General features: G+C 36.3%; 7 protein-coding genes across 9 annotated transcripts in view; 3 read left to right on the top strand and 4 right to left on the bottom strand.

Moving 5' to 3' along the window:
- LOC106667369 (serine/threonine-protein phosphatase alpha-3 isoform-like) overlaps positions 1-25774 on the bottom strand; it is a 64089-nt gene extending 38315 nt beyond the window's left edge. Inside the window, exon 1 of the mRNA XM_014395276.2 lies at positions 25430-25774. Within this exon, the coding sequence (XP_014250762.1) occupies positions 25430-25612 (183 nt within the window). The 5' untranslated portion in view covers positions 25613-25774. The remainder of the gene's footprint in view (positions 1-25429) is intronic.
- An 8210-nt stretch (positions 25775-33984) lies between these two features.
- On the top strand, positions 33985-53958 carry LOC106667264 (peroxisomal hydratase-dehydrogenase-epimerase-like). Its single transcript, XM_024225041.1, has 12 exons — positions 33985-34172; positions 37474-37597; positions 39112-39218; positions 39283-39614; positions 39674-39789; positions 51678-51738; positions 52075-52116; positions 52182-52293; positions 52357-52483; positions 53236-53342; positions 53401-53574; positions 53660-53958. Exons 1-12 carry the CDS (start codon positions 34080-34082, stop codon positions 53954-53956), a joined length of 1692 nt encoding a protein of 563 aa, XP_024080809.1. The 5' UTR covers positions 33985-34079; the 3' UTR covers positions 53957-53958.
- LOC106667381 (15-hydroxyprostaglandin dehydrogenase [NAD(+)]-like) lies at positions 43905-51351 on the bottom strand. 2 transcript variants are annotated; one of them, XM_014395289.2, is made up of 7 exons: positions 51282-51351; positions 45127-45235; positions 44878-45004; positions 44709-44815; positions 44477-44644; positions 44261-44412; positions 43905-44193 (listed from the first exon to the last, which is right to left on the bottom strand). In XM_014395289.2, exons 2-7 carry the CDS (start codon positions 45217-45219, stop codon positions 44049-44051), a joined length of 792 nt encoding a protein of 263 aa, XP_014250775.1. In that variant the 5' UTR covers positions 45220-45235; positions 51282-51351; the 3' UTR covers positions 43905-44048. The 2 variants fall into 2 exon arrangements, with proteins under 2 accessions (XP_014250775.1, XP_014250774.1); XM_014395288.2 differs by lacking the exon at positions 51282-51351 and adding an exon at positions 49901-50050 and having other exon boundaries at positions 43908-44193.
- Positions 53959-55017: 1059 nt separating the features above from the next.
- On the top strand, positions 55018-56659 carry LOC112126289 (development-specific 25 kDa protein-like). Of its 2 annotated transcripts, none has more exons than XM_024225085.1 (7): positions 55018-55367; positions 55433-55471; positions 55527-55653; positions 55709-55835; positions 55892-55998; positions 56061-56228; positions 56294-56659. In XM_024225085.1, the coding sequence occupies exons 1-7, from the start codon at positions 55327-55329 to the stop codon at positions 56621-56623; spliced, it is 939 nt and encodes a 312-aa protein (XP_024080853.1). In that variant the 5' UTR covers positions 55018-55326; the 3' UTR covers positions 56624-56659. The 2 variants fall into 2 exon arrangements, with proteins under 2 accessions (XP_024080853.1, XP_024080852.1); XM_024225084.1 differs by having other exon boundaries at positions 55116-55367; positions 55524-55653.
- An 815-nt stretch (positions 56660-57474) lies between these two features.
- Positions 57475-58705, top strand: LOC106667382 (development-specific 25 kDa protein-like). The gene is made up of 6 exons (XM_014395293.2): positions 57475-57517; positions 57570-57699; positions 57755-57881; positions 57938-58044; positions 58107-58274; positions 58340-58705. The coding sequence occupies exons 2-6, from the start codon at positions 57607-57609 to the stop codon at positions 58667-58669; spliced, it is 825 nt and encodes a 274-aa protein (XP_014250779.1). The 5' UTR covers positions 57475-57517; positions 57570-57606; the 3' UTR covers positions 58670-58705.
- A 1199-nt stretch (positions 58706-59904) lies between these two features.
- Positions 59905-69539, bottom strand: LOC112126290 (enoyl-CoA delta isomerase 2, mitochondrial-like). Its single transcript, XM_024225086.1, has 5 exons — positions 69286-69539; positions 62306-62596; positions 62154-62243; positions 61946-62086; positions 59905-60160 (listed from the first exon to the last, which is right to left on the bottom strand). Exons 1-5 carry the CDS (start codon positions 69376-69378, stop codon positions 60002-60004), a joined length of 774 nt encoding a protein of 257 aa, XP_024080854.1. The 5' UTR covers positions 69379-69539; the 3' UTR covers positions 59905-60001.
- On the bottom strand, positions 65193-67264 carry LOC106667383 (mpv17-like protein 2). The gene is made up of 2 exons (XM_014395294.2): positions 65995-67264; positions 65193-65933 (listed from the first exon to the last, which is right to left on the bottom strand). Exons 1-2 carry the CDS (start codon positions 66002-66004, stop codon positions 65395-65397), a joined length of 549 nt encoding a protein of 182 aa, XP_014250780.1. The 5' UTR covers positions 66005-67264; the 3' UTR covers positions 65193-65394.
- Positions 69540-144179: the final 74640 nt, after the last annotated feature.

The following is a 144179-nucleotide window of genomic DNA, read 5'->3' as shown; positions in this document are numbered from 1 at the left end:
TTTGTTGTGATTTTTTTTCAAATATGCTTTAAAAAAGAAAATTTCTAAAATTTTATGTATATATGTTTTTTCGTCGCTGAGTAATGAAGTCACTTATGATAAGTGCGCAGATAAACTAAACGGGTGTAAGACTTGGTTTCGCCTGAAATCGCGCCTTCGTACTATAAGAAAAACCATTCTTTTTTAAAGATCGGATCAAAACTGATCACTCAAATCATCTATTTTTCATGGTTCACCGCCCACGCTAACCAAAATTATCTTGTCCATAATTCCATATGAACACTTCGATGGGTTTTTCGAACTTCGCTGTGCCAGCACCATGGCGGTACAGGTTTGGTTGTCTTCTTTACAATACATTTTTCATACAATTATTAATTAAAAAACCATGGGCTCTGACGGGATTCGAACCCAGAACTGGCAGCTTGGCACGAGCCGACCACTCGGCCAACGAGGTCACCTCACTAGTAGACGTATTTTTTTAATTTTTTTATTTATTTTTATTTATTTATTTTTTTATTTTTACGAGGGTTCACAACAGCAGAGGTCATATAAACCCTCAGAGTGATGGTGTTTTTGAAAAAAAGCACCTTTGTAATTATGCCAGGTTCGAATGNTTTTTAATTTTTTTATTTATTTTTATTTATTTATTTTTTTATTTATTTTTTATTTATTTATTTTTTTAAATTTTTTTTACGAGGGTTCGCAACAGCAGAGATCATATAAAACCCTCAGGGTGCCGGTGTTTTCGAAAAAAACCCATTTGTAAGAATGTCGGGTTCGAATGCAGGGCCGCTGGATTCGAACCCGGGACCTTTACCTTACAATGATGAGCGCCGTGTCAAGGCCTAAACCGCTGCGGCCACCGACGTCCCGTATTGTTCTTACAGATTCATATTTTACTTATTAGTTTCTACTAACTTGACAAAAGTTCAATTGGAGATTTTTTTTATAAATTGATTTTTAATCTTACATGTTAATAGTTTAGTTTTTGTGAGTGATAAATTTTTTTTCGGGCGGATCAATAGGGAGCTTGGTCATGCATGACCTTCCTTCATGACCCGGCAGACTCCTTCATGAGCCGTACGAGGAAAAGAGGGGCACTTGAAGGAACCGAAGAGGTTCATTCACATTCATGTGTACCTACAACCGGCTTTATTGACACAACACGGCTTTTCTTTCGGCCGAACGTGAGGAAACGGTCTTGCAACTGGAACGTATCACCGAATGAATATAAATCCGAAATCCCTTCTTCCAGCTATCGAAGGCCGGTGTCAGCCGGAACGGAAATAAACCCCGAGGCCGTTAATCCGGTTAAATACCAATTATAGACGTGGGTAGTGTTTGATATCGATTTAGGCCGACAGGAAGAATACGGACCATCCTCTGGCTTAAAGCCTAAAGACATCTGGGCGTGAACGGCTAGACGAGCCGGAAAAAGGCAATCGATAATCATTAAAAACGACCGAAACCGTCGTTCGGCAGATCCAGGTTTACCAATCTAATAAAAAGTTCACAAATCACGTAGGAAAACATTTTCTACGATTGTTTAGGTTTTATTCTCAAGATTTACTCGAAAGTCTTCCATAATTTACCGTATTCTTAACATGAGGCTCCATTCCCATGCTACATATTTAATTGAGAATTATGAAGACCGACTTTCATAATGTAAATCGAGCCTATGTGACTTTCTCAAAAGTGATGAGTATTGGTCAGAAAATGTAAAAAAAAAATTAAAAATCCCAACGTTCTTGGGTATCTCGTATCGGGAATGAAAGTGGGCTGTGAGGCGAGACTTTCTATTGACCTTCGAGCCTCTTCCGTAACGAGGATGCACACCGAGCCCAATCTTTTATTATGCATCCGTTTCATCCAAATTGTATTTACGCCGGCCGGCGACTTCCTCTTCTCGCTTTCACGGATCGATTATCCGCAATCTTCGATACAGTCGGTGCCCTTTCGACAACTTGAATAACTTCTGTACGGAAATCCGTCCGTTTCAAACCGGCGACTTGTCATGACTCGGCTTAGCAAATAATTGGCGAACACAAATAAAAACCGAAGGAAACGAAAGTAAACCCTCGTAAGTAACACTGCTCAAATGGCATCTCTCGCGTGAAAGGGCGTATATCGCGACGTCAGTCGAGGTACAAAAAGACAAAAAAAAGACCAAAGGAAGGATGGCGACATTGGCCACGACGATGACATGGCGATCATCCCGATCAGTATGGAATAGATTGAAAATAAACTAAATCCTATAAGAGATGACAAAATAAAAATTCGGATCAACAGAACTGAGAAAAGAACATTTTAATTTACTCAGATTTCTATTTGGTAAACTATAAAGACTCTGATCACCAGCAACTTAAACTGGACAGACTATCCGCGGAATGGCCAGTTGTTCCACTGTCGTCAGCAGTACACACTTTGACTTTCTAGTGTTCTGACTTTACACAGTACTGACAGTACACTTGACTTTCTGTTTTACAGCTCCAGTATGAGGGACTTACTGAACGCCGGCGTCAAACGATACTTCGCTTATTTGGACTACCGGTAATAAAAACGCTGGAGCAGTTTGACTGCAAGTATGCCAGCGGTGTTCCTCGTAACCAGGAGCTGGCTGGACTGACATTTATCGTGCGCCAAGAGAAATTCGTGTTGCTGGGTCTGTCAGGTGTGGCCAAGACCCACCTAGCAACCGATATCGGATATAAGTCTGCAATGCAGGGATTAAGCATCCGTTTTCTGACGACGGCGGACGGTTACAGCTGCTTGCCTTCATCAACCTTCCAACCGGATAACCGCGTCATCAGTAAACCGAGACTGCTGATTATCGATGAAGTTGGCAGTTTACCTTTCGGTAAAGACGAAGCAAACCTGTTCTTCCATGTAGTAGCAAAGCGATATGAAGCGGGCAGTCTGTCGGGAATTGATGGAAAAGAATCCAAATTGTACGAGAAAATCAGTGTGAAATAGATAAAAAAGTATCGAATTCATATAATAGACGAAAAGGAAAATATAGATTCGGATCAAAAGAACTGAGAAAAGAACATTTTACGCCACTCAGATTTATTCTTGGTGAACTGTAAAGGATCGGATCAGTATGAAATAGAAAAGGATCGAATTCATACACTGTCAGGCAAAAAATTCCACTCAACTGATTTTTTTCCATTTTCCCGATAAAACAAAATTCTACCCTTAATTTGTCTCATTGTTTTATCAATATTTGTTTAGGCTATGTTTTAAATTGGTAATATCAATTAGACTAAACATACTTAATACTTAATCCAAAACAAGGATAAAGGATTTTTCAATGTTTAATTTTTACGGAATTTAAAATGTTTATTCAGTCTTATTTGAATTCTGAAGCAATAAAGTGTTTAGTTTTCATCTTTGTTTTTTTAATTTCAATTTTTAAACCTAAAAATGCCACTTATTAGTGCTAAGGATGTTGGGCGTGGTTTGGTACTTATTGATGATGGACGTTCCATCAGGTATGCGACTATCGCCATCGGATTCCCCTACGAAACTATGTGAAACGCAGTTAGACGTTTTCGAGAAACTGAGTCCTACCATAGAAGGCCCGATTATGGACACCCAAGGGGGAAAAGAACCCCAGGATGACCATTTTTGACTTTGACAATTTTGCGAAACCAGCACCTTACTGTTGGTCGAGGCGATTCATCAGATCCAGGAAGTTCGAAGGGTCCAAATTTTCGAACGCACTGCTCGAAGAAGATTATGGAACCGAACTACGACGGCCGTTCAACAGCCGAACTATTTGGCCAAACGGACGACCGGCAATATAGCCGAACGCCGTCGTCCACTGTAGCCGATTTTCGTCAGGTCACGACACAACCCAAATGGACGTAGAAGATTTGTTGCTGCTCGAAAATTCCTAGTTTACATACAAATGGAATGAAAGAAATAAACAAAAATATTGGAAGTTCCATTTCTAAAGCTATCCTTGACCCCAGCTTACGCTGGACATCTCTCCGATGGTAGAGTGGATCACGCATGTCCCAAGAGCCTGCTCCTCAACCGCACTTATCAATTTTTCGCAATCCATCGAAATGAAAACGAAACGAAAAGGTAAGCAAAAAGCAAAGAACGGCGTTAAACAATGGTGAGCGTTTGATGTCACGTGGTTGACCGTTGAAGTCGAAGTAACCATTCGGCCGAATAGGACTGGAAAATCCAACTTTTTTTGGATCGGAAAGTGCTTCGGCCGTACACGGCCCAACACGACCGAACGAATTGGTTCTAATGGACGCGTACTCATTCGTTTCTTCGCTTTTCGTTTTCGTGCAACGGCCGAGCAAGTTCGGCCGAAAACGGCTCCAGTGGACGGCCTACCTAAGTATGTATCGTCTGATGGTTTTTCGCCCTGTAAGATAACCAGTATTGTCCAGAACACTCAGAGTTGCACAGCTCGCATTTGTGAGAACAAAGCCATTGATCTTTGGACTATGCTGTACTTTTTACAGATGAGTATAGATTCGCTCTTCGATCTCCGGACGGGCGTGAGAGAGTGTGAGAGAAGGCGAAATGAAAGGTAATAAGAATGTAATTTGTCCCAGAGTCAAGCGGTTCGGCGTAGCTCAGTAATGGTTTGGGCGGGAATTTCGATGGACAGTCGCACAGAGTTGGTTGTTGTTCGTCGAGGGTCTTTGACGGCTGGATGAAATTTTGGAACATCATGAGTTGCCTATTCTCGATGAAATCAGCTACAATCCGACTCTAATGCACGATAATGGTCGTCCACAAGTGGCTCGCATAGTACAAACCTACCTTCAACAGCATAGCATCAAGGTCTTAGCCTGGCCAGCTCGATCTCCCGACTTGAACCACCATCTACCAATTACGGGATTACCTCATAAGACGAATAAGAGCACATCCATCACTTCCTGATACACTCGACGATCTTGAAAGGACTCTTCATGAAGACTGGGCTAACCTCCAGCAAAGAGACATTTCCAGATTGATAGAAAGTACGCCGAGCCGTCCCCGAGATGTAATTAAGGCAAGAGGAGGAAATACGCGACAATGAAATGTTAATTAAAAATCTAAACCAAAATCAAAACAAATTTTATCTGTCCGTCTTTTTTAAATTTTTGTATTTTTGATTTTCCTTAGCAATTTACATTTTTTTTAAATTTTTTAGACAAAGACTCAATTCTTAAACGTTAAAAAACGTGAAACTTTGATCAATATATAAAAATATATACAAATCAAGTTATATTACAAGTGGGCAGAATTTTTTGCCTGTCAGTGTAGTTTTGATATAACAATTTAAAATTTAAACAAATGTTTTGCTGTGTGTAAATTTAAACGTTTTGAAAATTCTATAATGAATGAAGTAAGTGCTATTTATATTTAAAAATTTGAACATTCAGCGTAAATACATTTTACAATTTAAATCCAAAAATTTCAACCGTTTTATGTCCTTAACCATCCATCACTCATGGCTCCTAGAGATGACATGAACAGAAGGTTTGAATTTAACCAAAAATTCCGAATACATCTGGGCACCAAAAAGGAATGGGAAAGAAAGGGAAATAACTCTCTCAAAAATGGCACCATCCTTTGGTACACAGATGGATCCAGAACACAGGAAGGTACGGGGGCAGGAGCGTTTGGACCTGGAACCAAATACTCAGAACCCATGGGAAAGCACACCAGTATCTTCCAAGCTGAGATTCACGCAATTGAAAGATGTATCCAATTCAATCTAAATAGAGGATACAAAAACAAGAATATAGCTATCATGTCAGATAGCCAAGCAGCCTTCAAAGCACTAAGCTCAAATACCATTAGTTCAAGGATGGTGCTGAACTGCAAAACCAAATTAAATATATTAGACTCGCAGAATAAAGTCAGCCTCTGCTGGGTCCCAGGACACATGGGAGTAGAAGGCAACGAGAAAGCGGACACCCTTGCAAGAAAAGGGACTGCCACACCGCTGATAGGACCCGAACCCTTCTGTGGCATAGGAATCCACACTATTAACGAATATCACAGACAGAAGGGCAAAAAGAAAATGAGCAAACTTTGGAATTCACTTATTGGACATAGACAATCCAAGAATCTTCTAACCAAGTTTGGCAAGAAAGAAATCACAGAATGTATCAAAGGAAGCAGGAATAGACTGCGAATCCTAACAGGACACTGTAGATTAAATGGACATCTAAAGAAAATTGGAATAATCCAAGATGGCACATGTAGATTCTGCAAGGAAGCAGAAGAGACACCAACACACTTACTAACAAACTGCGGAGCTACATTAGCCCGCAGGAGGAAGTGTTTTGGGATGTACAATGTGACCATTGAAGTGCTTGCTTCACTGATTTTAATCAAGTTTCTTGATGAAATAGGACTCACCGATGTGCTTTAGGCAGAGCACAGGGGATACAATAGCTCTCAAAGGGCGCAGTGTACCATACCCTGAAATATTACATCTACATCTACATGTCCTTAAGGGAATCCAGAAAGAAACAAAATTAATTTTCTGTCATAAAATACGTATCTAAATATTCCTTACAAAAGAAAGGATTCATAAATTTATGAAGGTTTTTCTTTTATTTATTATGTAAGTTATTTCAGTTAATTTATGATTGTATTAAATCCACACTTAACCAATTAAAATATTAACGATTTTTCGTATTACACATAAAATTTATAATTTTTCTCAAATCACATAACATAAATTAACCTTAGTAATTTATTAGCTCATCCTTTTGTATATATTTTTTGTACGTACGTTTATTCAATGCTAACTCACCTTCATAAATTATTCATGCAAATTTCGTATATCATAGCGTTATATCATAAATCGGTCATATTGTTTGTAAATAAAAGTACAAATATCAACATACAAGGCGTAAGAACTTTCTAATGTAAATATTCATGATAATACAGACCAAACAATAAATATTCATAACAATTTTTATAGAAATCTTATTAATTTGTCAATAAAACTATTCTGAATACTAAATTCACTAGTTTCGTGGTCCGCTTGACCAATTAATATTCTACAATTAATTAAGGTTTTCAGTTGAGATAAAAAAGTCAATGGCATGAGCGGGATCCCTTACCTTAATTAATTGTAAGATATTCTGAATATATTTATCTTGCGAAATTAACATAAGAATAAAGCAGATAATCTGTCCAATTGATGAAAGCTAATAAATAGAAACGAATTAAAAAATTAGCCTGAAAATATAAAATTTAACCGTTATATTTTGATAAACCGATTGTTTGCTATTTATCTATCATCCTGGTCCGCCATTGCCCGCTGATTTTTGCCAATTCAGACGCGTTTCGGCATTTCGCCATCTTCAGTGTTTGCGTGATATTTATGGAGTGAAATTTTAATTTATGAGGTCGAGGAGGGTCGGAGGTCAGGGATATGTAGTATTAGCTCTTCGTACTAGTATTGTATGTCGATGTGAGGTTTGTATTATGTAAGTTGTGCGCAATCTTTGTCTCAATTTTCTGTAGTGTCTGTCGTACGCTACTGGAATTGTTGGATATAGATTTGTTGTGTAAAATGATATTAGATTAGTGGTATTTTTAATTTGTACAACTTAGATTATATTTTCTTTGAAACTGATGATAATTGATAATTACATAGGGTGTACGGCTACTCGTGTTACACTTTCCCGGTAGATTCTAGATTCAAAAAAGAACCAAAAAGTTCTAATTAACGTCTGAATCTCAACAATTTCTGAGTTATTTCACTTTTTCTGATTTTTGAAGATTTATCGAACCTGCTTCAAATAAACAATGATAACTTCAAAAATGAAAGGTTTTGGACAAATCCGTTGATACCACGAAAAACTACGTTACATTTCCAAAACGATGTGATCAATACTAACCTTGTTAACGTTGGTGAAATAAGCGTTTTAGTAGGCAGAACTTTGGAAAATATTTTTTTTTCAAAGTTGAAAAACATACTATGGTGATTCTATACCACTATTTCCAAACCTAGAGACCAGCAGATTTAAGAGAAAGTACTCCATTTAATATCCTTTTTAGTGGTGTAATTGCTTTTTTAAATTACTTTTATTTAAAGATGAAGAAATTGATCAAGGAAAGAAAAAAACCATGGTTGAAGGATTGGTTATGTGGTAAAAAAAAAAATCCTTAAGAAAATGTTGAATTAAATTATTCACTTTTTTTAAATTTGGTTTCGAAACCGAAATAGTGCAAGTGTTTACTGATTTACCAACACAACTGCATAAACTGACTGAATAAAAGAGTTTTAAGATGCAAAACGTTTAATAAATTCATTCAAAATTTCCTTAAGTTGTTTTTTAAATCTTTCCACCTTACCAATCCTTCAACCACGGTTTTTTCTTTTCCTTGATCAATTTCTTCATTAAAAAAAAAGTAATTTAAAAAAGCAATTACACCACTAAAAAGGATATTAAATGGAGTACGTTCTCTGAAATCTTCTGGTCTCTAGGTTTGGAAATAGTACTTTAAAATCACCATAGTATCTTTTTCAACTTTGAAAAAAAAAATATTTTCCAAAATTCTGGCTACTAAAACGCTTATTTCACCAACGTTAACAAGTTTAGTATTGATCATATCTTATTGCAAAGTTAACGTAGTTTTCAATGGTATGAACAGATTTGTCCACAACCTTTCAGTTTTGGAGTTATCATTGTTTATTTGCAGCAAGGTCGTGAAATCTTAAAAAACAGAAAACGTGAATTAATTCCGAAACTGTTGAAAATTCGGACCATTGTTAATTAGGACTTTTTGGTTCCATTTTTGATTTAGAATCGTCTGGCTTTGTACAAAGTTTCTGAGTTATTCCACTTTTTCTGATTTTTTAAGATTTCACGACCTTGTCTCAAATAATCAATGATAACTCCAAAAGGTTTTGTACAAATCCTTTGTTACCATTGAAAACTACGTTAAATTTCCAATAAGATGTGATCAATACGAAAATTGTAAACGTCCATGAAATAAGCGTTTTAGTAGCGAGACTTCAAAAAAAAACAAAAAAAAAACAATTTTTTTGTAAACGTTGAAAAAATTACTATGGTAATTTTAAACTACTATTTCCAAACCTAGATATGAGTAAATTTCAGCAAACGTACTCCATTTAATATCCTTTTCAGTGGTGAAATTGCTTTTTAATTACTTTTTCCAAAGATGAAGAAATTGATGAAGGAAAAGAAAAACCGTGGTTGAAGGATTGGTAAGGTGGAAAATTTTAAAAAAATTTTGAATTAAATTATTTACTTTTTTAAAATTTGATTACAAAACCGAATAGGGTGGAAGGATAAATAATAATAAAAAATAAAAACTTAAGGAAATTTTGAATGAATTTATTAAACGTTCTGAATCTTAAAACTCTTTTATTCCGTCGAATAAAAATACAATAATTCTTTAATCAAAGTTGCAGACGTGTTGGTAAATAAGTAAGCACTTGCACTATTTTGGTTTCGAACCCAAATCAAAAAAGTTTAATAAATTCTTTCAAAAATTTATTATTTTCCACCTAACCAATCCGTCAGCCACGATTTTTTCCTTTCCCCCATCAATTTCGTCATCTTTGAAAAAAGTAATTAAAAAATAAATTACACCACTAAAAAGGATGTTAAATGGATTACGTTTTCTGAAATTTGCTGGTCTGTAGGTTTGGAAAGTTTAGAATCACCATAGTAAGTTTTTCAAAATCGAAAAAAAATTATTTTTCAAATTTTTCGCTACTAAAATGCTTATTTTATGAACGTTTAAAAGTTTAGTATTGAACACACATTTTATAGCAAATTTAACGTAGTTTTCAATGATATCAACGGATTTGTCTAAAATATCTTAGTTTTGGAGTTATCATAGTTTATTTGAAAAAGGTCATGAAATCTTAAAAAATCATAAAAAGTAGATTAACTCCGAAACTGAAGACATTCGGACCATAGTTAATTAGAACTTTTTATTTCCATTTTGAATGTAGAATCTACTGGTAAAATTTGTAACACGAGTAGCCGAACACCCTGTATTTTTCACTTAAACGCCAATAATAACAATAAAAATTAAACTTGACATGATAATACAGTATCGATTGTGATGCCTGGTGGTGTATAAAAAAAACTGCAAGGCATGCTATGTTAAATAATTCATGAGAATTTTCGGTATAATGACCCTAAAGCCAATATGAAAATGTACAGATTTGACAACACAAATTATTCAAATTACAACCGTGAATAGTAGCTTTTACTCTGTCGAATTTTCTATTCTGTGTCCAGTTTATTCTGTATCTAATTAAATTTTTATACGTGTTTATATCTCCGCATTTATTCAGCCGTGCACAGTGGGCTAAGAATAGTAAATACCTTGGAATTGTATTTTATTTAATGGCTTAATTTTAGTTATCATATTGAAAAAAAAAAAAAAATGATCAAAAGCATGGGTCATTTTACGGAGCCTTTATCTGGTATGTATCAAGCGTTGTTATTCTGCAAAGCATTTTTAAATGGACTAAGTCCAAAGTTCTCCTGAAGTTGAACCATTTGAGACAAATCAAGCCAATTTCTTCAACAAATTCTTCTTTCACAAAAGATTAGATAAGGTCACCTTAAAAAAGTATAAGAACCGGGATAAAAAAAAAATGCTCCAAAATATTATGTTCTCTTAATTTAGGTTTTTAGTTGAGATGAAAAAAAGCTAATGGCACGAGAGGGATTCGAACCCACGACCTTCGGCTAGATACGCCGCTGCTCTCCCACCTGAGCTATCGTGACCTCGATCCAATCGGTTTGGATTCTCGACGACGATTACACGACATTTGAAAAATGGCAAAAGGAGGGAAAACTCATAAGGTGGGGTTGAGATGGGGGTTGATGTCCGAGTGGATCGAGGTCACGACAGCTCAGGTGGTAGAGCAGCGGCGTATCTAACCGAAGGTCGTGGGTTCGAATCCCTCCCGTGCCATTAGCTTTTTTTCATCTCAATTAAAAACCTAAATTAATTGTCATGTATTAATTGGTCAAGCGGACCACGAAAGTAGTGAATTAATGAGTTATGTTCTCTTTATTGTTGAAAAATTCCAGGATCTCCGTGGTTGAAATTTTTTATTCAATTTAGTAAATTACATGGACGTTTCGGGCTCCTGGCCCATCATCAGCAGGTAAACATAGAGAAATCTCATGGTACAATTCACAATCTGAAGGCACACCCATCAGTAATTTCCAATTAGTTAAATAAAAGTATTTATACCTGGACAATGATAAATATATATTATTTTTCCACCCCCTATATTTGTTGGGGGGGGATGTCGTCAAAATTGTTTTAAAAACTGTAATAGAAACATATATTTTTTATTTTAGTCAAGTTGGTATACCACATGGTAATGATATATTTTTTTTTACGAGGGTTCGCAACAGCAGAGGTCATATCAACCCTCGGGGTGCCGGTGGTTTTGAAAAAAAGCCCATTTGTAAGTATGTCAGGTTCGAATGTAGGGCCGCTGGATTCGAACCCGGGACCTTTACCTTACGAGCGCCGTGTCAACGCCTAAACCGTTGCGGCCACCGACGCCCCCTGGTAATGATATTCTTTATATATATATATATATATATATATATATATATATATACCTTCAATACATGTACATATATGTATATATAAAATTACTGATGGGTGTGCCTTCAAATTGTGAATTTTACCATGATTAGTCTGATGATGGGCCAGGAACCCGAAACATCCATTTACTAAATTGAATAAAAGTTTTCTACCACGGAGATCTTGGAATTTTTCAACCTATCAATAGAGAAGATATGAACCGTGGAGTTGGTAATACATAAAATAAAATGTTATGTCCACATAGTTGATTTGAGCAAGTAGAAAGGGAAAATAGAAATATTAAAAAACGGAAACTTTCAACTTCTCAAAATATTTTTGCGAAACCAGGGCCTATTCTCAAGAAATGGTTTATACAGATATTTTGGAATGTAGAATCATGAAAAATTTGGTCCGACCAATTTGATCGTCCCCTCGTGAGTTGTTATTAACAACCTTTCTAGATGATATAATACCTTTATGTTATTATTTTTTTGTAATGCCTGGGGTTTTTATATATTTTTCCCCTAAACTATTTATGTTTAATTTATATTTTAAAATAAAATGCTCTTCATAAAATGTTTAATACAGACGACGTGAAAAATTGCAATAATGCCCTGGAACTGAATACAACTATGTAAATAAATACTGCAAATCAAAAATTACATGAAATAAAAATTCATGCATAAAAACAATTCCACTGTGGTTAAAATTAGAGTAAAAAATTTAAATAATATAATTGACAGAGAAATTATATTTGTATTTCTACATTGAGTAAATTATATTCCACATGGGCGATAAATCTGAAAAGGATAAGAGTATAAAACGATTTAGGGAAACTGTCCTGGCTTGGGTCCAAATCGGAAAAAAAAGTAAAAAGGATCGAAAGGAAGTCGGCGAGACAAAATTGAGGTAGAAGGAGGAAATGGAACGGACAAAATTGCACAAATCCAATACATACTGATCAGATTTCAAAAATAAATTGTTTTGTCTATTACTTTTGAGGTTAAAGAACGGCAAATATTTGTTGCGACTCGGTTTTGAAACACAAAAAAAGGGGAAAAGTTATCTTCGACCGGTATCGACGAGAGATTGTAAAATTTCATCGGTTTAAATGTGTAAAGGCAAATTTGAGTGGTACCGATTTTTTAAAAAAAAGCACCGAAACGCCTTGGATCGGTGAATATAAATCACTTCTTCCGAATGGGCTTTTCTGGCTCTTTCTCGGTCTCATTTGAGAAGTTGAAAAACAGGCAGGAAACGCGTCTGTTTTTTTCTTCTTCCTTATCTTTTTTTTCCTTTTTTTTGCTGCTAACAGTGAAAGTAACTCCAGGGCGATAAATCGGTCAGACCTGCATCGCTAAGAACTATTGGAAAGCAGTTCCTCCTAAGCCGGACCCGGTTCGCCCGATTGCAAAACCGGACTCGATTCCGACGTGGGTGATGGAAAAAATGCGAAAAAAAGACTTTTCCAAAATTTAAAAATAATATATTTTCCATACAGACCATCTGATTAAAATATCGACATAATAAAAAAACCCTATAATAAAATTAGCCATTACATAAAAGATATTTGCATAAAATTTAAATAATATCGATCGGCCTTTCGGCAAAGCATAACGACCTTTACCCTTAGTTTTTGGTCAAGGTTTTGGTCACCTACGACAGTCTCTTCCCCCACGGGACCTCGATCATCACCTGTGATCATCTTTTTATTTAATGAATTTCGAAGGACGGCCACATTTTCATCCGGCAGCGAAGATCCTTACATCAGAGCTTTTTATCTGATTTTTTTTCCTCCGGCTATCTCCAGTTGTGCAGAAATCCTTAAAAATTTTGAAGTACAAAATCTCAAACGAAGCATTTTAACACGTATAAACTTATCGGATCTATCAACTTCTGCCTGAGGCTATTGGGCAAAAGGAGCCAATCGATTAACATCATAAATGAAAATTTATGCTTTTTTTAAATATCAGACAACACTTTGCCATGAAAATTCAATCGAAAAATTATTTCTTTCCGTCAATCAATTGCAACCGGGCAATTCAGAAATTAAAAACAAAAAACCTTCTCTATAACTCTATCTTATAATTTATTCCCCTAGAGTTCGTGGTCCGATTGAAAATAACTTTTTCATTTAATTAAACTTGATGTATAAGGTATTTGCTGAGATAAAAAAGTCATTGTCACGAGCGGGATTCGAACCCACGACCTTCGGCCCAGTGTCCGAGTGGATCGGAATCACGATAGCTCAAGTGGTAGAGCAACGGCGTATTGAGCCGAAGGTCGTGGGTTCGAATCCCGCTCGTGCCATTAACTTTTTTATCTCAACCAAAACCTTACATAAAGCTTATAATTTATATTGTGTTCAGTCAATAAATAAGTCTCAAAAAATCAGTAAAATCAGCGCGAACATATGGACCCAACAAAGATCAAAAGCATACAGATAAAATAAAAAGATTAGGCCCCTTTCCGGCCAGATTGTCTATATCCTGGAACAAACTTAAATAACAAAGGTTATTGAAACAAAATATATTTACTTATTTGCGTGCTATTTATCTATATGGTGCTGAAGTCTTGATTTTAAAGATTAAGACAAATGTCTAATAAAATAAATCTGACCTGGTAAAAACACGCAATCCTATTTTAAAACCTAAATTTGTTTTTATTGCATTCTGGCGTGTAATTAATTAATAATAAAATCAGAATTGAGCGTAATAATTGAATAAATGTTCAAGGTAAGAATGGTCTGAAGAAGCTAAACAGCGAGAACGTACAAACCCAAAATCTGGCCATAAAACGCAACTAAACCATATTTTTACCGTCTAAGAACAAAGCCCGCGCAGGTGCCTCTTATGCAGAGAAAGGTTGCTCGATGTGTCCCGCATAACAAAAGCTTGTCAAGTCTTGGCTCCTTATAGAGAGCGTGTATGCCGCCGGATTTGAGAATGCTTCTCGGAAGAGTAGTGAGGTGGTTTCTCTGTTCCGCTTTTTGGAGAACACGGGGTTAATTGTATGTAGATCTGTTATAAATGTTTTTGTTTAAGTGGGTGTATTTATTAGCGTGAGTTGTGAGGGGCTGATGGTGAAATATAGCGTCACAAGCTTCAGCAGTGTGTGTTTAGGGTCGATTGAATATTTTTACAATCACCCCATCGACCCAATTTAGATTAGATTACTAATATTGCGCGTCGGTCGATGGAGGAATATCGAGACCTCCACCATCTAACCAAAATGACTGCAATGTACATAGGTGTGAATGTATTTATTTGCGCGAATGTATTATACAAGTTAGTGTCAATCTATACATTTTGCATGCGTTGGGTGATATGACCCAGGTGTCGGAAGCCCGTTGGTTGGGATCCACGGGCATCTGGCTCACGGGGATATTAGCGACCCAGCCCCATAACGGGGTAGGTGAACTCCCCTGATGTAATAGACCCCCTAGTGTCAGCGCATCGGGGAGTGACAACCCTTCGTTGTGAAAGTCCGGTCAACAAACTATTAAGTAAGTAAAAGCATCGGAACCTTACAGACTCGACAATGGCATATAACAAAAAACTTTATATAGTTTTTGCCTGTTATTAGTTAATCTTGTCCAAAGTTTAAAATAAAAACTGATTTACAAAATGTCCAAGGTAAGAACAATCCAAAGACAGTAAAACAGCGAGAACAGTTTACGGACCCAAAATGTTGATGAATTTGAAAACAATTTAGTTTTTTATTGCTTGGAACTATGTTTAATGGTCAAGCCTTGTAATTAAAATTTTACAACGAAATTCAGTTAAAGTAAAGAGAAATCAATGTATGTCACTTTTCACTATTGTGTTCAGCCCTGAGCATAAATTAGAAGGGGATGTAAAATCGCGAGAACGCTCGCATCCGAAAAAGTTCGGACCCTGTAAACGCGTCATGTTCGAAAATAATTTTCCACGGAGATGGATAAAAAACTTCGATGATGCCTTATCATTTGAAAAGGGCCATAAACGCCAAGGACTTCCGTTAGGCCCGGTTTCCATCGCGTTTCGAAATTAAAGAGGAAGCCGGGTGCATATTATAAAACTAGGAGCTTTCTCCGGGCGGATCGGAGCAAAAATACTTTCAAATGTCCTTTCAGAGGAATAGTGCTTGTTTTTTGTTTTTTTAAATTATATAACATGTTTTTTATTAAATCATTTGGCTTCCCAACCCTAACTTAATACACAAATTGAAAGTATATTAAGTGAGTTTTAAAAGTTAGCTCTGTGTGCGTGTTTTCCTCATTTCAATTTCTAATAATACGGTTCCTCTGAAAAAGTTTATTATCTTTATAAAACCATAGTATATCTTCTGACATTGAAGCATTATCATTATAGATTAATTATTCAGAAATCGTCAGATGCGGTCTGGTGTGATGTAGGTTTCAGAAAAATATTTTCTTTATCGTGCCAACGTTTCGGTCTTTATTGAGATCATCTTCAGGGCTCAAAGTGTTTGTCTTCTGTGTAATTGTGCCATTCTTGCGTGTTGTGTTGAGAGTGCCAGTCCGCAGAAGACAAACACTTTGAACCCTGAAGATGATCTCAATAAAGATCGAAACGTTGGCACGATAAAGAAAACGTTTTTCTGAAACTTACATCACACCAGACCACATCTCACGATTTCTGAATAATTATCGATTAATGGTCACTAATCACCACACATTATAGATTAACGAACAAACTTCGCCTAATCTACCAATTAATATTGGCCAGTAATAAGCAACCCTTTTTGTAAATTAATAGAAAAAAAAACTATTTAATCCTCACACAAAATGCCAATTTTGTAGGATTTACTTTCCCACAAGCATTTTTATTATAAATTGCATTGAAATTTATTAGAAATTATTATGTTTTTTACTGAAGGAAAATTTAATTAAAGAAGTTTGAAAAAGAAATTTACAGAATTTTGTTAATTGAACACAATACTTTTTTTTAAAACAATTAATACTCTGTATAATGTCCTCTGATAACTAAAACCTATGTGCACCTGTTAGGCATACTTTTAATAAGGTCATTTCACTCCATAGATGTTGCAACGTTGCACTCAGTTGTTGCAGGTCAACTGGCTGCGGATGGTGATCGAAAAGCGTTCTCTGCAACGTATCCCACATGTGCTCAATGGGATTGAGTTCTGGTGACAATGGGGGAAGGGGCAGATGGGAAATTCCAAGGTTTTCTAGCCAATGATGGACAACTCTGCTTCTAAGAGGTATGGCATTGACATCCAGTAATCCAACGAGATACCTGGTTTGAGGGAATTCCTCGTTAATATCTTGGGCATGACGGACTGCGGTGAGGTTGCCTACAACAAAATGAAGTCCAGTTCGTCCTCCAGGTAAATCCCAGAGCAGAATTACACTGCACACAGCAGACTGCATTGAAGAGAGTACGAACTGGGGCATTGTACGCATCTCGTTTCGGTAGACTCTTCGGTGCCCATATCCCTATATTGGCAGAAAGGTGACTCATCAGTGAACATAACAGCATTCCAATTGGTGTTGTTTGGCAGATGTGAAATTCGAAGGTTTTCTAAACAACAATGAACAACAATACCTATATGAGGTCTGGCATTGTCATCCAGAAATCCAACCAGATCCCTGGATTAAGGAATGTGTTCCTCGATGATTTCTTGGACATAACGGACTGCAGAGAGGTTGCCTTCAATAATATGGAATCCAGTCCGTCCTCCAGGGTAAATCCCAGCGCAGACATTACACCGCCTACTCCAAACTGCATTGGGGTATTGTACGCATTTTCGGTAGAACCATCGGCACCGTTACCGCTATATAGGCAGAAATGTAGCTCATCAGGAACATAACGGCATTCCAATTGGTGTTGTTTGGCAGATGTGAAATTACCAGGTTTGCTAAACATTGATGAACAACTCTGCCTCTATGAAATCTGGCATTGTCACTCAGAAATCGAAAATCCTTGCCAATGAGATCCCTGGTTTAAGGGATGTATTACTCGATGATTTCTTTGACATAACGGTCTGCGGTGAGCTTGCCTTCAACAAATCCAGTTTGTCCTCCAGTGTAAATCCCAGCAAAAACATTGTTGGGCATTGTGCGCATCCCCTGTTCTCGGTAGACTCTTCGGCACCTCGTATCACTATACAGACACAAACGCGACTCATCAGTAAACATAACAGCATTCCAATTGGTGTTCTCTTCTTGGCGCTCGCTTCACCATATTCTTCTGAGATGCTGATGGCGGGCTTTCTCTGCAGGTCTTGAAGGGGCATACTATTTACTTCATTTAGGATCTGCTGGGCACTGTGGAAAGGATTCTGGCAGCAATGACAATATTTCTGTCCTCCTGATGTGATGCGCTGAGATCCACGACCAGACCTCAGACTTGTACTTCCAAAGCCCTGGAGACCACACTCTTGAGAAACGCCAACTGCCTCTGGGGTACCTACGTGGAGACGACCTCGATGACTCATTGTCACAATTATATTGCGAACTTCTGGCACAAGATGATGTCTTCCCATGTTTAAAGAGAATACAACTGGACTAAAATCGAGAAAATACGAGAAAAGGTGTTTGTTTAGAAAATGAGTATTCCTTATGTTTACTACTCTTAAGTAAATCCGTAATTTAAAATGATGATTAACATTTGTTTGTTTTGGTATGTATTTTCATTACATTTTATCCAATTAACAAGAATATATCGTTTAATTTAATTAAAATTAATAAAATAATAATAAATTACTAATATCATTATTCATTTTTGGGCAGTTTATGTACGATTTGTTAGACATACAGACTTCTGAACAACTGAACCGAATCTTTAAACACTGTACTGAAGCTCTTAACTTTCTGACAATATATAGTCATAAAATAACTTTGCTATTGAAAAATCAATGAATCTTTAGGTATCTATAATTAAATTATAGATTGCCAACCCGCAATCTTAGTTGTAAATATAACATTAACAATTAATTAAGGTTTTTAGTTCAGATGAAAAAAAGTCAATGGCACGAGAGGGTTCGAACCCACGACCTTCGGCTTGATACCACCTGAGCTATCGTGACCTCGATCCACTCGGACATCAACTCCCCATCTCAACCCCACCTTATGAGTTTTCCCTCCTTTTGCCATTTTTCAAATGTCGTGTAATCGGTTTGGATTCTCGACGACAATTGAAATGGCGACGGAGAGCTTTAGTCAAGCCGAAGGTCGTGGGTTCGAATCCCTCTCGTGCCATTGACTTTTTTTCATCTCAACTAAAAACCTTAATTAATTGTAATGTATTAATTAGTCAAGCGGACCACGAAATTAGTGAATTTAATGATTAAAACGAAGTACAGTTCACTAAAGCTGTCCGTCGCCATTTCAATTGTCGTCGAGAATCCAAACCGATTACACGACATTTGAAAAATGGCAAAAGGAGAGAAAACTCATAAGGTGGGGTTGAGATGGGGAGTTGATGTCCGAGTGGATAGAGGTCAGGATAGCTCAGGTGGTAGAGCAGCGGCGTATCAAGCCGAAGGTCGTGAGTTCGAATCCCTCTCGTGCCATTGACTTTTTTTCAACTCAACTAAAAACCTTAATTAATTGTGCATTAACATACAATTATGCGATTATTCATTACTTCAGTTCGTTCCACTAAATTTATACGAATAATTATTACTACTACCATAGTTCCCCACTGAAGATGGCTCAAAGCAGAAACGCGTTTGAATAACTCAAAGACCCGGGAGTGAAGAGACCCAAGAAGTGACCCTGTATCCATTGGATTTCGTGGCCTCATTGACCAAATAACTTATTTCAATTAATTATTCTTTCTATGTAAGGTCTTGGTCCACATAAAAAAAGTCAGTGTCACGAGCGGGATTCGAACCCACGACCTTCGGCTCAATACGCCGCGCTCTAACCACATGAGCGATCGTGACTTCGGACACCAACTCCCTTTCGAATTTTCCCTCCTTTTAGCCATTTTTCATCCGAAGGCCGTAGGTTCGAATCCCGCTAGTGACACTGACTTTTTTATCTCAACCAAGGCCTTACATTGAAAGAATAATTATTGTTAATATTGTAATTTATTATAAAACTACTATTTTCACAATACAGAACTATCTATTGTAATTAAGTACTTGTACGATTAAATATTTAATAAAGAAATATATCAAAAAAATACATTCCTTGTTATTCTTATGGTAAAAAGTGGAGAGATCATATTTTAAAAAATTCTGATGCACCTGTGTCAATTTTCTTTGAAAATTTATTTTAAGTCCTTTTATTTCGATTTTGGTTTTTTGGTTTTTAAAGCAATACTGTTTTTATATTTTCGAGTCCCTCTTGACAAGGTCGGCTCGTTACATTTTTAATCTGGACCTTGGAGGTGGCCCAAAAGCCGGACAATATTCCAAAAGAGATAATCTTCCGCTTTACAACCTCTCTCTCTTTCTCTTTTATTTTTGAATATTTTTATCGCAGAATTGGTAGCTGGGTAAACAGAATTAATTTTATTTTAAACGCTAACGTCAGTAGATTACGAACCCTTTCATTATCAGTGTTTACTTTATGTTTTATAACTTTAATCGAAGTTAATTTTTTTTATGGTATTCATATGAATTAGTATATATTGAAATGTAGAGACAAATTAAACAGCATCAGATGTATAATTTTTTCATGGCGGTTCTTTTAATTTTTACCTATTCCAAGAGGAATAGACAATGTGCTTGAAGTAAAAAAAAATTCGAAATAAAATTAAAATTGGCTCCAGAATTATAACATTTTTAAATTTATAAAACGGTATCGAGTTACGACGGCGTCAAAGCTGATATAACATGACCGAAGGAAAAAAGGGAAAAAGTTTCCAAGCCGAACTTTGCTTATCAATCACGCCAAGTAAAAGCAGTCGACAATGAGGTGGAAAAAGCGCATCTCTACTTAAGTCCAAGGCTGAAAGATGAAACTGGAACAGAACCGTTTGAAAATGACTCTCTCGAATGTGAAATTTTTGTAATGTAAACATGTCGGATATAATCCAAATTGAAAGATTATCCTTCGGTGTAATCGTATCGTTCGTAAAGATTATTCGTTTTTACATAACACGCCCGACAAGAATGGCGAATTAAAATAAAACTAAAAACCTTTTCGGTCTGTTTTCTTGGTTGTATATTGTTTATACTTGGGTCTATCTTTAGCCTTACATTTCAAAATAAAACGTCTGAGTAAAGAGATCTGATCGGAGCAAAAACCGCGAGAACGCCCGGACCAAATTAATAACGAAAAATTAATACAGCAAAATAACATTAAAATTTCTATCTGTCAATTTATTTATCTATATTTTACAGCCTACACAACTTACAATATTATACAACAATAGGCGTTTGATCATGAAAAACCCCAGCGAGATCGCACGGACCCACCCAACACGTTAAAATGTTTGTTCAAGTCAACATTGTTTTATTTAAAAAAAAAAAAAAAAGAGAGAGAGAGAACAAACAGGCCAAAAATATTATTCTAAATTTAAACAGATTGTTTTTATAGATCTATATTTTTACAACTTTTTATTATTTATAGCCCTTCATAAAAGTGAGTAAACTATTTTTAACCTACCATCTACTGCTTCATTGTAAATATATAGTGATCTTTCAGTAAACTGAACTAATCATTGCTGATGATTCTCTCACTTCCTCACTTTCATCCCGCCTCTCACTCTCTCTCACTCTCTCTCTCTCTTTTTCTCTCTAACTTACTCCTTCCTTTATCTTTCTTTATCTCTCTATTTTTTCTATCTTTCTCTCCCTCTCTCTCCCTCAAGCTCTCTCTCTGTGTTTCTGTTTCTCCACACAAACTCTGTCTCTCTCTCTCTTTTTCTCTCTAACTTACTCCTTCTCCCTTTATCTTTCTATATTTCTGTATTTTTTCTTTCTTTCTTTCCCTCTCACCCTCTCTCCCTCACGCTCTCTCTCTCTCTCTCTCTCTCTCTCTCTCTCTCTCTCTCTTTCTTACTTTCTTTCTCTCTCATCTCCCCATATAATATTTCATTTTGTCTCTCATTCTCTCCCCCTCTCTCTCTCATTCTCTCTCCCCTTTCTCTCTTTTTCTCTCTCTGTCTCTCTCTCCCCCTCTCTCACTCGCGCTCTCTCTGTCTGTCTCTCTTTCTCTCTTTCTCATTCTCTCTCCCCCTCTCTCTCTTTCTCTCTCTCCCCCTCTCTCACTCGCTCTCTCTCTGTCTGTCTCTCTTTCTCTCTCTCTCTCTCGTTCTCTCTCCCCTCTCTCTCTCCCCCTCTCTCACTCGCTCTCTCTCTGTCTGTCTCTCTTTCTCTCTCTCTCTCTCTCGTTCTCTCTCCCCTCTCTCTCTCCCCCTCTCTCACTCGCTCTCTCTCTGTCTGTCTCTCTTTCTCTCTATCATTCTCTCTCCCCCTCTCTCCCCCTCTCTTTCATTCTCTCTCCCCTTCTCTCTCTCTCTCATTCTCTCTCCCCCTCTCTCTCTCTTTCTCTCTCTCCCCCCCTCTCTCACTCGCTCTCTCTCTGTCTGTCTCTCTTTCTCTCTCTCTCTCATTCTCCCCCCCTCTCTCTCTCTCTCTCTTTCTTACTTTCTTTCTCTCTCATCTCCCCATGTAATATTTCATTTATTTTCGACTTCTTGAATTTTTGTCCAGTCAGGATTACTGTAAAGTCCAGAGGCCAAAGTTTGGATTAAGAAGAGAGCACCGTTTAGACATTCCAGGTTTTTCAGTATTTTATTCGTTTTTTCTGTTTCTCTTTTAATATAACATTGTTTTTTTATAACTTTTATTATACATTTCTTTAAATTTTATTCTTTATTATACACATGCCAAGCTTTTGAGTATATATTCGGCCTTCCTTTCCATTTATTTATCAGGAGAAAAAAATCCTATAAAATCTAAAAGGAAGTGATCGCCAAGAAAAAGATGCTATTTAAATACAAAATAGTGAGTACATCCGGACCAACCAATAACAAACACACGAGACAATACAACAATTTTTTTTTATTTTTTATTAAATTTATGATTATGATATAGAGAAACCATTTTTAAAAATTTCACCCATTTTATTTGTTTGTAAGGTGGTTAAATTTTAAATTAAAGTACGGACAAACGTGCAGAAGCAATGAGAACATAAAACTAGCCATTTCTCTATTTATTTCCTTTTAATCTGGTAAAAATTCCTCATCATTACAATAAACAAAGATGATGCTCAAGAAAATATCCGTCCGAACCAGTCAATGACCGTTATATTAACAAAAATACGGGATGAAACAAAAACCGGTTTTTGTTCATTTCTTCCTTTATCTATATCGCTTTTAAACAGTAAACAAACAAACATAACCAGATCAACATAGCAAGAATGGACCAAGCAATTTTATATATAAAAATAAAAGCTAAACTGTCTCTTTTTTCTTGGATTGTCGGTCTTGTCATGTAAAAGTACCTTTGCGGATCCAAAATTTGAAACACTTCTTAACTAAAAAACAAAACAAAAAACATTCCTTTTTTTATTACAGATTATTGCCTTTCTGGTTTTCATGTAGTTTTCTGTTTGAAAAAGAATTGCTATGCCATAACAGCAAAAATTTGCTGACCCAACAAACAACCCAAGTTTAAATTTAAAAAGCCTACAAAATAGAACTGTTATCAACAGTTTCTTCCATTATAAATGTATTTTTGGACAAAGACAACCTAAAATGGAAATAGGAATGGTAAAAAAAAAAACTTTAGCATTAAACAAGCTTCCGAAATTGAAAGTTTAAGCTAATTAAAATAAAATAACCTATAATAAATAAGCTTAAGCTTTCTAGATATTATGAATATCTTTCTGGTTTTCAAAGAGCATAAAAATTAAAAAGAAATTGTCTAAAAAAAGAACCTGCAGGCCCAACAAACACCCAAAATTTAAAACAAAACCTAAAAAAATAGAAAGACCTCTCATCATTGGTTCTTCTATTATAATAGCTTACAGCTTTTATAATTATCAAAGACTGTCTAATTGATCATTAATCATAGATTTCCTCTATTATAAATTTATGATTATTCATTTATGATTTTCAAATAGTTCAAAATTTAAAAGAAAAAAAAATTTAAAGAAGGAACCACGAAAACCTGCGGACCCAAAAAAACACTAAGCATTTAAAATAAAACCTAATCAATAAAGAAAACCCTATTATCATAATTTTTTATGGTTAACAAACAATGCGACTATAATTTGAAAAAAAAATGATCCGACAAACGAACCGTGCAATACCAGCGAAAACGGGCGGACCCAAAAAACATGTAAAATTTAATTTCAAGCTAATGAAAATGAAAAAATCTGACGTTCCAGTTTCCTTTCCGGTTTTCAAATAGCTTAAAATATAAAAAGAAATTGTCTAAATTCTAAAGGACCGTAGGAAAAAAAGCGAAAACCTGCTGACCGAACAAATCCTAGACAGTCAAAATAAAACCTATCCAAAATAGAAAAACATGTTATCATTGGTTTCGATCATATGGTTGTAAATACTCAGCCTAAAACTGGAAAAACAGTAGTCCAAAAAAAGTACCCGCAGCACCTAACAAACAGCCGAAATTTAAATTTTAAGCTAGTCAAAATGGAAAAACTCTATATTATAGATTTCTTATAAAAAAATTTTTAAAAAAAACCTGCGGACCCAACAAACATTAGACACATAAAATAAAACGTAATCAAACGTGTTAACATTGATGTCTTCCATTATAATTATTTTTATAGTTATCAAAGACTGCGCCTTAAATTTGAAAAGCAATTATCCCATGAAACGACCGTTCAATACAAGCGAAAACGAACGGACCCAACAAACATCAGAACTTTAAATTTCAAGATAGTCAAAATAGAAAACCCCACATTTGAGGTTTCTTTCTAGTTTTCAAATAGCCTAAAATATGAAAAGAAATTGTCTAAACTTTAAAAAAAAAGAACTTTACCAAAAAAAGCGAAAAGCTGCGTACCCAACAAATACTAATCACTTAAAATAGAACCTAATCAAACCTATCATTTATGTCTTATATTATGGTTGTTTTTATGGTTATCAGCAAAAACGAGCGGACTCAACAAACATCAAAAAGTTTAATTTCAATATAATCAAAATAGAAAACCCTACATTACAGATTTTTTTATGGTTTTCAAATAGCCTAAAATATGAAAAGAAATTGTCTAAACTTTAAAAAAAGAACTCCCCCTCCCAAAAAAAAGCTGCGTACCCAACAAATACTAATCACTTAAAATAGAACCTAATCAAACCTTTCATTTATGTTTTGTATTATGATAGTTTTTATGGTTATCAGCAAAAACGAGCGGACCCAAAAAACATCGAAAATTTAAATTTCAAGTTAATGAAAACAGAAAAACTTTTATTAGAAACCGCCTTTCTGAAAGACGAAGGTTCTGGCTAAAATTTGAAAAATAACCCAAAGAAACCGTGCAATACGGACTCAAAAAACATTTGAAATTCAAAATAAATTCTCATCAGAACAAAAATTTTGTCTTTACTGTATTTCAATTTTATTGACTTTTTTATTGAGGTTAAAGCTTAAATTGTAAAACTTTTTGAGTAGATAACCACGTTTTTATTAGATCACTGGTCTGCAATTTTATAAATTGGCGAAATTAGCTCAATCAGGATTGACCAGCCTTGTTCTCGCTGGATGAACAGCGATGATACAGTTCGACGAAACCACTGTCAAAAAAATATATGATAAACTCCGAATGTCGGCTTTTTTTTGTTGAAATTTTAAAATGTTTTAAAAATCGCTCCTATTGAATAAAATTTTTATTTGATTTAAAAAATTAGCTGAAGAAGGTGTTATGGATTTTTTTTATGTATTGTTATTTTAATTTATCTCCACTCACCTGTTTGTCATGTTTCCTTTTTCCGACTTCGAGTAGATGCGCGATAGTTTTGTCGACGTCCAAAACCTGTTTCATCACCATGTTGCGGTATCTCGGCCGAGACTGAGGCCCTTTTCTGTCGCGCAGCCCGTCTGAGGACGCGGTGGGGGCTTCTTCTCCCCCCGCAAGAAACGCAGGCGCCATCACCTCGCTTTGTACATTTATTTTATTTTAATTTTCGGTAATAAAATCCCTTGGATCGGTGATGAGTCCTGTGTTTCACTTTCGTCTGTGAGAGCGGAGGTGGTGCTGAACGAAAGAGGCCGCGGTCCGCCTGTACTCGCTGCACACCTCTCTATCATTGAGTCGATCTATCAGTATCTGCCATTCGATCACATTCCCACTCTACTCTCTATTTACTCACGATATATCTTATTATATCTTTTTCACTTGCTCTTGTTTCTCCGGCGTTGTAACGTTGTCTTTTACGTCGTCATTACTAGGTTCCTCATTCTCTCTTCTTACCCATCTCTCTTTCACCTATATCCTATCTACCAATCATGAGTGATGTATCTAGCACACTTACTGATTCTACTACATGAAATGAAAAATTCTTTATTCTAGTCTTATAATCTTTATTAGTCTTAATTAACAGTTGGGTGCATCCTCAAATAAAACCAAAGTACGAAAGCAACTGACCTGTAAAATCTTCAACACGTTTGTCCTGTAAACTTCATAAATCAATTTTATTTACCGTTTACATATTAGAGGAAAATTTCGTAAAAAACCACTGGCATCTTGCGTTTCATAGTTAAAAATGAAGAATTGTTGAATGAATTGAATTTATGCGTCAAATAACATGGCAGGTTTTAAGAACAAACAAATACGGCCGACGGACCCTCCATGCCGTAATTTTAAAGTAATAAAGTATATTATTATTATTATTTAAGAGCAAATATACATAGAAAAGTTATTGTATAAATAAATATGCGAATTGAAATGAAAATGTGAAATTTAAGCTAATCAAAATAAATATACGTAAGCTAATAAATAATAAATATACGTATATTGATTTTTAAATTATGTAAACTTTATTTGTATGGGCGAATGCTCGTTAAATGTAAGAATGATCTCTCCCCCCCTCTCTCTCTCTATCTCTCTCTCTCTATCTCTCTCCCTCTCTCACTCACTCTCTCTCTCCCCCTCGCTCTCTCTCACTCTCTCTCCCCCTCTCCCACTCACTCTCTCTCTNCTCTCACACTCTCTCTCTCTGTCTGTCTCTCTTTCTCTCTCTCTCTCATTCTCTCTCCACTCTCTCACTCTCTCTCTCATTCTCTCTCCCCTCTCTCTCTTTCTCTCTCTCTCTCATTCTCCCCCCTCTCTCTCATTCTCTTCCCCCTCACTCTTTCTCTCTCCCCCTCTCTCACTCTCTTTCTCTCTCTCTCTCTCATTCTCTCTCCCCCTCTCTCTCTCTCTTTCTCTCTCTCTCTCTCTCTCTCCCTCCCTTTGTCTTGATCTCTATCTCTCTCTGTCTCTCTCCCTCTCTCTTTAAATTTAAATTTAAATAATAGGCATCAGAAAATTAAAACTGCCGAGGGACGTACGTCTGACAGTCAATTGATTAAGCAAGGAGTACCACAGGGGTCAACGTGTCAGCGCTAATTTTCTCCATTTACGTAAACAATATTGAAGACGCTTTTCGAACTCGTAAATTGTGCATGAGATGATATAAATGCTTTTGAACAATCTAAGGCACTGAATATAAATGATACCATAGCAAAAGTTAATCAAGACTTACAAAATCTAAATGAATGGAGTAGAAACCACTCGTTAGTACTAAATCCTAACAAATGTAAAGCCATATTGATGTCATAATAAATTGTTAGAAAAAGTAAATGAAAATTGCATTAGTAAAATCAAAATAGAAATAGAAAATGAATTAAAGTTTGAAGAAAAAGGAAAAATGCTTAAGTTTAATTATTAAAAAAAATTAAATTGGAATTCGCAAACATTAGCAATCAAAGGTAAAATGTATTCTATAGTTTATAAATTAAAAAAATTATTACAGTTTGTAAAATATGTCAATGTTAAAAAAAAGTTTGTGGAAACCCTGATATTTTCGTACATAAGCGACTTAAATTGCATGAAAATTTATAGATTACAAGTACGAGTAAATATGTGCACTAGGTATATTTTAAAGTTAAAATATGATGATAGCATGCATGACAAATTTGCGCAGCTAGAAATTTTAAAAATAAAAAACATGTTTGATTATAAAATGTACAATGTTTAAAATAATAAAAAAAACCCAGCATATATATGAGAACATTAAATTCACTTCTGAAATACATAATATTAAGACAAGATATAAAGATAGGCATATATATGTACTGACACAACATAGAACAAAAACATTTAGTAGTTCTTTTATAGTGAAAAGTGCCCAAACGTTCTCTAATCTCCCAAACTGCATCCAGAAATATAATAAATTTTAAAAAACAATTAAAAACTCGGTTACTTTCAAAGTATGTCAGAAAAATTGAAGAAAAAAATGTTCTTTTATTTTTATTATGTTAATTACTATTGTTAGTTTAATAACTAAGTTCATATATATTTAATTACTGTTATAAGAGATGTAAAAACTAAGGTTAATTCAATTTAAAACTATGCTTAATTTAAACCATAATACTGTCGGACATTTTAATATCTCTGTGTTAATAAGTAGTTGTAAATACCATGTGAAAGAAAGTTCACTTATTTTTTGTGCTGAAGAAATTTTGTTTTATTTTGAAAAGCAAAATTTAATTTATTTAGTTATTGTTGTTATTTTTCGTTCGCCTTCTTGTTAATATTATGTAATGTTATACAATGAATAGGTCAAAGTGTAAAACCAAGGAATATTTTTGTTTTATGTACTCTAAAAGATTGAGTAGAGCAATCGTAAAAATAAATCTGTACTTCTCTTTAGATGTAAGAGTGATCCTAGAGACCAAATCTTGAGAGATTTTGTAAATAAAGCGATCTCTCTCTTCTCTCTCTCTCTCTCTCTCTCTCTCTCTCTCTCTCTCTCTCTCTCTCTCTGCCTCGCTCTCTTTCTCCTTCCCTCTTTTCTTCTTTCTTACTCAATTCCTCAAACATTCAGTTGTCTTTCTTTGTCCTTCTCCCTGCCTCTTTTTCTCAATACCGGTCTGTCAAGTTTAGAGAAAATGTTTTCTCTGGAAAACCCGAAAACAAAGAACAATTCAGCCGGCCAACGAACGTTAAATCGGCGACTTCACGGCGTCTTCAGCGCGTTAATTTTTCCCCTCTTTCCAAAATAAAAAGCTCGAAGTGTCGAAAATAGATGTTTTCCGATTTTCCCCTTGTTTTGCACAGTGTGGATTTTAACTGGCCTTCGGAAACAAGTGTTTTTTAGACAAATGTACTTAATGAGAAAGGCATTAATTGATCGGTAAACAAAAAGGGTTAAAGTTTCACTAAGAACAAATTACAAATTAATTTATAAGCTTAAGGCCTAAACATTGTCCTAAACGATTCGTCTTAAAAATTAATTAACAAATAATTAACCAACGGGACCAACGGATTGTAATTCAGTTGTTTAAGCTCTTTCATTAATTTTATATCTCAGCTTTAATTTTTGCTAATTATAGTTACAGAGTATAACTATCCAGCAGCGAAAACGCCGCATAACCCGGATGCTCCGATCAGCCCAGCGGACATCAAAAACGCAATGAAAAAAAAAGTCGGAACAAATGGCAAGTCCGCTGGGATATGACTGAGAAGTTAAATGCGGTGAAACAATGAGCCAAACCCTGGCTCCTGGAAAAAATGAAAAAGAGATCAAAAATTATTCTCACACGATTAAGAATAGGCCACACTCGCGTTACCTAAAATCATCTCTTCATAGGAAAAGGAACCAAGAAGTATCCTCTTTTTGGCGCAGTTGTAACCGTGAAACACGTTTTTAGAAGAATGCTAACGATTGGCGCCGCACAGAGTATGGTACGACCTACCTGAAGATATGTCAAGAGTTCTGAAGCATCACAGCGACTATAAAGATAATCTCATTGCATATTTACAATTAATTAATGCGCATGGGTAAATATAAACAACCACACGTAATATTCCTCACTCGTATGAATGTATTTATTAGCGCGAATGATGAATTACGCGTGGGTGAGACTGTGACGGAATATTGAATACCCACAGCCCATCGAATTAGGTAATCTAATATCTATAGAGAAGTGTGACGGAACCCGTTGAACTCGGCATCCGTCGAACCAGTCCAGTGTGAATGCATTTATTAGCGTGAGTGGTTAAGTATGAGTGGACCGTTCTGCCGAGGAATAGCGAGTTTCCGCATACTTAGGTTAGTTAGGTTAAGGAAGTGTAGTGTGATTGGGTGGGCAATAAAAGTGTACGGTGTCTTGACAATTTTAATTGTAAATACGGCATGAAAGGTTACTCAGAATGAACGTATTTATTGGCGTGAATGACGATTTCTAGTTAGTTATATGGGTGGAACTCTGGGTCATTTGTATAATATCGGATCGTCTAGCAACCATAGTTATGACAGAAATAGATTAAAAAAATGCGAAAAATAATACATATTTTCGCGATTATAAACAAACGTGATGACAAATATGCGAGGAGCCGGCAATAAACATAGTTAATTAGACGTTAAAAAAACTGTACAGTAGCTACACTTGTTGTTTTCTTATTCACCAGATCTATCATTTCCCAGAGGAATCGTGAAAAAAATCTAAAATCCATGTCCTTTGGGAAAAAAACGATAGAGGAAAGATGAGTGGATTGAATGTCTCAAGAGAAAATTGAAGGAAAGATAAAAATCGGCCGATTAGAAGGCGCAAGGCCGTTGAATCCTTCGTAGACGGACCCCCGGCCGCCTTTTCCCCTCTCGTTACAGGCAGACGTCTCTCCTAGATTATTGAGATTATCCAAATTGGGGCAATTAGCCTTTAAAATTGGACCGTCTTGATACAAACAAGCGGGAAAGACCTCCGAGAATCGTAATGTTTCAAACTGACCGTGAAGATATTTTCTTCGACTTACTGAGGCGTAAACGGCCGAAGGTGAACTCCCATTGGTCCCCGAACACACTACCAAGGACTTTTATTATCTATTCATCATTTTCTTTTAAATATTTTAAAATCGGTTCATTCATTTTTGGTGTTAAATTGCTGGCAACAAAGTGGATCCTGGTCCGACAAAACTCACTGCTCAATTCTGGATCAATCAACGTTTTTATGAAATCCAGCATATCTTTCTGTTGATTTCTGTACCTATCTGTCTCTATCTTTCAATCTATACTTTTGCCTTTTGTTTGTCCAGCTATTTGCCTATCTGTCTATTCATATATCTATTTATTTATCTATCTAGCTTAGACGAGATACCGGGTGTCTGTCTGCGTGTCGGTGAACTCCAACGGAACCGGCATTGGGTCACTTAATGGGCCCGTCTTTCTACTTATTTTTTTTTTTAATTTAATTTATTAATTAAAACCGGTCTTATTAGACAAACCATTAATTTATACAATGATAAATACAGATTATATCTATCTACTTTACTTAATTCTATGTATTTATCTGCCTAGCTATTTACCTATAAGTCTATGTATTAATCTACTATGTAGCTTATTTATTTATAAATCGTGAGATGCGGTCTGGTGTGATAGGTTTCAGAAAAACATTTTCTTTACCGTGCCAACGTTTCGATCTTTATTGAGATCATCTTCAGGGCTCAAAGTGTTTGTCTTCTGTGTAATTGNTATTTGACTTACAGAATATCTATTTACTTATGGGTCTATGTATTAATCTATGTATCTTATAACTGTCTGTTAGTCCAATTATTTATCTATATGTCTATATCTAATAGTCTATCCATCAGGGTATATATCTATCTAGCTACTATTTGACTTACAGAATATCTATTTAGTTATGGGTCTATGTATTAATCTATGTAGCTTATAACTGTCTGTTAGTCCAATTATTTATCTATATGTCTATATCTATTAGTCTATCCATCAGGCTATATATCTATCTAGCTACTATTTGACTTACAGTCAATCTATTTACTTATCGGTCTATGTATTAATCTATGTAACTTTTAACTGTCTGTTAGTCCAATTATTTATCTATATGTCTATATCTATTAGTCTATCCAACAGGCTATTTATCTATCTATCTAGCTACTATTTGACAAACAGTCAATCTATTTACCTATCGGTCTATGTATTATTCTGTGTAGCTTATAACCTACTGTCAGAAAGATATAAGTTTGATAGGTAAATATGTAGACTGATAGATAAATAGAAGGACAAGCAGATGCAGTTATATATGTAGATAGATTATAAATATATCAAGATAGGTAGATAAATAGATAGATATACAGATAAATAAATAGATTGACTGTCAGTCAAATAGTAGCTAGATAGATATACAGCCTGATGGATAGATAAATAGATGTAGACAGATAGATAGCTACATGGACAAACAGACGATTATAAGCTACATAGATTAATACATAGACCGATAGGTAAATAGACTTTATTTGCCCAGTTATTATTTATCTATCTGTTTATCTGATTATACATCTGCCATCTGTTTGCCCATATTATATTTCTGTCTATCAACCCTAATGCATACTAATTATTTTGGGCATTTTCAGCTTAGAAATTCGAACCGTCACCTTTTTATATCTGTTTATGTTGCTACATATCTGTCAGTCAATCTATTTATCTGTCTTCCTATCTACTATAAATTTATTTAACTGTCTGGAAATATTTCTGCTATATTTTTGTCCATCTATGTATCTGTCTATCTATCTAGTCATTTATCAACATATAGGCCAAACATCTGCTAGATTTTTAACCTTATATTTACCTACCTCTCTATCTTTATATCACCGTATAAACCTATCTATTTGTCCTAGAAGTTGGTTGCGGTTGGGTGAGTATCTGAGATGTATTCTGTGCGTAAAACTATCTTTTCCAAAAAGTGCATCTCTTTGTCTTTCTATCCATCATTTCTGCTCCAGCAGGTCACAGACTATCCACAGTTTTAAGGTCAGGCTAGCCCTGTTTCAAACACAATTTATATTGAATTTTTATACTGAAGCAACAAAAAATAATTACACGCCGTATCAACTTACGATAGGCTAAACCCACATTACGTCCATGTCGTGCCGAACTGTATCCGTTGCCCCAGTCATTTTTCATCAGGACATCGAAGGCTATCAACTAATGAATAATCTCGAATAATGATATGATTCCAAATCATAATTATTCATCTATCTATATGCGGTATGTATGTTATTCCGGGTGGTCATCTCTTTATTTTCCTTACTGTTCGTTTATACCTTCGTCTATCCCGTTATTTCATTATTTTTCTAATCCGAAGATTTTGTATAATCCAGGTATTTCTGTTGTTAACAAATTACGACTTGATCTAATAAATCTGTATTTTTGTAAGTTATGTTGTCTTACGTTATTTAGAACTTAATATGTATGTGAAAGGAACTTAATACTTCTAAGACCCCAGTTATCGATTTGTAAAATTACCAATCTCTTTCTCCATTTTTCATCATAAATTTCAAAATTGTTGAAGTTAAAACCTGCCGTGCATGTTAAATTTTTGTCTAATACAAACATTCACGCAAAGCAAAAATATTTTGTATGGTACGTTATTAACCAACGCCAATGAATATCGAGTACTTTGGAGAGTATTTAATCTGGAGAGTGAAAGTAATTTATTAGCGTGAATGGCAGGGATTATCCCCAATTATCCGTAGGAATATCGAGTACTCTGAGATAGTGTGAATGAATATAATTTATTAGCGTGAATGGCAGGGTTTATCTCCAATTATCCCGAGGAATATCGAGTACTCTGAGATAGTGTGAATGAATGTATTTATTAGCGCGAATGTTAGGATTTATCTCGAATTAGCACGAGGAATATCCAGTAATCTGGGATAGTGTGAATGAATGTATTTATTAGCGCGAATGTTAGGATTTATCTCGAATTAGCACGAGGAATATCGCGTACTCTTGTTGAGTTGTAAAATTCCCATTCTCTTTCTCAAAGGCCTCATTCATTAAATTTCGAAGTTATTGTACTTAAAACCTGCCGTGCATGTTAAGTTTTTGTCTAATTTAACCGACTGTGCGAAGCTAACATGTTTTGTGTAAAATCCATCGTCCGGATCATAACATAAGTCGAGAAGAGTTAATCCTCTTGTAGAATAGCTCAAGCAATTTAATATTGTTTTACGCAAGGTAAAAATATTTTGTATGATATGTTATTTTTTAAAAATCAGGACACATAAATAATGTATACTTCAAAATTGTCAATGGCTATTTGGGGAAGAAAGTCAGTGGAACACAATGCCGGGGAAGGGTTGTCAGGGCGTGTCATCTAGTTCCAATTTCCTTCTGTCAGCGTCAACTGGAAAAAGTGTAAATTTTCAAAATCGCCGCTTTGACGTTGGCACCCACATCGACGCAAGGGGTGGCTCGTCATGCGCCGGGGGCGGCTTCGCGACCACTCCCTTGGCAGCCACGCCCTGGGTCGGATCTCCTTCCAGTGACGGGGGTGGACGCCGACCCCGAGACGCGAAACAGACATTCGAAAAAAGCGCCCTCGACCCACGAGCCATGGACTTCAAAAACAAAGTCGCACTGATCACAGGCGGTGCTGGCGGGATCGGCAAAGCCTACGCCGAAGAGCTCCTCAAACTCGGTGCCAAGGTGGGTTTGAATAATTCTAGGATCAAACATAAATATACAATAGTCGTGAAATATGAAAGAGGAAAATCATGAATGCGATTCCGTTGTGTAGACCGGTCGTAAATCGTTCGGGAAACCACGTGGCTTTATTTATGAATGGCAAATTAATAATCGTTCCCAAACAACTTCAGTTATTTATAGGGTGCAATTTCCCATGCGCAATGCCACGTCAAAAGGATTCACTTTCCCTTCAAGAAGTAAAGCATTCGTGCTTAAATATGTACGTGCCCTGAACTACTAATAATGTTCACAATTAAAAAAAAGAAGAAAGAAAGAAAAAAAAACCAACACGAAATTAATCATTTTCTCCCCCATAACTACAACAACATAAACAACGCGGGCCCTGTAAACGGTCAATTCATTCCTTTCTAATAAATATTCATTAATTTTAACGACAGCAGGCAATGTATATCTTGATTTTACAGAAGTTGACTCCGTATATTTAATTATACAAATATATCATTATGTATGTAGAACCCCTTTCTCTTATAGGGAGGGACTTCCGGGAACTATTCCGCCTTCTCATCCTTCTCTCACCCTTTCTCACTCACTCTCTCTCTCTCTTTTGTTTCTTTCTTTCTCTCGTTCTCTTTCTTTCACTCGCTTACTACACTCTCAGTCTCTCTCTCTCTCTCTCTCTCTCTCTCTCTCTCTCTCTCTCTCTTTCTCTCTCTCCCTGTCTCTCTCTGTCTCTTTCTCTTTAAATTTAAATAATAGACATCAGAAAATTAAAACTGCCGATGGACTTACGTCTGACAGTCAATTGATTAAGCAAGGAGTAGCACAGGGGTCAACGCTGTCAGCGCTAATTTTCTCCATTTACATAAACGATATTGAAGACGCTTTTCGAACTCGTAAATTGTGCATGTACGCAGATGATTTAAATGCTTTTGAACAATCTAAGGCACTGAATATAAATGATACCACAGCTAAAGTTAACCAAGACTTGCAAAATCTAAATGAATGGAGTAGAAAGCACTCATTAGAACTGAAGCCTAACCAATGTAAAGCCATATTGATAGGTCATAATAAACTGTTAGAAAAAATAAATGAAAATTGCATTAGTCTCTCTCTCTCTCTCTCTCTCTCTCTCTCTCTCTCTCTTTCTTTCTTTCCCTTTCTTTCACTTACTTACTATCACTCTCTCTCTCTTTATTTCTCTCTTTCTCTTTCTTTTACTCACTTACTGTCTCTCTCTCCCTCTTTATTTCTCTCTTTCTCTTTCGTTCACTCACTTACTATAACTCTCTCTCTCTCTCTTTCTTTCTCTCTTTCTCTTTCTTTTACTCATTTACTATCACTCTCAGTCTCTCTCTTTCTTTCTTTCTTTCTTTCTTTCTTTCCCTTTCTTTCATTCACTTACTATCACTCTCTCTCTCTCTCTCTTTCTCTCTTTCTCTTTCTTTCACTCACTTACTATCACTCTCAGTCTCTCTCTCTCTCTCTCTCTCTCTCTCTCTCTCTCTCTCTCTCTTTCTCTCTCTTTATTTCTCCCTTTCTCTTTCTTTTACTCACTTAATATCTGTCTCTCTCTCTCTCCCTCTTTATTTCTCTCTTTCTCTTTCTTTCACTCACTTTCTAACTCTCTCTCTTTCTTTCTCTCTTTCTTTCACTTACTTACTCTCTCTCTTTTTCACTGACTTACTACCTTTCTTTATCTCTCTTTCCCTTTCTATTTCTTTATATTTTCGCTCACATCTCTCTCTCTCTCTCTCTCTCTCTCTCTCTCTCTCTCTCTCTCTCTCTCTCTCTCTCTCTCTCTCTCTCTCTCTCTCTCTCTCTCTCTCTCTCTCTCTCTCTCTCTCTCTCTCTCTCTCTCTCTCTCTCTCTCTCTCTCTCTCTCTCTCTCTCTCTCTCTCTCTCTCTCTCTCTCTCTCTCTCTCTCTCTCTCTCTCTCTCTCTCTCTCTCTCTCTCTCTCTCTCTCTCTCTCTCTCTCTCTCTCTCTCTCTCTCTCTCTCTCTCTCTCTCTCTCTCTCTCTCTCTCTCTCTCTCTCTCTCTCTCTCTCTNACATTTACAGAATGGCGTACGACCCTGGGTGTCACCTTGCAGTACACATTTACAGAATGGCGTACGACCCTGGGTGTCACCTTGCAGTACACATTTACAGAATGGCGTACGACCCTGGGTGTCACCTTGCAGTACACATTTACAGAATGGCGTACGACCCTGGGTGTCACCTTGCAGTACACATTTACAGAATGGCGTACGACCCTGGGTGTCACCTTGCAGTACACATTTACAGAATGGCGTACGACCCTGGGTGTCACCTTGCAGTACACATTTACAGAATGGCGTACGACCCTGGGTGTCACCTTGCAGTACACATTTACAGAATGGCGTACGACCCTGGGTGTCACCTTGCAGTACACATTTACAGAATGGCGTACGACCCTGGGTGTCACCTTGCAGTACACATTTACAGAATGGCGTACGACCCTGGGTGTCACCTTGCAGTACACATTTACAGAATGGCGTACGACCCTGGGTGTCACCTTGCAGTACACATTTTTCAAGGTTTTTCTCCTCGGGGAAGAATCTGATTACCACTGATGTTCAACTGAATTCACTCACTTTTAAAACATTAACATTGAAAATATACTCAGGATATCAATTTTTTATGATGGTTTATTTAACTGCTAGTATCGAGAAGTCTTGCCTCCAAATCAAAATAAAAATGTGTGATTATCTTGAAACTTCATTTCGTTATAAAAAATATATATTGATTGGTTAGTCGTGGAAAGTCTGTGTGCAGTTGAGACAAACAATGAAGAGAGACTTATCTCTATAAAATCAGGAATGTACGGTCCGTCTGTTCTCGCTGGTTTACATTCATACGCGTTTGAATGAATGTCGACGCGCAGATAAATGATCTCTGCTGACCTGTCCAACATGAGTCCAGCCACCCACTTTCAGATTATTACAGAAGTACTCTGTTATTAAAACTATTTTTTCGAAATAGTGTATCTATTTTGTCTACCTATGATGGATTTTATGTATCTAAATATCTCGCTGCTTGCCTATCCTTGTATTTTTATTCATCTCGCTAAACGTCAGTTTATTTGTTTATCTGTGTTTTTCAAACGAAGTCCGCCTCAGCGCATATGCTTAAAAACTTATCGTTCTGGACAGAGAGATTTGATATTTCTCGATTTGAGGAAGCAAATTGTTTTTTTAAGCGTTCGAGAACTTCTGTCGACTGTTTTAAAAATGTATGTTTATCAATGAGATATTTCATATATTTTTCGTGGTTTACGTTTCAGGTCTCGATATGCGATCTGGACGAGGAGAACGGCGACCACTTGGCCCAGCAGTTCAACCTCATGTACGGACACAACAGAGCCATCTTCTGCCCCTGCGATGTCACAGACTATCCGCAGTTCGAAGGTGAGTCTAGCCCTGTGTCAAACACAATTTATATTGAATTTTTATACTGAAGCAACAAAGAAGGGTGCAGATTAAACAAAAAATAATTACACCCCGGATCAACTTACGATAGGCTAAACCCACATAACCTCCATGTCGTACCGAACTGTATCCGTTGCCCCGTCATTTTTCACATCAAGGGCAATCAACTTATAAATCATTTCGAATAACGATATGATTCCAAATCATAATTATTCATCTATCTATATGCAGTATGTATTTTATTCCTGGTGGTCATCTCTATTATCCTTTCTGTTCGTTTATTAATCGTCTATTCGTCTCTCCTGTTAATTCATTATTTTTCTAATATTTAATCAAAGTACTGAAGATTTTGTAAAATCCATGTATTTTTGTTTTTGACAAATCCCGACTTTTATCTAACAGATACGTTATTTAGAACTTAATATGCATGTAAAAGGAACTTAATACTTCTAAGACACCAGTTATCGATTGAGAGGGTTGTAAAATTCCCAATCTCTTTCTCAAAGTTCTCATTCATCATAAATTACGAAATTTTTTAACTTAAAACCTGCCGTGCATGTTAAATTTTTGTCTAATACAAAAATGTTTTGTGTAAAATCAATCATCCGAATTTTAGCACGAGTTGAGAAGAGTTAATCCTCTTGTAGATAGCACCAGCAATTTAATATCGTTTTGCGCAAAGCAAAAATATTTTGTATGGTATGTTATTTTTTAAAAAACAAGACACATGAATAATGTATACTGCAATGAATATTGAGTACTTTGGAGTGAGCTAGAGAGTGAAAGCAATTTATAAGCGTGAATGGCATGGTTTATCCCCAATTATCCCGAGGAATATCGAGTGCTCTGAGGTAGTGTAAATAAAGTGAGGTGGGTGAATGTAATTTAATAGCGTAAATGGCATGATTTATCCCCAATAAACCATGAGGAATATCGAAAACTCTGGGATAGTGTGAGTGAATGTAATTTATTAGCGTGAATGGCAGAATTTATCCCCAATTAGCACGAGAAATATCGACTACTCTGGGGTTTGTGAATTAATGGGGTGTTTGTAATTTATTAGCGTGAATGGCAGGGTTTATCCCCGGAGGGGCAAGGTTCCCTTCGCAGGTGGCGTTTCCGGAGCTGGTGGAAAATTTGAAAATGTATATGTGTTATGTGTCCGTGTTTTTCTCGTTCTCTTAATTTGAGAACCTGAGGTACCTTCGAGAGCAAGCTAAAAAACCCAGAGATAATGAGAGTGTCAGTGATTAGGATATTCGAAAGAAGAAAAACGAAGAATTTTCCGTTTAAAACGCAGAGGGCCGGCGGTGACCACTTGATGTTCGTCGGTCAATAAATAATGCATATGTATAAACATAGACACCAGTGATTGCTAGAAAGAGGTCGGATTTCTTTCATGCAGTTGGTTTTGTTTGATGATTAGAAAGGCTTTAACTTTAAATTTAAAAAAATTTATACGTGACTTAAATATGGTTTTGTTCAATTTCCAGCGGCTTTTCAAACAACCGTCTCTGTCTTCGGCGGTTTGGACATTGTAGTCAACAACGCTGGAATATTCAACGATAGATTCTGGGAGCTGGAAGTCGACGTCAACCTTGCAAGTTCCTCCGTTCAAGCCGAAACCAAGCAGTAAATTACTAAGTGATTTCGGTTTTTTTCAGAATGGGGTGATACGAGGAACACTCCTGGCTTTCAGGTTCATGGGACGGGACCGCGGAGGTCGCGGTGGTACCGTGGTCATCACCGGGTCCACCCTGGGCCTGAGGCCGTGTGCCTGCGTCCCGATCTACACAGCGACAAAACACGCCATCATCGGCTTCACCAGGTCCTTCGGAGACCCTTTCCACATGAATCTGTCCGGGGTGCGGATCATCGCCCTCTGCCCCGGGTCGACCCTCACCGAGACCAACGCGGAAGACATGAAGAAAGGGATTCTGTCGCCGGCTTACGAGCCCGTCTGGCGGAGGGAATACGAGAACCGGCCTTTTCAACCGTAAATCTCACAAATTTCGAGTTTTATATTAAAATTATTTAAATTCGATCGTTTTCCAGAGTGCAGAACGTCGGAAGGGCTTTGATACATGTTCTCGTCAAAGGTGCAAGTGGATCAATATGGACCGTCGATAACCAAAGCCCACCGCGAGAAGTCAAATTCACATCTTCCCCTTAAAATTTTTTTATTAATCCGTTGAAAACTCTTAAAAACAAACCTTATATGGCATTTCACAAATCAGCAGGTATGTTTTGCTCAATTCTCCAATTTCAAAACAAGCGTAAAAGGACAATCAGGATAATCTTTCTCCAAGGGCATCTCCATTCCAATGACACATAGGCAACAAAATTCATTAATTTAACATTTCCACCTTGCTGTTTATTTAAAAAAAGAAGAGAATTTAACTACTGTGCCAAAAAGAAAAAGTTCAAAATTTGAGTACAAGATTTGTGAAATGCCTTTTCCATTTTTCCATATCAGCAAAAAGTACGGTTTCTTGTTTTTGTACCCATAAATTCATCATCTTTAAAAATAATAATAATAAAAAGCATAAGTAGATAGAAAAAAAAATACAACCGTGAATGTTTTTTATATAATTTTTTAATTTTATACTTTGTAAAAGTTAGTTTGTAAGAGTTTTTAAATATACTTTAAAGCGAAATGAAAATACTCTGCAAGTTATATTATATTGAGGTTGATTGTTTTTATATTATAACATAAAAGTGCGATTGACCAAAATTAGCAGCCGCACTTTAAATATCGCTTGTTGTCTAAGCTTTATTGTGATCGAGTAAGTTGTGATTTTCAAAAGAAAGTTGTGTCTTTTGTGTTACCAAATCCATACCTTTTTGTATATAGAAAGGTATAACAGCATTTTGCTTCAATAAAAACTTCAATGAATAATTTGTAATGATTATTTATTCAATCCCGTTGTCGGAATGTTTAATATTAATTATCACAAGAATTTCAGCAGTGTCTTGATCATAAATAACTGCGAATAAGGACTTTCACCCAAATGGACGACCCTAGGTATATACATCAAGGAGTTCACCTGCCCAGTTATGCAGCCACTAGTATCGCCCTTAAACCAGATACCCAGGAAATCATCAATTCCTGACGAAGTTTTTGGACAGCGAGGTCATTTCAGTCCCCAACGCGAGCAAAATATAATCTAACCTAAAACTAACTTGTATAATACAGTATAGGACAGGGGATAGGACTTTTATTTGGGGGGGGGATGCCAAATGCAATTCTTTCCTCTACTGCACCTAAACCGGTCTATTGTGAAACCCCTATGGCTTATAGCCATACTTTGGAAAGTGCCTTATAAAACTGAGAACTTGGTGCCTCTTCGTTGATCTTCTTGGGCATGAGAAATGCTTTACAAAGTAGCTGTACAGTAGATCTATTCCATAGACTTGCCAGTGGCTCCTTAGTTTAGGATCTTGCTTGCAGCTTTTCTTCTACTAGTTCAAAGAACTACAAAAACCTTCACAAAAACATAAAACGGTTACTGGTCTCCTCTCTCGTTCTGTCTGTATTATTAGGTGGCAATGCCCTGTCAGGGGTCCAACCAGAAATGTATCATACCATCACACAAATAAATACATTCACGTCCATGTACCTTCATTCTGTTTAGTTGGTGGAATATTCTATATTACTCCATCGACCTACAATATTAATAATCTAATCTAAATTAGGGTCCAATAATCCAAATTCCCTGTTAATGCTCCTCTGGAATGCAAATGGGCTGGCCTCTCACAGTCAGGAACTTGGTGCACTGATGCACCCCAGAATGATAATGCCAGTACCAGCGAGTGTTTGTCTACTTTTTGAAAATCTGCATTCTCTATTGATGCAGTTGCTGCATTCCTTGTGAACTGCTTAGGCGTGACCTATTGAAGTGCTATTCCTTGTTGCATAATGACCTATTGAATATAGGCATAGACATTAGTCATGGTTTCCAGTTACATTAGTTTACATTTCACTTATCATCGAGACTTTACCAGTAGATCATTTTACATGACTGACTACACAACCTACAGGACAGACCACCCAGATGACACGGCTCATGGAGTCACTGCCATTATAATAGAAACGCCTTAACCCATCACCTTACCTTCTGAACCTACTGATGTCCTTCAATCAACAATCATCAGCAATCAGTATATTCAGCACAATCAACACCACCTTTCAAGACTTCCTATTTTTTCTTTCCCTCGGTCTTCAATTTTTTGCAGGTGACGACGTGAAACATCCCCAGTGGGGCTGTCGGGCGCCTAATCGTGGTCGGGCACTGGACATTTCCATGTCCCAACATTTCGATCCTCTCTCTAAACAAACCTACTTATTGGCCCACTCATTTAAAAAAACTTCCTGATATCCTCGACTCTTCGGTTGCTCCCATAATCTGTCCTCGCTCCCTCCAGAAATTATAAACCTTCAAACCATCATTTTTAATCAAAATGATTTAATTATATTGGTTTGAATGAAATTCACCAAAACATCAGAAAATCACTTAGTGATAGATTAAAATTGAACTAATAATTTATTACCTGGCTTTGCTCTTAACGTGTACTACCTCCTCTGGCTCACGGTGGGCCTCAAGTCTCTTAAGAGGCGGCAAACGGTGTCTAACCCATCTCTTTATCATGCCCCCCTATGTTTCCATGGGATTCATGTCAGGAAAACATGCTGGCCAATTCTATCCTCAAAGTCATGGGGGACAACTCAAGCTACATGTGGTCAAGCATTATCAAGCATTAAAATGAAGTTGTCCCCAATAAATAGGGGGCACAGTTTCTAGAAGAACTTCCTCAATGTAACCTAAGATCCATTCTCTACGACATTCAGTTTGGTACGGGCATGGTCTTTGAAAAGGCTGGGGCTCACGCATGGCACATAAAGTAAAGAGTTCTCCACACAAGGTCCCGGCCACAATTGCCCTCAAACTAAACCAGCACTGTGAAGAGAACAGCTCCCCAATGTTCAAGTGTCCAAGAGATTTGCAAATAATTGCCTCTCTACGTCTAGTAGTAATAGATAACCTAGTCTACAGATGACTATTCTCATGAAGCCATCTGATGACTTGTTTTTTGAGATTACAAAGCCTTGCATTACGGGTGTTTGGAGTTGACTACCTTCGAAGGAAGCCATTAAATGACGGTTATGTAATGCAGGAAAAGCAATAAAACGTACCTATCCTGGTCGACCAGTACCTTCTATTTGACCAAAACTTCCAGTGACCCTAAACCGTTCTAGACCATCATGGACGGTAGAGCGAGGCACACCCACTTGGACTATGTAACAAATGCAAAGTTGTTACGTTCGTAACATAGTATGAGTGTATTGTTGTTGTTTGGCCAGGGATGCCTCCTGAATTGTAATGCCACCTAAACTAAAATTGGCGGTGGGTTAAAAAAAATTAAGACGGCCTAGGATAGGCTTATGAGAGAGTAGAGGAGTGAAGAAAAGAGAGGAGAGTGTGCGTCAAGACGGATATCCCTACGGCCTGGCCGGATCAAAGAAAATCATCAATTCCTTGATCAACAAAGGCGATCGCGGACCCACTCAACTTCAGGTGCTCCACATTCCTAGAAGCGGGGATTTTCAATTCAATGGAAAAGAAGCATATCTGGACACTGGTTCCCAGGAAAGTTTAGTTTTTAAGGAATGTTTATTTAGATTTTATGATAATTTAGGTTCATTTAGTGTGTAAGTTTGTTATAAAGTACAGAATAAAGATTGATGTATTTTTAATATTTTAGCTTCCTTTGGAATATATGTGTTTTTTTTCCTTATGTAAATATTGTGTTTGGGTTTTGTTAATTTTACTGTTATTGAATTTTCTTTGTTTTATTTTATTTTATTTACGGTTGCTGTTTCCGTGTATATAAACAGCGTGGCGCCCATTTTTTTTTTAATTTAATATTAAGTTCATTATTCTTAATTCATTAAGTAACCCCGCCCGTCTCCACAGAGAGCCGGCAAATTCTCAGCGTAAGAAAGTCAGTCATTGGCCAAAGCATTTGCCTGGGTGAGATCATAAAACCATGCTTTTAAATTTTTATAGTTTTAAAAAAATAGAAAGATCAAAGGTAAAATGTTTTTATGATCAAAAAATAATCAATTGTGAATTTTTTTGTATATCAGCGTATTTGAGAGATTTTGAAAGGTGATGAACTATAGTTTTATCACTTCTGATCATGATAGTCTGCCTGTTCTGGCGTCTGAAGACGGTAACATGAGAGACCAAAGCAGCAGATATAGACAAGGATGAACAGAAATATTCCAACAATAAATTAATTAATCATTTAATAGAAAACACAGGTACTACTTAGAAATAAAGGATTAACAGATGTAGTATGTCATACTTTTTATAATATATGCAAAATTGTTAACACGTTCATATAAAAGATTTAAAAAATTCTGGATTTATTTCAGGTCTGAAATTTTTATGGATATGTCTTTCCGAGTAGGAAAGTCAGCCTTGTAGAGCACATGTCCTTCTACTGGCCAGCACGTGCCGGTTTCACCATGCTTGATCACATAGGCTGCAGCTTTTCCTATTACTGTAGAACTGAACAAAACAAAATAATCTAGTTCAAATTTCAAAATTGGAAATAAAAAAATTTATAATTATTTACGATTGTTTGACAAATGAAGCAAGTTCGTCAAATGCTTTAGGGGTCCACTCTTCGTACAGCATAGGCACCTTAGAACTTACGAGTTCAGTATCAGTGACCCCAGGGCAAAGTGCAACTACCTTGATACCAGAATTTTTAAAATATTCTTCATTCTGTAATAAAACAAATTTTCAAAATATTAAACACACCCTTTCTTTTAAATATTTTAAATGGAACCTGAAATGATCTTGTTAGGCCGACGATGGCGAATTTGCTCAGGTTGTATATCGGGGTGTACGGGATGACATCGATGCCGAGGATTGAAGCTACATTAACAACTGCAGCCCCTGACGGTTTGTTCGACATGTATTTCTTTGCAAGGATTACGCCATACACTACACCATTCTAAAATATTGTAATTTAAAATGATTGTGTACTTGTCCTTGTGATTAAGAAGACCGGTACATACGATATTCACGGATATTGTCTTTTCCCATTCCTTGTCATGTAAGATTCCAGCGTTGTTGACAAGTATATCGAGAGAGCCATATTTTTTAAAAATTAATTTGAAAGCATCTGATAAAATAGATAAACGTTTACATTGGTTTAGGCTTATTGTTTATGAAAAAATTAAAAACCTTCAAATTCCTTTTTGTTTGTCGTATCCAAATGCAGATACTCACACCTTTTCTGTCCATATTTGTCATTTAGCTTGCGAACGGCTTCTTCTCCTTGTTGATCTCTGATTCCACTAATGATCACAGCCTTAAAAATAAATATAAAATAAATTTTAAGGATAACTTATACACTTACCATGCAAAATATCATTTCTTTAAAAAAAAAAGTTTATGTAATATATTTGTTAATTTTTTTTATCGAATTCTTACTTTTGCATTTTGTTCAAGCAGTTCTGAAGCGATGGACAATCCAATTCCTGAAGTGCTACCAGTCACAAGTGCCACTGTTGAATTTATATCCATGGAAAAGCATTTGTAGCTGTTTAAAAAATAAATATTAGCTACATAGTAGATAATAGATATTTTAAAAATATATATATATTATATTTAAAAAGCTGTTCTTTTCAAGTTTAGATAATAATTATTGGCTCCATGACATCTAAACTAAACTAATTATATTAATAAATTAGAAATTTAATACAATATAAGGTAAGCTTTTAATAAATTGTTGTAAAATATGAATAATGTTATACTTAAGTCAATATTTGTCTAAAACCATACAGTCCAAGCTATGGAACTTCATAATAGAGAATCTGTGTTTGAATAAAACTTCTTTTAGTTCCAGGACTGTTACTACAGTACTGGAACTAAAATAAGTACTTAATAAGTTAAAAATAAATACTTAAGTCAGTTTCATGAGCCGGATTCGAACCCACGACGTTCGGTTCAGAACGCCGCTGCTCTTACCACTCGAGCTTTCGTTACTACAAAAAGTTAGTGTCATGAGCCGGATTCGAACCCACAACCTTTGGTTCAGAATGTCGCTGCTCTTACCACTCGAGCTTTCACGAGCCGGATTCGAACCCACGACCTTCGGCTCAATACGCCGCCACCATACCACTTGAGCTATCGTGACTTCGATCCACTTGGACACCAACTGCCCATCTCACGATAGCTCATGTGGTAGAGCATTGGCGTATTTAGCTGAAGATCATGGGTTCGAATCCCGCTCGTGACACTGACTTTTTTATTTCCACCAAGACCTTACATAAAAAGAATAATTAATTGAAAGAAGTAACTTGGCGAATTGACCATTAAACATAAATGGGTTACTTAAGTCTTTTTATAAAAAAGCCTAGATGCTGATGATGGGTCCAAATACGTTCAAATAAATGGAAATAAGTAATTTTTAAAAAAAGTAAATGTTTTCTTACATTAACCAACAAATTTAAATAACACGGATTAGTCTTGAAAATTCCATTTTAAATAAAACAACTTTTAAATAAAATAAAAAATAAATATAATTTAAGCATTGTCAATAAAGCCCTGAGGATCTATGAATATGATGATATGATATTGACATAGATATCTATGAATCCAGATTATCTGCCCCGAGTAAACTCCTGGTACTTGATTCCTCACCATCAAATAAAGCCCAATATAATCGGTCTACACAGATAATGAGCTTGGTTTTGGAAATAGGGTGCCTTGGCTTGTCGTACCGACAAGATGTAAATAAAACTGACCCATAGTATACTTTATCTGATAGAAAAACAAGAACTCACAATGATCACAATTGATCCAGAATCTTCATTGTACTAGTCCATACCAATAAAACTGGGCTCCTTTTGAAATAACTTGTCTTTTTCCAGGCCCATACTTATAGTTTTTTTTTTTTTTTTTTTTTTTTTTTTGGGGGGGGGTGGAGTTAGTTGATGCAGAATATTCCTCCACTGCAGCCTAAACAGGTCTATTGTAGAACCCTTAAGGCTTACAGCCATACCTTGGAAAGTGCACTATTCCTTATTAAATCGAGCGCTTTCCTTGGTGCCTCTGTGGATTTCTTTGGGTATGAGAAATCTCCTACCGAAGTAGTTGTATTATAATCGGGCTAATGCTTTTCATTAGCAAAGGATATGTGCCAAGGTTCTGGTTCCTCCTGACAGAGCCGGCATGTTTCTATCTCGGACTTGCCCATCTTCTTAAGGTGATAGTTAAGAGGGCAGTGGCCAGTATAGAGCCCTAAGTCCTCCCTGCTGAGCGAGAGGAATTCTTTTGCCTTCCATTTTGAGATGTTTATAAATCTCTTAGCTTGTCTCATACCTGGAGTGTTTGAGTTTTTCTTTCTTAACCCATTTTTCCAATTCCAACTTAAGCACATACTCCAAGAGTGCTTAGTTGTGGTTCTGGCCCCATGGGGTAAGAGGGTTACCCTTTTTGAGCTAATTGATCGGCCTGTTCATTTCCTTCTATGCCTTCATGCCCCGGGAAATATTGCTCAAAATTTGTTCTTTTCCAGCAGATACACCAGATTGATCTTAATTCATTTTTCTTCCTACGGTGTTTAGCTGTAAAGGAGGACCTTTCACATATTTTATTTAACTGCCCAATTTATGAACCTTTCCAACTTGATTACTTGGATTTTGTTGAGGGGAGCAACTCCAACTCAGCAACCCTCATGAATCTACTGAAAGGATCTTGTAAATGTTTATGCTATGTGAATCATGCTGAATGAGTAAAATATCCACTGAACTTGCACATATGACAATTTTTTAATTTAACTGTTTTATTTGTTATGTAACCTTATAACAAAACTTTCAATTAATCAAGGTTTTTAGTTACCACTTAAGGTATAGTTTAGTTAGTTTAGTTTAGTTCATTTTAGTTGAGATAAAAAAAGTCAGTGTCACGAGCGGGATTCGAAACCACGACCTTCGGCTAGATACGCCGCTGCTACTCAACCACCTCGATCAACCACTAACTTCCCATCTCAACCACACCTTTTGAATTTTCCCTCCTTTTTACCATTTTTCCTACTCATCACATTGACTTTTTTATCTCAACTAAAAACCTCAATTAATTGAAAGATATTAATTGGTCAAGCGGACCACTAAAATTTTTTTTTAATGGTGGTTGTATGTATTATAAATTTCTGAATTCTTTTCAATTAATCTTTATCTAAGGTATTGGTTGAAATGAAAAAGTTAAGTGTCACGAGCAGGATTCAAACCCACGACCTTCGGCTCAATACGCCGTGCTCTAATTACATGAGAGATTGTGACATCGATCCACTCAGACACCAACTCCCCACCTTTCGAATTTTCCCTCCTTTTAGCCATTTTTCACCCGAAGGTCGTGGGTTCGAATCCCGCTCGTGACACTGAATTTTTTATCACAACCAAGGCCTCACATTGGAAGAATAATTGCACCGCTGCTCCAACTATTTGATCTATCGTGACTTGGTTCGAATCCCGCTCGTGACACTTACTTTTTTATCTCAACCTTACTTAACAATTTTCTGATAATTTTTCATATCCTCATACTTATATTGTTCATATGTTACTATATTTGAAGTTTTATTCATATAAGTAAATGACTTATTCAGACTGTTGGGCTCCCTGCATGTGTATATTCATAATATTAGTATCTATGCATTATAATAATTAAATAATAATATTACAAATTATATGTGAGCGTTGTTTAAAAAAATTTTGTTTTTGTTTTTGGGCAAACTTGGAAGTAGTCCTGTTATTATGCTCAACAGTGATAAACTCTTCACACAACAGGCACCTATGTGGACTCACCCCCATCAAAAGGTGTCCATGTGTCGGTATGGCCTTTTCTCTTCTAGACCCAATATTCTCAGGCCGATGTCTTTTTTTACAATTTTACAAAGCAACAATTGTTTAAAATTAATAGCAAAATATAAATTAAAAAACAATATTCTGATTTCTAAATTTTGAGAATTTTTTTGTTTTATATACTCTGCATATTAGCCAAGGAATAAAATGAGATATATATGCGATGTGTATTTTTTATCGGACGGGTTCCGTGGAAAAAAGGACCAAGGGCGACGGTGGGAATTGAACCCACCACAGTCTACAACACTAACCACTCAGCTACCGTGGCCCCCCAAAATATTTCTGAAGTTTTCACTGTAAAGAAAAGTGATATATTTCAGTTTACTTAAGTTTGAGTAAATATTTGAAAATAGTGAAAGTCTTAGGCTTCATTCTTGACTTCTGGCAAAATGACAATTTCTTAAAATACAAGACCCAAACTTTTAAACAAAATCAATCCTCATGCTGCATTATCTTACAGGATGAATTGATTTGTGTACTATAAGTACACTTAACTTATTTTTGTCATTATTATAATTTAACCATATAGTCATCTTGCAAATGATGCTAATAAAAGCTCTTGTAATAAATTCCACTTTACACAAAGCATTTGCTTTGTTTTAAAATAACAATATATTCAGTAGTCTCATTATCCGCGGGAGATACATACTAAGCATAATTGCAGATAACGAGAACAGCGGATAATAGGAAACACCATAAATTTCATGCTTCAAAACTGCATACAAACCAGGCACTTTCTGTATCACAAGTGCCTACAGTCCATTTTATGTATAAACTTATGAACATATATTTAAATTTTTTCTTTTCTTAATAAGAAAAATACATTGTACAGTAACATACATAAAGTTTATACCACTCAGGAAAGCAACATATACACACATAAACAGGTATTCACCTATGCACAACATTGAAACAAATAAGAAAAAATTATTACGGACCCAGAAAAGGTAAATTAAATTCCATAGTTTGAAGGTGGTAATAAATCAGCGAAGTTTGACCTTTCAGCTTTCTTAAGAACATGTCCATTGCTTGAGTGAGCAGTCGGTTAATGACGATGTTTCGTCCTACTTTTGGATCATATTTTATGATTTTGTCATTCAAACTTCAAGCTAATTGAAAGATTTCTCTATTTTTTCTGTTGTTTGTTTTCCTTCTATATTATCAATCTTTATCCTCTTCTGTGTTCGATTTGATTCATATCTTTCCCACTCTCTTCTAGAACTGGGAGAAACTGCAGATGGGTGAAAGCATGGATAACAAAGCTCTGATAATCTTCTTTACAGTATACTAATAAATTTTTATGAAGAGAAAATACCGTTATATCAATTTTAAAACCAACTTACCATTTTTGAATATAAGATTTTTTGGGTAATAAAAACCTTTGCCCGGCTTGAAAAACCTTTCTGATAGTCATGATCGCTAGTGAATTACTATTTGTTCCTTTCCAACAATTTGCCTACCTATTTATAGTACATATTCCAATTTCCCCCACAGACTATTGCTTTCAATCTATAAATACTAGGATAATACAAAAAGTTTATACATTTAAGATAAAATTATTTATATTAAATATTATCTATTAATATATTTATTTATACAACAATCATCAATTAAAATGTTTAATAATTTACACCAATTCTTCTCTCACATCAACCCCTGTAATTGTAAACCTATTCCTTTTTGTTATATTTTAAAATATTTTATGACGAAAGTTTAAATTTCAAAATTCATACTGACAAACTAGCTATAAGAAAAAATATTTACAAATTTAGAACACTTAATATTTTTAATGTTCGCTCATTAAAATGCATTTATTATGCTCTCACTCAATCCATTACTTCTTATGGTTTTGTTGTTTGGGGTTGACAAGTGAAATGACATAAAAAACAGGTCAAAACTGTACTAAATTCTTTAATAACAATTATATTAAAAACACCTTGTACAGAAAAGGATTTATTTATAATTAGCTAAAAGTTTTGTGTTTAGACCAGTTATTTATTAAAAACCCTTGTATTTTTGTATATGAAAAACATTTTATTTCTGATTTACCAAATTGGTTGTATTTTATCAGAGTTAATTTTAATTTTTTAATGCCTAAAGTTAACTCTATACTACAATTTTTCTTTAAAGTGCACACCCAGATTTTTATGTAATAAAATCGATTATAAAAACATAATTAGCCTTAAAGAATTTAATAAATTGGTTTCGAAAATTTGAAAAACAAAAGTTTTTCTTTTTTTCGAGGGCATTTCTGAAAATAACTTGTTTGTATTGGATGGTAGATAGAAAGATAAATATATGGGGAAAAAAAAGGAAGATGTATAACCAGATTAACAGATAGATAAATAATAAATAAATGCAGATATATAACTAGGTGTTGTTTTTCCTTAAACACAGAGGTCATATCGGGTGTCGGTGTGTTTGAAAAAAAAAACATTTGTAACTATGACAGGTTTGAATGCAGAGTTGCTGGATTTGAACCCAGGACCTTTACCTTACAGTGATGAGCGCCACAACAACGCCTTAACCGTTGCAACCAATGATCCCCCCCCCCCAATTGTTTTCTTAAAAGATTTTAAACTTTTGTGTTTAATTCATTTATTAAAAATTAAAAGATCTTTTTTTTTTGTAATTTGGCGAATACGAGAATTGTCAGTGTTAAGGTTGATTTTGTTTAGAATAAATAATGTAATTTTTTTCATTATTTAATGTCATATTACATACTTAATAACATCATTATTATGTTTTATTTTTCTTTTGTTCTTGTGACTCCTGCTGACAAGCTCAAGTTTTTGTTAAGTTACTGAAGGTTTCTTGGTTTATACTTAAAACTTTCCTTATAGTTTTCCCTTGTAAGCGACCACGAATGAGAATGAAATATTTTCTATTCTATCAATACTTTTATTTTTTGAATTGCCTTAAAGATAATACAAGAGTGAGAATATCCTCCTTTTTTGTTAGAATTTACAGGTCATGGTGATTAAGAAATTAAAAATAAAAAAACTGACAAATAAATTCACATGGCAAAATAACATATGGAAATATTTTTCCACTCACAATGTAACGGATACAGTTTTCATGAAAGATATTTAAAACATAGAGTTCAACGCAGATTTTGAGGCTTATTCGAAGAGAAGATGGCACTCTCTTTTCTGAAAAACGGGCTTTGCCAGTGGAAAAGGTAAAAAAATAAGCAAACCCCAGTATCCTCGCAGACTGTTGTCTGTTGGAATTTGTTTGTTCATCATCGGGATTGATTATTTGCTGTTTTGGCGTATTTAACAATAAACACGCAATTATTATAAGGATGCATTGTTTTAATTGAACATAAGTATTGACATTACTGAAAATTTCAATGTAAAGTAGGTGTTATTCATTGATGATTTTTGATTTGATTGAATAAATTTATTTTAAAAACTTTGCCAAAATCCCATGATAATCACCTTCTATTAAAGTTCAATTTAACAATTTTTTATTCAATATTTTGATTAAATTTTTAAAAAAATATTGTTTTCAGGCTAATATTGTGTAATGGCCTACAACAACGAAATGTGTCAAAGTAAGCTGATATAAAAAAATATATAATTATTTTATGAGAATTAAAATAATTTGTGATTTTCATAGCAAGTCTTTAAAGCCGGTGATGAACTTGGAATGCAGAGTCGCACTTGTAACTGGTGGCTCTTCGGGTATCGGGTTGGGTATAGCGAATGAGCTGTTGAAGAATGGAGCCAAGGTACGATAGAAAATAAATCTTTTCAAATTCGAAAAAAGACGCATAATTAAAAACTGTTACTAGGCCGTGGTCATCAGCAGTTCGAATGCCGAAGAGGGTGAAGAAGCTAAGAATTTCCTGAACGACAACCACGGAGGCGGCAGGTGTGTTTTTATGAACCTCAACACCAAAAATGGAAAACAATTTGAAGGTAATAAACGCTGGATTTTAAAAATATAAAGTAAACTAAAGAAAATATTCTTCGATGATAAATATGTACAAATATTATGTGTGAACTCTTCAACCAATTCTTTAAATTCACTAATTTCGTGGTCCGCTTGACCAATTAAATCATTACAATTAATTAAGGTTTTTAGTTGAGATGAAAAAAAGTTAATGGCACGAGCGGGATTCGAACCCACGATCTTCGGCTAGATACGCCGCTGCTCTACCACTTGAGCTATCATGACCTCGATCCACTCGGACATCAACTTCCTATCTCAACCCCACCGTGAGCACCGTGGCCATTTCAATTATCGTCGAGAATCCAAACCGATTACACGACATTTGAAAAATGGCAAAAAGGAGGGAAAACTCATAAGGTGGGGTTGAGATGGGGAGTTGATGTCCGAGTGGATCGAGGTCACGACAGCTCAAGTGGTAGAGCAGCGGCGTATCTAGCCGAAGATCGTGGGTTCAAATCCCGCTCGTGCCATTAACTTTTTTTCATCTCAACTAAAAACCTTAATTAATTGTCTTCAACCAATTTTTTATTGGTGCCGATGCATTTCAGGGCCAATCTGGCTCTCTCCAGGGCTCGTTGGAGCCAAAATGCATTGGCATCAATAAAAAATTGATTGAAGTTCACTAGTTATTTGTCCAAATTTATAAAAATAAATAAAAAAGACAATTGACCACAAAAGGAAATGGAGTAGTAATTTATAACAGGATTTTTTTTTCTAGATGTGTTCAAAGCCACTTTTCATAAGTATGGATCTCTTGACATACTTGTAAACAATGCAGGAGTGCTCAATGACAAAGCTTGGGAAGACACAATAGCTATAAACCTTGTTAGTAAAATAAACTTTCTTCCTGAATTATAAATAAACTTTTTATATATATTTTCAGAATGGAGTAATCCGTGGGATCCTTCTTGGCCATAAATTCATGCCTCAGTGTAACAAACCCAAAGGCGGTATTGTGTTAAACATCGGTAGCACGTTCAGTTTCGATGCGTTCCCTTATGCCCCTATTTATAATTTGACCGAACACGGTATAATTGGACTGACGCGTTCATTTGGTGTGAGTTAATTGTTTCCTTTTGTAAATTTCCCTTATAATAGGTTTTGTTAATTGTTTGTTATTTTGTTTAATTTGAAATCGCTAGGATAAAGCGCACTATGTTGAAACAGGAGTGAGGGTAGTTGCTTTGTGTCCAGGAGTGACCAGAACGAAACAAATCACACCGGGCAACGGTGAGATGCTAAACGAAGAATGGACCGAAAAAGCCTACGCAGTACTCGCAGACAGCCCTCAACAGTCGGTCGAGGCGGTGGCGAGCGCTGCGGTTCACGTGATCAAATATGCAGAATCTGGCACCTGTTGGCCCGTAGAAGCACACATCCTGTACAAAGCGAACATACCAGACAGAAAGTCCTACAGTGCCAAAATAGCGGATTTGTAATAGGCCAAAATATGCACAATGTTGAATGTCCAAACATGACAAAAATCACAATAAAATTGTCTTGATACTTTTTATTGTTCATTTTTTTAATATGTTTTGATTACAAATAAGATTATTGCTCTTTCATTTACTTTTAAATTTACATTTATATTCACTATTTTTCGTGGTCCGCTTGACCAATTAATATCATCCAATTAATTAAGGTTTTAAGTTGAGATAAAAAAGTCAGTGTCACGAGCTGGATTCGAACCCATGACAAAAAATTGAAAAAATGGCAAAGAGGAGGGAAAATTCGAGAGGTGAGGTTGAAATGGGAAGTTAGTGTCCGAGTGGATCGAAATCACCATAGCTCAAGTGGTAGAGCCGCGGCGTATTGGGCCGAAGGTCGTGGGTTCGAATCCCGCTCGTCCCACTAACTTTTTTTATCTCAACTTAAAACTTTAATTAATTGGATTACATTTATATGTTCAGAATTCAATTTAAAATTCATTAAAAGCTAGTCAAAATAATTTTTTTACAAATAAGTAGAACAAAGTTCTTAAGACAAAATTGGTATTTTCTGTACAAATAAACCAGAATTTTAAATTTATAGCAACTTTTTTTTTCTTTTTTGTAATTTGAATGTGGGCACTGGTCTGAGAAATTGAACTGGCACTTAGACCATCTACACTTGCGGGTTTTGGTGTTACCCAAACTGATGGTATCTCACTGAAGATGTCACAAAACAAATGCATTTGAGCAACCTCAAAACCTGCGAGTATTTACGGACCCAATGCTGATACATTTATTTTTAAATTGTGCTCAAATTAAATTCTATAAAAACAGAAATGCCTGTCTTATACGAGGGCTTAACTTCCGACTATCCATTGAGCGTCACAGATGAGGGATCAAACCTCTTAATACATTTTCACACTACAATTCATGAAAAAAAAAAACACATGGGATCTACTGGGATTTGAACCCAGAACCGCTAGTGCAGCAAATACGAGTAGAACACCCAACCACTTGGACATCCCTAAGTCAAATTCTTAATTTTGAATACTGTGCTTAATAATATTGTGACCATTAAAATCGAATCTCTTCAATGTGGACATTGTATTTGTATTATTGTAATTATTTCTGAATAAAAATAAAACAAAACATTACACGGGATGATAGATGTAGTAATAACAAACGGCAATTGCATAGACACCGTTTAAACCACAGAACCGTCAATGTTTTCCTCATGAAACTCAATTGTCTACTGTTGCAAATAATTTAAAAACATTGGAATTGTAAAAACACATGTTTTCCAAAAATAGGTCAGAAGATATGCAAGTTACAGATATTTGACGGCAAGCAAAAATTAAACACCCCCAAAAAAATAAATAATGGCAAAGGTTTTTCGAAGTCCAGTTCAGTTGCTTCAGAGGTAAGAAATATGTAATAAACCAAAGATTTATTTATTAATTTTTTTTTTTTTTTTTTTGTTCACAGGAATGTTGTAGGTTTTAAGCGCTTCTTTGCATCAGAGAAGTAAGACTGTTTTTTAAGTTGTATTTTTGTTTTTTAATGAAAAAAATTATAGCAGAAAAGGATGCAAGGAAGTAAAGAAAAAAAGTTTAATGACAGTGGAAGACAAAGTAGTGATGATCACTGGTGGCAGTTCAGGAATAGGGCTAGCCATTGCAAGAGAAATGATGGCTCAAAAAGCAAAAGTGTGTTTTGAACAAGACTATCCGTTATAATTTGATCAAGCAGTTGATATTTTAGGGCGTTGTCATCTGTGGAGTGAATAAACAACAGGGGGAAGAAGCGGCCAGCTGTTTAAACGTGTGCGAAGAAGAAACGAAAGCCAAGTTTTTGGAAATGGATGTCAGGATATTGAAAACGTTTGAAAGTACATTGCAAATGGATATTCACATTCAGACGATTCATTTTATTAAATTGTTTCAGGTGTGATGAAAAAAATCATCGACTGTTTTGGCTCCCTTGACATATTGGTGAACAATGCGGGTATATTTGAAGAGGCAAAATGGGAACAAACTGTCTCTGTAAATATTGTAGGTAGTCTCGCATTAAACGCGTTATTGGGTGAAAATGATTGACACTTGATAAATTGCAGAACGGTACCGTTAACGGTGTGCTTCTTGCACACAGATTTATGGGGCAGAATTCTGATGGAGGTCTAGTGATAAATGTGGCCGACACTTATGGTCTTGAACCGTTCCCTTACGCTCCGATCTACTCTGCGACTAAATATGCCGTAATCGGATTGACAAAGGCATTCGGTGTAAGTGGGCAAAAATTTAAAACTTCTATTGAAAATTTTGAAAATTATTTTAAGTTTTCTTTCAGCACCCTGATATCTACGAAAAGACAAAAATCCGTGTCGTGGCTCTTTGCCCTGCAGTCACACAGACCGACATGTTAGAAAACAAACAACCGATGCTGAATAAAAAATGGGAAGATAAGGCGTACGAAACGCTGAAGATGTCACCTCAGCAGCATGCAAAAGCCGTAGGCAAGGCTGCAAATCATCTTATCCAGTACGCTCAGACAGGGACGATTTGGCCGGTCGAATGTACTGTCCTACACAAAGTAACTTTTCCTAATCGGATAAGCTACTGCAACAAAGTTATTGAACTTGGATTTCCCGGCACTGATTCTAGTACTGATTGCCAATAAAGTTCTTGTGTGTTCTAACGACGATTTGATATAAAACGTGTCAATAATCGATCATTTAGTTAAGAATTAATATGGACATTCAGTAATTTAAAGTTTCTCGATGTTACCTTGATACTCAGGTGGCTCCATGCCAACTTTTCGATTTATTGCATAATTAATATTATAATAATCTAACGTCCACATTGTAATGATCAAGTTCGATATGGCCAGAAAGGGTCTATTTGCATGGATCGACCTGCCCCCAAATTGAAATAAAATAAAAAAATTTCATAGGGAAATTTAAGTGAAATAAAAGAACAATAAATCCAATCCAAAAAAAAATTATTTGAAAGATTATAATACAACCCCATCCCAACTGATAAAATCTACAACCTAGCCCCCATCACCAAAATTCTATTAGAACCCCCCCCCCAAAAAAAAATCTACTATATAAAAATTAAAATTAATTAAGGTTTTTAGTTGAGATAAAAAAGTCAATGGCACGAGCGGAATTCGAACCCACGATCTTCGGCATGATACGCCGTTGCTCTACCACTTGAGCTATTGTGAGCTCGATCCACTCACACACTAACTTCCCATCTCAACCCCACCTTTTGAATTTTCTCTCCTTTTTGCCATTTTTCAAATGTCGTGTAATCGGATTGGATTCTCAACGACAAAATGAAATGGCCACGGAGAGCTTTAGTCAAGTATACTTCATTTTAAATAATTAAATTCACTAAACTCGTGGTCCGCTTGACCAATTAATATATTACAATTAATTAAGGTTTTTAGTTGAGATAAAAAAAGTCAATGGCACGAGCGGGATTCGAACCCACGATNTTTTTATTTTTTTTTTTTTTTTTTTGTTCACAGGAATGTTGTAGGTTTTAAGCGCTTCTTTGCATCAGAGAAGTAAGACTGTTTTTTAAGTTGTATTTTTGTTTTTTAATGAAAAAAATTATAGCAGAAAAGGATGCAAGGAAGTAAAGAAAAAAAGTTTAATGACAGTGGAAGACAAAGTAGTGATGATCACTGGTGGCAGTTCAGGAATAGGGCTAGCCATTGCAAGAGAAATGATGGCTCAAAAAGCAAAAGTGTGTTTTGAACAAGACTATCCGTTATAATTTGATCAAGCAGTTGATATTTTAGGGCGTTGTCATCTGTGGAGTGAATAAACAACAGGGGGAAGAAGCGGCCAGCTGTTTAAACGTGTGCGAAGAAGAAACGAAAGCCAAGTTTTTGGAAATGGATGTCAGGATATTGAAAACGTTTGAAAGTACATTGCAAATGGATATTCACATTCAGACGATTCATTTTATTAAATTGTTTCAGGTGTGATGAAAAAAATCATCGACTGTTTTGGCTCCCTTGACATATTGGTGAACAATGCGGGTATATTTGAAGAGGCAAAATGGGAACAAACTGTCTCTGTAAATATTGTAGGTAGTCTCGCATTAAACGCGTTATTGGGTGAAAATGATTGACACTTGATAAATTGCAGAACGGTACCGTTAACGGTGTGCTTCTTGCACACAGATTTATGGGGCAGAATTCTGATGGAGGTCTAGTGATAAATGTGGCCGACACTTATGGTCTTGAACCGTTCCCTTACGCTCCGATCTACTCTGCGACTAAATATGCCGTAATCGGATTGACAAAGGCATTCGGTGTAAGTGGGCAAAAATTTAAAACTTCTATTGAAAATTTTGAAAATTATTTTAAGTTTTCTTTCAGCACCCTGATATCTACGAAAAGACAAAAATCCGTGTCGTGGCTCTTTGCCCTGCAGTCACACAGACCGACATGTTAGAAAACAAACAACCGATGCTGAATAAAAAATGGGAAGATAAGGCGTACGAAACGCTGAAGATGTCACCTCAGCAGCATGCAAAAGCCGTAGGCAAGGCTGCAAATCATCTTATCCAGTACGCTCAGACAGGGACGATTTGGCCGGTCGAATGTACTGTCCTACACAAAGTAACTTTTCCTAATCGGATAAGCTACTGCAACAAAGTTATTGAACTTGGATTTCCCGGCACTGATTCTAGTACTGATTGCCAATAAAGTTCTTGTGTGTTCTAACGACGATTTGATATAAAACGTGTCAATAATCGATCATTTAGTTAAGAATTAATATGGACATTCAGTAATTTAAAGTTTCTCGATGTTACCTTGATACTCAGGTGGCTCCATGCCAACTTTTCGATTTATTGCATAATTAATATTATAATAATCTAACGTCCACATTGTAATGATCAAGTTCGATATGGCCAGAAAGGGTCTATTTGCATGGATCGACCTGCCCCCAAATTGAAATAAAATAAAAAAATTTCATAGGGAAATTTAAGTGAAATAAAAGAACAATAAATCCAATCCAAAAAAAAATTATTTGAAAGATTATAATACAACCCCATCCCAACTGATAAAATCTACAACCTAGCCCCCATCACCAAAATTCTATTAGAACCCCCCCCCCAAAAAAAAATCTACTATATAAAAATTAAAATTAATTAAGGTTTTTAGTTGAGATAAAAAAGTCAATGGCACGAGCGGAATTCGAACCCACGATCTTCGGCATGATACGCCGTTGCTCTACCACTTGAGCTATTGTGAGCTCGATCCACTCACACACTAACTTCCCATCTCAACCCCACCTTTTGAATTTTCTCTCCTTTTTGCCATTTTTCAAATGTCGTGTAATCGGATTGGATTCTCAACGACAAAATGAAATGGCCACGGAGAGCTTTAGTCAAGTATACTTCATTTTAAATAATTAAATTCACTAAACTCGTGGTCCGCTTGACCAATTAATATATTACAATTAATTAAGGTTTTTAGTTGAGATAAAAAAAGTCAATGGCACGAGCGGGATTCGAACCCACGATCTTTGGCTAGATACGCTGCTGCTCTTAAAACCTTAATTAATTGTAATATATTAATTGGTCAAGCGGACCACAAAATTAGGGAATAGAAAGTAAATATTTTTTTAAATTAAGTTAAAAATAAAAGACCATACACATGAAAATTATTTATTGGGTCAATTATTCTCAAACCTAAGAGATATTCTCTAGTGCTCCGGTCACTCCCGCCCCCAGCTGAATCATTTCCCCTCGGGGTCAACCCCCAATCCATGTCAATCCCCAAGATGACAACTCGGCGATCAAATTTGCAACATCAAGGACAATCGAGAATAATCAGGGTTTAAATACCATCTGTATTTGACCGACACGAAAAAAAATCCAAGTCCAGCATAGTAAAGGTTTTATTGTAAAAATTAAGGGTGATAATAAATTAGTTAATATACAAAAAATAGTGTTTTAATGAAGAAAAAAAAATATATAATATACCAAAAGTTTGTGATGATGTATATTGTTCTGATATTGTTCTAAAACAAAATCACAACTTGCTTTGTTTTTTGGACATCCTTGTCATCAAAGCATTCATAAAATCTTCAGACTGGAACAGTTCGATCAAGTATTCATTCTCCATGTTGAGGGCAACGTTCAACGCTGGTAAATCGTGGTTTCTGACCAATCTTTTTGTGTATAACAACGACTAAGATCAAAGAAATCAAAATGAAATGTGAAGATAAAAACAATTTTTTTTTGTTATTTCTAAGCATTTTATATTCATAGTTGAAGCATCCTGTGCCATTTTTTTATGTATTTATTTTTTTAAATTCATTTATTTATTTACAACGCACTTTAAATATGAATTAAGCAAAAATGTTGAAAAAATTAGTACATTGTGTGAACACGCGCACAAGATTGGTAAGCATGGTAATGATTTAAATGACAATTTGCATATAAAGGGATAAAACAAACAAACCAAATTTTTTTTAAAGTGTACGTTTAGAACAATTATCACACAGCCTTTCAAGCAGTCTGTATTTTGTATTTAAATTTTCACGTTTGAGCCTCATGTAATTCCATGTGTCGTTTGTCGAGGTACAGACAGAGTTATCGCATGTGGTTCGCAATGGGAATAAAAAGATTACTGAAATATAGACGAGAGTTTTTGTTTCCCAGGATATAAACTGACAGAGCCATGATTTTGTAAATTACATGAAGCTCTGACGATTTATTAATTTATCAGAGATGAATGCTGATGTATCGTTGGCAAAGGTAAATCTGAAAGTGTTAGAGTTAATGGGAATATAAGCCGTGTAAATTGTGTACAGAAGGGGATCAAGTACACCACCTTGTGATACACCGAGAATTGGGTAAATGGTTTTGAATAGTGTGGAAGGTCACTTCTTCTGTCTGTAAGATATGGTTTTGGAATAAGATATTAAGTTTTATTATCACTCTAATCATCTTTTTTTAAATTATTTATACAGCTTTATATTATTTTATCATCAATATTTACCTTTAATGCTAAAATACAAACAATTTAAAAAAATGAATAATGAAAAGAACAATGAAAAAACAAAATTAAAAATTAAAATAAATTTTTCAGAAATAAAATCTGTTCTTAAAATGGCACAGGATGTCAAAACGAACATTTGAACAATTGAATTACTTTTCATTTAAAAAAAAGCCTAGAAATAACAAAACTTAAACAATTCATAAAAAGAAGAAAAAATGAAGGGCAACAAAAATAAAAATCTTGTACTTAACTTTTTTATGAATAGTTTACAAACTGTTTTACAATTAATTAAGATTTTTAGTTGAGATAAAAAAGTCAATGGCACGAGCGGGATTCGAACCCACGATCTTTGGCTTGATACGCCACGACTGTCCAATTAATATCATACAATTAATTAATCTATTCACTAAAGCTCTCTGTGACCATTTCATTTGTCGCCGAGAATCAAATTGATTACACGACATTTGAAAAATGGCAAAAAGGAGGGAAAATTTAAAAAAAGGGGTTGAGATGGGAAGTTGGTGTCCGAGTGGATCGAGGTTACGATAGCTCAAGTGGTAGAGCAGCAGCGTATCAAGCCGAAGATCGTGGGTTCAAATCCCGCTCGTGCCATTGACTTTTTTATCTCAACTAAAAACCTTAATTAATTGTATGATATTAATTGGTCAAGTGGACCACAAAACTAGTGAATTTAAACTGTTTTACTTTTTTAAAAATAAATTGGGATTATTTTAAAGCAGCTCTGCTACCTCTTCAGCAATACCACAATACAATAATTACAATGTTTCGGCGCTTCTAAATTGTAAAAAAATTTGTATTGCTGAAGAGGAAGCCCGGCTGCTTTGAAATATATCCAATTATATAGAAAAGGACAACTGGTTGTAAACTTTTCTTCACAAAAAAATTACAAGATCTTTAAAAAGAAGCAACCTTTGGAACAATAACAAGTAAAAAACAAATTTATGAGCATACCTTAGCTGGGAGTGTAGAATGTACTTTCAATGACTCAAAAATCATGGGAATTTCACTTTTTTTAATTAGTTGAGCTACAAATCCACTGTCCTTTGCTTCTTTCGCTGTAATCTTTTTACTGAAATAAAGCATCTGTGCGGCCTAGGAAAAGAAAAGAAAAAACAGTTTCATAAAAACACAATTTAATTTTTGTCTAAACTGTGCATACCAACGATTTTCCCATAGAGCGAGGTAAAGTGTACGTTGAACATCCCTCTGCACAGATGCCAAGATCAGAGAAAGGCGTGTGAAAAGTAGCCTAAAATATCATCAAAATTCATATTGTTAAAGGAAAATTATCTAAAGTAAAAAATTTATTACATCGTCAACGCAATAAACAAGATCAAACAGTCCAAGCATTGTCACACCGATGCCGACAACGTGACCATTGATCACTGCAACCAGGAGTTTGGGGAAGTGAATCAATGAGTGGAGAAAAGCCCTGACATAGTCGACTTTGTTTCTTGTCAACACCTCCATGTCCTCTTCGCCAAATCCATCCAGGCTGAAGTCGTTTCCACTTGTAAAATAGTCACCAACACCAGTGACGACGACTATAGTAACATCATCCTCTTCTGCTTCTTTAAGTGTATTTCTAATTTTTTTATACATCTGAAATTTGTTTAATTCTCCTATAATTAAGATAATTAAGACTGTTTCTTTAATAATAATAATAATAAAGAACTAAATTTATTGAGCTTTATATATTTTCATTTTTATATTTAAATTTACAAAAGACAATGGACATTAGCCCGTCTGCTAGGTTGATGTTTTTTTTTGTTTTTTGTTTTTTACATCAAATAATTGTACATATATGGTAAATAAAAACAGAAGAAAACGATAGGTATTATAATGAATACAAGTAAAGAAATTAATAATAATTTATCTTTATGTTTTAATTTTCTTAGATGTGTTAGTTGTCATCTGTTTGTGTTGAGCATTGACGACATCTTCCTCTTTAGTTGCAGCATTACCGTAGATTCCGTGTCATTCTGTTTCCATCCTGGTTGACAGATAGTGGTGACAAATTCTCCGAGATCCGTTTTGAGTAATTCATTGAGCTTGCTAATACCATTTTTCTCTATTATAGCTCAATTTTCTTCCAAATCAAATTTATGATCCTCGACAAACATTGAGTTTCTCCATACTGAGACCCTGGCAACTTTATTACATTGCTTTATTTTGTACTTTACAGTGAGAAGTTTGTCCTTTTTTTCAGTAAGATCGCGAGACTGCCCACCTGTGTTCCCTTCAGGGTTTTAGCATTCTAGAATACTTTTTTTACATCAATTTCCATTGGAATTTCTGTAATGATTGGTCTAATTCCTTTTAACAATTTTCCAATTGGATAGACTCTGTATATTAATATATCCTCTCTCACTTTTAATAGACACACAAAACATTTTGACCGTGTGAATCCTTGCCTTCTCCTCTCAAACCATGAAATATGATTTTTTTTTTTTTTGTCTCCTGTGTTAAATATTCTAGTCATTGCGCGATCTTTTTGTTGATGTATTTTTGCTCCTTCAGCTCTGCTTTTATTTCAATATTCTCTTGAATACTCTGGAGATTTGCGCCCATAGCATATCGGTTTTCAGATCGGCCAATCTGGAGTCTAAAATATCCGTAAACACCGATTTAAGATGCTTTAATGAGAGAGCCTATCTGTGCGTCCTCCTCAGTCATATTTAACTCTGAGTTATGCTTTTTATATTGTTGATGTTTTTCCTCTGGTGAGCAGCTTTTTTTACTTTTAGCCGCTGGATTGGGAGAGAAAAAGTCAATAAGTTTCCGACCTTTATCCATAAGTCAACATTGACATCGTCCTCCTGTTTCTTTAAAATGTATGTTAGGATTTTAATTTCTGTAGTCTTAGTAAAACAAAGTAAATTTAAAATAGAAAAGTTTGTATTTCTTAATTATTGCTTTATATAAATGTCATAGATTGAGGGCTGAGAGATGGATATCTTTGAGAGAAATAATCATCATATTTGAAAAAAAAATGTTTATTAACAGCTTAAAACATAAAGGAAGTTATTTAAGCCAAAGCCCCCCTCCAAAATTGGCTTGTTCATAAAAATCTAATAACGGTCTAGCCACTCGTCTTCATTTTTGCAACCAGCAACTGTTGAATTCAAAATCCAACTTCTAATTTTTTCTCTCAATTTTTCTAATTTCTGGAGCTTTTCTTTGAAGGGATTCTTTAACGTCCAAAGAATGCACAAAAAATGTGTTGCTTCAACTTTGACATATCCTCATTCAAACATTCCAATACAGTTAATCCATAATCTTTACAAAATTAATTATTAATTACACAACTAATAAGCTGTATGAAAAATGAAAAACTTTCAAAACATCCATCTCTGAATAAATTAAAACATCACAGAATACTTGGTTTCTTTCAACCGTAATATTCTATCTCACCAGGATCAACTATGGATATTTATTTTATTAATTTATTTTTTTCCATTTATTACAGTAGTGTCATATATAAATTAGTCATAAAATACAAATACAAATATAAAAGTGATATACAAGTCAAAGTGAATTTATGACAGTAAAATTTCATCTACCAAGTAAAAAATTTTTGATACCATGGTGCACAGTTTGGCAATCACTCTAACATTTAATAACATAAATAAAAAATTGTCAAAACCATTGCAGTATCGGCAAGGATAAATTTTCCGGGATTCCATTAGGCAAACTTTGGACAAATTTTATCTGCATAAGGCACAATTTGATGACTATATTTGATTAAATACTATATATATTATGTACTATATATATTACATAATATGAACATATGAAAGCATTCAAATATCATAAATTGAAATCTTATAAGATTTTCTCTGCTGAATTATGCATATTTGGGCATCTCCAGCCAATTCCGCCTTTAGATTCTTTCAAACCGTTAACTTTACAAAGCAACATCAAAGACAAAACTTCAGCAGACAATGAGAGGACTGGTGGAGTAAAAGCAGACACAATTTTTATTAAAAATTCACAGAAAACGAACACTGAATGAGAAAAAAATATTTTCATTGAATATAAAATTTCTAGCATTGTATAAATTCTTTTTTTTTCACATCTTATATGTATTTGTAAAAATTTAAACAATGTTTATAAATCCCAGGTCCGGACGATGATCTCAATAAAGATCGAAATGTTGGCACGATAAGGAAAATGTTTTTCTAAAACCTACATCACACCAGACTGCATCTTAGGATCTCCAAATAATCATTAAAAATTCATTTGGTTTGCATAAAATGTATCCAAATAGAACAAAATGATAAAATAAATTTAGTAAAACTGATATTCAGCTGTCAAATCCCAATATGATTTGAATAGCATAAAACCTCAAAAGAAAGAGCAAAAAATTGTTTTTGTGTAAATTTGTTTTACTAATACAGTTAAAAATCATATTTTATGAATGATGTGAACATAGAGAGCATAAGTGATAGCACATAGTCGAACATCACCCTGTACTTGGGTACTATAAAGTAGAAGTTCATGGCTTGTAAAGGAGGCATAAAAAGGATTTCAGAAAATATAAGCAACGAGGCCTTTTCCTTGACACCGTGCTTTATGTCCTCAAAAGATATTTGTTCCAAGACGTCTAGAGCGACAAACAGAAAAAGTGTGTACAAAGGGGAAAAGACCAACTGGTCTAGCCACACCTTTTTCATAACGCTTTTAAAACTCTGCCCTGGGATCTTCTTCTCGAGGTAGTTAAACCACCAATGGCTGACATAACCGCCAAAAACACCTCCGACGATGACTACCCTGGTTGTTCTATTCTCATCCCACGGTACTTTGTAATGCATGATTTTCTGTTCTGCAAAGTCTCCCAGGGCCGTCAGCGTGACAGATAATCCCAGATTTGTGTACAACAAGTATTTACTAAAGAGGACATTGCTAACTCTCTTTGCTGTACACCACCCCCTTCGACCTGGAAAAATAAAGAACGTGAAGGTGGGGCCTTACTCCCGAAGCATCCGGAGTAGACTTACAAGATGGCATTTATAGTCTGTTCATTTATACGACTAAGCTTTGGAAGTGCTTTCCACAATTTTTATTAGATTCTTTTTCGCATTTTATGTGTTGTTGTTAATGTTGTTTTGATACGTTAGAGAGAAAAAACATGAAGAACATATGTTTTTTCTTTTATTTTTCGAAAAATTAACAATTCAACAGTTTGGTCCTTCATACTAGCAGATGCCCTGGCTTGACTTGAGTAGTATGAAAATTTGAATAATTATTTGCAAAAAAGAAGCTTCTTTATTCTTTAAAAACCAATGTATAATTGACTCTGTGAGAAGCATTCTTCCCACAAATCTAACAACATATTTATACGTTTGTCCCTAATCGTTAAAGCGAAAGATAGTTTAATTAACAAATACAAATAATTCTCTCAGACCGATTGACAAATCACAGCATCTCTAAGGGTATTTTTCCAAACCATTCTTTGCAAGCTGCTTGATAAAATTTCCTTTATTTCACCATTTATCATGCGCAAATACTGAAAAGAAGTAGGCACTTGAATATACTGTAAGAGAATTGTGAGATAGAAACACTATGATTTGGGTGAATGTTATACTCTTCCAGGTGCCTTTTTTTATGTTGGGATATCCATCAACAGTATGTAGACATTTTCTCAATTTCAAAATTTCATCCACACGGCGAGTGGCCAAAGAAGACCTTCCACGAACAACAACCAACTTTGTGCAGCTCTCCATTGAAATTCCTGCCCGCACCATCACTGAGCGATGTTGAAATGGTTGGCTCTGGGAAAAAGTTACAACTCTGTAGCTTTCATGTCGCCTCCTACTCTTTCACGCCCATCTGGAGATGTAAGAGTAAATCTACACTCATCTGTAAAAACTACAGCAGGCCAATCATCCAAAGATCAATGGATGTGTTCTCGAGCAAATGGGAGCCATGCAACTCTATGGGTTCTGGTCAATTCTGGTCGTCTTATGGAGTGAAAAGCCATCAGTCCGTAGAGTGTATCAGGAAACGATGGATATGTTATTATTCGTATTTTGAGGTTATCCCATAAATGTTCGATGGTGGTTCAAGCCTGGAGAACGGGCTGGCCAGGCTAAGACGATGTTATGCTGTTGAAGGTCGGTTTATGCTATGCGAACGACATGTAGACAGCCATTATCGTGCATTAGAGTAGGATTGTAGCTGGTTTCATCAAGGATAGGCAACGCATGATGTTCCAAAATTTCATCCCCATTGCGAGTGGCCGTCAAAGACCCTCGACAAACAACAACCAACTCTGTGCGACTCTCCATTGAAATTCCCGCCCACACCATCAGTGAGCTACGTTGAAAAGGTCGGCTCTGGGAAAAATTACAAGACTCCTACCTTTCTTTTCGCTTTCACACTCTTTCATGCCCATCTGGAGATCGTAGAGCAAATCTACACTCATCTGTAAAAACTACAGCAGGCCAATTATCCAAAGACCAATGGATGTGTTCTCAAGCAAATGGGAGCCATGCAACTCTATGGGATCTGGTCAATTCTGGTCGTCTTACAGGGTGAAAAGCCATCAGTCCGTAGAGTGTATCGATGGATATGTTATTATTCGTATTTTGAGGTTATCCTATAAATGTTCAATGGTGGTTCAAGCCTGGAGAACGGGCTGGTCAGGCTAAGATGTTATGCTGTTGAAGGTAGGTTTATGCTATGCAAGCAACATGTAGACAGCCATTATCTTGCATTAGACTAGGATTGTAGCTGGTTTCATCGAGGATAGGCAACGCATGACGTTCCAAAATTTCATCCCCATTGCGAGTGGCCGTCAAAGACCCTCGACAAACAACAACCAACTCTGTGCGACTCTCCATTGAAATTCCCGCACCATCAGTGAGCTACGTTGAAAAGGTCGGCTCTGGGAAAAATTACAACACTCCTACCTTTCTTTTCGCTTTCACACTCTTTCATGCCCATCTGGAGATCGTAGAGCAAATCTACACTCATCTGTAGAAACTACAGCAGACCAATCGTCCAAAGACCCAAGGCTGTGTTCTCGAGAAATGGGAGCTGTGCAACTCGGTGTTTTCTGGTCCTCATACGACAAGCTATCGTCCATACTGATTTAATCTTCTTCGAGCAGTGCATTCAGAAATTTGGACACCTTGAACTTCCTGGAGTGATGAATCGCTTGCCCAACAGTGAGGTGCCGGTTTCTTGGTCATCCTGTGGTTCTGTTACCCTAGGACATCCAGAACGGGGCTTCTATGGTACGATGCAGTTTTGTAGAGAACGGTGTCCCGCAGAGTTTTGTAGAGAACTCCGATGGCTGTAGATATCTGATGGAACGCCCATCACCAATCAGTGTCATGCACAACATCCTCAGCACTGATTGACTTTTTTAAGTTTAAAAATCGAAATTAAGAAAACAATGATGAAAACTAAACAGTTTATTGCTTCAGTATTCAAATGAGACTGTAAAGTAAATATTGAAACATCCTTTATCCTGTTTTGGATTAAGGATTAAGTGTGTTTACCTCTAATTGATATTCCCAATTTGAAACATAGCATAAACAAATATTTATTCGTAAAAACAATGAGACAAATTAGGCAGAATTTTCTTTTATCGGAAAAATGAAAAAAAAATCAATTGGGTGGAATTTCCCGTGTACTAGAATATTTTTATTGACTTATTTATTTATTGAACTCATGTACTTTCATGTAATATGTGTTTAATACCTTCATTATCAGAAAAAAAAATAAAAGCGAGACGCCTCAGGTGGATTGGCCATGTAGAAAGAATGCCAAAGGACAGGACTATAAAGAAAGTTTAGCTGGGTAAGACAGGCGGTAGATGCTGCGAGGAAGACCAAGAGAGAGACGGTTTGACGACATTGAGGATGACCTCAGAAATATCCAAATTGGAAGATAGAGGAGATGCACGGAGGAAAAAATAGACTGGGCCAGCATTGTAGTGGAGACCAAGGCCCTTCAAAACATGAGTATCAGTTTTAATGTTCTGCATAATGTCTAGGGATTCTGCTTTATGTTTAATGTATATATTTAAGATAAAATGCTTCTTATATTTAATGCAGACTAGGTGAAAAAGGTGTAATAATGCTCTGGAGATAACTGCAATAAAATCATATAGTACATAGCCAATCTGTCTGTTAATTTTACTTATTGTATGTTCTTGTTCAAGTTTATGTCAAAACATAATACACACGATTTCCATGTTTGTTAAATTTGCAATTATTCTGGATTGTCGTACGTTGGGTTGGGTCAGTTGGGAAGTGCGAACACTCAAGTTACCAAGTTACCTGGAGGTTGATTGCATTTCTCTTGTGTGGCCTGTTCAGTTTGATGATGAGCAATTTGCTCTCTTTTGTCACCTCGAGCTCATTTTCAGCCATTGCGGATTCCACGATATTAAATTAATTAGATTAATTATTGTATTTTACATTGGTGAAATCCGTACGAGTGGGGAAAAGGGAAATAAACACGCAAAAAAATACTTGAGATAACGCTGTTGCTGTTGGCACTTGGCCGTTTCCAACGTCCCATGACGTTTCCAAGCTTATCACGATAATTATTTGGAATGATTGGGCAAATTCTTTAAATAAATTACTTATAAGTTTAAAAAAAAACCATAAATCAATTTTACAAGGTTATTTCTCTTTAAAAAGAAATATGACAAAATTTAATGATTACATTTTTTTATCATTATTATAATATTTTGTCCTTACCTCTAAAACTACTGTTTAGTTCAAAAAGTAAAATACAATTTATTTTAAAATAAATACAAATTTTAGTTTGTATCATTAGTTTTGACTAGTGACAAGCGTTTTTGACTAAATTTATCTGCTTGTTCAACTGTTTCCCTGTCTGTAATGGCCATGTAAGCTAATTTTTGTTGTTTAATTGATTTTTGTTTTTGAATGTGTGCATTTGCTAAACAAAAATTTGAATTTGTCCAAAAATAATCGATTACATAAATTTTCATTGTTTTAATAACTTTTTTTTTAAAGGGGCATCTGGCAGCTTGGTCATTTCAGCCCTGAGTGCATGATAAATATTGCAACACACATTCACACTTACATACATTGCATTTATTCTATTTGGCGGATGGAGTACTGAGTATGCACGCAATAACAAACAAGGGGTCGATGGGATTCTAAATATTCTGCCATTGACTCAAGTCACACAGCTCGAGGGGCAATGGGGATGCTATTCCACCATCAGCCTCTCCCAATTCACTCTAATAAATACACTCACTCATACAAAACATATCTTAACGGCTATATGCAATAAAAAAATTCCCAATTCTCCTAAAAAGCGGAACAGAGGACCCTGAAACTTGCTACCATGTCGAGAACCATTCTCAAATCCAGTGGCATGCCTACACGCTCTCTGTATGGAGCCAAGGCATGACACACCTCTATTATGTGGGACACATCGAGCAACTTTTCTCTGCATAACGGGCACCTGAACAGGCATTTATATTATTAGCTTTGGTGGACTTCTTTTATTATTTAATTGTTCTTTTCATTGCATTTTTAATTATTATTATTTTATATTTATTTATTTTTCTTTTCTTTTTTTTTAATTTATGTCATATATTAAGGTTGATGGGGTCAAGTCCCAAGGAAGGATGACTAGTTCCACAGTTGTGTAAGCAATTCTTGCTTCTCTTTTTCTTTTTTCTTTTGCAGGCCGAGTTAGGGATGTGCATGGGCTGTGATCCCCCTCAAGGCTGGGATTGCCCATGCAATCTTCAGTTCCCCCTGCACCCTTCCACCATGTCACCCCAGCCTGAGGACAGGACCTGTGGTAGTGACTTTGTTTTTAAGAGTCATACCTTTTCATTACCCAAAATTCAGGATATCAGGTTGTTTACCCAGGTTTTGGAGATTTTGGATGCGTTCACTGATTAAATCAACTTGATTTTTTGACCTGTGGAACATATCTTTATATAGCGTGCTTTTGTTTGACACTATTTGCCTATTTGTTGTTGCACTTTTTGCATGGTGATCTTTTCCAGGAACAGGGCTGTTTAGAGGATTGCTTGTTGTTGGGGCATCTTTAGCAAAACTACCCACTCACCCTTGTGATTTTTATTTCTAAAGTTTTAATTAATCTTTTAGAACTAATTTTTGCAGGCAGTTCAAAGATATAACTGCTCCAAAATGAATTTATTCTTATTCTATTAATTTTAATTAAATTAACCGATATATTCTTGTCAGTTGGATAAAACAAAATAGAAAATACAAACCAAAAACAATCATTATTTCTCATTTTTAATAATGGATTTACTTAAGAATAGTATACATGAAGATTAATCATTTTGTAAATAAACACCTTTTCTCCTCTTTTCTCCATTTTAATCCAGTTGTATTCTCTTTAACCTAGTGGATCGATGGAACGACATCATTTTGAACCAAAAGGTCGCCGCCAAGTGGATATCTCAGAGACAGTGCAGTTCCAAAGGGAAGTGCAATGAAACAAAATTATGGAATTAGAACCTTTCACTTTGTTATTTTTAAAAATCTCTAAATTAAATTTTCCTTCAGTAAAAAAATATAATTTCTAATAAATTTTAATGCAATTTATAATGAAATCAAATAAAAATTCTAGGGAAAATACACACTACAAAATTAGCAATATCCCTATTCATTTTTGAGCAGTTTATAATGGTATAGACGGGCACGTATAAGTTTTTGTCGTGAAGCTTTTGTGCAAGTCTATCTGTACATATGACAAGTTTAGAAAAATGGTTTGCTAATTGCATACTGCATAGGTTCCCTTTTAGTGACCAATTTTAAATCCTTGAATAAAGATAATATTTTTCATGTTAACTTTTTAAATAATTTTGTTCTTAAAAAGATTTCTAAATTTATAATTCCACTTTTGGTGCAAATTTTTAATTTAGCTTATTCACTTGGTCAATATCCATCTGCTTTTAAAAAATCCCTAGTAATACCATTTTTAAATCTGGTTCAAAATTAGGGGTTAATAACTATAGGCCTATCTCATTAACGTTATCCATATCCAAAATTCTAGAAAAAAAAAAACAATTAAAAAACTCCCGATTTAATGCAGAAAGACTGTGATTAGGCTTCTCCATAGTGGAGTGAATATCTCCTATTTGTAAGGTAAAATTAATGTGTGTGGTCCATGGAGTTATCAAGGTGAGGCTTCAGTTTTATTAATATGCTCTGTAGTAATGAAAATCAATGTGTGAAGGTAATTTATTAGATCCATTATGTTTAGTGGTGTGATGACCAAATCACTTCTTTCAATTAATTACTCTTGGTTGAGGTGAAAAAGTTAGTTTCACGAGTGGGATTCGATCCCAAGACCTTCGGCTCAACACGCTGCTGCTCTAACCACTTGAGCTATCGTGACTTCGATCTTCTCAGACACTAACTCCCCATCTGAACCTACAAACTTTCAAAATTTTCCCTATTTTTTGCCATTTTCATAATTTGCCTAAAAACCTAAAAACATTAGTGATGAGATCTGATTTGTTGCTGCTCTAACCACGATGAGGAGTTGGTGTCCGAGTGGATCGAAGTCACGATAGCTCAAGTGGTTAGAGCAGTGGCGTATTGAGCTGAAGGTTGTGGGTTCGAATCCCGCTCGTGACACTAACTTTTTCATTTCAACCAAGACCTTACATAAAAATAATATTTAATTGAAATTTATTATTATTATTATTATTAATTTTTAAGGGTGTTTTAACGGCTAAGGTCATTTCATGTCCTAACATCCCAAACCTTCTATCTTAGTTTAGCTATATCCCTTCTGAGTGCTATAAAGCTCTGACTCCAAACTTTCACTCATAAACTAATTTATCCTATTGCCATCCAAGTTTTAATTTATCCTTTTAAAATTCTTAATTTGGAAGGCCAAATGTATGCAAAAATCACATTTTAAATTACATATACAATTTATTTCTGTTTTTTTTTTTTTTAATATTATTAATTCTTCTGTATATGTGGCAGGTAAATGTAAACTTTTGTCTATCTGTGTACAGAGTCGAAGAATGTACTATAATTCCATTTAGTGGCGATAAATCTGTGTAAATAAAATATCCTGGAATTGATTTGATGTCGGTTAAAATTGAAAAAATAAAAAAAAATAAGCGGGAACGAGGGAGTTGGAAACAGGCCGTCACGTGGCGCTCCTACGTTAGACAAGTCAAGTCGGCCATATTCTGATCGTGATCGGACCAAGTCGAATCGGCCAGTCGCTCCAGGTTCTGTCGTGGTGTCGGATCCTTGAATTTTCCGCCGTGGAAAATCAGAAATAATATGTTTTCCAGGTCCCCTCCTGTTTGAAAGGAAAATCGCCTTTCGACCGAAGTGTGACGGTACCGTCGAGAAGCGGAGTGTGTGTCTGGTGTGCCCGTTTCGAGTGATATACTTTGTGTTTTTTATTATGTCAAAGAAAGGAGTGCATCCCTTCCTGCCCGTTTAGGTATGTTTTTTTACAATATAGTTTCTAATTTATTATTTATATAATGTATTTTTTGTCAAGAAAAATCATAAATGCTTGAGTAAATTTGTTTTAAAGCGTGTGTTATAAATGAATAAAAAGAAGGATTGTTAGAAAACGTCGGGTTGGAAGTTGTACAGGAAGGATTTGGTACGGGCGGCCCGAGATGTGGTACGGGTTCGACGAGTTGTCAGGAATTGTGCGCATTTCCTAGGGGCCGCGTCACTGATAAGGAGGCACGGATCGTCCCGGCGACTTAGTGGAAACGCGTCCGTAACGGGGACATCGCCTGGAATATTCGATCCCATTGGAAAAACTAACGTCCCCCGGGGGGTCCGCCGCGTTTCGCAAGGTTGACGGCTTACGGATCGCTCCTGTCGACACACTCTTTTTCGAAGCCGTCATCCGCGTGAAAGGAGAGCCCGTTTGGCAATCATTGCCAAGGTCGGGCCGATTTCCGATCCATTTTTACACACTTGACTTTATGTCAATTATAAAAAAGTCTCCCGCGTCTGAGAAAAACCACCCCTGGACGGACTTTACGTTTGGGAACGGGCGTGGGTGTTTGGCCAAGTGCCGTGACGTTCAGGGTCTGTCACGTTAACAGCACCATTACAAGAAATAACGCACTCGTTTTGACCGGAGGTGATATATTTTTACGGGAAAGCTGAAAGACTGCCAGTCGGATCAAGTTATCAGGCGACGAAACGTAATTCCGTAAAGCCTGCTCATCCTAAAATACATACATTATTACAAATTGGCTTTAGATATATCAGTAGGATTCTATGAATCTTTGTTAATATTTTCCCTAAATAATAAAGAAGCATTACGTCGTGGTCGTTTCCAATTAAGCGTTTGGGTTGTCAAACGCCTTATGCTCTCAACATCATCAGCGTTGATTGTGTGTTTGGTTTGGTCGGATACTCGGTCAAGAAGTCAATTAAGGGATCCAATGGAAAATACCGTAAAATTTCCCCTTGATGTCACATAGAATGATGAAACTTGTCTGTTTCCTAAATTTTTGGTCTCTCTAGTCTGACATAGTGCTGTCAGATATTCGGTCAGGAAGTCAGTTGAGAGAACCATTGGAAAATATCGTAAAACTTACCCCTTGATGTTCACAAAATGATGAGCCTTGAATGTTTACTAAATTTTTGGTATGCCTAGTTTAACATAGTGCAGTACCGTAGTCGTTTCGCCATCATCAGAAGTAATTCTGTTTTGGGTTCTGCCAGACAATCGGTCAGGAAGTCAATTAAGGGACTGAATGGAAAATATCATAAAATTTCTGGAAAATATCGTAAAATTTCCCCTTGATGTCCACAAAATGATGAGTCTTGAATGTTTCCTACATTTTTGGTATCCCTAGTCTGACATAGTGCTGTCAGATATTCGGTCAGGAAGTCAATTGAGGGAACCAATGGGAAATATCGTAAAACTTACCGCTTGCTGTCACAGAATGATGAACCCTGGCTGTTTCCTAAATTTTTGGTATGCTTAGTTTGACATAGTGCTGTATCGCAGTCGTTTCGCCATCATCAGTATGATTCTGTGTTGAGTTTTTCAGATATTCGGTCAGAAAGTCAAATGGGGGACTGGAAAGAAATATGTTTCTTCATGTCTGCAGTGTGACGAACGTGTAACTTAGTCATTTCCGATTAATTTTGTACTAACTGTTTTTCCTAGTTTAGGATTTTCGCCATCATCAGTGATGATTCTGTTTTGGGTTTTGTCAGATATTCGGTTCGAAAGTCAATTGAGGGAACGAATGGAAAATATAAAATTTCCCCTTGATGTCCACAGAATGATTAGCCTTGAATGTTTCCTAAATTTTTGGTATGCCTAGTCTGACATAATGCTGTCAGATATTCGGTCAGGAAGTCAATTGAGGGAACCAATGGAAAATATTGTAAAACTTACACCTTGCTGTCCACAGAATGATGAACCTTGGCTGTTTCTTAAATTTTTGGTATGCCTAGTTTGACATAGTGCTGTACCGTAGTCGTTTCGCCAACATCAGTGTGATTCTGTGTTGAGTTTCTCAGATATTCGGTCAGAAAGTCAAATGGGGGAAGAAATATATGTTTCTTCATGTCTTCAGTGTGACGAACGTGTAATTTAGTCATTTCCGATTAATTTTGTACTACCTCGTCAAACTGTTTTGCCTAGTTTTTAGGATTTTCGCCATCATCAGTGGTGATTCTGTTTTGGGTTTTGTCAGATGTTCTGTCAGGAAGTGAAATGGGGGAATGGTAAGAAAGATGAGATTCTTCATGTCCCCAGGGTGATGAGCCTAAGTGGCACCTAGCTAAGTGGCTTCTTATTAATTTTGGTTTCCCATAGTGATGTACCGTAATTTCAGCTTTTCTCCAACATTAGTGGAGCAGTAGCTGAACCAAGTCTGACAGTGTCACTTAAATCTTGCTGAGCTAGGTTTTTTAATCTTTCTCTTTGAGCAAACTGTTATAACTTTGTCCATCGTGGGGGTGTACCCATTTGTTCTTTAATTATACTCTGTGGTGTAATTAATTTTTGTCCTGCGGCAACCTGGCTAAGCAATTAGTGCTACTATCGGTATAAAGTCAGTACGTGCCTCCAGTCCGCTATATTTTAGTAGCCCTTATGCTAGTGGCAGTGTCTGATTTACATGAGAAATAATTTTTTTTTAACAAATTAAATATACCTTTTTGTTTTACCAAGGTCTTGGCATGTGGTTAGTACAGTTTACAATGATTTTCCATCGCGTACTTTTTTATCTCTCTAAGTTTGGACACAATTGTCCGTCTACTATAGCAATTTTATAATGTCGTTTTTAAACTTCTAAGGATGGATATTTAATTAATATCATTGAGTTAAGATTCAAATGTTACAGTTGTGTACGAGCTTAATCATTTGCCAGCAGTTTTCCTCTTCCCTGATCACCCTGGCCCTCGCAATTTCCTCTTTTTTCCTTTTTCTTGGCCAGTTATCGTCATCGGAAATTGTCCGCTTTTTCCCCCCTACCGATTGGGACGAGTTCATTTAAGGGGAAATGGCACAAATAAGCCAATAACGGGGAAAATCGAGGGAGAAAAGACGCAGAATCAGTTCTGATACAGTTGTCGGTAATCACTGAACTGTCGGCAATCTATTTGATATGGACTTGACAACCTTGGAATGACAATCGATATGATTTTATGAAAGGCAAGTGTATGCAAATATTTGATGAGGGTAAATATGCCACGGCAGTTTTATTGATATGAGTTCGACAGTGTCCCTCACGACTTATTACGTTGCAAGCTTGAAAATACGACATATGAAAAAAAACTATTTACCTTATTAGGTCTTTTCTCTCTGTGCGAATGCAAGCTGTAGATTTAACTCAATTTTGATTTTAAGGTCAATTTGGGATTACCCCAAGGGTCAGTTTTTGGTTGTACTTTTTACCAATGCCTTCTGTATAACAATAGATAACGATACACATTTGACATCCTTTGCAGATGATCCGCTAATAAAAGCTTTTGGGTAAATGTAAATAAGGCAAAAATAATATCCCTCAGTTTATCTTCTTTAAATTAAATAATAATCCTGATACTTCCCGCGAATGAAATACCCAATAAGTGACCCTATGCCGTTACAGCATGACTGACCAACACCTCAACAATCCTGATAAGTGTGTAGAGATTAGTGACCGTTAATCGATAGTTATCCTGATAAGTTAAACTTACTGGAGGTACATATTAACCCTTTCTTAATTTGGGAAGCATTCTGGTGATCTGTTTCGCAAATGAAATAAAAAATATCTATATGCCGAGGATTTTAAAAAAGCGGATAAACAAAGATGCACTTACTTTATACCACGCGTTCGTATTTAGCATGCGAGCTCACCTGAAATGTTATTAATATTAAGTATTTTTTGATCAGCAAAGATCTCCAAGCATTATAGCTGAGTAGAGAAAGTTTTATTAGAATCTAATTCTAATAAAACTAATTCAATTAATTATTCTTTTTATCTAAGGTCTTGGTTGAGATGAAAAAGTTAGTGTCTCAAGCGGGATTCGAACCCACGACCTTCGCCTGGTGCCTGGTGGCTGGTAGCCGAAGGTCGTGCTCAACCAAGACCTTAGATGAAAAGAATAATTAATTGAAATAATTAACTTATAACATAATCGGATTAGAATCTATGTTTTAACATTGGCTCACAGCAGTTACAATATCCTTTAAACTTGAAGACAAAGAGAGCGAGAACAGGCGGACCCAACTTCCATATTAGGGAGTTAAATTTATTTTCACAATTCGAGAGCAGTTGAAACCATAATTTTGTATTATTATATCATAATTTATCTAATTGTATAGTTTGCTTTATTTTTTCAATTCGACAGATAGTTATCGACAATAGTCCCTTTCAAATTATATCATCAAATCAAAAAATAATAATAAATTTTAAATTTATTTCTAGCTTTTCTTTTCGTTGGATATGGGTGAGAATCTGGATTATAAAGTCAAAAGAATAAATTACCAAATAAAAAGTTGTAAAAGCTTACGAAGTCTTTATAATGCAAATAATAAGTTAATTAGACAGTTTCACAGCAATTTAGAGGAAGAATTTGTTTTTTAATGTACGTCTTGACTCAAGCAGTTAGGATTTTCATATTGTCGACATTATTTTCTTTGAAGTTGAAGTCAAACAACGAGGACAAACGGACCCAACTTCAAACGAAATAGATTTTCGTCAATTTCACAGCATTTAATAGCAGGATTTTTTGTAGTTGTACATGCTGGCCCAGAACTGTTAGGAACTTCAAATTTAGGACATTGATTTCTTAAAACATGATGTCAAACAACGATAAGAAGCGGACCCTACTTTCAAAAAATAGCTTTTTTTTTAATTCCGGAGAGGTGAGGAGCAGGGTTTCTCTCTCATGGTAATCCTGGCTCGCAGTTGGTATCTTGAAATTGTAGGTGTCTTGAAAAGTGTTCTGTAGGATTCATGTCAGGAATGCCGGCCAGTTTTGTTTTGGTAATCCATATATCCTCCAGTAGTAGAGAACCAGGTATCGGATGTCTAGAGACTAGGCTGTTATCACGTTTTCTGATGACCGTTTTACAGCTCGCTGTTACATTCAGGTCCGTTTGGAGTTGACAACCTATCAAGGAAGCCGTTAATTGACGGTTCCGTAGTGCGGTAATAGCAATAAAACTATAGTCCCTAGCCTTCATCCATCGCGGTCGACCACTACCTTCTCTCCGATCGAGACTTCCGGTGGCCCTAAAACCGCTGTTCATGGAAGGTACACCCAGGACTTGGGCTATAACGAACTTCTCTTCGTTGGCTCTTATGGTCGATAAACAAATAAATACAAATTTCCGGTTTTTGTCTTTGAGTGTATATACAGGGTGTTCGTCTACTCGTGTTACAAACTTTGCCAGTAGATTCTACATTCAAAATGGAACCAAAAAGTCCTAATTAACTATGGTCCGAATCTCAGCAGTTTCGGAGTTATTCCACTTTTTCTGATTTCTTAAGATTTCACGACCTTGCTTCAAATAAATGTTTATAACTCCAAAACTAAAAGTTTTTGGACAAATCCGTTGATACCTTTGAAAACTACGTCAAATTTCCAATAAGATATGATCAATATTAAACTTGTAAACGTTGGTGAAATAAGGGTTTTAGTAGCGAGAACTTGGAAAAAAATTTTTTTTTTCAAGGTTGAAAAACATTATGGTGATTTTAATCCACTATTTCTAAACCTAGAGACAAGCAAATTTCAGGAAACGTACTCCATTTCATATCCTTTTTAGTGATGCAATTGCTTTTTTAATTACTTTTTTCAAAGATGAAGAAATTGATGAAGGAAAAGAAAAACCGTGGTCGAAGGATTGGTAAGGTGGAACGATTGATAATAATAAAAAATAAAAAACTTAAGGAAATTTTGAATAAATTTATTAAAAGTTTTTAATTTTGATAATTTTAATCTGTCACCGTTTTTTCCTTTCCTTCATCAATTTCTTCATCTTTGGAAAAAGTTAATTAAAAAGCAATTGCATCACTAAAAAGGATATTAAATGGAGTAGGTTTTCTGACATTTGCTGGTATGATAAGCCATATTTTTTTAAATTAATTTAAGACAGACTTTTTATATAGATAAAACTGTAAAAAAAGTATACTTGAGGAAGTTATTCAAGCATATCTAATAATAAGCCGGATAAGTCTTACCCCATAATTACAGGATCCTATCTGTCCTGGAGGATCTTGCCAATGCACTTTGAATTTCCTGGAAACGGTATTCGTTGCCGAATAAAAATAGGTTTTTATTTATTTATTTTTTTTACACAAACGCCAATTTGTTTTCAAATTGTGAGGAGATGAGACATCGTGCAATATAAAATATTAATTTTTATTGTGAGACTCCATCGACAGGAGATTATATTTTAGAAGGGTAAAATATTTCGCGAGAAAAATTTCTATTATATAAACAGATGTAGTTCCAGGCTCAAGGAGGATATATCACGTGGAAATTTTACCAGGGGGATTTAAAAAAAAAAATTATCGACGACGTAAACAGTCTGTGAAAAGTTGCCTTTTTCTTCCTTAAGAGATTGAAGGGTTTGTTAAAATCCTGGCACGATTTGCGATTTGATCAGAAAAGAACTCGGGAACTCATCTCGTCATTGACAGAAAAATGCTTCAAGAGATCCAAACCCTTTGCATAATTAGCGTTAACATTAAAACTAAATTTCAACGCATCAAATCAACCCCAAAACGAAGTAAAGTTAATTTCAAAAAACCAAAACAAAAACGTAAATGTAGAATACATAAAAATCAAAATGTGATTCAGAAGTTGGGAATAAGTAAAAAAATATGTTAAGGTAAAATATAAACCACGACAGGAATTGCACATTACAAATAAAAACAGGCAAAAATTCGAAAATTTAAGCAAATTTAAATTAAAAGATGACATTTCAATGCCACCAGAGAATAGTGTAGATTTAAAAATGTAGGTAAGATATAATTAGGGATGGTGTCAATCAATCTTCCTTAGTCGTATAACTTTGTCAATCGCTACACTACAAACAAAAACACTACAAATAAAAACCAGCAAAAAAACGAGAATTTAAGCCAATTTAATGTTAAAAAATGACATTTCAATGTCAGCTGAGTATAGTATAGATTTAAAAATGTAGGTAAGATATAATTAGGGATGGTGTCAATCTTCCTTATTGCTAAAACTCTGTCAGTCTCTACACTGCAAACAAAAAAACACTACAAATAAAAACCAGCAAAATACGAGAATTTAAGCCAATTTAAAGTACAAAAGGACATTTAAATGCTACCAGAGAATAGCATAGATTTAAAAATGTAGGTAAGATATAATTAGGGATGGTGTCAATCTTCCTTATTGCTAAAACTCTGTCAGTCTTTACACTACAATCAAAAAACACTAAAAATAAAAACAAGCATAAATATGAGAATTTAAGCCAATTTAAAGTTAAAAAATGACATTTCAATGTCAACAGAGTATAGAATAGATTTAAAAATGTAGGTAAGATACAATTAGGGATGGTGTCAATCTTCCTTCGTCCTATAACGCTGTCAGTCCTCTACACTGCAAATAAAAACAAGGAAAAACACGAGAATTAAGTAAAAAAAAAAAAAAAACAAAAAAAAAACATTTCAATGTCAACAGAGCATAGCATAGATTTTATAATGTAGGTAAGATATAGTTAGGGATGGTGTCAATCAATCTTCCTTAGTCCACACCTCTGTCAGTCTCTACGCTACAAATAAAAACAAGGAAAAACACGAGAATTAAGCAAATAAAAAAAAAATAAAAAAACATTTCAGTGTCAACTGGGAATAGTGTAGATTTAAAAATGTAGGTAAGATATAGTTAGGGATTGTGTCAATCTTCCTTAGTCCTATAACTATCAGTCTCTTTCCTGTAATGAGTAAAATTCTCAAGAAATTCTTATTAAAACGCCAATGCCTTATCATTGAATCCCAAAAAACTTTTCCTAGTGATTAGTTTGGACTTAGGTACATCCCACGATACATCGATGTCATCGCGTTCTGGACAAGATTTCATTCCTCATTGAGCAGAAGCAGTGTTCCGAGTGTGTTCCTTGAAATTGCTGAAGTCTTGCGGTTTGACACCCTGAAGCCGAAGGACATCCTACTCCGTACCTACCATTTTATCCTAAAAGTCTGACCGTTACTTCAGAATTAGGAATACTCTGTGTCATTGTCTTGATGAAAAATTCGGTTGTTAAAAAAATGAAAACGGAAAAAGTAAGACACATTTTATATATCAATATTAATTTTAATTATTAAATACTTAGCAATTGATATTTTTTCCTTAATGTCGAGACAACTTTTATAGGGAATGGGTTGTGTTGTTATTGTAGAATATTAAATACAAGAAAATGGAATTCTCAAAACAAGGAAAACTTGTACAAATGTTGTAATAGCATTAAAAAAAGATACAGACAGAGACATAGAGAGAAGAAAGGATGTCCAAGGTCGCAACCAATATAATCTAGGATAGAATTGTTAAAATGTCCGAATTGTTTTTCCTTCTTTATAGCTGACCTCTCGGACTATAGGGACGATCATCCTTACGGCATATGGAACGAAGGAGTCCTTTTTTGGTATGTTGTTTTTTTACCTGGTTAAAAATAAATAAAAACTTGAAACCCTATGTTTGTTTATGATGGGGATTTGAAAATACCTAAATCGGCTCGGTTTCCTTGTCAAAAAGATTGATGGTCATTTATTTGTTTGACAGTCTGCGTTTTCTTCTTGCTACGAATAATCCGGATCACGGTTGATGATTCAAAAACAATTTCGTTAGTTACTGACAAGCTTTCGACCTATTTTTAGGGTTAAACAATCTTAAATATGTCTACAAATTGATATAATTAAGTTTTTAATAGATGGTTATCAAAGATATATGAAATCATCATTAACAACTTGGTTATGTATTTGTAATGTTATGTAATATTTGTAAAAATATTTAATATTGTTTTGCCCTGATGATGTCTTTAAAATAGGTCGAAAGCTTGGCAGTAACAAATTAAGTTGTCTCGGTGCCCGCAACAGTTTAGGCGTTACATGGCGATTCATCACTAGAAGGAAAAAATCTCGGGTTCGAATCCAGCGGTTCACGTTCATGACATTTTGCTTGTCCATGTTTTAAATTGTAATACGTCTACTAGGGGGGCGTCGGTGGCCGCAAGGTTTAGTCTTTGACAAGGCGCTCATCACTGTAAGTTAAAGGTCCCAGGTTCGAATCCAGCGGCCCTTCAGCCCTGCATTCGAACCTGGCATAATTACAAAGGTGCTTTTTTTCAAAAACACCATCACTCTGAGGGTTTATATGACCTCTGCTGTTGTGAACCCTCGTAAAAAAAAAAAAAAAAAAAAAAAAAAATCTACTAGGTGACCTCGTTGGCCGAGTGGTCGGCTCGTGCCAAGCTGCCAGTTCTGGGCTCGAATCCCGACAGAGCCCATGGTTTTTTAATTGATAATTGTATGAAAAATGTATTGTAAAGAAGACAACCAAACCTGTACCGCCATGGTGCTGGCACACCGAAGTTCGAAAAACCCATCGAAGTGTTCATATGGAATTATGGACAAGATAAATTTGGTTAGCGTGAGCGGTGAACCATGAAAAATAGATGATTTTAGTGATCGGTTTTGATCCGATCTTTAAAAAAGAATGGTTTTTCCTATTGTACGAAGGCGCGATTTCAGGCGAAACCAAGTCTTACACTCCTTTAGTTTATCTGCGCACTTATCATAAGTGACTTCATTACTCAGCGACCTGTGAATTTCCCTTTAGTAGGTCAGCATCAACAAGATGTTCCCTCCTGGCCTGAAATTCGGTCAGTCAGGCATGATGGGGGATGAAGAAGTAAGTGGGAAGGATACTTACTGTTCAGCTGAGGGCCATGGTAGCCGAGCGGTTAGGGTGATCCGGCTCGTGCCAGGCTACCGGTTCTGGGTTCGAATCCTACCAGCTCATGTCATACATTAATAACGGTACGCAAAATGTATTACTAAGTGGTTTGAACCCTTTCCCGTGACACCCAATGGCTAGTTAGACGTTTAGCCCTCCTGTATGACAGGAATTATTTTACTTTGTTTTTATGCCTACTTGTACAATAAACTTGATTCAATAATACTATAAAATATATATTGACTACAACACAGCAGTTTTTTGGCTGACTGATTTTTTTTTTCAAAATTTCGCCTCTGGGCAGAAGACAAAGAGAGTTCAAAAAACACCGTGTCATCAGTGTTATCTCGTTGAAAGTTTAATGGCCCAAATCACGAGAAAAGTAAACGAAAGAAAAGATAACTTGTTACAGAATGTTTCCATTCCCCCCCCCATTTCCTATTATTTAAAAAAAAAGGTTAAATTTCTTAATTAAATTTATTCCAAGAACGGGTTTGTTAGACCAAAAAGAAGGTGAAAAAAGGAATTCCTTATGCCGCGAACCATTTTCCAGTTTATGTAATCAGTAGTACCGCCCAATTTTTTTTCCTTCGGCATTGACTTAACTCTACCGATAGGAGTGGCAAAGGTTTTTTAAATAACGAAACGTTGTAGATAAAATTTTATTATTTCTGGTCCGCCAGTTCTCGCTCTTGACTGAGCTATGGGTTTTACAATCTTCAGTCTTGTTTTCAAAGACTGTGACATAAAATAGCGAGAAAGGCAGATCAAAATTTGCCGATTCAATGACGGAAGTAGCAGTTCGATCAGTCGAACACATTAGTATGAAAGAGATTTGATGCATATGAAGAATCTGTATTACTTTTTGTAAACTTCCTTATGTTCTGCCTGATTCCAACTTTTAAAAAATCACCCTGAAATGCGCCCATTTTTCACCAGGTTGTGTACATGCATATCTTATCTGAAACAATCTGATTTTTACCTTTTTTATCCCATAAAAATTTTAAAAAATACTGACGCAATTTCTTACATCAGACGTGCGATTGTCGGTTTTGTATTTAAACAGTGTAACTTTTAAAAATACGACCCTATTTTCCACGGAAAAGTGCCGAAGCCTAAAACTTTAATTAAGTTTATATTTTTTGCCTTGATCCACTCTATTCCACGGACGGAGACAACCAAAATAAAAATATAGTAGAGTTTTTATGAATTAAGTTTATACATTGTAAAACCTTCGTGTAGAATTTGTATTAACAAATTCGTTTATTATGTTTTTTGTTATTTCGGTAAAATTTGAAGTCAATGTTAGACACATTCATAGATCCAACATCTTTTTGTTGTTTCGGTAAATTTGAACTCAATGATAGACAAATTCATAGATCCAACATCTTTTTGTTGTTTCGGTAAATTTGAACTCAATGATAGACAAATTCACTCAAGATGGTTTTCGTTGTTTCTGGGAAATTTTTAACTCAACGATAGACAAATTCATTCAAGATGCTTTTTGTTGTTTCTGTGAAATTGGAACTCAAGGATAAAAACAATTCAGAGATCCAACGTCCTTCTCGTTGTTTCGGTGAAATTTGAACTCAACGATAGACAAATTCAGAGTTCCAGCATCTTTTTGTTGTTTCGGTGAAATATCTCAAATAGACAAATTAATTCAAGATGGTTTTCATTGTTTCTGGGAAAGTTTTAACTCAACGATAGACAAATACATAGATCCAACCTCTTATCGTTGTTTGGGTGAAATTTGTACTCAAATAGACAAATCAAGATGGTTTTCGTTGTTTCTGGGAAATTTTTAACTCAACGATAGACAAATTCAGAGATCCAACGTCCTTCTCGTTGTTTCGGTGAAATTTGAACTCAACGATAGACAAATTCAGAGTTCCAACATCTTTTCGTTGATTCGGTGAAATTTGAACGCAACGACAGACAAATTCATTCAACATGATTTTCGTTGTTTCGGTGAAATTTGAACTCAACGATAGACAAAGTCACAGATCCAACATCTTTTTCGTCGTTTCGGTGAAATTTGAACTCAACCTATTATTGGAGGATGCCCCTGAAATTCCTTAGACATTTATAATTTTACTGCGCACAGGAGCGTTTATCGATTGGTCTAAAAAGCCTCCTAATACAAGTCCCTTGCCTTTTTCACATTTAAGTACTGTTTCAGGGGCTTCACACGTTATTTGCCTCTAGAATTTCTCGTTTTCCTTTTGTAGGCAAGGCCTTGCACGATATTCCGTTTCTTCTTCCTCATCACTGAGCCGGCATTTCCTCCTCGTCTTCTTGTTTCGTAAGGCTTTGTGTGTGGTAATTTATCGACCATTGTCCTACAAGGAGAACGGATTTTGCAAGAAAATTGTTCAAACCAGAAGAGAAAATGTTCTTTGTAGTTCATCTTTTTTTCCAAATCTGACAAACTTATCCATAAGGAGGCTTTTAGTTTGCGGTTTTGGCCCAGGAGATTGATTCTATTTTCTTTTCCTTTCTTATTGTGTTTTCTCAGGAGTTGGACGGAGTTTCGGGCCGAAACATAAATGTGAAGGTTTGTAAAGCCTTCACGCCGTCGGATAATCCTTGCTCCAAGAAGATTTACTTTTAGGATATCCTTAATACTGATTTTTCTATCGCAATCCAGCTTGAAAGAGATTTACTTAAGCCACCAATCTTCAAACTTCATTTTCTTTTTTCCAAGATTCGTAAATTTTTTTGTTAATATCCCAGACATTTATTGGCATGATTAAAATCGATCTCTTATTTGGTCGTTAGTAATCAAGGATATTGGTAAAAATAGAAGTGATAGTTTAGAGCCCTGAAACTGTCCTTTCTTTTATCTAATTGGCGTTTGATTAATCTTCTAATAGCTCTTTCTCCTATGTCTTTTGTTCTTTATTTGGCTAGTTTGAGAACTTTTCAAATAAACTTTTCGGATGCTATTCTTATATATTTGTTCTAAAAGTGCTTAAAAGTCCAAATTACAGCTAGAAAGAATTGATATATCGATTGCTCGAGTTTGTTTTTATTCATGAACTCCTCGAATAGTAAAGCGTAGATAGTTAAACATAAAAGCTAAAATTTATCGAACTACAAATCGGACTGTCCCAAGGGACTGTTTTTCAACCCGGTTTTCGCTATATTGATCTGTTCTTCATCCGGATTTGTCCCAGGCTTCCTTAGTCTCGTTCGGACGTCTTCCCCTTTTCACCATTTTCTCCTGGTAGACGGCAGTTCAGTTCCAACTCGGAGGTCATTTCTGCTAGAATAAAATAATTTAAAAAGTTTTATTTTTTCAACTCTTTATCACGCACATGTAGCGAGCAACTATGACAAACAAATTCCAACCCACCCACCCCTCTTGGAGAAAATTAACACAGATTCCAAATGTAAGACTACAAAGATAACTTGGATTAACTTTCAAACATAAAAGGATTTTCCATAATCCAAATGAGGGATTTTAAAGAGAGAAAGTAGAGTAATTCACGTAATCTCAAAACTTACTCAGCCGATTTTGGATAATTCATTACCAGTTGGGAAACCTATTCCTAGTTGGATTGGGTGACCTTTTTTCGTTCGGAGTGGTGATTTTTTCCTAGGAAGTTATCTATAATTTTGCCCAATTTGCTTATTTTATTACTAATAACATATTCATTGCGGCTTGAAGTGAGTCTTTTGATGTCATTTTGTCATAAGAAGTGCTATACTTGAAAAATATTCGCTTGTTTTGTTCAGAATAATACATAAAATAATAGGAGTTCTCGTAAGGTGTCTCACCGGCGCCGTTTGGGACAGTTAAACCTTAATGGGCATTTAAAACTGTTTACGTTCTAAACAAGAAAGCAGTCCACTTTGATCCTACATCCAAAGGAAAAAAAAACACTAGCTGTAAAAGCTACACGTGTACAAATTATATTGCGATCGCAATAAAAATATATAGGGATTTGCGCAAGATAGAACCTTAATTTGGAATAATAAATAGTGTTAATTATAAAAAAGGAGACTTTAATTCAATTAATTAATCTTTATGTAAGGCATTGGTTGAAATGAAAAAGTTAGTGTTACAAGGGGGATTCGAACCCACGACCTTCGGCTCAATAAGCCGCTGCTCTAACCACTTGAGCTATCGTGACTTCATGGGGGAGAATTTAATAATTCGCGCCTGCCTTGAAGTTCAACAAATAATTAGTCAACGATATCCTTCTGATCCTTAGCCTTGCTATGTAATGTAAGTTTATGTTTTTTATGTTCCGAAGATACTTTGTACAAGCAGATTTGAACCTAGTTGTGACGATACATCAAGGCGCCGAAAACATACAAAGTTTCACTAATTATTGTCGATCAGTCTGCGAGACATTATAAGGGAAATTATACCTACAAAAATAATAATTACGAAGGAGGGAGTGGACCTTGACACAGCGCTCATCACGGTATAGGTCCCAGGTTCGAATCCAGCGGCCTGCATTACAAATGGCCATATTTTTCTAAAACACGGCATCCCGAGGGTTGGTTGATATGACCTTTGCTGTTGCGAACCCTCATAAAGAAAGAAAAGTAACGAAGGAATTTCCACTGTAAATTTTGTCTGAATTTTGATGTTGAATAAAAAAAATAAATAAATAAATCACTATTCAATCAATTACAAAACGTAAGACTTGGCTGAAAAGCAGTTTATATTTGTTTTGCACTGGTTAAATTTGGGATTTTAATAAGTTGAAGGAAAAAAGAAAATCTGATTATTTTCAAATGTCGAAACACATTTCGGTGGTTAAATCTTCGGCCTTGTGTGATTTGGCAAAGTTGAACTGGCAAATGATAACACACACGCAAAGAATTTTTTTAAATTAATTAATTTATTATGTACACATTAGTAGATATTACAAATGTAATCACATTAAGCTTTTTTCACAAGGTCAGAGCATTAACACCAATGCCACACCCCATCCGAAAAACCAGCCAATGCTGGAACTTAGTGTGAGGTAAGGTATTAACGGACAATTAGGTATGGAGGCCATCGTACGTGGAGGGTTCTCGGGATGGGATTGAGTAGAGAGGGCTCGAGCTGTAGGGTTAGGATCTATCGAGAAACTTTTGGACAGATCAGTTTCTTGATGGTAGAAAAACGTCTTTCGTCAAAGGAATGTTAATGTCGTTGTGGATGGTGAGGTTAGTTGATTGGAAGGATTGGATGCGCTGGATGTTGGAATGCTTGGCAAAACCCAACAGTTCCATTCCGTACATCCAAAGTGGTCGCAGTAAAGTCTTGTATTAGGTTAGTTTAATGTTGACGGACGGATTTCCCCCCCTAGAAATCTTCGTAGTTATCCAAGTAATCCGTTAAGTCTTTTTCGTGTGGGGATTCCACGACAGTCCGCAGTCTAGGTATAAACATAAGTAGTTGACTTGAATGGAAGTCGGTATATAAGTTGTTGATGTACAATGGAGGGCATTTCATACTTCATTCAAGTGTCCTTCATTTTTTTCCACCGGCCTTCCATAAGCTCAGGGTGTTCTTGGATGTTGGAGCTTGGATGGGATTCGAGCTTTAGGTCAAAATTGAGGTATCATCCGCGTAGGTGCTGATGATGGTATAGGAGTAAGGAGTATAGAGGTAGTTCAGCAGGATGGGACAAGCTTCCTTGTGGGACGCCGGGTTGTATCGGTCTGATTTCCGATAAGGAGTGGCTAGGAAGCGTTTACGTTTATAAACCATGCCCGGTTGCCAGACCCTATCAAGCCTATGCTCCATCTAGGTACGCACCCAAGCAAAAAAGTTATAAAACATTCCTACTATGCAATTACGCAAATGTTTCGCTTGTATCGGTTGAATTTGGATAAAAACGATTAAAAACTCGGTGGAAGGAATAAAAAAGAATATGTTGCAATGCCATCGACCATGTGCCATAATGATTTAGGATAGTTGACACAACAAAAACTATAATATGAACGCAAAATTTTTTAAAACAATCTATCGTTTTGATTAAATTGGCTTGTATTGAATATTTGAAATGATAAAAACCTGAATATGAACACAAAACAACTGCACTGAAAACACTAAAAATGGCACATTCTTTGGGCTCTTGTCTCGTAGCTTATGGTTTTGTAGGATGTTTTTTCACTAAATTCAAATCCATGCTATAGTATTCAAATATGTGTAGTAAGGAAATTCGGACATCGGTGGAACGGAATTGCGCCTTTTTTACCGCAATCATCATTATTTCACCCTTGGCATTTCAGAGTTATTGGCTTCGTGGACTTCTTTGTACATCGGTATCGTATAACAGACGGGAAGACTGTTTGGAGAGCCAGTAATTATCTCGAATTTCTAACCTTGCCATGAGATTAATGATTCTTCTCGTTTTATAAAAAACTAAGGATTTGAATAAATAAAAAAAATAATTGAATTGAATAAAATAAAACGCCGGACCTTGAACGGCCAGTACCAATTATTGTCAGGATAATTCCCATAGTTATGTTTAAAACTCTTCCATTCTCCAAAAGCTGCTCTGAGTCATACCGAGGCATAAATTAGTCGGACGCTGTCCCTTGCGCTTTTACGGAATCGTTAGGCGGATAGACAATTGAAAATTTTCCGAGATCGGTTCTGTACGTAAAAGGCGAAAAAAGGGCAAAATAAATTATGTACTAAAAAAAAAAAAAAAAAACGAGGCTACACCCGTGCCAGGAGGTGATTGCTCCGATGGTATTTTTGTCGAGAGTTCCTAAGGAAATGTCAGTCGGAAGGAAACGACAAAACGGAAGAAATCAGTCTAACGCAAAATGTTTTTGTTTTTTGCCTTAGGGCATGTGTGTTTTAATTTCCTTGAGACCTAATCTTTTCAATCTTTAAAAATATCGCCTTTCAGCGAAAAAAAATTACAATTTTGAGAATAATCTTTGTACCAGAATTGACCTCTCGGAAACTATTTATTGCAATATCACTGTAATTATTGATAATTTTCAAGGATTGGCTATAAGGAAGAAAACGTCACTAGGCGAGTAATAAAAATAAAAGCTCAGCGACCAGTGGCGAATTCCTCCCAACATTTCACCAAACTTTGACCATTCAATAAAGCACAACAGTTTAATTTTTCTGCCAAGTTTTATCAAATATTTTGTATCGGTCTTATTAAAGGAAATAATCGTTTGACGAAGGCCTACCTCGAGGGGCCTGTTTCTCTCGAACGATTTCAACTAAAACTCGGCGATAAATCAAGCAACAAAGTTCAATAATTGCGCTCGAAGGGATCGTGCTCTCCCGTTTAAAGATAGGCTATACCCGATTGACTAGTGTACCACTTGTAGAGGTATGTTGCACAGAGTATCACACTTGGACGAGGGTGTCACGCCTTGGCCTCCTAACAAGGAGCGTGTAGCCATGTGCACAGCGTATCACACTTGGACGAGGATGCCACGTCTTGGCCTCCTAACAAGGAGCGTGTAGCCATGTGCACAGCGTATCACACTTGGACGAGGATGCCACGCCTTGGCCTCCTAACAAGGAGCGTGTAGCCATGTGCACAGCGTATCTCACTTGGACGAGGATGCCACGCCTTGGCCTCCTAACAAGGAGCGTGTAGCCATGTGCACAGCGTATCACACTTGGACGAGGATGCCACGCCTTGGCCTCCTAACAAGGAGCGTGTAGCCATGTGCACAGCGTATCACGCTTGGACGAGGATGCCACGCCTTGGCCTCCTAACAAGGAGCGTGTAGCCATGTGCACAGCGTATCACGCTTGGACGAGGATGTCACGCCTTGGCCCCCTAACAAGGAGCGTGTAGGCATGGCACCCAACATAATGACAGTCCTTGTGTCTGAGAGTGGGTTGATGGATCCCATTTTACGATTTCGAAGGGAAAGCGGGTTTCTTCCCAATCTGTACACATTGTAAATGTAATATATAATTACTGTGTAGATCTACATTGTACATGTATATATATTTTTTTGGTAAATAAGTGAATGAGAGGGTCGCGGGCGGAATAACGAGTAACCCATTGGCACCGAGAGTGCGTTGGAGGCTCCATTGTCGGTAATCTCTTCAAAAAAAAACAAATAAATAAAAAATAAATTTTGAGGATAGTTCACGCCATAATATTTAAACACAATAATGGAGTTTAAATTTGATAAACTTACGTGATCAGTTAAAAATTTAAACCCCGGGACAGTTTGGTCAAGTAGAATTTGAGTAAATGTTTTTCGTATATTACAATTCAAAAGTTTCAACAGTTCTTGTCTATTGTCTTAAAAGAATATTGACTTTTTATCTAGACATTTAGGGAAAATCCAAGTTTGGGCCAAAAAAGGAGTACGTACTGTAATCCATATTCGACAAAAAGGCCACCACTTATCGACAATCGTGGTTTTTTTCTTAAATAGAAGAAAATATCAGTTGAATATAATTATTATACATTATTCCATCATCCGACTTCAAGAAAATTAGATGGCACACCAAGGAAAAAGCGAACATTCCGGGCTATTATTTTCTAGCCGGATTGCTGTAATTATTTTTAAAAACTATTTAATACATTTAAGCTATATACGAATCCTTCGATCGAAAAAATTTAAAGGATCACTTTTAACATAATCTTCTCATCCTTTATCTACGACTTTTCTTATTACAGAATTCCTATAAAAAAGGAGATAATTTATAAAATATATAAAAGATAAGGGTTATTTCTGTAGAATGTCGTATATTTTGATTGATTATCAATAAATGTAGCTTAGTTAATCTGTAGTTAACCTGAAGAACGTCGGATATGACCGCATTATAAATGGGTTTTATGATCTGTAAATACATATATGGAATGTATGAATATGAACTGGGTCTGCTAGGGAAAAGAGCGTACTTGGAGGTTGCGCATAGGTCATACCAAGAAAACACGTGGACATCTAATTGGAGTGAGACCACGTGGTGCCCGTTATGTAGAGAGCTTATCACAGTAGAGCATATAACAGACAGCAAAGAAAGAAATACGACATCCCGAATGACCTATGCGCGGCCTTGAGGCACGACTGGAGGAACAGATCGCCGATCCAGTATCCCAAGGCCATAAATATTTGAAATTTTATATAGATGTATATGATCTGTGTTATTTAATGGAACGAATGTATTTATTTGCGTGAATGGAGGGGCCTATCACCCTGTTATCCCAAGAAATGTCGAGTACGCTGGGGTAGTGTAAATGATTTGTGACGCCCAGCGGCGTTCCTCAATTAATAAGATTATTACTAAATTTTGATAAAATAGCTTGCAAAAAATTAATTATTGAACAGTAATAGGCGGGTGTAGGATGCCACTAGGTCGGGTATCTCTTCCTTTTCAATCGTTTTTGTGATCTTGGGGTTGGTTGGCTCTGGGCAATTTCCTGCATCAGTAGTTTGGGGTGCGCCATGATGGACCGCTGGTGTTATTGAAGGTGTTCTTGATCGCCGTTTAAACGTTAGGTATGTCTAAGTTTTGTGCATAGTTTGGTTCCGAACATACCACGGAGCATTTGCTATTAACTGGAGGGTACGATTTTGAATAGTTTACACCATTTCTGTTTGTGAATGAGATGCCGATGACCATATGGTACAACCATATTGCCAGTTAGGCCTTATGATCATTATGCAATTGAGTCGTTTCATGATGTTTAGTGCATACATTCGTTGCTGAGTCCGTATGACAATGTTTTTCACATCAGCTTTTGGTCCAGGTGTAGCCGTAGATATCGCGCCGATAGATGTTACGTTGTTCTCCTGGATACAAAATTGCTTCATTTGACACGAGGCAACGGTTAGTGAATTGGACTACTTATGACTTCATTGGGTTCACTTTTACACTCCATCTTTTATACCAATGCTCGCTGTTCGCGAATTCCTATAGCACGATATGGGTTCTTCACTGGTATCTTGTTTTGACAATATTGCGACATCATCAGCAAAGTGGTCTGTTTTCAAAAAGAGTATTTCTTGGGGATTCGTTTGAAAAGAGAAAATAAAGAAAAGGCCTCAGTACTCTGCCTTGAGATACTCCCGATTTAATTCAGAAAGACTGTGAATTGGCTTATCCACAGCGCACTTATATCTTCGATTCGTAAGGTAAAATTCGCGTATGCGGTCCATGGAGTCATCAAGGTTCAAGGTCATCAATTTATTAGCATGAATGGAGGAGCATATTCCCAATTATCCCGAAGATTTTCCAGTACTCTGGGGTAGTGCGAACGCTAACCAACTTTTAAGTGCTTTTTAAAATATTTATTTTTGAACTTACTATACAAGTCTAACCTTAAATAATGTACGTACTCTCATTTACATACAGGGAGTGCTAGGCCTGGAATGATTTTAAATCTAAATACAATTTATTATTAGTTCACACGGGAGTGTTGACAATACTAGGCGACGATTTGACGTAATTTTTATGTGGAACAGACCGTTCGAGATATTGAACATATTAACACTACGATTTATATACAGGGTGCTTTTTTTTCTTGAGGCCCACGTGACTTGATAAGCATCCTTTCAGTCTCAAAGATACCGTACGTACCCTTTTCCTGTGAATCTCTGAAGATCAAAAGCGTCGAGAAAGTATATTATTTCTATTTTTGGAAAGAGTCTATTTTAGAGACTGACTCTAAAGCCATCCCGGGTGTGAGCATAGCTCAAACAGGCGCGATTGTAAAGAAGCCTTGGATGAATCAAGGCGAGAGAAAAAAAACTGTCCTCCTTATGTCAGGAGATATTTTAAGCTAACCGATATCCTAATTTATGTCAAACGCAGCATTTAATTAATTGTGATTTGATGTCGAAGAAGAATAATGATCACTATGACGTGAGTGGTGGTCGTTGTAGTCCCTGTACCCCCAACAAACCAAGACTGCTAATCTAAAAACATGCGGCTGCTAATTAAAATAGACAAATGTGTAAATTATATATAAAATGCTGTGGAAAAAAACCCAGCAAGTCAAGCTTCTAATGGCTTCAAAACCTACCGACAAACAAATTTCCCCCCAGAATGTTTCGCTTTTTTTGAATAATTTTATTACACCTCTTGTGTTGTTTTATTGCTCTCCAGTTCTAAATCGCAAAGTTTGAATTTTCCCCGTCTGCCCGGCTCGATATATATTTTTTGTATGTTTTTTGAAACTGTTCTAAAATGCGGAAACGAGGGATTTTCTCGGCCTGGGAGAATAGCGTCGGGTGAATTATTAACGGTCCGAGCTTCATAAAAGGGGAGAAGCATTAATTGCAATAATAAATTCGTTTTAATTCTATACGCCGGCTATGAAAATCCACAGGGGATTAACACTTTTTTTGTTTTATTTTGGCCAATTTATGGAATTAAATATATATCAAGTGGGAGGTTTATGGGCCGACAAAAAGCTGAGGTCTTCGCCGGCCCTCTGCTTGTTTTCCTTCATTTTCTACCATTTCACGCGGGTTTTTTTTGTTTTATTGTTTTAAACTGCTGTTATTTGAGCGTCTCGATTGTCGGAGTGTAGCTGTGGAGTTCTGGGGCGAATCCGATCCTTCCAGTCAATGTCCTCAGTCTAATGTCAAGCTCCTTACTACGTCATTAACCTCACTATCCACGACCTCAACATTCCTTTTGACAATTGATCCGAACCACATTCCAAAAGTTTCACGGCAACCTGTCGATCCACCCTAAATCTTGCTCGAGCCCTCTACACATTCCTATCCCGAGAAGGTATCACTTCGTCGTAATCGACGATATCCTCGAGATCTCCTTGCCCCTTAATCCCTGACACTGAGTGCCAGCTGGTTTCTAACGGTATGTTCCTCCGAGCGCAGCATTGTCATTAGTTCCATTATATTTAGTGGTCACTAACTTCTTTCAATTAATTAATCTTTTTATGTAAGGTTTTGGTTGGAATGAAAAAGTTAGTGTCACGAGCGGGATTCGAACCCACGACCTTGGGACACCAAGTGGTTGGAGTGGATCGAAGTCAAGTGGTTAGAGCAGCGGCGTATCTAGCCGAACGTCGTGGGTTCGAATCCCACTCGGGACCCTAACTTTTTCATCTCAACCAAAATCTTACATAAAAAGATTAAGTAATTAAAAAAAAATAATTTGGCCAATAGACCACTCAATATAATTGATTTAATAAGTAAAACGAAGTATAGCTTCACTAACAGCTCCCCGTGGCCACTTCATAATTCGCCCAGAATCAAATCCTAATTACACAATATATGAAAAATGGCAAAATAGAGGGACAATTCGAAAGGTCAGGGTGAGATGGGGAGTTGGTGTCTGAGTGGATCGAAGTCACGATTGCTCAAGTGGTATGGTGGCGGCGTATTGAGCCGAAGGTCGTGGGTTCGAATCCCGCTTGTGACACTAACTTTTTCATTTCAACCAAAATCTTACAGAAAAAGATTAAGTAACTGTCATTACCGTTAGTGCTTTGACCATGTGAAAAATGTTTCGTGATCACACACAGACAGATTGGTTTCTGGAAGTAGTGCCATTCTCATAGAATTTAATCTTTCGCCCGTTTCCTTTCTCGTGGTTCAGTAAGATTCTTAAACTGTTACCCCGTTTCTTCCAGGCGGAAAAGTTCGTCAATAAACCTCTCCAACGAAAACTGACAAGAACACAAAACGTCAAAAATTGATCAATAGCGATGCCGATGCATAAGCGAATTTCACGCCGGCCGGCCGAAAGGCCGTAATGAAAGGGTTTGATGAAAGGGCGTGAAAGGAATTCTATTATTTTCCCTCGGAATTTTTGCCCGAAGGGAGAAAATTCCTTTAAATATATACGTACAAATGAACAAATCAAATTGCAAAAAGCCTGAGGTGAATTGGTATCGCTAAAAAAATTTGTTTTAAGCAGAAAAGTCCCCGGTGCTTAGGAATGACCGAATATATAATTTATTCAAATAAATTCTATCATCTTTTCCAAATGACCTGCGGTATAAACGAAATACTAAAACTACAGACCTTGCTGATATTTTCGAGTAACTGAGCGAGAACAGGCGTACCGTAGTCACGCCGTCCTCATTGCGTTATATCTCAAAGTTGAAATATCGGTTTTTCGGTCTTTAAATAGTGTCATAGTTAAATAGGAAGCGTTGCGTAATAAAGAAATTACCTTGAATTTATTCTTTGGATGCTACATGGCCCGCTGGCCTCGCGCTATCGCGCTTTCCAATCTCGACCGCCTTTGTTTTTTCCATTATTTCAAAGCTAATCAAATAAGATCGGCGTTTCGTCAGTAGTGCGATACAGAATTGAGAATATCTCGCACGCACAAAAAAAATCATACTTTTATGATTTAGACGTCGTTCGAGCACCCGTTTCACCAAAGGATCCCAATTGTTCCTTTCTAAGCTATCCAGGTTTCTTAAGTGAAGGAAACATCACAGAAATATTTTCGTATCGAAGATCACCACCGAACCTTCGACACTTTTTTGAAATTAGATAAAATGATAATTCACTTATTACTTATTTTTCATAAGTGATGTATGTGTATAAAAGAAATATTGAAGATTAGTTGTAAGTAACTGTAATTCTACGTTGTCCAATTTTAAACCTATTTTTAATTTATTCGCCTAGTGAGAGTGTTGGAAGAGAAAGCCGTTTTACGAAAGAAAACAGCTTTATTTTAAACATTCCCCGAGGGGGAAAACTTAAGATTTTCCTCGTTTTACATTTTCACTCCAAAATAAAAATTTTAAAAAACTTGATAATCTTAAAAAAATCACCGCCGAGTATATTCTTATAACCTCCTTTGAGCAGCTTTCTAAAACAGAAAAAATCAACGGTCGAAAGTTGCCGATCCAGGTCTTAATTATAAACTTTTATTATAATGTTGAATAAGAATTTTAGTAAATAGTATTAATAGACTTGTAGGCGGGCTTGTTTGCCTCAACAGGTCGACTTTGAATGAACATAATATTGTAGGAGATAGAGTATTTTCTTGCCTCAAATTGTGTGACCGAAGTCTAAATATCTCGAAATTCGCATGCAGTCATACACTGGTATGGTATGGTTTAAGCTTCTAAATCAGCCCCGAGTGCCATACCCAATCGAAGGCTTCCTTCACATCCAGTAATACCGGAGAATATGTGGGATACTTCATAGGGTATGAATGGTTTGTTGTAGGGGAGAGAGATAGAAGAGATGTCAGGTCTTGTTCAATGGTTCTATTGAAGTAGGGATCATTCAGCTCTTTCCAGGTAATGGTTCAGGTCGGGATCATTTTTCTTCGTCGGTTGTGGCCCAAGAGCCATCATCTCGACGAGGGGGTATGGTGATATGGATACTAGGATAGTAGTGATAGGATACTAGTTTGTACTCCCCAGGCACTGCAGCCTTCTGGTTTATTGTACCTTCCTAGTTCCTTAGTTCAGTATCAGGTCATTGACTATCGCTGCTACAATTTCATTCCCTAAGTTTTTTTCGTATGTTAGGTTGGATGATGTTGCTTCGCATTCGAAGATGATATGGGGCTGTTTCATTCTCCTCATTACATATTCTACAGATGGGATCATCGTTGTATATGCCCATGTTGTGTTTTCTCAAATGCTAGTGACCGGTTAGTAGTCATATCACTCCTTTGAGCTTTGCCCTCTCCAGTTGCAGCAGTGATTTAGCCAGTCTTTGTGAGGTTGTTTCATCATAAGTTAACTATGTCAAGCACCACTAGAGTTTATCCACTTCTTCTTTTGTTTTGTTTGGATCCATTCTGCGATGGAAGATTTTATATTTGTTTTTGTTATCCCAATTATTGGTTCGGGGCCTATGCATGGTCTTGCGGATCCTCCTCGGGCCAGTCTGTCTGCTTTCTCGTTACCCAAAATTCCTCTGTGCCCTGGCAACCAGATATCACGAGGTTGTTGTGTTTCCCCAGGTTTTGGATGCATTCACTGACTAATTTTGATGTAATTCTATGCTAGTGATTTAATGGCTATCAGATCTCATGAAGATTTTTTTGCCAGTGTAACTTCTTTTAAGATTTTCCAGTGCACGAACATTGATGGTATGTATTTCTGCTTGAAAGACCGAAGTGTACTTCCCTAATGAGTTTGATTGCTCATGTTTTGGGCTTGTACAGAAAATGCCCGATCCTGTTCTTCCGTTTGTTATGGAGCCATCTGTATACCATACTGTATCTTATGTTCTCCTGTGTTCTTCCTCTCTGTTACAGTCGGTTGAGACTTTATAGGATGTTGTGAAGAATGTTTCCGGGATCATATAGTCAGTCCCCATTTCTAAGAATGGGTGTCTGATTTTGTTAATTATAGTTGTATGCTCGAATTGTTTGTTGCTATCCAATTTAATTGTTTTTGGAGCCTAAATGAGCTTTTCCTAGCCCCTCCTTTATAAATATTTCCAGTGGAGGTAGGTTTAGCAGAGTTCTGGTGCACTTGTAGGGGTTGTTCTCATTGCCCCTGGGATACATAGGTTTGCTAGTCTTTCTATGCTGCCTAATGTTTGAGTAGCTGCTTTTTGTTGAACGTTGGTCCACCAGACTAATGATCCATAGGTTATTTTGGGTCTTATTACTGCCGTGTATATCCAATACAATCATACACTGACTGTTAGGTTATATTTTTCTTTTTATCATTTCCTATTTAATTATGTAAAAATTACTCTGAATTTTTATCAAATTGGTTATCCCTTATACCAATTGGGTATGGTCAATGAATGGAATGATAATGGTTGGAGATATTTATATTTACGATAGTTAGAGTTGTGATCATCGAACATAAATGTGATGAATGATCTGGGATATTTCTGAGTTGTTACTGGATCGTTTGTATATTGTTATAGTCAGAAAATGTCAACGTTGTTTATGAGGGGTTGTAGATGTAGATGTAATAGTCGGGGTGTAATACACCGTGCCCCTTAAGAGCTATTGTATCCCCTGTTCTCTGCCTAAAGCACACCGGTGAGTCCTGTTTCAACAAGAAACTTGATTAATAGGCCCGGTTTCAATGGTTGAATTTCTTCTAGGGTCACATTGTACATCCCAAAGCACTTCCTCCTCCGGGCAAGTGTTGCACCGCAGTTTGTTAGTATATGTGTTGGTGTCTCCTCTGCTTCTTTACAGAATCTGCATGTGTCGTCTTGGACCATTACAATCTTCTTTAAGTTGTCCATTTAGCTTGCCGTGTCCTGTTAAGAATCCTACTAGGATTTGCAGTTTACTCCTGCTTCCTTTGACATATTCTGTCACTTCTTTCCTTCCATAATTTGTTAGGAGATTCTTGGATTGCCTGTGTCCAGTGAGTGAATTCCATTGTTCCTTCATTTCCTTTTTGTGCTTCTGTCTGAGATACTCATTGATATACGGTTCCTATGCCCCAGAAGGGTTCGGGTCCTATCAGCGGTGTAGCAGCTCCGTTCCTTGCAAGGGTGTCAGCTTTCTCGTTGCCTTCTACTCCCATGTGTCCTGGGACCCAGCAGAGGCTGACTTTCTTCTGCGTACCTAACATGTTTAATTTGGTTTTGCATATCAGCACCATCTTTGAACTAATGATATTTGAGCTTAGTGCTTGGATAGCTGCTTGGCTATCTGGCATTTGGCTTTTTAATTGGAATTGAGAATAAAATGTGAAGGACCGTCAAGGATGGTTAGGAATTGTTACGATGGTCAAGGATGGTTTGGCTGCCAAGATATTTAATGGATAACGACCGTCAAGGGTGGTTGGAGTAAAGTATTGTCAATTTGGTTATGGATAGTCGAGGATTTTTTTGGTTTAGCGAAAGTCTCGTTACGCTTATGGTCGGACATGAAAGTTGGTACTATGGTCAAGGATTGCCATGTCGTCAGCGCCGTCAACGGTGTTTATGAATTGTTATGGGGAGGAGGGTTTCGGGAGAGGCGATCTTCAGTAAAAAAATTGACGGTTGAAGTGTACGGAAAGAGAAATTCGAAAACAACGAAGAAGGTTAATTAAGGACGGTTACGAATGGTCAGGGATGCACAGTCTCCATCTGATAACATCTAAATTACCAAATTAGAAAATGTCGGTTTGCGAGTGATTATTTTATATATTAACGTATTGGCATCACTTATTGCTGATGGTCTTGATGGAATCGCTTCCCGTTCCATTGAATTAGATGCATGTGTTCTTCAAAAGATAATGAAGTGCAAAATTCTTCGAATGTGACCTTACATGTAAAAACGTCACGCATTTCGATTCTTCCGGCATTGGAAAAATATACTTGAACGGAACTGGAAATTAATAAAACAACACTAACAATAGCTGTCGCAATGTTAAAGTTAATGGTGTTTGTTAATTGCATGGATGGATAAATAATTTATTATTTTTGGGCAATGGTTAAGTTGAAAAATAAGTTCCATGTGCGGCACTCGAACCCGCGACCTCCGGAACAGTACCGAGGTGCTTCTTCCACTTGAGCTATCGAGTTTTCTGTTCGAGTACTTTGCGTAAGAATAATAAAGCAATTAAAATAATTATTTTGGTTATTGGGAACAACTAAAACGTATATATTACATTCAATTCATTAATCTTTATGTAAGCTATTGGTTGAAGTGAAAAAGCTAGTGTTACGAGCGGGATTCGAACCCACGACCTCCGGCTAAAGATGCCGCTGCTCTAACACTTGAGCTATCGTGATTTCGATCCACTCGGGACACCCACTTCCCATCTCAACCTACATTTCGAATTTGAAAAATGGCAAATAGGAGGGAAAATTCGAAAGGTAGGTTGAGATGGGAAGTGTGTGTCCGAGTGGATCGAAATCACGATAGCTCAAGCAGTTAGAGCAGCGGCATCTTTAGCCGGACGTCGTGGGTTCGAATGCCGCTCGTGAACTAACTTTTTCATTTCAACTAATACCTTACATAAAGATCAATTAATTGAAAGAAGTTATTTGGCCAGTCGGATGGCCAAATTAATGCATTACATCGGCCAATGTAATTACTGAAGGGCTTTTTTTTAGGTTTTGGTTGAAATGAAAAAGCTTGTGCCACGAGCGGGATTCGAACCCACGGCCTTCGGCTCAATACGCCGTTACCATACCATCTATCGTGACTTCCATCCACTCTGACACTAAACCCCATTTCAACCTACAACCTTTCGAATTTTCCCTCCTTTTTGCCATTTTTTAACTTTGTGTCCGAGTGGGTGGAAGTCACGATAGCTCAATTCGTAGAGCAGCGGCATTTTTAGCCGAAGGTCCTGGGTTCGAATCCAGTTCGTGGCACTAGCTTTTTCATTTCAACCAAAACCTTACATAAAAAGTTTAATTGATTGAAAGAAGTAATTTGGTCAATAGATTACTAAATATAATGGATTATGTTTAACTGTAAATCAGGAATGGTTGTGGTCTAACATGAAAGTTAAGGACCGACAAAGATGATTTCGTTTAGGAATTGTCAAGGTCGGTTATAGATGGTACATAATTGAAGATGGTTATGGATATATTAAGAATGTCAATGATAGTTCTGAAGGGTAATTGCGTTGAATAGGAAATGTTAAGGTCCATCCAGGACTGTACTTTTTCATCCCTCAGGTTCCACGTAAAGACTTGTTCCCACGGCATACCTTATGATTGCAGGCTTGTCAGTGGATACAGGTTTGGGTTGTCGGTAAAATGTAATAACTGTCAAGGATGGTAATGTTATATATACATTGAGTTGTATGTTGTTTTTTCTACTTTAAAGCTCTCAGACAGTTCCTGCCTTATGTTAATATAAAACGGATCGGTTCGCTTTGTTGCGTGATAAAGGCATCCGTCGTTAGGCGTACTGCTTTTCAAGGATTCTTCCGTAATTATAAATAATTTCATTTTTATTGTGGAGCATTTGAGCAGTAAACGGAGCCGGCAGAAGGGGGAACAATCAAAATCGCCTACAGCGCGATTATCCCAACTGGCAGGACTCGTTGTTTTGACTTCGTAATTCATTTTGACAGAGGGATTTAAATAACAGTTTACCTCAGGATGTTTTTTTCCCCAGTGTTTGCATGAAAATTACCGAATAGCTGAGAATCAAAGCTGAAACGTCAATTTGTCAAAACTCGCTGATGTCTTGGAATGAGTGGGAAGATGGATTGTCCTCTGGAAGCCACGATGATTAACGTCTAAGTGGGGAAAAACAAGCATCGCCAAATCCAATCAAAATGAAAATTCGAGGTCTCTACGTTTCAAGGGATGTTGCTGCTCTCCTCCTCGCCCACTTTATTTCCCTCCTGGCGTCTTTTTTTCACCGCAATCTTCGAAGATGAAAGATCGATAGGAGGTCCCGTTTTCTGCGTATCGGCCCAGCAACGTTTTCGATCACGTGTCGCATCACGCGACAGCGCTCCGCGTTGCGCAACAGCTTTGTCCGTGGCTAGAAGCGATTCGTCGGATGCAGAAAACAGGTTTTTCGAATTTGAAACCACTTTCGCCGTATTTTCGAAATCGGGATGAAAGTATCACAGGTTTCGTTTCGCCGCCGTTTCAACCCTCGGTTTAAATATACGAGATCTCCCCCGCTCTTCTGTTCCAATTTGACTTTCATCCTAGATCATGAATCCTAAAGTGGAGACGATTTCCTTCTATCGGCTTCCTTCTACACTGACAGGCAAAAAAATTCCACCCAACATTTTGTTTAATTTTCTCGATAAAAGAAAATTCTGCCTTTAATTTATCTCATTGTTTTTACAATAAATATTTGTTTATGCTATATTTTAACTTGAGAATATCAATTAGAGGTAAACACGTTTAGTCCCTATCCAAAACAAGGATAAAGGATTTTTGAATGTTTAATTTTTACTTAATTTAAAATGTTCCTTCAGTCTCATTTGAATACTGAAGCAATAAACAGTTTAGTTTCATCATTGTTTTCTTACTTTCATTTTTAAACTTAAAAATGCCATTTAATGCTGAGGATGTTGGGCGTGGTGTGGCACTTATTGATGATGGATGTTCCATCAAGTATACAGCTATGGACATCGAAGTTCCTTACGAAACGCTGCGAGACGCCGTTAGACGTGTTCGAGAAACTGGGTCCTACTATTAAAGGTCCGGTTCTGGAGTTCCTAGAGTAACAGAACCACAGGATGACCGTTTTTTGACTTTGAGAATTTTGCGAAACCGGCACTTTGCTGTCGTTCGAGCGATTCATCAGGTCCAGAAAGTCCTTGGTGTCCAAATTAATGAATGCACTGCTCAAAGAAGATTAAATTAGTGTGGATTGATGGCTTTTCACCCCGTAAGAGGACCAGATTTGACCAGAAAACTCAGGGTTGCACAGCTCCCATTTCCTCGAGAACACAGCCATGGGTCTTTGGACGATTGGTCTGCTGTACTTTTTACAGATGAGTGAAGATTTGCTCTACGATCTCCAGATGGGCGTAAAAGAGGGTGGAGAAGGCGAAATGAAAGGTACGAAGCTTCTAATTTTTCCCAGAGCCGACCTTTTCAACGTAGCTCAGTGATGGTCTGGGCAGGAATTTCAAAAGAGAGTCGCACATAGTTGGTTGTTGTTCTGGAAGGTCTATGACGGCCACCCCCTATGTGGATGAAATTTTGGAACGTCATGCGTTGCCTATCCTATTGAACGACAATCCTACCTTAATTCACGATAAAACCCGTCTACATGTCGCTTGCATAGTACAAACGTACCTTCAGCAGCATAACATCAGGGTCTTAGCCTGGCCAGCCCGTTCTCCAAACTTGAACCACCATCCAACATTTACGGGATAACCTCAGAAAACGAATAAGAGCACGTCCATCACTTCCTAATACACTCCACGACCTTGTAAGAACTCTTCGTGAAGAATGGGCTAACCTCCAGCAAGGACGCATTTCCAGACTGGTAGAAAGTATGCCTTTGAGATGTAATTAAGGCAAGAGGAGGAAATACGTGATATTGAAATATTAATTAAAAATCTAATTAAACAAATTTTATCTGTCCATTTTTCTTTTTTCTTTTTCCTTAGCAATTTACTTTTTTTTAAAACTTTTTTAGACAAAGTTTCAATTATTAAATGTTAAAAAACGTGAAACTTTGATCAATATATAAAAATATATTCAAATCAAGTTATATTACATTTGGGTGGAATTTTTTGCCTGTCAGTGTATCTTGTAAATAAATCCAATTTTAATAAAACAACGTCAAAAAGTAATGAACCGACAAAAATATATTTCTCTTCTTCTATCCTATATCTATTTGTTCTTTCTTTTTCGTATCTCTTTAAACTGTTCCTTCCATTTCTGCCAACTTCCAATTATTTATCGATCATATTTCTCACATGTCCCATTTTCTCTATTTCCTTTTCCCTTTATCGGTGTTATACTCTATATCTTTCGGTATTTATGCTTGTCTCCTGTTTCAATCTCAATGGAAAACGAAGTACTGTGAAAGATATTGCACATACCTAGCGCAGGCTTAGGGAATTTATGAGATATATCAAATTCATACTAACCCTCAGCAAATGAAGAGAGACAAAAGTAATAGGGTACAGAATAATTTAAAAAATACCAATTCCGGTATAATCCAATCACGATATAATGTGAAATGACACAATTGTATTAATATAAATATTACAAAATATTAAAATCATTAATAAAAATAAGAAATTCATCGCTTCTTTAACTTATTAAATGTTTTTAATTCTCGAATAATCTTGCTATTTGTCTGGATGAAGAACAAATTAGGTTGTTGCTACCAAGCTTTCGACCAATTTTAACATCATCAAGGCAAATAAATGCCTACAGATTGACATAATTAAACCTTCGTAAAAGATAGTTGCCACTGACAGTTAGTTGTTTTCAACTTTTTTTAAAATTGGTAATGTTAGAGGAACAATTTGATAATAGTATTGGGCGTTAGATTTATCAGATTTATATTGATAAATATCAGCTCAAATCTGTGGTTGAAAAGAGTAAAATCGTTCATCCAACGCATTCATCATGGTAAAAACATTCTTACACTTTTTTAAAGGATAGATAAGGTTGAAAACAACTAACAGACTCACTCCATCATTTATTATTTCTGTTGAAATAATTAACTTTGAAATTATCTATTGATAAATTGAGTTGGTTGGAGAGAGGTGTCCGAGAGGATCGAAGTCACGATAGCTCAAGTGGTAGAGCAGCAGCGTAAGTAGCCGGAGGTCGTGGGTTCGAATCCCGCTCGTGACACTGCCTTTTTTTATCTCAACCAAGACCTTACAAAAAAAGAATAATTAATTGAAAGAAGTAACTTGGCCAATTGACCACTAAAACGTAAACGGATTAATATTTAAGATTGTCGCTGATGATGTCTTTAAAAAAGGAATTTGGTTTTTCATCCAGACCATAGCAAAATCCAGATTAATCGTGCTTTTAAGTCAAAACCGTCTTTCGTAGCTTTATACGGTTTTTTGACAGTTCCGACATTCACTGATTCCATCAGGCAATCAATGTTTGAAAGGTGTGACTTTAAAATTTGCACCCCGAATGTTTGACAGTTGCACAGCTTGCACATGGCACTTAAACAAAGCGTCACAATTTGACGGATTTATATTGGTCGTTGAATGAAATCCAAATTGCGGAGATATTTCATATGTCAGCGTCTATTTCTGCTGATGTCTAAAGTAAAATTACAAGTTCATCAATTCAAATCTAGCCTTCTTTGTTGACATTGAAACGTCTGTCGTGGTGCGAAACTAAAATTTCTATTTTATTTCTAGAAGGTTTTCCTTTAAAGTCTATTTTTGTATTCTTTTGAACTTAAGCCTTTATTTATCGTCGGCCGTTTATAGCCAAGCTGTAAATGTTGTTTTATTAATGAAATTGACGTGCACCTTTCGTGTGATATGTTGTAGTTATTTGTCCTCAAATCTTTTGCCCGGTCTATTTTGCATTGGATTAAAAACCACTTTTGGATAATTGGCGTGTCGGCGTATTCGAAAAATGTCGAAAGCTCCATTTTGGAGGATTCCAGGAGTCTTGTCGAAGGTCGGGGCGATCAGCTTTCATTCGCGACATAACGACCTGTCAGAATCCTGGCGTGATAAATCATCGCCCATGACATCCGTCGGTGTGTTGAAATGGATTCCGATTTCTTCTGGGCGACTCTGTAACCCGGACTACTACAAAATGGCTTTTTAAATTATTATTTGTTTATTTTTTGACGAGAATAGTTTTCTTTTTATTTGACAAGCCTGGAGGGTTTGTGTGAGTTGGTGGGGTTTATTGTCGAATGATAACATGTGGCTTAGCATAACAATAATTGGATTAATTTACAAACGAAAAATGTCTCACTTCAATCCCTTTCATTTTACAGACATTTTTCCCTCATGTGAAAGCATTTTTTTATTTTTTTAAATTAATCTTAGATAATTTTAATCATCGTTTACAAAAGTAATAACTTCATAACTGACAATGAAATTTAAACATTATTGAATATTTTAATCGTGAACACAGTACAGAAATTATATTTAATTCAATTAATTATTCTTTGTATGTAAGGTCTTGGTTAAAATGAAAAAGTTGATGTCACGAGCGGGATTCGAACCCACGACTTTTGGCTAGGGGGTCGAATCCCGCTCATGACATTAACTTTTTCATTTCATCCAAGACCTTACATACAAAGAATAATTAATTGAAAGAAGTAATTTGGTCAATCAGACCACTAAACATAATGGACTATATTTAATCGTGAATTTAAGGCTAATTTGCTTATATCAATCACACGTTATGTTATAAAATTGTCATGCTTGATCATTATTGACTATTGTGTTTTGAACCCAGTATTTACATTTTTGTCTATACACAATTCATGTTCATAACTGATCATGATATTAAAATATTATTGGCTATTTTAATCGTGAACATAATATAGAAATTATATTTAATCGTGAATTTAAGACATTATTGGCTTAGACCAGACACACGTTATATTATAAAACTGTCATGCTTGATCATTATTGACTATTGCTTCATAATTTGTTGAAGTCGTGAGGAGGGTCAAGAATGAGGTAGTGTAGAAAAAGGCCTTTTTCATTTTTTGTCGATTTCACGTTTCACAACACTTTCACACAAAACCAATATGGCACCACAGTTTATTCCCTGAAGATGACCCGAATAAAGGTCGAAACGTCGGCAAAAAATGGTGTTTTGTCTATACTATCTCATTCTTGGTCGTTCCTCATGACTTCATCAAATTATGAAACAGCAGGTCGCTAAGAAACACGCATTGGCTATTGCATTCGTGAACAGTCTTTACAAATTTCACATTCATAACCGATGACGTTCAAACATTATTGACTGTTTGAATCGTGAACCACAGAAGTCATACTTAATTATAAAATTGAGGCATTATTGACTTATATCAATCTACAATATTATAAAACTGTCAAGCTTCATCATTAGTGACTTTTTTATTCGTGAACAGTTACTAATTTCACATTCATAACCGATGACGTTGAAACATTATTGACTGTATGAATCGTGAAACATAAGTGGTACTTAATTATGAATTTAGACATTATTGACTTATATCAATCTTTTACATGTATTATAAAACTGTCAAGCTTCATCATTAGTGACTTTTGTATTCATGAACACAAGTCTTTACAAATTTCACATTCATAACCGATGACGTTCAAACATTGACTGTTTGAATCGTGAATACATCACAGATATCATATTTAATTATGAAATTGAGACATTATAGAATTATATCAGTCTTCTTCTCATCGTATTATAAAACTGTCAAGCTTTTATTAAGCATTATTGACTATTGTATTCGTGAACACAATCTTTACACTTTTTACGTAAATAAACGATAACGATATTCAAACATTATTGACTATTTTAATCGTGAACACATCACAAAGTCCTATTTAAGTATGAAATTGAGGCATTATTGACTTATAAAAATCCTTTACACATTGTATTACCAAACTGTCATGTTTGATCATTATTGACTATTGTATTCGTGAAAATAGTTTTTACACATTTCGCATAAACCGATGATGGCATTTCAACATTATTGACTATCCCATTATATTCAGTGGTCTGATTGACCAAATTACTTTCAATTAATTAATGTTTTTATGTAAGGTTTTGGTTGAAATGGAAAAATTAGTCACGAGCGGGATTCGACCCCCCCTAGCCAAAAGTCGTTGGTTCGAATCCCGCTCGTGAAATCAACTTTATCATTCCAATCAAAACCTTACATAAAATGATTGACTATATAAGTTATATGGATTTACTTACTGATTTGGCTTTTTTTTAATATAAAGAATAAATATGGATGAGTAGATCCACCCTGTACAAAAGTTACAGAAGTCATTTAATTTTGAAATTGAGACATTATTGGCTTAATCGATAGTTGAGCCGTTGTGTTATAAAACTGTCATGTTTGATCATTATTGACTATTGTACTCGTGAACACAGTCTGTACACTTTTCACATAAATAAACGATAATGGCATTCAAACATTATTGACTATTGTAATCGTGAACACATCACAGAAGTCATGTTTAATTATGAAATTGAGGCATTGTTGACTTATATAAATCATAAGTGTAATTCAATCACACATTGAATTACAAAACTGTCATGTTTGATCATTGTTGACTATTGTATTCGTGAAAACAGTCTTTGCACATTTCGCATAATTAACCGATGATGGCATTTAAACATTATTGACTATCCCATTATATTCAGTGGTCTGATTGACCAAATTACTTCTTTCAATTAATTAATCTTTTTACGTAAGGTTTGGGTTGAAATGAAAATGTTAGTGTAACGAGCGTGATTGGACCCCCCCAGCCAAAAGTCGTGGGTTCGAATCCCGCTCGTGAAATCAACTTTTTCATTTCAACTAAAACTTTTCATAAAATGATTGACTATTTCAATCGTGAACACATCACAGAAATCATAAAATTAATACAGGTGGGGTGAGTATCTCCATTTACCATATACCTTCTGTAAAATAGAAGTTATATGGTTCTACTTACTGATTTTTAATTTTTTTAATATAAAGAATAAATATGAGAGTAGATCCATCCTGTACAAAAGTTACAGAAGCCATGAAATTGAGATATTATTGACTTAATCAATAGTTGAGCCGTTGTGTTATAAAACTGTCGTTTGATCATTATTGACTATTGTATTTCTTAATACAATCTTTACACATTTTAAAACAATTCTATGTAATCAGGAAATTATTATTTAAATCTTTAAATTTAATTATTGCTGACTATTTTACGCATAGTTGATTATAATTTTTGATCATTATACTACTTTAATGGTACAAATGTTATTAATCAAAACTAGATTTATGTGGAAAACTATTTGAACTATTATTGTTCATTTTAACATGTAGCCATGTAATTGAATCATTGACTCCTGCATTCTTTATCCCAAAACTTAACACAATAAAACTGTCATGTACAGATTTGAATCAAAAATATTTGTAAAGGTATTAAATCATTATTGACTAATTGATTCAGGCTGTCATCTGGTGTCAGCTTGACTTAAAATATTTGGTGGAGAACTTTTTGACTTTTCATTTAATCCTTTGACTCTCTTCTGCTTGAATATCTAAAGGACGAAATTGGCTAATATTGGTGGTGCCAGGAATCGCATGAATTACTTCGTAATTTGGTCAAGTTTTGGAGAGAAAAAATATTTAGGACTTTTATTTTATGCACGTGGCAAAAATAGTGGCGATGCATTTTCAACCGGGGGTCTGAGATAAGTGAAAGCCGGCTTTTAAGTGAAAGTCAACACGAGTAGAAAGTGACCCATTTCACCGCCTCTTCACTGTAAACAGAATTGACCTAGTAACAGTTTTCAACAATTTTCGTCTTTGGCGAAGTGTGTGAAAAAATAGTAAAAATAGGGTTCGTTGTCAAACCTGACGCCTGATTAAAGAATGTTCAATCCCCAACATTTGTGACAGTTCTGTTAAATTTTAACAGAATTTAAAATTTTACGATTTTTATACTAAATTTTGGACAGGTTATGTCTTAGCTTTAGTACATTCGTTTTAACTTTATTTTATTTTTAGGTAATACTGGTAAAGGTTAACGGTTTTTTTTCTTTTGTCCTTTTTTACCAGCTTAGGTTGTTCTAAAATTTGAAAGTTTCAATATGAGCCTTGAAAAGAAACAGGCCATGGTGACCATCGATGGACATCATTGACAAAAGTGTGTCTTACGTGCATTTCAAAATGTTCTGCCTTCATTTCAGCCCTTCTGCATTTAAAGGGGTAATTAATTACACTGGCATAACGGCAGTCTTTTGCGTTTTGACCTGTTATTATCTCATAACGCTGTAATTGCATGAAAATACGGGAAACTGGCCTTTATGGAATACAGGAATCCCTCATTACTAGCTCGGTGCGCGTGAATTTTTTTTTTAAGTGTTGAGTCCGCTTGTTCTTCCTGTTTGACTTCAAGTTTAAAGAAATTAATGCCGACAATTTGAAGCACCTAACGGCTTGAGTCAAAATGTACGTTAAACAACAAAATTTTGCTCTTACTGCTGTGGAATTGACCAAATCAAAGCAACTTTTTTTTTTATATGTTGGGTCCGGTCCTCCCTGTTTAACTTCAAGTGCAAACTAATTAAACAAATTAATGTCTACAATTTGAAAGTGCTAATTGCTTGAGTCAAGATGTACATTAAAAAACAAAATTTTGCTCTTAACTGCTGTGAACTTGATAAAATCAAAGTAACTATTTTTTTTATTTTTTATTTTTAAGTTGGGCGGGCCCGTTTGTCCTCGCTGTTTGACTCAAGTTCAAAGAAATCAATGTCGACAATTTGAAGATCCTAATTGCTTGAGTCAAAATGTACATTAAAAAACAAACTTTTGCTCTTAATTACTGTGAAATTGTCAAAAACTAATTAAATTATTATTTACATTATAAAGACTCCGTAAGCTTTTCCGACTTTTTATTTGGAAATTAATTCTTTTGTCTTTACAATCCTGATTCTCACCCATATCCAACGAAAAGAAAAGCAAGAAATAACTTATTATTATTTATTTATTTATTTATTTATTTTAAGATGGGCACCTTTTCTTTGCTGTTTCACTTCAGTTTGAAAGGAACTAAGTCGACAATTATCTTTCTAATTGAAAAAAATAAAGCAAACTTTACAATTAGTTAAACTGTGATTCTTTTATGGAATTTGACCCACTTGTTCTCGTGTTTGATTTCAATTTTAAAGAGGTAGAGATCGATGTAAAGTCATTCTTTCATTTTTCTCTCTATTGGGTTGTCCGGAAAATAATGCAGGATTTTAAGTTTTCATTAAAAAAAATCTATATAAAATATTCTGTTTACGTTTACAGGATTACTCATTTGTATGAATGTCAACACTTATTAATCCTCTTCCAAATGATATTGTTTGTTTACCTCTGTAGCATTCCGCTACTTGGAAATAATTCAGTCATCCTTATAATGTCAAAGCGAGAATTTCGTACGATTTTCTTTTACGAGTTTAAACTCGGCCGAAGCGGAGCCCAAACGGCTAGAAACATTAACCAAGTCTGGGGCGAGGGTTGTGTTAATGAGTGCACTGTGCAAAGGTGGTTTAAAAAATTTCGGGAGGGAGATTTCAGCCTTGAAGATGAAGAAGGTCGTGGAAGGCCTTCCTCTCTTAATGATGATGTTCTGCGATCAGTGGTGGGTGCAGAGCAACTCAAAGTCAGTAAAACGACCGTCGCTGACCACCTCAAGGCGATTGGAAAAGTGAAAAAACTCGAAAATTGGGTTCCACACTCATTAAACGATCGCCAAAAAAATCAGCGCTTTGATGTTTGTGCATCACTTCTTTGTCGAAACAAAAATGACCCATTTCTGGCCAGAATTGTTACATGTGACGAAAAGTGGATTCTCTACGATAACACTAGACGTTCTGGACAGTGGCTCGACAAAGGAGAAGCTCCAATACATTTTCCAAAGCCCCCAACTCATCAAAAAAAGGTAATGGTTACGGTATGGTGGGCTTCATTTGGTTTAATACACTACAGCTTCTTAAATCCTGGCGAAACCATCAATGCTGAATCATACTGTAACCAAATTAATACCATGCATCAGAAATTGGCAGTAATGAAGCCCTCTTTGGTCAATCGGAAAGGGCCCATTTTGTTGCATGACAACGCTCGACCACATGTGTCACGTGTAACGTCACAAAAATTATTGGAGCTTGGCTATGAAACTTTGCCTCACCCACCCTACTCTCCGGACCTCTCGCCTACTGACTACCATTTTTTTAGACACCTGGACCACTACTTACAACACATAATATTCAAAAATCAAACGGAACTGGAAAATGCATTTATTGACTTTATCAATTCTAAAAATTCTGAATTCTACTCAGACGGAATTAATAAGTTACCAACACGTTGGGAGAAATGTATTTGATTAAAGAACATTGCTTTAAAGTAACTAGTTTCTTTTTTTTTGTTTAATACCAAAATCCTGCATTATTTTCCGGACAACCCAATAGAATATATCCAAGATGCAATCTTTAATTGGATATGAAATATCAAAATTCGGACTTGTTTTAAGTATTTTCGAAATGTAAACTCTGTGAAAAATTGAATAATGGAGTTGGAGTGTTGCGGTTTATTCTTTTTATGTAAGGTCTTGGTTAAGTGTCATGTGCGGGATTCGAACCCACGACACTGCTGCCCTAACCACTTGAGCTATCCTGACTTCGATCCACTCTGACCCCATCTCAGCCTACAACCTTTCGAAATTTTCCCCTCTTTTTTGCCATTTTTCAATTGTGCAATCAGCATTCACGAGGCAACTTTGATGTCCGAATGAATGGAAATCACGATAGCTTAAGTGGAAGAGCAGGGGCGTATTTAGCCGAAGGTAGTGGGTTCGAATCCCGCTCGTGACACTAGCGTTTTCAACTTAACCAAGACCTTACATGAAAAGAATAATTAATCGAAAGAAGTAATTTGGTCAATTAGACCAGTAAACATAAATGAATTAATTATTATATTCTGAGTAAAAATACATAATTGGTTATTGATTAGTTGGCTACTTTCTTGACTTCAATATCTTTCTCAAAGTCAATTCAGAATGAAAAGGCGAGAAAAGACATTTCACGTGTACGAGGATGTACTGGAGGATTGTCAACCAATCGATTTTGCCGAAAAGGAATCAAACTTAAAACATGAAAATACTGCTAGACTCTTTAATATCTTAAGAAGGCTACCCTACCTTAGTCCGAGCGAATGATAATTTATTTTAGCATTTCTACAGTTTTCTTTTGTTTTTGCCGACATACAAGGTTGATTTTTTTTTTTACTCGATGCCCCTCAGTTGTTTTTAATACAGAAGGGTTTTCTTTCTTTTTCCCGGATCCCACGGTCGTAACAGGTAGGAATTACGCAGAGGATCCCGGTTCCCATGGTCGAAATCACATCTTATTAAATAACAGACCTTATGCAGATTTCCCTCGTGAATCCGTCCTGGATGTTGTTTGAATTGGCCAACTGTGTGATCCGATGTCCTAACCCCAGGTCTTTTTTTCTGTTTCAGATCCTGCAGGGGATGGCGTTTAGCTGATCTGAACGAAATGGTGAGTTTTGTATTTAATAATGGCACGTTTGAATTCGTATTTTGTTCACTGTTGGCGTTTTTTATGTCAATGGCGTTTCGTTGTTCTCCGCAGAGTCATACCACCTTGTAAGGAATACCTGTCCAGAAAGGGTTTTTATATTGCATATTTGAGAAAATGTTCTTTATAAGACGATATTTTTCATCTGGGAACGTAGGAGGCATTTTTTTCTAAACATATTGCGTTTCAAGAAAGTTATCGGCCGATTCAGACGAGCAGGAGGATCTTTATATAAAACTGCGCAAACTCAGGCATAGCGCGGAAGTCCGTTATAATTTATTCATCGATCCGATCTCTCGGATCTTTTCTTTTTTTCCAATTCGCAATGTGACAAAAAGAAAAGTCACCGGTGGGAAACGGGGGGGGGGCGATTTTCCGACCTCATAAAATTATGTTAAGGGAAAACGCCTCCATGACACGTTAAAACCAGCGTTCATGTCACAATTTAAAAACTGCGTCATTTTTCCACACATTAACAAATTACCGAGTTCATCATAAAAGTCTTGCTTTATATAAAAAAGTTCGAAGTTTCGAGCTTAATTTTTTTAAAAATTCTTTTCTCTCACAATAAAGGGGTGATTTAACCCCGCCCCGAGGGATATCGTGTTCTCTGGGGAGAGCGTGTGACGTCTGGAGAGTAAAAGTAATTTATTAGAGTGAAAGGAAGGGATTGCTTATAACCCCGCCTCGAGGAATATCTAGTACTCTGGGGTGAGTGTGTGACGTCTGGACAGAACAAGTAATTAATTAGCGTGAAACTAAGGGGTTGTTTATATCCCCACCCCGAGGAATATCGAGTACTCAGGGGGAGTGAATGTGACCAGACATCTATGTTTATATTTGACAACCTGAGATACAAACGAGAGACTAGCATTCCAGGATACCAACGTAGCATATATTTGAAATCAGAGAGTCAGTAACCAGATCGAGATGCTCAAATGGCTGCAGTTTAAAAAGAAAATACGCGTGAAAGACCAGAAAAAGAAGAAAAACACGCATAGGGCCGGCGATGACCTCAGCTGTTTGTCGGCCCATAAACTTCCCACTTATTTATTCTCACGATAAAATGATAGTAAGGGAATGTTCAATTGGACAGAAAATAATTATTGCAATGTTTTAAAGACACCTGTCTATATTGTTGACTCTTCTCCTTGGGTTCTCAAAAAAGTGATAATTTTCTTGCTTTTATGATTCTTAAATACCATAAGATTCAAATTAGCGCCGGAATACGTTGAACTTTCCGTCCTCGGCATTCCGTTTCCAACAGTAAATACGTTTGGTATTTTTGCTAGCTAGCTGTTTTTTCTGATTTTTATTCGCTAAAGGAACAACTCAGAGCAATTTGGATTAAGCAGAGTTCGGGTCGATCTGTCCTGGAAAAAGCTTTTGTCTTTTCATTGTTAGCACAAAAGTGATGTCTTTTCTTTCTATTTTTTCTCTTTCTTCTTTTCTTTTTCAAAATAGTAAAATATTCGCAACTTTCGAGGTCACTAGCTTTTTTTCGTGTTTTGTTCACTGTGAGATAATAATTTTAATTTATTCCTATGGCGTAGAAAACGTACAGATTTAAAAAAAAATCCTTTTGGGAAAATACTCCGGGAAGATTTTTTGTTCGTTTTAAACAAAACTGTAGAAGACAAACGGGGCAGTGTGGGAATATAAAATAATTGACTTAAACAGTAGGAAGGAAAAGCCGGTGGGTCTTCTTGGTTTGTAATTGGGCCAGAAAAGAGTCAATAACGGAGTGAGTCACGACATCGATCTGCGAATCGCAAGTGGGAATCTTTTAAAATCCTGGCGATTGTCCTCGAAACGTCTCGTTCATCTAATGGTTTTTTAAAATTATTAAGCCCCAAAAAGTCCGATTTTTCCCTCCTAGGAACGGCGAAAGGAAATCTCCCAGGTGTTAAAAGAGATTCATTCTCCTTTTTAAAAAAAAATCCTGTGTCAATTGCAGATAATATTGATCATCATCTTATACAATTTTAATAATTGAAAAGTCTCCATATTTCAAAATTCTGATAATATCCTGATGTGCCAAGGTTTTTCACATCCTTTAAAATTCCTTTTTGAAGACTCAACCGGTAATATAATCCGTGTATCGTCAGTATTGATTGTTCACTTCCCGTAGAATTTCATTGAGAATAACTCTCAGACGTTTTATAAATAAATGCCCGCAATGCAGGGTTTTACTTTCTGGTAAGGAAGTTTTTGTTTGGAATAATTTTAAATTGCCGTCTGGTAGCAAGTCACCAGAAAAAACGACGAAATTTGATCCTTCCTTTATCCATGATTTAGACATGGAAGATTTTATATTATCCAACTTTATTCTAATTAATTTTTTTTCAATATATTGTTCACCGACCTCGAAGAACCAGGCATCCGGCGAATACGATGGACCTTAAATGTCTGTTATGATTTTTGGTGTGTCATCAACGAGTAAAAGTTAAAAATCAATATTTCTAAGACAATCCATCTCATTAAGAATGAATAAACTTCCAATGGGAAAGACAATTAAACGAGCTAATTTAATTTAAAATATTTCATTAATGATTCCTTTAAAATTAGTATCAAATCACAAATTTCGTGGGACGGGAAATTCTGCCTCATTTTATATCAGAAACATAAACTTATTTCAGTATCTTCTTGGTTATTTTTTCTTCTCTGATTGATTCATTAAACATATAAGGAAATCAGACATGCTTATAAATAGCGGTTGACTACATGATTCCGAAAACACTCCTTGCATCCTATAAAGTCACAACAGGCTACAAAGGAGAAAAAATATTCAGGAAGATATCAGGTACAATGATATGGTATACAGAAGGCTAAAACAAGGAACCGGATCAGGTATTTTTTTGTACAAGCCCAAAATATGAAGTCAAATTCATTAGGGAAGTACATCTCATTCTTCAAGCTGAAATACCAGCCAACATTGGTTGTGCCATGGAAAATCTTAAAACAAGGTGCACTGGCAAAAACATATTCATAGGATCGGATATCCAAACGAATATTAAAGCATCATCATGTGAATGCATCCAAAATCTTCAAAACCTTGGGAAACAACCTGATGGTTCTTTGGGTACCAGGACACAAAGGAATTTTGGGTAACGAAAAGGACACCCCAGAGGAGTATCTGCAAGACCATAATAGGCCCTGAACCTATTATTGGGACGACTAAAACAGAATCCTCCATCACAGAAAGGATCCAAAAATGACAAAAGGAAAAGTGGTAGAACGCTATATAAGCTAAGCTAAAGCAACCCTCGCTGAGTTCGGCAAACTCACTGCTACACAATAAGAGAGGGATATATACCGGCATATAGTCGACTGTATATATGTATAGTGTCCCACCTAATTGAAGAGCCCATAGGATTGGAATTCCTACCGAGAGCACGGCTGCGACTGTCTGGGTCCCCTGTATCGATTCCTGGAAGAATCCGGGTTGTTTTATCGAATATTGTGCTGATATTGATACCCTAGTATGTGTTGAGAGTGAATGTATTTATTAGCGAGAATGTGTAGAGTGATATGGGGATTCAGTTAAAGAGAGATAAAGAGCTAAACTCAGACTCATCTGACAAAACATCTTCACAACATTCATTGCCAAATTCAGTAATGACCTGAGTTGAAGATTATGCAATGTGGAATAAGAAACAACCATGCATATCATCTTCAAATGTGAATCAACCACTGGAGACCTGCTCTGAGATACAAATAAACCCAGGGAAAGTAACTGTAGCAATGACAGTGACCTAGTCCTGTCCTTAAAAGAAGGATCGAATCGACATACTGAACCAAGGAACTAGGAAGGTACAGTAAGCAAAAAGTCTGCTTGGGGAACGTAACCCTATTTCCTAGTCTCCTTTCATCATCATCACCAACCATATAATTTATCAAATTAATTTCGAATTGGAAACAGAATTATATACATTTTGCTCTCAGGAAGCTACGTAAACTTACGAATGTACCTTTCTGCAGATTTTTTTTCCCTGCTTGGGAACAGTGTTTAATGGTTATTTCTTTTTGGAGCAATTAATCATAAATTATACTTTAATCTTTCAAAAACGGATTGGTGGAACACTTGGTTCGTGTTTGTTCAAAATACAGTTTTCATTGCATTAGCTACATCTGATCTGCCGGATTGGGAACACAGTTTGGTTGAACCGTTCGTTTCAGAAGCAATCTGGTAATTGCAACGATTCCACTCGAACCATATCGAAATTAGTCTTTTTCGATTCAAAGATGTTAATTATGTATTATGCACGTATGAATTTTATTGCATATAATTTTTGATTTACCGTGTTAGTTTACATAGTTGTATTCAATTGGCTCCAGGGCATCACCTTTATCACCTAGTTTGTATTAAATATGAAATAGTTTAGGGGAAAAGTATATAAAAACTCCAGGCATTGCGTAAAGCAAGAAATGTATACAAACCAATAGACAAGTATATGCTATACATAACAAATTACTAACAGCCAAAGACTTAGCATCCATTTACTCATTATTTATTACAGCAATTGGTTAAACCAAGTACATTGGAAGGCACATACTTTATGCTTCTATTTACGGATGTTCAAGTCTGACGTTTTATAAATAAAAAGATTTTTGATATGTACAAATAGGCTATTATGTATGAATTATAAAACTTGACAATTTATCTATGGGGTCAGTTAAGCTAGGTATGTTTAGTGTTACGTGCATGCAGTCTATGGAAACCCTCCAAAAATTATTCGAGAGGTTAATTAATCGTTCGAATAATATGCTATTCGAAATAAACTTTTATATGTATAAATTTTTTTGCACAGTAGGTAAAAGTATTTGGTGAACTTATCAATTATTCTTTGAGCAATCCATCAATACAGGATATATTATCTTTTTTACGAATCTTACTAGATATAGATCATGAAAATTTGAAATTACAGTACTTTTAACAACAAAATTTTACTTTTTATTTTGAGAGCATTGAATAATCATTATGCATTGCAATACTTTTCTAAATATAATAAAATGAAAAAGAAAGCACCTTTCAATAAGTAATAATCTATATGTACAAATTAACATATAAAACAAATAAAAAAGTTTTTTGGTCTTTATTACGGTGGCCTTATCCTTGAAATCGTTTACAGCGAAATGTATGCAAAAACACAATGCTGTGAATATTTAAATTTTATAAATTATGTATTTGGTTACCAGGGCGTTCTACAAACATAATTTAATATATAAATAAATCAAATTGAATGATCCGGTTTTATTATATGCCATATATGAAAAGCTGAATTTAGATTTGTTTAAATTGAAATTATCTGTAATTATTGAAGGTTATCGAATTTTATGACAAATGTTTGTTCATAATCCATTCACGTTTTAGTGGTCAATAGAAGTTACTTCTTTCAATTAATTATTCTTTTTTTTTTTGTAAGGTCTTGGTTGAGATAAAAAAAGTCAGTGTCACAAGCGGGATTCGAACCCACGACCTTCGGCTAAATACGCCGCTGCTCGACCACTCTTCACGATAGCTCTAGTGGTAGAGCATCGGCGTATTTAGCCGAAGTCGTGGGTTCGAATCCCGCTCGTGACGCTGAATTTTTTTTATCTCAGCCAAGACCTTATATTAAAATTAATTTGTTCATAATGTTGAAATGTTTACTGCTTATTAGAATTAGGTATGTTGAATCATTTGAGGTTTTATTAATAATATGAGTGTTTGAAACCATTTCTTAGCTATTCAGAAATCGTGAGATGCGGTCTGGTATGATGTAGGTTTCAGAAAAGCATTTTCTTTATCGTGCCAACGTTTCGATCTTTATTGAGATCATCTTCAGGGCCCAAAGTGTTTGTCTTCTGTGTAATTGTGCCATTCTTGCGTGTTGTGTTGAGAGTGCTAATCCACTCTCCACACAATTACACAGAAGACAAACACTTTGGGCCCTGAAGATGATCTCAATAAAGATCGAAACGTTGGCACGATAAAGAAAATGTTTTTCTGAAACGTACACCATACCAGACCGCATCTCACGATTTCTGAATAATTATCGATTAACGGTCACTAATCACCACACTATTTCTTAGCATTTTATCTTAAGTACGATCCCAGGAAGTAACAATGCACAATCCTATCACGCCATAAAATAAATAAAAAAAACATAGTATTTGTATCGAACGTCCGTTTTCTCTTGTCGTTCACGTGGAGGCGTTTCGTGAAAGCGGTCGATCACGAAATAAGGCTATAAGTGCGGAAAATCGCCCGTTTTACCTTGGCATTAGCCCCTTGGCTCGAGAGTGGCGGCCCTGGTTTCTGAAGATCTGAAACGGTTTCATTCCGGCAATGTAGAGCGAATTGGAGAACGGGAGAAGACAATAGACAAAGGAAATCAAGGTCGACGTCTTTGTTTAGAAATTATAATCGAGTTCGAGGGTCATTTTTAAAAGAGGGAAGACAATTATTATATTTTCATAAGTACAAAAGATTTAGTACGCTGAAACGGACTACTAATCTCAGCCGAGCGGACGACGATATGCTTTCCAGTCACAAAGGTGCGTTTTATCACAACTGTTTATTGTAGGTAGAATGAATATAGTAAGTAATACCTTCCTCATTTTCTTTTCTTTTTTTAACTAGCTGACCTCGTTTTATCATTTTACTCCGTAATTTTTTTAAAACTATTTTCAATCAGGACAAGTGTCCTTTCGTCGGCAACGTAAAGACCTGAATGAAATGTAGAGTTAGAGTCGTCTGACAGTCATCCTTTTCAGCGAAGGCATTGTCAGCTGTGTCACTGTGACATCGATTGTAGGCTAATCCCCTGTTATTACAGAACGGATCGACTCTTTAACCCCGCCCCGACCCGGAGATTATCCTGGGGGAAATGCCGGATGAAAAACACGAAGGACGCCCTCTGAATATAAATCAGTCGGAATTTAGGTCGTTCTGGTGGTAATTACTGCAGCAGGCGAAGTTTGGCCCGGGTTGCAGAGTGTTTAAACAGTAATTTGGAGACGTTCTTCATCCCCGGGTTGATTCATGACAAACTACCAAAAACAGATTAGAACAAACAGTGACGCCAATACCTAACACAATCTGCTAAGCCACCACCCCTCCTACCTACTTTTTAAGTATTTCGTAAATATTCCCCAATGAATGTCTTGTTCATCAGACACAGAAGATTTGTACATTTTTTCTTGATAATTGTTATCTGCGAGGACCTGCCGACAAGGGTCTGGTCACCATCTTTCTAAATTTTACAAATATAGTTTTGAAATTTGTCATTGACTGCAATCCCTTGGTCGCGGGTGAATCAGTCACAAACGAATAAGTAAGGTCTTAAGAAACCCCTTTAAGTACTACCTAAAGTTATCGGTTGAGGTTGAATTTCAGATGAGAACGGAATTGCAGGAAAGGTTTTGAAAACAACTCTGTGCTACATTAACCTTAGGTGATTGAAAGGTTGATTTTAGGTAAACTGCCACAACCGTAAGATATTAGACCTATTAGGTAGTCACCTTAGACCTACCTAGATATGTATTACATTTATACATTCTTTCAAAATTAACTGGGGATTAGTGATAGGTTTTAGATTTATATACACGAATGTGCAGAGTGAAGCAGTCTAAGTAGCCGTACTCGTACAGGAAATCCTCAAGGAAAAAGCCTCCGGGATTTCCTTGGGGATTTCCTATACCGAGCCCTCCCATTCACACGGAGAGGATATTCCTCAAGTAAAGGCCTAGTTTTGTGTTGACTGGAGTTGGTTCTCGTGGTTTTGGTTTCAAGGCGGAAAAAAAAAATTGGGGATTTCCTTCCCACCGCGTCCTCAAAAACGCCACTGTACGTTGAGGAATTCCTCAAGGCTTGGACTGTTTAGTGCCTTTTCACTCTCGCAGTCCACCGACAATTACAGCTTTCGTATTTTACAATAAATTCCAGCAGGCCTCGAAATCACTCGGGTGTGCAATCAGAGGTCAGACCTCGGTCTTATCCATCCAGCCACCGGGGATGACTCCAGGTGCTGTCATCAAGTGTTTTAGCACCTAACGCATCCATTTCTTAGAACCAAACTCATTCATTCTTTAATGCAATCTTTCCTATTTACAAACCATTCGCATTGGTGGTGGAGTGCTTGATGTTCCTCTCACCCTTTACACCTAATATATAACTAACCTAATTGAAGGCCGATTGGGGTACTCAATACCCGGCCCTCTCACACTACACATTCCCTTGTTTTCCCTTTCCACCACCCCGCCGTACCTGAGGAAGACCCGACCCCATACCGGTGGACAAACGCTTTAAGTTAATCGAATTTATAAATCTAAAGGACGTCAAATAAATGGGATAAAATACCTCCCAACCATCTTGCCTTCAGGCGAGACCGCTGGTCGGTTTTCGAGGGAACAATATTTTCATTTTAAAACTTAAACGAAAGGTCTTCCCTTGCTGCTTTCCCCTTGCACACGTAGATTTACGTGATTTTCTTTTCTGTATATTTATATTATCTAAAATTTTCTAACTAAAGAGGAAAACAGCCCGGAACCCTAAACCTAATGCTGCAAATGATTTGGTATCACAGACTAGTTTATGGAGATTAGGCGGCCGTTCTGCTGAGGTGATGGTCTTTCGCAAAGCTCTCTTTCTGCATTGAATTTGGTACAATTGAAGAGTTTATGTTCGGCGACTTGTTCAGCGCTGCAAACGGAGCATAAAGGGCTGTCTCTTTTCTTAAATTTATGGAGATAACTTGCGAAGTTTCCATGTCCTGATAGCATTTGGGTGGTCCTTTTGGTAGTAGGGGTGTAGTCATTTTGCTTTTTGTCTCCTTTCAACGCCGGGGAAAAATTTGAATGTCAGCTGACCCTTATTGCTGTGAATGTATCTTTCTTGCCACTCTTTCTAGTTGCGCTTCGGAACCAGTCTATTTCTCCTTGGCTTGATCCTATGTCAATTGGCTCATTTTTCTTTTTCTGGTGGATGACCACCCTCTCTTTAAGGACAAGGTCTATTGGCGGTGCGTTGGCAATTACTTGTATGGCGTGCGTTAAAATCGTCCTGTACACTTTTGTGGTTTTTATAAGAGCTATTCGTTGGCTTTGCTCTATTATATCTTTGCTTGTGTTCGGTAGTCGTTTGGCCCATCCGGCTGCACCATAACTTGTTATTGGGAGAAAGACACTTTTATAGATTGTGGAGAGAGCTTTTGTGCTAAGTCCGTATTCCACTTTCGCTATTTCGTTCAATCTATTGTACACATTTCATGTCGTTTCCCTTATTTTAATAAACACGTTCTCTCTCAACATATGCGAGAGACAGAAAACTGTATACAATAAAACAACAACCCTGTTTCCGCCAAGAATCGGAACAGGGCATCAAATACAATTCTCATATCGGGAGGCATTCCCAGATGCTCTCTTTATGGAGCCAAGGACACCCCTCACGACACATCGAGTAGCCTTTCTCTGCTTGCTGGGCACATACGCTTGGGCTTTGGTTCAAAAGTAACTGTCCGTATGTCAACCCCGTATGGCTTATCCTTAATCGGGCGAAGATGTCCCTTCTACGAGTTAGATCCTCCGATGGCCATTCATCAACTGTGCTCATGATTCCTTGGTATTTTTAATTATTCCTTATGTGTCTATGCGAAAAAACGCTTTCATATAAAATTAAAGAAGCGGTACGAGTATGGCAGTCCTAGGCGACAACCCTGTGCCACACCCTGTGTAAGTTACGATGGAGTTCTACATTATTTGACTCATATATTTGTACGCTTGTTATGTTTTATTTTTTATTTTTTTGTATTTAGTTAGAAATTTGGTCGGAATTAAGTTTGAAATGTAACGTAAAAAGTCGAATTTAAAGTAAAAGTTGAGTCTAAGAGCTCTTTTTGTCCCAGGGCCGTTGAAATACAAGTCCTTCGGAAAAAGCCCTCCCCCCCTCTGGGAAGGAACTTGACTAAGTTTCTAACACCCTTTGAAAGTTACGTCCTATTAAGGCAATTTAAAACTTTTTCCCTTACTGGTGACCATAAATCTGATTTTCGCTACCGCCTCTCGAACAATTTTCACGAGAGGGGAAAAAATTAACAGTGAGAGTTTTCAATTATGTTAACAAGGGGGGGGGGGAATACAAAGAAAATTAAATATGATAATTAAAAAAAACAGGTCAGAGCGTGGTGTATCAGTCCGACCTATTTTTCTACCATTTTAGGCAAAACAAGCCTATATAAATTATAATTAATTATGCTAATCTGGGATATATTTTATTTAGTGCTGGAAAGGTTCCAAACTAATTGACTTTAAAAAAAAAAAACTTGGCAATATACATGGTGTTTCCTAGATGCATCGGCCTTCGTAGTAGCATTTTAAACTGTTCTTCTGAATGTTAATCTTCTTGTTCATCTTGTTCTTATTATTCCGGATAGGAATTGCCCTAATGGCGAGATCATTAGTTTATGCTAGTTTTATATCCATACTGTCGTCAATAATTCATTTTTGCCTGTTAAATAATTTTTTTCTGTTTTCTTATTACAGAAAGTCCAACACGGTCGCAAATCTCAACTCATCGGCTGGAAATGGTAAGATGATTTTTTTTAAATTTATTGATTTAGTTTAAGTCGGCTTCTATTTTTAAAAATAGACGGAGAAAGAAGGAAATAGACTTACAGGGTGCCGCGAAAGACAATTTTTCCTTATCGGTTGAAACCCTTCTTATTGGCAGACAGTTGTTCAGCAACTTACACACAAGGTTGGGGATAATAAAAAAAAATATTCCTGAGATAAGTTATCGGGTACTCTAATTCTGAAATGTTATTACTAATTAATACTACAATTTTTCTACAAAAAATTGATCAGAATCACGTTTTGCGTCAGGAAAAAATATGCGTTTTTAAATGTTTTCCGATTGAAAATGATCTTGTTATTGATTATTGAGCGTAATGAAACTTTTTCTATTTATAAAAGCTCGTTTTCCTTCTTGTATGCAGATTTTGTAAAAATCTATTTCTAAATAATAATTTTGTTTTTAAACAACAAACAACCAAGTGTCCATGCAGGTGTGTTCCTCAGGGCAACGTACTGTATCATTCCATCACATACACAAACGACCTTCTTTAACTTTGTAGACGATAGCAATTCCTTCGAGTAACACCGATTCCGATTTTTTGTTTCGAAACCTGCAGCATAATCTCATACTGCTGAAGGAAAAAAATATTGAAATTAAAAGAGGTCTCAGCCACCCGCATACTTTTATCTTTTATTTATACCTTCCGTAGTAAAATTAGTCCTGCATTACATTTAAATAATGTTCCCCTTCCAACATCAGACAAAATTTCAATACTGTGTTCAATACGTTTAACATGGAATCCAAACACGCACGTCCTAAATGACAAGAATTTTTTTTAAATTGGATGATACCAACTAAGTACACACCCATCTAGTTCTCTTTAATACATAATGCACATTAAGGAGTAATTAGTTTACTAACTAACCTCCACAATCCAAGATAACATCTCACTGCACTTTTGCCATAATGAACACAAGTGATAAGAACACCGATCTAGCGGAGCACCAAGTCCAAGGGCTTCGTCCTCTTCAGTCTTCTTACTTCTTCGCTGTTATCCAACAGTTGGAGAGCTTGCTCGTTTTGATGCCGGTGAAGATATTCACAGCAAATCGTAACCCGGACGTCATGATGTAGATCGTCGTTGCGAATGTACATGGTGCATTCACAATGCTTCGTAGCACTTTGTTTTGAAACGTCTGTATCATCTTCACATTTGTTTTCTCGGTATAGTCCCAAAACTGGATACCATAAGTCCATATAGGCTTTACAACTTGCTAGTAAAGGAGCACCTTGCTGTGAGTATCCAATTCTGAATATCGACCAAGGAGCTAGTACATTTTCCGAAATTTGATTTTGAGTTTTTGACATTTTTTCTTAACATGCTCTTTCCACTTGCGTTTGGCATCTAAGGTCATACCCAAATACATCGCATATGGTACCCTAGCTGCATTCAGTTCTAATGGAATGGTGACAAACTTTCTATTGATGAGGTTAACGCGCACAGATTTTGTCTCGTCGACCTTGCTGTCCACTTAGAGACCACTGTGAGAGCTGTTTGAACCTTGGCTGTTGCTTCTTCAACACTCTCCAGTTAGCCATGATGGCGGTAACATCCGCAAAGGAAGCCACTGTAGTCGAATCTTCTTTAGGCAAGTCACTCGCGAATAGAAGGTATAGGAGAGGAACAAGGAAACTGCCCTTGGCACTCCCACTGATATCTCTCTTAGCATGGAGTACCCATCATCATGTCCTGTTTCTGAAGCTCCTGTCAGTCAGGTATGACCGCAGAATCAAAAAGAACTATATGATTTTTTATCATTGGGATCCTTCCCTGGTTTAAGAACCATTATAACTTCATTGACATTCCAGGAGCAGGGTGCATACTGCAACCTGAAGGCAGCATTAATAAGATATAGCAACTTCTTCATGCCCTTCTCTGGCGTCTCTCCGAGACCTGTCCTGCTATGAGGTCATAACCTGGAGCTTTCCTTGACTTTTGCTGCTTTATTATCTCCACCAGTTTATTTAGTCCCACTGATGTGATGTCAACTAGGTCATTTTTCATTATTGAGGCTATAGCTTCATCCTCAGTTTGCCTGGATAGAGTCTTAAACACATTTTCCAAAAACCTGACGTTTTTGCCGAGAATTTCTTGCCTACGTTCGGGAACCTGTTTTAATAGGAACTTCTTGCACTAAAGGTATGACCTTTCATGCTTTCCAAAGTGAGTAATCTGAGATCTTTTAAACGAGAACTGTTGAAACTATGCAAAATACTCTCAAGACTACATGACAAACGAGCCAATTTATCAACTGCCCAACAAAAAACTATTTTGCAACTCCTTACTAAAACCAATTTGACGCACTAGAAGTTGGGGTTCAGCCAAACGCTCAAAAATCCTTCTCGACGCTCTATTTTATGTATCAAATGAAATTACACACTTTTTTTAAATTTGTAGTGCATGACAACTACCTTCAAGTAGGTAACATGTAACAATGAGTAATTAAAAACAAGAGTGGAGAATATACCCATTGGTATTACTCCAAAAATACTAAAATATTGTCTGTTTAATTGATACCTGGGTCATTATCACTTTCTCTACCATCCCTATCACTTCCTAGATCTAGCGGCCATTGTCTCTTCAGTCGGCGAGGAGGGTTCGAGGGGATTCGTCGGGTTGCGAGGTTTCAGATGTGCTGATTTACGGTAGTTGGCAGGGTGTGAAATTTTCGGTAACGGGAACGGATTTCGTGTTGAACGAAAGAGATATGTAACTCTGTATGTGAAGGTAAGTTCCATACATAAAATGGAGCATCTAGTATTTTTCGTAGGATTAAGGACTGGACAGTTCGAATGCGGTGGATGTTGGAATGTTTGGCTGAACCCCATGCTTCCAGTTCGTAAGTCCATCCCGGGTTAACTATGTCGTTGCAAGGCAGCCTTTTATTGTTGAGAGGTAAATTAGAACGTTTGTCAAGAAGTCGTGCAAGAGTTCTTTATCGTGTCATAATCTTCTGACGTTTCAGTCGTGTGAGAGGATTCCACGTCAGGCGTTTGTCGATTGTCCGATGTACTGCACCCTGTCCGCCGTTGGGACTGTAATATTATTTAATAAAACAGGAGGAGATATTTTTATGGAGAGTGGAGTAATGTGGGTAGATTTGTCTCTGTTAAATTGTATCCTTTTCTTTTTACACCAAGACTTTAGTAGAGTGAGGTGTTGTTGGAGGTTTCGAGTGGAAATGACAAGTTCGGACAAAAATTTAACTAAATATTCCCTTCATCCTCGAAGTAAATCAATCCCGTAAATTCCATAAAAATCGTTTAAAACTATCACTACATCCATAAGTCAAAAACCCATCCTCCTATATTTCATCTATCCCTGCCCATGGACTAAAGAGACGACGAGCGAACTGCCTGGAAATTGCAACAGTGGGAATGAGTGAAAAAAAATCTCCACACTTTCTAACTTCTGCGTTACAGAAAGGACATCACACAATTCCATTCTAAGAGCACATATACATTCACCAAATAGTGTACTCGATAGTCTGTTGGCTGCCTTTTTCCCTCGCCCTCGTGAAGCCCCGGCGATCTGCAATCCTTATACCATCATCTTCTGACCCAGCTACGAATTGTCTTGTCTACAAACTATGGATCCCCGGGTGTGTCCAGAAGGAGCACATTGTATGAACAACCACAAGAGCACCTAGTACCTACACGTTCATTAACAAAACCGTCATCTGGGCATCTGTTGCCAAAGCACGAGGGCAGTGTCACCCCCAGGATTGACTTGGATAAGGTGTTGATACCTAAGGGACACTGGTTCCACCGGTGCGAAAGCAACTTTCCCAGGTGGGACTTGGCTAGTGGAGATGGGCTCGAAACTAGACTACAATTCTTTGAAGGGCGAATAGACAATTTTCCTATTATCCTTTCATTTAAAGGGTTTTAATTAACATTTATGAACGTACTGTATGACATTTTTTAGTTTCATGTTGAACCGGCTCACGGGCACTACTGGGTCTGTCTTCACTCGCGGGTTTTTTTGTTTGAGTTATTCAAACGCGTTTCGGCATTACGCCATCTTCAGTGAAAAACTGTCTGTCATTTAGTCTGAGTAGGGTTTATATAGTATTGCGTCCGTCGCTTGTCGCTGGGGGCGTTGCGTTAGGGGGTGTGGTCTCCGTGCTCGTTGTAGGTCTTGGTGGCGGTTATTTCCATTGTCAGTTATTATTTGTGCGTTGTTGGTTTTTTGTTTTTTCCTGGTGTTGGTTGCGATGTTTTGTTCTTCTATTTTTTTTTATGAAGTGTTTTTTGTTATGAAGTGTTTTTAGTGGTGTGGAGGTGGTGTGTGATTGTGAGTTTGTTTGTGCGTTTATAAGTTTTCCGTCTTTAGGTGTTATTTGTTTGTATATCTCGAGGTTCTCCAGTATGTTTAGTTTTCGTCCTTTTTGTGCGTTGTGTATTAATGTCATGCTTGTTTCTATTGTGTTTGGTTCGTGGTTGTAGTGTATTAAGTGTGTGGCGTAATTTGATTTTCCGTCATTGTCTCTGAAGGATCTAAGATGTTCTTTGAATCGATCTCTTAGTTTCCTTCCGTCTGTCCGATGTAAGTGTATCCGCATTGAGATGTGATGCTATAAACACCGTTGCAGTCTAGCGGGTTAGTTGTGTCTATGTTTATTTTTAGTAGTTTACCTGTGTTATTGTTGGTCCTTAGTGCTGTTTTCAATCCGAGTTAATTGAACAGATTTGTTAGTTTGTAGGTTTCTTTTCCTGTGTATGTGAATGTTGTCCATTTGTTGTTGATTTGTGTTTCGTTGTTTTGTTTTGTTTTTTAGGATTTTCTGTATGGTGTTTGTTTTGTAACCGTTTTTTATTGCAATGTTTGTTATCGTTTGCAGTTCTTTGTTGTAGTTTTCGGTGTTAAGTGGGATTGTTTTTAGTCTGTGTATCATGTGTCGCATTGCCGAAAGTTTGTGTTGGTGTGGGTGGTTGGATTGTGCATTTATTATGTTGTCTGTTGCAGTGGGTTTTCTGTATATTTTGAAATCGATTTTGTTATTGGTTCTGGTGAGTGCTAAATCCAAGAAGTTGATGCTGTTGTTGTTTTCAGTTTTTATAGTGAACGTAATGTTTTTGTGTATTAAGTTGAGGTCTCTGAGTGTATTTTCTGGGGAAGAGTTGTTTGTGATGGCTAGTATGTCGTCGACGTATAGATGGAGTATTCCGTTTTCGCATTTATACCAAAAACACGTTAAAGCAACAATATTGACAATAAACAAAATTGACAGGGCCAATCATAGATAAAGGTTTAATGTTAATCGAAATTATCATCGACGTTTTCTTTTGAATAGTGCTACCGGAAGTCGGTTTCTGGCTTTGCCTTTGCTGTCTTTGGATGTTCTTTCGTGGTTTCAGTCTTAGATAAAATTTTAGACGAGTATTATTTTAAAGGCACGTTTTTTGATATTTTTAGAGAGATATGTTTTTCTTTTTTAGATCTAGTGTCAAGAGTCCCAAATTTGGCATTCGTAATTCAGATTGGGTGTATCACAGTTTGCCGTCACTATGAATTTTTGTTGTTCAATGCATTGACGTAATTGTGTTTCAGTGGCCTCGATATGGTATGCCCAGGTCAGCTTTTCATCAAGTACTAATCCGAGGTACTTCGCGGTCTCACCTTGGGGTATAAATTGTCCATTTAAATATAATTTTACATTCCCCTAATACCTTCCCACAAAGGACATCATATTTATAACATATCTATTCGTAAAACCTACTGCCCTTCAGCTAGGAAACATTCCCACATCAGAATGTTCTCTATACCAGAAAGTAACACATTGTATTACTTCATATAGGTGCAGTGTACTGCCTAAAAGCAACTATTAAAAGTATCCTTCCAGTCTTAAATTTTCAAAATGTAATTGCTGGCCGTCAATTTGGTTTTCGCGATTTCCACCCAACTATCGTACTATGTTATTGTCGTAGACTTACCTCCTTTGTTTGAATTGAGGGTGGAACTGTTGTGGGGCCACTGGTTTTTAGTGTAATCCAAGCTTTTGATTTGTTTGGCACCCCGTGTTGCTTACTCTCACCCCTTCCCTCCAACTTCCTCATACTTCACTTACCTCACTGACTGGTTTTTCGAGTCTTGGAAGGCAACCGTCCGTATATTTCCCTATCTATGCTGATATTCGTCAGGGGCTCTAGCCCCGACACTTTACCAAGGGTACACAGTTAACATTCCATCCCATCCTTAAACTACCACACTGATCTTGTAGACAGTACTGTGATCCTCTCAAGGAACCCAGATATTGTGACTTAGCTCTCAAAGATAAAAGGCTTCTATGACACACAATACGAACTTACAGACTGGACTGGTTCAGCCAAATATTTCAACATCCACCTCATCCAAAGTGTCCAATCCTTAATCCAAAATCCCTGATGCTCCATTTTATGCGGCCAGCACACATCGGCCTAAAAATCCTTTCGTCCAATATTTAATAACTCCTGTCCCGGTAATGCATAACACTGTCCTAACCTCCATAAATCCTCACATACGATCAAATGACGAATTCTCTCAAACCCTCCTCGCCGATTGAAGAGACGAAGGCTTCGGATCTATCCAGTGAAATTTCTAGGAAACCAGTTCCTACTTAAACAGACAACTTGGTAGTTTCTAGTCTCATTGGAGTACTGCCAATTGGTACTTTCTCCACTCTTCTTTTAACTGTGTATACATCTTTGTCATTTGTACTGTAGATTGTTGAACTTATGCATGGAATTTTATTTAATAACAGAACATTTTTGACATGACATGAGTCTTCTTCAGTGTTAATTACATTTGTCTATCCACCTACGAAACCTTGAACGCAGATAACCATAATTTACTCTAACTCCGAAGTCCGTTCAAAATTTCACCAGCACCGGAGCACAATGGTGACCGATTTTTCCATGTTTCGTAATTCTGTGAGATCTTGAAGGCATCAGCAATACTTTCCCACCGAAAATATTCTGGATTTAAAGATATTATCTTTTATGTCCAGAAGAGAATGCACATTCCTTCGTCGACTTGAAGGATTTCACAAAGAAATTCAGAAAATGAAAAATAATGAGTGATACGTATGAATTGTTCCACTTGATACGAGACCACACCCTTCATATTTTTCATACAACGTATAATTATTTAAATAGAAAATGTGTAAACTTACCGAAAGGCAAAAAAACGAAATAATCTGAAATATTCCAACTGCTTTTCCCCTCTCTTTATTCTGTGCGCAAAACTTGTCCGGCAGCCAAAACAAGAACAAAACTAAAAATCAGGCTTCTGCCAGATCTTTGGTCTTTCCCATGTTGCATAACTATGGCGCCCAGCTAAATCCAACACATCACGACGACTCGAACCTACAAAAACAAAAACAACTTGGGCCATTTACGTAACAATAATAAATCTTTATTAGCAAGAACGTGCAATAATATAAATTTATAACAAACAATAATATTTTGGTACATCCCTGCCTGCTGCCAAAAAGGAAGGTTTTTGGAGATCATCAGAAAAATAAACAGAATATATCTTTACAAAATGAAAAATAAAGAAATAAACAAACATAACACAATAAAGTTGTAGCATGAAAAAAAACCAACCAAATTAAATCTTGGCTTTAAAAGATCTTAACTAAAATTTAAAATTTTTGAAATTATAAATTTTTTGCGTTCTTTGCAGTTTTTGAAATTTTGAATAATAGAAATGTGTGTTAGCCAATGAATTGTGTCTTGTGTTATATTCACTGATGTAAGTAGTTACAAGATTATTTATATATACAAACATGAACATTTAAGGAAGATTTGGTATAGAGTCATTACTTTAAATTCACTGTATAATTTTTTCGTATTATATATGTATGGTTTATGTAAAACCGTATAAAAAATAATTATCATCACAAGTATGAAATCAAATTTTAAATTATTAGTATCTATTTTCTTTTTCAATGAAAAGTGTAATACATTACATTTTTTTGTGTATGGTTGTATTTAAAAGTAGAAAGTTTGGGTTTATCCAAAAATTAATCATTTTCATATTATTTATAGTTTTAGTTAAATTAATTAAATTGTCACCTCAAGTATCATCTGCCAAACTAAATATTTTTCCAAGAATTTAATTTTCAAGAAATCATTAATATATAAAAGTTCACTAATTTTGTGGTCCGCTTGACCTTTTGAGTTTGGAGGCAAATGGCAAAAAGGAGGGAAAACTCAAAAGGTGGGGTTGAGATGGGAAGTTAGTGTCCGAGTGGATCTAGGTCACGATAGCTAAGTGGTAGAGCAGCGGCGAATCTATTCGAAGATCATGGGTTCGAATCCCGCTCGTGCCATTGACTTTTTTATCTCAACTAAAAACCTTAATTAATTGTAATATATAAAAGAAACAAAATTGGGCTTAAGACTGTACCTTGTGGTACTCCTGATTCAACTCGTAAATAACTATAAACTGTTCCAGCCTCCGTGACTAGAGTTCTGTTCCATATGATTCAAGGAGTATAAGATACCAATACTCAGGTTTTTTAAGCATCAATTGAGTGCTGATCAACAGAGTCGAAAGCCTTTTTAACGTCCAGAAACAATTAAATAATGTAATTATCTTTATCCATTAGAGTTCATGGTCCGATTAACCAATTAACTTTTTTCAATTAATTAATCTTTATGTAAGGTATTGGTTGAGATAAAATAGTCAGTGTCACGATCGGGATTCGAACCCACGACCTTCGGCTAAATACGCCACTGTTCTACCCGAGTGTACGATGTGGATCGGAGTCACGATAGCTCAAATGATAGAGCAGTGGCGTATTGAGCCGAAGGTCGTGGGTTCAAATCCCGCTCGTGACACTGACTTTTTTTATCTCAATTAATACCTTACATAAAGATTAATTAATTTAAAAAAAGTAATTATCTTTAATTAAAGTGATTACTAACATCAAATAAAGTCTGGTCAGTGGATCTGCCAAGAATAAAACCATACTGTTTTGGAGAAATTATTCTATTTTCAATAAAGAAGTTCAGTACTCTATTTTTAATTGTTTTTTTCCAGAATTTTGGATATGGATAAAGTTAATGAGAAAGGCCTATATTTATTAACCTCTAGTTTTGAACGAGATTTAAATAATGGTATTACTAAGGATTTTTTAAAAGCAGATGGATATTGACGAAGTGAATAAGCAAAATTACAAATGTGTACCCAAGTTGGAATTATAAATTTAGAAATCATTTTAAGAACAAAATTATTTAAAAAATTATCATGAAAAGTATAATTACCTTCCAATCATTTAAAAAGGGGTTAAGTTCCGAACAGGTTATTGGTTTTAAAGTAAAAGGTGTAGTAATTTGGAAAATAGGAGATTTCAAATGCACTATTTTGAATTTTCTCTGTAATATTCTTACCAACACATGAAAAAAATTAAATTCATTTGCGATTTTAAAATTATCTGTTAGTAATTATTTCGAGATCGTGAAGTGTGACGTGGGTTTTAGAAAAACATTTTCTTTATCACGCCAACGTGTCGATCTTTATTGAGATCATCTTCAGGGCTCAAAGTGTTTGTTTTCCGTGTAGATGTGTCATTCTTGTGAGTTGTTAGATAGAGCGCCACGGAAAATAATCACTTCGAGCCCTGAAGATGATCTCAAAGATCGAAATGTTTTTCTAAAACCTACATCATACCAGACCGCACCTCACGATCAACAAATAATCATTAGCTAACGGTCACTAAGCACCACACATTATCTGTTATATACCATCAGAATCAGAAAATCATTTCATTAAAATTTCCTTATTAGGTTTGTCATTAGTTGCTTGCTGATCTAATCAACTCCCAAATCTAACATGTCATACATTGGATCGGCTACGGTCATCGGGAGCATCCTGTGTCCTGAGCACTTTCGATTGCCCAGTAAGGCCATACTGCAATTTGTGTTATGATTGAAATTGTGTAATTGCGTCCTTTTCTAAAAATCAAATATGACGCGTAATTCGCAAGTTTTCTAGAAAATCCATCGTTTCTGTTCGACAGACATGGCTTTTACAAGCAACGAAATTCACCTAAAGGGTAGCTACAAATCGTTCCAACCAATTCTGAAAAACAACTGGCAAAATTTAATAATGGTAAACACTTAAAATTCTTCACTTATCTAATGATTTTAACCTTTGAATTGAGGACAAAACGTACTTAAACGCAGATAATTTAAAATGTTTTATGTCGGAAACAAATGCGATTTTTTAAAGACAAGATTAATTAAAAGTTAAATTAGTAATAAACTTGGCTTGCCCAATATGTACGGCAATATTTTGCCCAAATGCATACCGGGTGTCCCAGATATATTTACGAGAGAAAAAAATGTGCCTATAGTACAACTATTTGCTACAACTTCCAACTTAACTCTCCAAACCTATCTTCACTCTCTGACGAGTTACGATTGTTTGTTAGTTTTAACAAAGAAACGTTACCTTACTTGAGGAAAACACAAATATCATCAGTGATAATACAGTTTTGGATTCAGCGTTAAGTTTCCTGTAAACTATTTTTATTTGAAATACTTTTCAATTAAGAGCCATAATAAATGCACAGATTTGAAAAATAACACAAAGTTGTGGGTCTGACTTCTTGGTCACCATTTTGAAAACTATTTATAATTAATCATTTAATGTAAGGTCTTCGTTGAGATGAAAAAGTGCCACGAGCGGGATTCGAACCCAGCCCGAAGGTCGCGGGTTCGAATCCCGATCGTGACACTAACTTTTTCATCCCAACCAAGACCTTACATAAAAAGAATAATTAATAGTAAGTATGTAATTTGATCAATTAGACCACTAAACATAAATTGATTACAATTTGTAATGTTTAATGCTTGTAAATCCTTCGGTAATTTTTTGTGGATAAAACGATAAAAATTTGAAAATTAAACAGTTCTATTTATGTAAGTTTTTCAACAATTAATACTCAGTAAGTCTATTGCAATTAGGTTTGAAAGCTTATTAAATAATGAACTTTTCGTAAAGTTTGACAAACTCTAGGATTAAACCATAAGAGCTTATCTAATTATAAATTATTTCTTAAAAACTTTGCAGTTTTATTTAATTTATTTTTTTCAAATATGAGCATTTATTAAGGTTCTTAATTGAAAATTATTTCAGATGAAAATCGTATGAAGGAAATTTAATGCTGGATCCAAAACTGAGGTAGCCCTGACGATAATTGTGTTTTTCTCAAGTAATGTTTGCATGGAAAAACTTACAAAAAATCGTAACTCATCACGAACTGAAGATAGGAGTAGGTATAGGTTGGAAGTTCTTGCAAATAGGGACTACTATCATCCAATTTTTTTTTCGCATCATCTCTGGGACATCCTGAAAATCAAAAAAGATTCTCGGGTGCATCGGATTGGTGTGGATCCAACTTTAGATATTTTTAGGAAAACAATTTATGTCATAAAACAATGTTATTTGAAGAAATAAAATACACCTTGGGTCCGATTTGCTGAGGGGATTAAACCGTCGCATAAAAGTTTCTGCAATATTGTGACAACTTTCAAAACTATCTTGTTCTGGAAGCTATAATTGACCATGCGGGTGGCCTGGGTGTGTAATGAAAGCCGCAATGGGATCTATCGTGTAACGGCTGGAGAAGGATAGGCTTAATTTCCTTTTTGCGGTGGAAATCAATTTCCCAAAGGTACGCTCATTTCCCCCAAGCGGTAACTCCAGGGTCCCGCGCCGGTCTCCTAGATACACTTAACATAAGAACAAAGTCCGTAGAACAAAAAATTAAGTTAAGTTTAACTTGTTTCTAAGGGCTTCCTTTGAGTTTGACGGGAAATCCATTTTACAGAATTCAGCTCTTCCGACGTAAAATTCAAGTTCGGCATGTTTCATAAATATTTGAGCTGTTACCCGTTGCTTCGGCTCGCGTTTTTAATAGGGTGTCGTTAATTTAAGCTGTTTTATCTTCTTTAGAGTTATGGCGACACTTTAGCAAAAAAATCGCCGTCTTGTTACTCATATCAGGTCATATTTTACTACTGGTATCACTGGTAAAGTTCCCAAGGGACCCCAACCTAAAATAGTGTCCTAATTGCGGAGTCGACGGATTCCTGCCCAACATTGTACAGATTCATTCCCAAAGTTGGGCAGTGCTTTTTATCAAACCTCCCCACGCTGTTTGTACGTAAACACAACCATCACATTAGCCACGTCATCATCTGATAGGTTTAGTCGCTGTATGCTTAGTGAACGTGGCCACGTGGTGTTTGTGCGAAATGGGTACACATCCAGTTTTCACAAAAATTTAAATGGTGAAGATAAGCCCTGGAGGTGCGGAAACACGGGTAAAAGTTATATTAAAACTGACAAAAGCGGTAACTTTGTACTTGAGGCCACAGCCACCCTGCAGACGGAGAGCATCGGATGGCACACCTCAAGTTGAGAAATTGTATTAAGCTTTGGATATCAGCGATCGACCACGAAAACTGATACCTAGTGAAATTAATTCCTCAAATGTGAACTTGCTATGCTCAAGTGTGAACTACAAATTTATGATAAAAGACCAATCCTACCGTCTATGCCTACTAATATGGATGTTTAGACGAGCGCAGTGTGACTTCCTTGAACGGTGACGATTTCCTGCTGAAAAATAGTAGGGGAAAAATAATCTTATCTTCTCGCGCGATAAGTATCTAGCAGTACTGGCTAGTGTAGACATGCTTTATATCGATTGTACGTTTACGGTTTAAGTGCACTCCAAAAAATTTCTGCCAGCCAGTGACCATACATGGCTTGAAAAATGATCGTACCTCTAGTGTTTTCTCTGTTACCGGACAAACGCCAGAAACATACGCCCTGCTTTTTGAAAGTGTTTCTGTCCACTCCAGAAAAAGGAGCGATATTTCCAGACCTCAGTCTGTATTTGTGGATTTTGAAGTTGCTCTGCATTATCCAACAAGAGACATAACCCGTACAGCTCATGCGAGAGGGTGCCGGTTTCTGACGAAAAGTCAACCTTCATGTTAACGTGGTAGTTTTTTTAATATATACATATTTCGATTGACAGAATTGGTACCATCATTTCGCTGCATTTTAGTACAATCATTATTGCATTTATTATATTCATCACATAAATATGTTGTTTTTCAGTTTGCAAACGCAGGGATTTAAAAATGAACATTGGGAATGAATCTGTTCTCAAACTGAATGTTAGGAAAGTTGGGGAGGAATCAGTCTGTCCCCCTAATAGTTTCCATCGCCTATTTTGACTAGATTCTCAGAAATAGCCTATATTAGGTCTAATAAACATAGGACTTCCCATTTTTCATTAGCACGTACAATTCAGGATCATAAAACTGATCTACCTGAGGAAGTCCCTATTTTGCCCCCCTACATCATGTCACTGTTTAAGTATCTTTTCATTCAAAATTAGGTGAATATCTCCATTTTATAACTTTCATTTCAATAGCAAATTTTTTGTTTACTTCATTTATTTGTATCTAAAACTGTACATGTATTATATATAACCAGCAGATTGGATTTCAGTTTATGTTTGTGGCATTACGGGCGTTATAGAGAAAGTTGTCCATTAGCAGTCGTTCTGGGTTAATAAAATGATATTAATCGTTTAAGAGGTCTCTTATCCGTATTCTTTTTTTTACATGGTAATTGTGAGGAATGGATTTATCTATAGAAAATCAAAAATTTAATTATCTCCCCTGAGTTGCGCCTGAAATTTCACCTCTCTATCTGGATATTTCATTAACTTTTCAATATCGCGCATTTCCTCGTCTTCCCTTCAAAACATCTCGAAGACGCCTCTACATATTTTCTACCAGTCTAGAAATGTCTCTTTGCTGTAGGATAGCCCATTCTTCACGAAGAGACATTTCAAGGTCGTGGAGTGTATCAGGAAGTGAAGGATGTGCACTTATTAGTTTTCTGGTTATCCCATAAATTTTCGATGGGGCTCAAGTCTAAAGAACGGGTTGACCAGGCTTGGGTTGAAGGTAGGTTTGTACTATGCAAGCGACATGCGGACGAGCAATCGTGCATTAGAGTAGGATTGTCGTTAAGTAGGATAGGCAACGCATGATGTTCCAAAATTTCATCCACATAGCGGGTGGCCGTCATAGACCCTTCACGAACAACAACCATGTGCGACCCTCCATTGGAATTCCCGCCCACACCCTCACTGAGCTACGTTGAAAAGGTCGGCTGGGAAAAATTACAAGCGTCGTACCTTTCATTTCGCCTTTTCCGCACTCTTTCATATCCATCTGGAGATCGTAGAGCAAATCTACCCTCATCTGTAAAACGTATAGCAGACCAGTCGTCCAAGACCAATGGCTGTGTTCTCGAGCAAATGCGAGCCGTGCAACTCGGTGTGTTCTGGTCATCATATTACAGGGCGAAAAGCCATCAGTCCATACTGATTTAATCTTCTTCGAGCAGTGTCTTCAGAAATTCGGACACCTCGAACTTCCTGGAGCTGATGAATCGCTTGACCAAAAGTACCAACAGTAATGTGCAGGTTTTGCAAAATTCTCAAAGTCAAAAACCCAGGGCGTCCAGAACCGGGCTAGGACCCAGTTGCTAGAAAACGTCTAACGGCGTTTCGCAGGGTTTCGTAGTGACTGTTCCGATGCCAGTAGTCGCATACCTGATGGAACGTCCATCATCAATAAGTGCCACACCATGCGCAACATCCTCAGTACTAAGTGGCATTTTTAAGTTGAGTTTAAGTTTAAGTTAAATATATGGTCTTTCTTTTCTAATAGAGTTTGTAAATCTGTCGCGAGTTTTTTTAGTAACGTATTCTATCAGAGTTGTCGGATTGAGAAATGGACGTATTTGACCCAACCTGCATAAAGCAAATACACATGAGCATGTCCAGGAGGTATGCTGGAGTGTCTTTACAGGGTGCTCTTCTCCAGCAAATTACGTCACGATTGTCCTCGAAAATTGTCAAATAAACCTCTATACTTATTTCAATTACGTCAGTACAACTGATATTCAAATCCAGTTTATTTTTTTAATAAAGGCACTTTCTCTAAGGGTGAACCTTACGGCATAAATTCACTATTTTTCGTGGTCGGCTTGACCAATTAATATCATTCAATTAATAAGGTTTTCAGTTGAGATAAAAAAGTCACTGGCACGAGCGGGATTCGAACCCACGATCTTCGGCTAGATACGCCGCTGCTCTACCACTTGAGCTATCGTGACCTCGATCCACTCGGACACTAACTTCCCATCTCAACCCCACCTTTTGAATTTTCCCTCCTTTTTGCCATTTTTTTTCTTACGGCATAAAAAGTTTGAAAGATGTCAGCTTGTGACGGTTAAACCACCCTCGGGTCTTTTTGAGACAGGGTGTTAAAAGCCTTCCTACACCTTAAATTGGGGAATAGGGCAGGACCTTAAGGGAAGAATTAGAGAAATTATCCCCCTTGGGCCGATCGGCCGTTCTAACGATCCGTTTTTATACCCAAATAACAATGGGAAAGCCCCTATTTTCTAAAACGTCAAAGAGAGAAACAGCGTAAAATCCATTTCGGGCGTTCGAACATTCAACGGCTACAGGATAAATAAATCGTTCATAAATAACTTTAACATTTGTAAAAAAGCGTTTCTTCAATTGCGATTTAAACCATTCGCTCTGTGTTTAATAAATGATTTGATCAGATAAACGACTAGTGAAAAAATGACTCATTGGATGATATTCCCCGGCTCATTGTTGCCCTTAACTCATTCAGATTAGATCATTGGGGTTTTACACCAGGAAAACTTTGCCTCTTTGCTTCAAATGAGAAAAAACTATAATAGGTTTTGTTCAATAAAAAAAATTCTCCCTGCAAAAACTCAATTACTGCTTTATTAGCAATAAAATATAAATATAGGCTATTTATAAATTGTTCCTGAAAAAGAAAACCGAATTTGCAAAACAAAGCTTTAACGGAACGTTGCCAAACCGAATTTACGGCCCAGAGATCCGACGACCTACGCGTACTGTTGTGCAACACAATAGCACAATTATCTATGACCGTTATAAACATTGTACGGTTATTAAATCCATTAAATTTCGTGGTCCGATTGACCAAATGACTTCTTTCAATTAATTAATCTTTATGTAAGGTATTGGTTGAAATGAAAATGTTATTGTCACGAGCGGGATTCGAACCCACGACGTTCGGCTAAATACGCCGCTGGTCTAGCACTTGAGCTATCGTGACTTCGATCCACTCGGTCATTTTAACCAATACCTTGCATAAAAATTAATTAATTAGAAGTCAATCGGACCACGAAATATAATGGATTTAATGGGTAAAACGAAGTATATCTTCACTAATGCTCTCCGTGGCCATTTCATTTCTCGCTGAGAATCCTGATTACACGACATTTGAAAAGTGGCAAAAAGGAGGGAAAATTCGAAAGGTAGGTTGAGATGGGAAGTTGGTGTCCGAGCGGTAAGAGCAGAGGTGTATTGAGCCGAAGGTCGTGGGTTCGAATCCCGTTCGTGGCACTAGGTTTTCATTTCCACCAAGACCTTACCTACATAATTAATGGAAATTATATAAAACTTTCATTTTTAAGTTAAAATTGTTATTTTTTGTATGAGTAATTTGTAAAAAACATTATTAATAATATACCATTTCTAGGTTTTCTTTATATAATGGACCTTAGAAAAAAAGCCGATAAAATCCGGCAGGTTGGAAAAATCAGCGGCATGAACCGAAAAATCATCGAATACCACCACAAATCCTTTTTTCCAACCGGGTACGAATCCCGCTCGTGACACTAACTTTTTCATTTCAACCAATACCTCACATAAAGATTAATTAATTGATAGATTGTACAGTTAGTAGTATAAGAGACAATAGGATGGAAATTCAGCGAGAAACTGTTGCGTTCACAGGCGGCTTTTTTGTAAAACACATTTGCATGATGAAACACGTTTAAAAAAACACGTCGATTATAAGGCATGCCTTGGCTTAGTAGAGAATTAAACTCCTGAAACTCGTTTTTAAAAAATCAGAAATTTAAACCGCAGTACTCCTTGTTTTTATTAAGTTCAATAAAACCTCTCACAAAGGGACAGTCAATGTAACTACTTTTGTCTGCTTTAGAGGTATTCTCTTAAGAGGGATTTTTACCATCTGATAACACATAGTCTGTATGTGTAATGTATACAAATACAGTAATGTTTAAAATTTAGATGTACTTTTTCAACGACTTAACGATATTTTCAAATTTTCCCTTCTAGGGTTAAAGTTAAGCTTTAGTTTATGTAAATGTTCTTAAGTCGTGTTGACTGATTGTTTATGCTGTCTAAGGAAAAAAAAAACTGGCCAGCCCCCAATAGTCCGAAGGATTGTCTGACTAGGACTACGTGTTCTAGTCCCTTGTGTAGAGTGTCCCCTAATTTGGGTGTTAAACAATAGAAAATGAATGTTAAAAATAAATTTACTTAAATGTTAAAAACGAAAATAAATAAATTTTTGTAACTGCCATGTAAACTTCTAGAGTCTCTTACCATAGGTTTCACTATACTCTGCCCAAACACAATTTCTTTCTGTGCTTTCAACAAAAAATTACATTTGCTGTTATTATTGGAAAATTATCGATTAAACAGTTAAAGAAAACCTCCTATTTGGAGAAACAAGCTAGAACCAACTAACTTGAAAATTTTTCGATGATATATCTATGAATGTGGCATGTCTGTGCGCACTTCATTGCACACGAGTTTGCAAGCAACAGGCTACTTGGGAAAACAAGTGAAATCACCAAACATCTGCGAACAGTGTATTAGAATATAATACATTTATTACCATTAATGAAAAATATTTTATATTCTGTTTGTAAAGGAGGTTCAGATTTATGCTATAACCTCCTGACTAGTTAATGACTAAGTCCTCTTCCTTATTTGATTATCTAAATTATGAGGGGAAATAAAAAACCTTAGACTAAGGATTCTGTCTTAGTCCCTATTATCGCCCTAAGTCGACATAATGAAAAACATGTCTTTTGTCGTCCTGAAAGAACAAATTTACAGGAGCATAGGTCTTACCTTGTTGATGACTACGTTAACAGCAGACATGTCTTTGATTGAATGTAATTGCTGTTTTGCTTAAACTAACTCTGACCACGCTGTGAGGTGTAAAAGTCAATTACTTATTAAGTATTAGCCTGAGGAACTTGATAATGGCAGACTTGGATCCCACCCCCAAAACCTGACCCTCCTTTACGACAAACACTATATTGAAACTAGCGTCATTTGTGCAAATTTTTAGACGTCACTTAAAAAAACAGGTCTTTCTGCTTTATTTTGTCTTAGGGTAAAACGTTTATTTCATTTTTAATAATAAGATGGGTAGGTTTTTAATATGTATCTGTTGAATAATAAGGACTGAGAGGCAGACGGATATCCTGGAGAGAAAAACGGGGAGTCGATCATTCGTCAGGATTGTCTTTAGGCAACACTTATGGCCTTGTATCATGCGAGGTAAAGGAAAAATCGTTTGGAATTATAATGGAAACCCTGGTCTTGACCACCACCCCGACATGGGTACTTGCGCATTTGATATATAGAGGCAATGGGAGGTCGGTCCTTTTGGTCAAAAAAGGAGCTAATATGAATTCTCTATCGAATCTTATCGTGTCCTAGCACCTTGCCACAAAAGAAGGTTACATCCAAAAATGGATTCTTAATTAGTCCAAAATCTAGTGGAATAAGAAATACCCCAGGCATGAGGCATGTGAAGAGATCCATCCATCAAGACCAGGTTGGACTCATGACATGGCAATGCCGCCTAAGAAAGCATGAGCAAAGTATGAGGCACGCGAAGAGATTCATAGAAGGACCATCCACAAAACTGACAAGGAATTACTGAAATGGAACCGCAACCGAACCAGGATTCTGGCTGAAATCCGACAGGGTACTGCCAGGACGGAAAGGAAACCGCAGAACAAGTTTTATGTTTTGGAGAGGGTCTATTTAGTTGTAGTCTTTTTTTGCGACTAGGAGAGGGAAAGCCGCAAGCAAGATCTTACATTAAGGAGCGCTGGCAAGGCTATGGAGGTTGATTAACAACCTGAAGCTAGCCAGTGATTTATAAAATCAGAAAAACACAATATATCTACTAAGGTCAAGGTTCAGAAAACCTTGTGGCAACCATTTTTATCCCTATCTCCTATCCTTATCCAGGGTTGGTTTTTTCCGAATCTAAAGTCCAAAAAATGGTTTACTAAGCCAAAGCCAGACAGCCCCTCGAAAACGCCCAGTTTATAAAACAAATGTCTAGCCCACTCGTCTTCATTTTCGAAACCAACTGTTCTAAACCCAACTTACCTCTGGGCACTAACCATGACTGACTTTTAACAGTAACTGTATGTTGTCTAGTGACCCATTCATTAGTACTCAACCAAAACTGGGTACCACCGACCTTTTGTAAACCTCCAGAAGGCTGTACGTGTGGATTTCTTCCCCGTGGCAGCTATTCTCTCTGGCTTCACCATTTTGCATTTCTTGAGCTTTTCTTTGGAGGGGATTCTCGAGCGCACCTTATAGCTATACAAAAAAAAAAGTCTTCTACCGACATATTAAGATGGCTCCCCTGGACGAGTTAG

Source organism: Cimex lectularius, unplaced genomic scaffold (genome assembly GCF_000648675.2).
Source record: "Cimex lectularius strain Harlan isolate CLEC.00 unplaced genomic scaffold, Clec_2.1 scaffold10, whole genome shotgun sequence".
NCBI classification, from domain to species: Eukaryota; Metazoa; Arthropoda; class Insecta; order Hemiptera; family Cimicidae; genus Cimex; species Cimex lectularius.
The sequence above is the reverse complement of the archived record's forward strand: the minus strand, read 5'-3'. Positions and strand labels throughout refer to the sequence as shown.

Excerpts from the sequence above, each read along its gene's own strand:
- LOC106667264 (XM_024225041.1), top strand. The coding sequence starts at position 34,080 with ATGGACTTCAAAAACAAAGTCGCACTGATCACAGGCGGTGCTGGCGGG. Across the intron at positions 52,294-52,356 it reads TGTTGAAGAATGGAGCCAAG|GCCGTGGTCATCAGCAGTTC; the intron begins GTACGATAGAAA and ends AACTGTTACTAG. Across the intron at positions 52,484-53,235 it reads AAATGGAAAACAATTTGAAG|ATGTGTTCAAAGCCACTTTT; the intron begins GTAATAAACGCT and ends TTTTTTTTCTAG.
- LOC106667381 (XM_014395288.2), bottom strand. The coding sequence starts at position 49,971 with ATGACTATCAGAAAGGTTTTTCAAGCCGGGCAAAGGTTTTTATTACCC. Across the intron at positions 45,236-49,900 it reads AAATCTTATATTCAAAAATG|CTACAAATGCTTTTCCATGG; the intron begins GTAAGTTGGTTT and ends TTTTTTAAACAG. Across the intron at positions 44,194-44,260 it reads GCTTCATTTGTCAAACAATC|TTCTACAGTAATAGGAAAAG; the intron begins GTAAATAATTAT and ends TGTTTTGTTCAG.
- LOC112126289 (XM_024225084.1), top strand. The coding sequence starts at position 55,327 with ATGGCAAAGGTTTTTCGAAGTCCAGTTCAGTTGCTTCAGAG. Across the intron at positions 55,472-55,523 it reads CGCTTCTTTGCATCAGAGAA|CAGAAAAGGATGCAAGGAAG; the intron begins GTAAGACTGTTT and ends AAAAAATTATAG. Across the intron at positions 55,836-55,891 it reads GATATTGAAAACGTTTGAAA|GTGTGATGAAAAAAATCATC; the intron begins GTACATTGCAAA and ends AAATTGTTTCAG.
- LOC106667382 (XM_014395293.2), top strand. The coding sequence starts at position 57,607 with ATGACAGTGGAAGACAAAGTAGTGATGATCACTGGTGGCAGTTCAGGA. Across the intron at positions 57,882-57,937 it reads GATATTGAAAACGTTTGAAA|GTGTGATGAAAAAAATCATC; the intron begins GTACATTGCAAA and ends AAATTGTTTCAG. Across the intron at positions 58,275-58,339 it reads GATTGACAAAGGCATTCGGT|CACCCTGATATCTACGAAAA; the intron begins GTAAGTGGGCAA and ends GTTTTCTTTCAG.
- LOC112126290 (XM_024225086.1), bottom strand. The coding sequence starts at position 69,378 with ATGGCTGAAAATGAGCTCGAGGTGACAAAAGAGAGCAAATTGCTCATC. Across the intron at positions 62,244-62,305 it reads TTGTTTATTGCGTTGACGAT|GCTACTTTTCACACGCCTTT; the intron begins GTAATAAATTTT and ends ATGATATTTTAG. Across the intron at positions 62,087-62,153 it reads GCTCTATGGGAAAATCGTTG|GCCGCACAGATGCTTTATTT; the intron begins GTATGCACAGTT and ends TTCTTTTCCTAG.